The following is a 144,179-nucleotide window of genomic DNA, read 5'->3' on the forward strand; positions in this document are numbered from 1 at the left end:
ACACATGCACATACACACTCATGCACATAAACAAGTGCTCTCCCTCCCTCCGTCTCTCTTACACACATATACACACACAAGTACTCTCTCTCTCTTTCTCTCTCTCTCTCTCTCTCTCTCTCTCTCTCTCTCTCTCTCTCTCTCTCTCTCTCACACACACACACACACACACACACACACACACACACCATGTATACCAAATAAGTTTAAAAGCAAATTTTGCATTTATTTGCTCCATTTGCATTTGGGAACTCCAATTTCAGGGGCTCCATCACCCTCCTCTGACCTCTGAGGGCACCAGGCATACAAATGGTGTCCACCACCCATGCAGACAAAACACAAATGCACCTAAAATTAAACCAAATACTTTGACAAAAGCAACTTAGAGAAGAAAGGGTGATAATTACAGTTATTGTCCATCATGGTGGGCAGAAGAACCCTAAAGTAGCTCTTCACGTTACATCATGATCCAAATCAAAGAGCAATGTTTGTGCTCAGTTCACTGTCCCCATTATTACAGCCCTGAATCCCAGTCATGGAGTGACTCTACCCATAGCCGGCGAGTATTCCGACCTCAACTATCTTTCTTTTCTTTTCCTTTTTATTTTATAGCATGGAAAGCCCATATATGGTGGTTCTGTTGAACTTGTCCATATTGGGTTTCATGGTCTAAGCTGATGAGGATGACCAATCAGGTCTCTTCCTCCACCTCCACTAGACACCTCAATTAAATAAGCAAGATAACCCCACCCCCGAGACCTGCCCACAGGCCAACCTAATCAGAGGCTTTCTTTCCAGATGGTTTTAGATGGAGTCAAATTAACAAATAAAATGAACTGTCACAGCTAGCAGGATGACTCGGTTGGCAATTTCACCTACCACCAAGCCTAACAGCCTGAGAACTGACCCCCAAAATTATCCTCCTCCACAGGTACACCATGGTAGGCACCGGTGTGTGGACTCACACACAAACGCAACCTTCCGTTATTATTAAGATATTTGAACCATATACAAATTGAATTGTTTTAAGTGTGTTTTAAAATCACATTCGAGGTTTCAGTTTCACATCCAATATGGAAAATGCTCCTAAGTGACAAAATTCCACCTTCCGTCCCCACTGCACAGGATGCGGAAGAGAATGCCGCCTCTGAGTACATATATTGGGGCATGCTATAATTAGTCCTATTCTTGTTCTGAAAATGGAAAGGGATCAGGGCCTTCACATGAGTGACACTTAGCAGCAGCTGGAAGAAGTGGCTTGCCCTGCCCTCCAAGCTTGGAAGAGAAGAGTTAATAGAACACTTTTGCAAGAATAGCTGTTCCCTTGCTTGCTCTGAAATTGACTTTTACTTTGATGTGCTCTTTTTTTTCTCCCCTCCCAAATGTCAAGCCTATTATTGTCAACAACCTCTCAGGGTGTGTTAGACAGCCACTTAAGTGTGCTGTGGACACCCCCGTGTGTGAACGGAAAACATCTGCACCTCCTTTAAATGCTAAGGATCGTCAGGGTAGAACTACGGGCTGTGTGCTGTGCTGGGCCATGAGCAGCCGTCCTCCAGGGGTGCTGGCTGAAAGGCACTCGCTGTTCGAACTTTCTCAATAGTATATCATCTGTTGTAGAAGATGATTACAATAATAATCAAGAAAACAAAAGTACTTATTTCAAAAGCCACATAGCAAAGGCTCTGTCGGATAAGCATGGGTTCTACTGAGGATGGTCATGAAAAGTGTACACATCACTCATACTGCCAGATCATACATTTGGGGGAGACCCCCCTCTCTGACTGCAGCCCGCTGTTTTTACACTCAGCAATTAAGCCACCCAAGTAGTGACATGTAGATGCTGGCTGGGCTCTGTTGAATGCTGCGAGCCTGGTGACACAGAGGACTCGGTAAAATCCCTCACCCCACATGCTTCTCATGCCTCTCTAGGGACCCCCCCACCCACCCCTCTGGTTGTGGTTCACAAGCAGACAGAGGGCTCTCAGTGCATTGCCTGCTCCCTGGGGCTGGCGCATTCCACAGAGTCACTGAAATCTGGAGACGCAGAATCACCTTCGCCAGCACGGCACTACACCGGACTGGCTGAGCACTACAGTCAGGAAGGATGGGCAGTCAGAAGCCATGTAACGGCGCTAAGGTCACCGCTCCCAGCTCCTCAAGGCATTGAACACGACGCACTTCTGTCTGTGGGGCTTTACGCGCAGTAAGGATTCTTGTGACTGAACACTGTTTATGCTCATAGTAGGTAATATTTATTCCTTGGGATAAGTGCACTGAAACTATCATTACCGTTAAGAATCAGATGAAAGTGAAAAATTTAAACTATCTCAGCAATGTAAAATGAGTAATACTACTCACGTCTCTGCTTCCTTAAAACTGATGTCTGGGCTGGAGAGAGAGCTCAGCAGTTAAGAGCACTGCTGTTCTTCGAGAGGACATGGCACCCACCTGGCAGCTCACAGCTGTCTGTAACTCCAGTTCTGGGGGATCTGACAACCTCATGCAGATGTATACAGGCAAAACACCAGTGCACATTAAATAAGTAATTCTTTAAAAAAAAAACCTACATTTACTTTTATTTCCTACTGAACTAAAACAAAGTACAGCAACTCAGATAATTGAGTAGATTTCTATTTTCAGGCATCTTAGACTATAAAAATGTACACACACATACACACAAACACACACATATATATAATTTTGTTTGTTTGCTTTTTGAGTCAAGGTGTCTCTGGGTAGCCTTGGATGTCTGGAACGCCCTCTATAGTCCACACTGTCCTCAAACTCAGAGATCTGCCTGCCTCTGCCTTCCAAGTGCTGGGATAAAGGCGTGCGCTTTTAAACACCAGGCTTCCAACTGCTCTTTATTCAAGCAAGGGAAGCAGCTTGGATCCAGTTCTCCACTTAGTCATGCCCCCTTATGTCTGTGACTTCCTAGAGTGCACACAATGGGAAGGACTAGAGATGCGGGTTTACATTTACAGGACTTCTTTTTGCGCCTAGACACCAGAGGTAGGCAGACGCAAGTGTCTAAAGAGCTGCCTCTCAAGCTTGCCCTTCCCAGAACATTCCCAGTGTACACAAGTCTCCCAGCCCACAGCATCACTCTGAGGAGTTGACTAGAAAATCAACCAGATGCTGGAGCAGAAAGGCCTTCACAATGGACCCCAAAGAAAGAGCTCATCAGGAAGTGCTCCTCCTATCTTCACTGAGCAGGACATCTTTTCCTGCCCTACAAAGACAATGACCAATGACCAGTCTGGGCTGTGTGGCAACTATAGCAGCAGATACATGGCTGGTCAGCAGACAGCACTTGGGGTCCCACTATGCTGTCGTGGGAGTCTCACAACCCAGAGGGCATGTGTCAAACAGAATGTGCACTGTTCTCTAGACTACCTGGGTTTAAGTCTTCATTCTCAAGAGGGTTCTCTGAGCCCTTAAAGGTTAAGACAGAAATTGTTCTGTGCTATTTGGTCACCATCAGTCACCTGTCATAAAGCCAAGCAGAAAAACACATGTCTGAGTTAGCTGTTTGCGTTAGAGAGTCTTCCAAAGAAGCAACTCCATCAAAAAGAAAACCACACTGACAGCCCGAAGTTCCCAGGGCCAAAATGATGGAAAAGCCAGTTTCTATAGTCTCTGAGAGAGATGAGGTAGGAAAACCCAGCTAAGAAAATACTGAAGACTCCCCAGTCCCAACAAAAACAGAACAGGGCAAGTGTACCTAGCTCCAAAATGAAAGGGTTTTCAGAAGGCAATTGTCCAGGGATGCAAGTTTCTCTTTGAGGGTAACCAAGCAAGACTTTGACCTTACAGCCTCCACTGATGCAAGTTCTGGGTGACCATGCTGACTTTTCAATCCTTGACAGGAAGTGGCTTGGGAGGGTTCAGGCAAGCTCCTGTCAGAGAGAGGGCTGCAGAGTGAAGCTTTGCCCTCCTGTCTGGTCCATGCTCAGTAGATCTCTGCATCTTTTCATCAAGGGTCAGGATGAAAAACCCGAGTGGTAAACTGCAGAAACGAAAGCCATCACGAGTGCTGTGGCGCAGCTTCAAGGTCCCTGAGCATGCTATTTTTGACTCTGACAAAACAGAAGTCAAAAAGTCAAAGCGAGAAACCGGCGACGCCATTTGCACTATTAGGGCACATTGGAGTCTAACGGCTTTGCCACCTGACCCTTCCTTCCAAGCTGACTGCAGATGACGCATCCTAAAGCATTTGATGGTGCAACCAACCATCAGTGAAGCCATGCTCTTCCATCAGAGAGGGACAAATGCAGGGTGTGTTGTGTTTTCCCCAGGGTCTTGGAAATCAGGGTAAGGCACATTTACACAATGCTAACAAACCTCATGGGAAGGTGGTTTTAAAAACAAATGGAGATATTTAAAAAAAAAAAACATGGTACAGTCCCTAGGCATCCCTTGGAGATTCTCTGTCTCTAGAAGAAAAAAGCTCATAAATAGAAAGAAAACTCATCTGGCTTCCTCTGTTATATCCAGTTCAGGCCCGCAGCCTGTGGGGCAGTACATCATATTCCGAGCACATTTCTCCCTTCAGTCTTCTCTGGCATGACCCTCACAGACACACCCAAAGGTATGCCTAATTAATGACCCACGCATTTTTAACCCATCATGTTGGCAATTAGAATTAACCACCACACAAAAGCATATGTGTACGTACTAGCTACTATATTTTAAAAGTTTGTTTAAAATCCCTGTCTCAGAGACTGGGCATTATAGCACATGCCTGTAATCCAAACACGTGCCTTTAATCCCAGCACTAGAGAGGCACAGGCAGGTGGATCTCTGAATTCAAGACCAGCCTCAGCTGCAGAGTGAGATCCTGTCTCAAAACACAAAACAACCAAAAATCACACCAATGGAAGGAGCATGTATAGGGCCCTAGATTCAAACCCCAATACCAGAGAGAGAGAGAGAGAAAGAGAGGGGAGAGGGGGAGAAAGGGAGAGAGAGAGAGTGAGAGAGAAGAAAACGATCTCTCTCTCCAAATAGCCAGCAGCAGTAGCATGCTACTCTGGTTTCCTAGAATGAGATCTGCAGAGCTAGAGAAACATTCAGGAAGAGTCATTTTAGCTCCTATTTATAGATGAATTCTCTGAGACCCACGCACACTGAAGGTCACACAGTCACACAAGTTAAAAATTATGAGCGGGTTCCATGACTCTGCTTTTTTCCATGATTCCAGGGTATGATTTTTTTTCTTGTTTTTTGTTTTGTTTGTTTGTTTTGGTGGGGTGGTTTTTTTTGGTTTTTTTTGAGACAGGGTTTCTCTGTAGCTTTTGGAGTCTGTCCTGGAACTAGCTCTTGTAGACCAGGCTGGCCTCGAACTCACAGAGATCCACCTGCCTCTGCCTCCTAAGTGATGGAATTAAAGGCGTGCGCCGCCACCACTGCCCGGCTAAGGTTATAATTTTAAAATGACAGCAATAAAGACAATTTCTGAATGGTTTATCTACAAATAATTCTGTGCTAGCTTGCTATCATAGGTGATTTTTTTAAGTAGTGAGTCATGATAATAACATAGAAATTTAAATCCTCCTGAAAACCTAATAGTGACAACCACAATTATCCATATGGATGTATTATATGCATATAAAATTAGATTTTGCCCTACAGTATGTTGCCTAGATTTGTTTTCCCTTCTACACTAAAACCTAAATTAAAAGCAGTTTCTGCCTCCACCTCCTTAGTGCTAGGATTAAAGGCATGTGATCCTAAGTGCTGGGATTACCTTTGTGTGAGCTGTTTCTCTTTTAGACTAGATCAATTTTGTGTAGCCCAGGGTGGCCTTGAACTAACAGAGATCAGCCTGCCTCTGTCTCCTAAATGCTGGGATTAAGGGAGTATTCCACCACTGCCTGGCTGCCTGGCCTCTATGGCGAACTAGTGGCTTAGTTCTGCACCCTGATCTTCAGGTAAATTTATTAACCAAAAACCACCACACAAACATTTTGTTGTTGTTGTTGTTGTTGTTGTTATTGTTGTTAAAAAAGGAAACACTACACAGAAGTGACACCGAATTTTACTTGCAAATAATTGGTTCAGCTGGTCAGCAAATGCAATAACAGAGAAAAAAGCCAGAAACAGAAAATAAAATAAGCAATAACTAACTAAACCTTTCCTGACTGAATTCACAACAGATAATAAAGTACCAAAATTTAATCCTAAAATGAACAAGGGTAAAGAAACTGTTGCAAGAAGCAAGTACTAGCTTGGAGTCTCCTTGCTGTGGAACACTCACCTGGCATGTGATCCCCAAGAACACACACAAAAAAAATTAAGAACGCCTTTGGGGCCTGGAGAGATGGGTCAGAGTCAAGAGCACGTGCTACTCTTGCAGAGGACCTTGATTTGTCCTCAGCATCCATGTCACTCAGCTCACAACCACCTATGTGCAACTGGAGCTCCAGGGGAGCGGATGCCTTCTTCTGGCCTCCTATGGCACCTGTATTTACATACACACAAATAAAAATAAAGTAAACCTTTGTGGGAAATCTAATAAAGGCTTTGCTCAATGGATAACCACAACAGCTCCCATAAGTTTTCTCATTTATAAAATAATGGAAAGAGTCCAGATAACTTCTGATTTTTTATTTTTTTATTTTTAGATAAATTCTCAGGATTTGTAAGCTGTCCTGGAAGAACTATATGTACTTGAGGATGACCTTGAACCCTGGTCATCCTGAGTGCTAGACTCATAGGCATGTGCCACCATGTCCAGATTATACATGCAGTGCTAAAAATCAAACTCAAGGCATGGGTGCTTGAGTTATACCCCAGTTCAACTTCTGAGATTCCTTCTGTGATGTGGGATTCCCATTTGTATGCTGTGAATATGTTTTATAAACAGTAGTTAATAAAGAAGCTGATTTAGCCTACAGCAGGGCAGAATAAAGCTAGGTGGGAAAACTAAACTGAATGCCAGGAAAAAGAAGACACAGTCAGGAAGATGCCATGTAGCTGCTGAAAGGGAAAAATGCCAGAACTGTACCAGTAGGCCACAGCCTCGTGGTGATATATAAATTAATAGAAATGGGTTAATTTAAGATATAAGAGCTAGCTAAGACTATACCTAAGCCATTGGCCAAACAGTGTTGCAATTAATATAGTTTCTGTGTGATTATTTGGGTCTTGGCAGCCAGGAAACCAATGTGCAGTCTGTTTACAAATGATGCCCACCACTGGGCATGGATCCACATAAGACCTAAGAGTGGGCTTCTAGACCCACAAAAATGGGAGCCAAATACAGCTTCTTGGTAGCTACATATTTTCCGATTGATTCTGTTTGCTGGCAGGTTGATGGGCATTGAAGAAACTCATTATGGAATTTGCCTTTAATGTGATAAGAGTAGCCATTTGGGAAAGAAACTGTTCTTGCCTGGACTGCTTGATGGTATGCTCTATAAAATGGACATGCAGGACCCAAAGAAAAGTGATTGCTGAACTTGCCTAAAGATGGTGAGACAGTCCTTTAGCATTCCTGCTTTTCTTGCTTCATAAAAGAGTGTGCCAGACATTCTGCAAGACACAGAAGAAAGTGACTGGCAAACTCCCAGTATAAGCAAACAGTCTTTCAAATTTCCTGCTTCATGGAAAAGTCTACCACATACTATGGGCCTGTAGGTTAAAGATGGATGCCCCAATGTTAGAGAAGAACTTTGGGTGACTGTCCAGGCAGTGAAATGTCTCTGTCAATTTTAGCATTTTGGAAGTTGCTTTCAATGCACTTCCTGTTTTCTTAGGTAATATATCCTTCTGGGTTCTTTGATGGAGATTAAGACAGATAGTTATAGTTTTCCTTAGTTATGATAAAAGATAAATTAGATATAAAACTTTAGACTAACAGAGAAATATTGTAACTGTAATTCTTTCTAGATACCTGTTTTGTTAAATGCAATTTTACTATATTAAAGTTAAAACATTCCTTTCTACTTAGACAGAAAAGGGGAGATGATGTGGGATTTCCCTCTGTAGCTGTGAATATGTTTTATTACCATTGGTTAGTAAAAAAGCTGCTTTTAGCCTGTGGCAGGGCAAAATAGAGATAGGTAGGAAAACTAAACTGAATACAGGGATAAAAAAAGCAGAGTTAGGGAGACTCCATGTAGCTGTCAAAGGAGAAAGATACCAGAATCTTACCAGTAGGTCACAGCCTCGTGGTGATAAATCGATTAATAGAAATTGGTTAATTTAAGATATAAGAGTAGTTAAGACTACGTCTAAGCCATTGGCCAAACAGTGTTGTAATTAATATAGTTTTCTGTGATTATTTAGGTCTGGGCAGCCGGGAAGCCAATGTGCAGTCTCTGTTTACACTTCTGATCTTACACAAGCCATTCTAACCATAGACACTCCAGTCACACACACGGCACCAGCAGCTTTCCTTAGCCTTGAAGGGAAATCCCTCAACCTCCTTCTTATACCCTTGACTCTAAAGCCAGAATCACATAGCCAAAGCTGCCAAGTTCTTCTGCTTGATGGGACTGGAACTTGGCCCCCTGCTTTCTGTTTTCTATGGTTTTCCCCACATTTAAGTGTTAATTCCTTTTTACAAGTTGGAATCTTAACGGCATGGAATCTTGCCCTGAGGCTACCACTCCCTTTATCCCATTTAACATCAGGCTTTTCTTTAAACATTTTAACTCCTTGAACATGGGACTTGACTCCATGATATTGCATGGTGTTTCTGTTCTCCTCAAACTGTACATTTTGTTTTTTTCCTTGCTTAGCTTGCTCCTTTTAATTATAAATCTGTATAAGAGTATCCACTAATAACCATATGACTATGTCAATACCAGGCTGTCTTGAGATCTTCTCTGCCAAAGCTATTAATCCAAAAACTCATCAATTTATCTTCAGGCAAATTTTCTAGACAAGGGCATAAAGCAGCCACATTCTTCACAAATATCACAAGAATGATCTCTAGGCCACTTAACTAATGTTCTTCTTCTCTGAAACCTCTTGAGTCAGACCAACATAATCTACAATGCTCTCAGCAGCACTGTCTTCCCTGTTCCTACTAGTATGGCCCATTAAGCCCCACTTAAAACATTTAACTTACTTTCTTAATCCAAAGTCCCAAATCCACCCACATTCTGCCAACCAGAGGCATGGTCAGACCTGTCACAGCAATACTCAAGTCCCTGTTATCAATTTCTGTCTTGGTCAGTGTTCTATTGCTGTAAAGAGACAGCATGACCACAGCAACTCTTATAAAGGAAAGTATTTACTTGGGACTTACAGTTTCAGAGGTTTAGTCCAGAATCAGTATGGCAGGAAGCATGGCATTGCACAGGCAGAGAAGGAGTTGACAGTTCTACTTCTAGATCCACAGGCAGCAAGACAAGACAGACGCTGGGCCTGGCTTGAGCCTTTTGAAACTCCAAAGCCCACCGCAGTGTCACACTTCCGGAAAAAGCCACACCTACTCCAACAAGGCCACACCCCCGATTTCTCTGGAGCAGCACTACTCCCTCATGACCAAGCATTCAAATATATGAGTCTATGGGGCCATTTCTATTCAAACACCACACCACAGTCCTAGCTTATGAAGTTAGGACTGAGTACACGAGGATTACATTCGCAATACTAAAATTGAGATTTTTTCCCTCTTAAAATATAGAACAACAATAATATTTGCAATATTCAAAGAGAGAAGTGTTAATTTGAAAACACTTTACAAAAGGAGTGACTCTTGGCTGTAGAGTTTTTGCTTTGATTTATTTTAATTATGTTTAAGAGTCACCAAAGCAGAAACTCTCCCTTTGTTCAAGGTACTATAGTGTACAGCTTGCCCAAGGTTTGATCCAAGACTTTTACTTTAATTAGTGAAGTGCTTCCATCCAACAGAAGGAACATACTCAAGCACTTCCAACAGATGGAAGTACTTCACTAATTAAAGAAAAAGATTTCCCCTCATTCTGGATCTGTCTATTCATTACTAAGTGTTGGGGTTTGAATGTGATGTTCCCCATAGGTTAATGTGTTTGGATACTTGGTGACTAGATGGTGACACTGTTTTTGGAAGGTTGTAGAACCTTTAGAAGGTAGAGTCTCACTGGAGGCAGTCACCGCAGGTGGGCCTTGATGTTTTATAGCCTGGACTCATGGCTGTTCTCTGCTTCTTGACTGTGGATACAATGTGACCAGCTTTACCACATACTCCTGCCACCATGCCCTCCCATCCATAATGGACTGTATCCTCTCAAACCCTGAGCCAAAATAAACCTTCCATACCTGCTTCTTGTCAGGAATTTACTCATAGCCATAAGAAAAGTAACTAACACGCTACATTTAAATGCACAATGCACAAACTTCTTATTCATTTCTCTCTTTTCATATTGGTCCCATCTATTGTGGCATCAGATAATATTAAGTTCTGCAAGATAATGGCAGAGAATTATCCCTTTTCCTTACAAAAATGAGTGTATAACATCTAACCCCAAATAAGGTCATTCTTTTTTTTTTTTTTTTTTTTTTTTTTTTTTTTTTTGGTTTTTCGAGACAGGGTTTCCCTGTGGTTTCTAGAGCCTGTCCTGGAACTAGCTCTTGTGGACCAGGCTGGCCTCGAACTCAGAGATCCGCCTGCCTCTGCCTCCCGAGTGCTGGGATTAAAGGCGTGCGCCACCACCACCAGGCTAAGGTCTTTCTTACTAATTAGTTGAGATAAGAAACTCAAATACTCCCAATCATTCAGACTTAATAGGAAACATTTTTGTGTTTTTTATTTATTATTATTAATTGGGGTGGGGGCATTTCCAGGCAGGGTTTCTCTGTGTAACAGTCCTAGCTGTCCTGGAACTTGCTTTGTAGACCATGCTGACCTCAAACTCACAGAGATCCATTTGCCCTTGCCTCCCAATTGCTGGGATTAAAGGCATGTATCACCATGCCTGGATTTTTGCGTGTTTTATATAACATGGGAAATAGTGACTTTTCCTCTTTGAGAATAGAAAATGTTTGAAACATGATTCCCTAGCTATGCATGTAGCTCAGTGGTTAGAGCGCTGCCCTAGCATGGAGGAGGCTCTGAGTTTGGTTCCCAGTACTATAAAGTAAAATATAAGAAAATAAATAAAAATTTGAAAGCTTTCCCTTTACCTTTTGACAAAAGGAAAATTTCGTAGCAAGTCACATGGGTCCAAAATACTTTATATTTAAATTCGACTGATTGTGCGGTCAGAAAAGCTAAATTTGAGGCCTGATGAATAAAAAAAAGAGTCCTGATTAGTTGAGGGTCAACTGAGGTAGACAGTGGAATGCATACTGGGTACCTAAGTTCCTTTCACCTCCACAAGTGATGCCTGTCTCTTCTTCCACTTAAAGTAAAGAAAGGAGGGACTGGAGAGATGGCTCAGTGGTTAAGAGGTCCTGAGTTCAATTCCCAGCAACTACATCGTGGCTCATAACAACCTACAAAGAAGATCCGGTACCTTCTTCTGGCATGCAGGCAAAGCACTGCATACACAATAAATAAATATTTTTAAAAAAAAAATAATAAAGTAAGGAAAGGACACTCTTGCTTTTCTTTGTCTGCAGAGCCCACTTTAAAAAGGCCATGTGAGAAAGTAAGCCTTTATATTTGCATATCCCTAAGGTTTACCAACTGTGTTTCAAAGCTCTAACTTAAACATATTTCTTATGTCTAAACCATTCAGGGCGGAAGATGATGCCAAGCCATAAATTACACATACTGTTCATTATTTCAGAAAACGTGGACATAACGTGGTGTGTCTTTGTAAATTATCTTTCTGCTTGTCTACGTCTTTTTCCCGGCACTGGGCTCAGAGACTTTCTCGACTGTTACTGTTCGCAGCTGACTTGAACCATTAGAACCAAAAAGGCCCCTCCCATGATCCAAACCCAAAGCACAGTGAAGGGCATTGTCCATTCATCCACATTATAGAAAAGCAGGGATTTGTTTTGCAAATAAAGGTCTGCATAAAACCCCAAGTCATTAAGTCAGAAACTAAACTACAGCCTGGAGAGTGGTGAAATAGGAGCTTCGAAGGAACAGGAGAAATGGTATCGTCAAGGCTCACGTTTTCTAGCTACCTATGTTAACCAAGGTAGCCTTAAATTAGAAGCGTTTTTCTTCCTTCCTGGAAGACTGTCTCATCCATACAATTAAAGGTTTAGACTAGAGAAGGAATCCCAACCAGAAGAGCATGTCAGATTACCCAGTAGACTCTGCCAAACACGCATAGCCATCCGTATGGCATGTCTACGAACCCAGAAGACTTCAGAAGTATTTGAAAATATTCCACAGAGGGTTTCGGAGGCTTCTAAAATCACTTTAATCTCTAAGTGCGCACAGTAATTAATGGACCCAACGAAGAAAGAGATCTGTAGCATCGGATAAATAACGTCCTGAAAACAATAATAATGTATTGGCTACATGGTGGTCTCCATCTTGGATCCGGCTGTTAGGAAAGCCTCAATGTATATTTCACAAATAGTCCTGTATAGGAAAGAGAATGGGCTCTGGTCAGTTCCCACTGATGCTTCTACAAGGCTTCCTCCAACATCTCTCTGTGTGTGAGTTGTCTCTTACCCTCGCAATCAAGGCTGCCCAGCTCACATAGGATCTGCTGCCTAAAGCCAGCTGGCAACAGACCAGAACTGCTCACGGTTCCACAATGTCGTTCCCTCAACCAATATTTTTAGACAGTGTGACTCGAGCATGCAGAAACACATAGAGCAAGTCTGGTTCAGCGGTCCTCAGTCTCCCTAATGTTGCAACCCTTTAGTTCAGTTCCTCATGTTGTGGTGATCCCAAACCATAAAATTATCTTGTTGCTACTTCATAACTGGAATTTCGCTACTGTTATGAGTCATAAGGTAAATATCTGATATGCAGGATATTGGGCATGAGACCCCCAAAGGGGTTTTGACCCACAAGTTGAGAACCACTGATCTTCTCTAGCTTGTTGATTTATTGGTTATTCCCGTGTCTACTTGTTTCAGTAATTTTACTGCATGTGCACTTTAGGTGGTAATTTTGGTAAAGACATAGTTTAAATTTCTGAACTATTATTGATACTAATAAATAAAAATATTAAACTTAATTACCTAATAAGGTTATTGTTTTACAGTAGACAAATGAGTTAAATAAAAATCCATTGAACAAAGCTAAAACTATAATGACTGGATCATTCACTCATGGTAATTAGCAAGCCAAGAACATGCAAGAATAAGGTGTAATAAAACTTGGAACTAAATTTAGATGTAAGCAATATCTTTTAGCTGCATAATTTCAGTAGGCTATTTTTAAAAATGTATTTATGGTAAGATATATGATATTCACAGTCAGTAGGACTCCATAACTTAAATATGCAAGCTTGCTCTGTGACAACGAATTCCAGTTGTCAGTTTAACTGTGAGGGTGTTTCCAGCCAGGATGGGAAGTGAGAGGCTAAGGCATCCCTGAATGTAAATGGCATCATCTCACGAAGAGGAGAGTAAGCTGAACACAGGCGTGAATCTCTGCTTTCGGATCCACCTTGATGTGAACAAGCAGCCTTCCACTGCCAAGGGCCGAGCTGTCTCTTGAGCCATGCGTCAAAATAATTCTTTTTTTCTCCTTTAAGTTGCTTCTTGTCAGGCATTTGGGCAAACCAAGGGGGAAAGCAACTAATACACCCTCCAAAGTTAATCTTGAGAGTCAATATTAGTCCAAATAAAAACAAAAGGTCATGAAACTATTCAAAGACTTGGTGGAAGTGAATCATACTGAGCTGTGAGATGCCTACTCAGGCCCATCTCAAACCCACCTCTACGAATATAGCTAATTAAGCCCTGGGTAGAATACAAGTAAAAGCTTTTCATGAAAAGCAGGACAGAAAGCTAGGCAGGGGACTTCCCCCAGAAAGAAAGAAGAATTTCAAAACCTACAATGCTGATTAGGAACTGAAACCCAGTAGACACATAGTGATAGGATGTTGACTTGGATGTAGGATTTATCTGCCACATAAACCTAGAATTAAGCCCTATGTATAAAATACATAGGAGGAGGCAAGGACTAAAAACCCTTTCTCTGTTAAAAGAAGCCACATAAAGCATCCAACTTACCCTCAACTAGAACCACTGGTGAGAAATTAGAGACTGTTCAGAGTACAAGAAAGACTTCAAGTGGACTCTCAATTATAAGGCTGAAAACTAGGAAACCATGTATGTCTTGACACATATAATAAAGTGTGAAACTGTACCATAAGAACGCACACAGCCTCTCCAGCACAAGATATAGGAGCTCCCTGGGAAAAAGAGAATTACTAGATAAGACAAAAGGGAGAATCAACACCACTGAAAATAGTTGCTATGGCACTAACAATGCTTTCAGAACTCAGCAGTGTGAGCCTAGAATCCCAGTGCTGGGGGCAGGTCAGGGAGCAGCAAGAGCACAAGCCTGGGGATAGCCTGGGCTATGTAGTAAGGTTCTGTCTCATAAAACCAAACAGCCAGGTGGTGGTGATACACACCTTTTTTAATCCCAGCACTCGGGAGGCAGAGGCAGGTGGATCTCTGCGAGTTCAAGGCCAGCCTGGTCTACAAGAGCTAGTTCCAGGACAGTTAGGACTGTTACACAGGGAAACCCTGTCTCGACAAACCAAAACCAAAACCAAAAAAAAAAAAAAAAAAAAAGAAAAGAAACCCTATCTTGAAAAGCAAAACCAAAGCTGAGCACAGTGACTGTCTTACTGTCTTAGTTAGGGTGTCTATTGCTGTGATGAGACACCATGATGAAAGTAACTTAGGGAAGAAAGGTTTCTTTCACTCACAGTTCCATATAACAGCTCATCATCAAAAGCAATAAAGGCAGGAACTCAAGTAGGGCAGGAACCTGAAGGCAGGAGCTGATGCAGAGCCCATGAAGGATGCTGTTTACTGTATGGTTTGTTCCTCATGGCTTTCTATATAACTTAGGACCAGAAGCCCAGGGATAGCACCTCCCACAATGGGCGGGGCCCTCCCACATCAATCACTAAAAAAAAATGCTCTACAGCTGTTATCTTATGGAGGCATTTTCTCATCCGAGGTTTCCTCCTCTCTGATAACTCTAGCATGTGTCAAGATGACATAAAATTAGCCAACACAGTGGCTCATGCCATTAATCTCAGCACTTAGGAGGCAGAAGGAAACCACTCTCTGTGAAATCAAGGCCAGCCTGGTCTACATAGCAAGTGCCAAGGCAGTCAGAGCCACACAGTAAGACCCTGTATCTCAAGAAAAAAATAAAAACAAAAACAAAAAACCCAGAAGACAAGGCCAAGATCAGCAGGTAAAGGTTCTTGCTTCCAGGATATGTAATCCCAGCATTTGGGAGGAGAAGACAGAGATCCCCAGAACAAGCTGGCTGCTTTGACTAGCTGGGGCTGCAAGCTCAGGGTCCATTCAGAGATGCTTCAGGGCAGAAGGCTGGCAGCAATAGAGGAAGACTCTGGATGTCAACCTCCACATACACCTGTACATGTGCACACCCACACACATGTGCTTACACACCCATGTCACATACATATGTATACAAGAAAGAAAAGCACATCTGTCACAGGTAAGAATCAATAGTAGCAGGTGTTTGGTGCCTAAAGTCTTAAGTACTTTCTATCCACCCCCTTCCAACACTCTTCTTACCTTCACTAAAGGGGCTGAGGGGCTGCACAAAGCACTTAAGAGGCTACTACAGCAAACGGCACTGGTCTCAGGATTCTAAGGGCACCACAAGAGCTCTAGAACCAGAAAACACTGAGTCAGGCCTCCATGTCAAGCTAAAGCCTCTCTTCCACCCTTAAATGGCCCTAATCTCCTACTGTGTCCAAAAATTCTACTTCCATGGAGTAAATCGTTGCACTGGTTCTCTGTCGTTGTCAATACTTTTGTGTGCAACACACATACATTTTTCCAGTTGTAGGAACACATTGGAATTGCTGTTTGGATTGTCCTCTTGTTACTCACTTACTATTAAAGGACTTGGATTGGATAGTATTGCAAATTCTGCAAAGCTAATCTGGAAGCTAAACATTTAAAGACATTTTAAAATCCCCAGATGCCGAAAAGAGAAATCCATTAGTGTTGTTTGTTCTCGAATCTGTTGGCTATGAGCACCATCCCTATTGTTTTACAGGAACACACGCTTATTTCCCCCCTAAAATTGATCAGTGGCAGAACAGAAATGGCAAACCATTTATCTCAGCCTTTCATTGCTTCTGTGATTCTCTGGAAGCAGAAGAAGTGAAGTGTCTCATGTGCTTATTACACAGAGGCAATATGTCAGATCATTTCCCCAGCTGTGGAACAGATTGCAATGCTCATTTTAAAATTACCTAATGCATATTTAAATTGATTAGTTAAAATGCTCCTAGCACTATTTTAAAGAAACAAAAACAGTAATCTTAGTGGCACTTCTATGGCTAAGATTAGTTCATCTAACACTCACTTCTGCCCTCCCTTTCTATTCTCTCCTCAGTTATACATCACTGAAAAGCCATTTCTGGTTATTGTAATAAACAAGCAATACTCTCGTGGTACAATCAAAAGTTATCAGTTTTCTCTGCTGCTGCTGCTTAAAGATGGTTAATTTTATGTGTCAATTTGACTCCATGAAGGGATACCCAGGTTGCTGGTAGAACATGCTGGATGTGTCTGTGAAGGTGTTTCTAGATGTTAGCTTGAGAATTCATACAGCAAATAAAAAGCATCCAGAACGAAGCACCATCCACATGCTGCAGGCTTCAACTGAAGAAAAAGGCCAACAACAGCAAATTCTCCTCCTTCCGCTCAGACACCCATTTTCCCCTGCCTCAGACACTGGAGGACCTGGGTACTGGGCCTTTAGACTGGACCTGTATTACACTATTGACTTCCTGGTCCTCCAGTTGCTGTCATAGATCAGGGGCCTTCTCAGCACCAATAACTGTGTGAATCATTTCCCAAAATAAATCTCCTGACACATATGACCATGGGTATCCCATTGGTTCTGTTTCTCTCAAAAGCTCCAATTATATATGGTTTGTTCTTTTCTTATCTTTGGATTAGATTCCAGACAGTTGTCATGACTTTTCTAGTTGCCAGAGACTCTTCAAGTCAGTCCAAGTCAAAATGTCAATCACAGTTCTGTTGCCAGTGTGCCCAATCTAAGGCAGCCCTCGGTCTTCCAACTTGATGTAAAAGATAGCGTCTGCCTTCCTTCATTCACAGCCTACTGTACACTGAAGCACAATTAATAAAAATTCAGAGTGAGAAATTGGGGTTTAACCTGAAGATCTGAAAAGCAAAGCAGCCAGCCACTGGCTCTTTCCTCAGTCCAAAATGGCGATCCTGCCTCCAAGAATCTCAGAATTAAACTGTGTCTGAGAGCTGTCTCCTCCCGTCTTAGACTCATCTCTAGTTCTGGGATTAATGGCGTGTACCACTACCACCTGGTTTCTATGGCAAGTTAGTGTGTGTAGGCAGAGACTGCTCATTCATTTCCCAGTCACCCAGACCTGAAATAACCACACAGAAACTGTATTAATTAAAACACTGCTTGGCCTATTAACATATTTCTAGCTAGCCCTAATATCTTAAATTAACCCGTCTCTATTAATCTGTACATCACCACGAGGTTGTGGCCTACAAGCAAAATTCCAGCAGGCTCCTGTGGGCATCTTTCTCCTTCAGCAGCTACGTGGCTTCTTCTCAACCCCACCTACTCTCTCCTCCTCTATCTGCTTGGAATTTCTACCTTACCTTATTGTGCTCTGCAATAGGCCCAAAGCAGCTTCTCTATTAACAAGTGGTATTCACAGTATACAGAGGGGAATCCCACATGAAGTGTGTCTACTGGGATTAAAGGTGTGTGTTATTGCTGCTTGATCTATAAGGCTGGCCAGTGTAGTTGTTTTACTTTTCTGATCCTCAGGCAAGTTTTATTTATTAAAATACAAGTGAAAGGCCACCACACCACACTACTTCCTGCATCTGAAAAGGTGGGCATAGAAAGGCTTCTCTCTCCACATTGCTCATCTGTTGGAGACCAGCCTTGACAAAACTTCTTTTCTCCAGAGTAGAGGCATGGGAGTTTAGAAATATAGTAAAGAATACAAAGACATGAATGAAAATAATAAAATGGAGAAACATAAAATAGTATCAGGAGGGAATTCCAGTGAGTACTGAAATTTACCCACATTTAATTTCCCTCTGCTTAAAATACTCCTGACCCCAAAAGGCAGGAGTAAGACAAAAGACTGCACTAGCACAATACAAGGAAATGAACAGACCAATTGAAGGTCACGGGCTACATCCATAGTTAAACATTCTGTTGCTAGAACAAGTCACACTCACACACTAGATCAAAACATTCTGTGGACAAACCACTCCCTGGGTAGAATCCAAAGTTATCTCCATAAAGGGAACTGGAACTTAGTTGGATCCTTAGACTTTTTTTTTTTTTGAGGTGGGAACAGATCTACTTCTCTATTCCTGGAGCACAAGGTCTGGCAATTAGCCACACCTGTTGACAATAACCTCGAGCGAGCAGAACTCTCTGGTCAACAGCTAGGTGGGACCTTTGTTTGAGGTAGAAACACAATAACCTTGAAGGAAGTAGGCTTCCAACTCTCTGACCTTTGATCAATATGGAAACAGGCTCATAATTTCGGGCCTCCACAATTCCTCCCTTCTTATTAATTTTAATAAAGCCTGTGCTTCTGCAACAGGACAGATGATTGCATCTGCCTTAGGTTGAACACTTTCCCATTTCCCAGACTTACCTGTCTTCAGAACATGCCTTCCAACTATGCACTTCCCTTCAATTACACCATTGTGATATAGGCGCTTCCCTTAACGATGACTCAAGATGACCCCAGGACAGCCCACTGTCCATCCTGGTCTACCTTCGAGAGCATCCTTGTGCTCTGGTTTATCAAACCATGGAACAAATGTGCTTTCTCTCTATTGCTTTGCCACCATGGGAACCAGCACACAGGCTCTTGGTAAACCTCCTCAGGCATAAACCATTGATCCACTATTGCTGTGGAATAATCCTGCTGTACACTGTGAAAATGTGTTGCTCTCATTGTTAATAAAAAGCTGATTGGCCGATAGGTAGGCAAGATTTTCAGGGCAGAGAGATTGCTAGAAATAAGGGCAAAGTCTGAGGAGTCGCAAACCCAATCAGAAGAAACAACATAGAAAGTTCATAGATGAGGTAAACAGGCTTTGGGACAATGCATAGATTAATAGAAATAGATTAAGTTGTAAGAGATGGTTGCAGACAAGTCTAAGCTATTGGCTGAGCATTTATAATTAATAATAAATCTCTGAATAGTTATTTGGGAGTGGCTGCCTGGACACAGAGACTCTGACTACACACTATGCCTCTCAGTCTGGAGGGTACACAGCAAACATTCCGAGTGATTGACATAATCTCTTTATACTTAAAGAAGAGAGTACCTCTCATCCCTTTCTTATGGTGCCAGGGTGTAGGGGGAAAACTCAAGTTCTCTGACTCTCTAAAAACCACCTCCTAATTATTATTTTTTTGACCTCTCTAACATTTATCAGACAGAAATGGGCAATGAGCTGGGCAGTGGAGGTACACAGCTTTATTCCCAGAGGGAGATGGGTCTCTGTGAGTTCCGGGTCAGCCTGGCCTACAGAGTAAGTTCCAGAGCAGCTAGGGCTGTTACACAAAGAAACCCTGTCTTGAAAAACAAAGCAAAAAGAAGGAAAGGAGGAGGAGGGGAGGAGGGGAGGAGGGGGAGGAGGAGGAGGAGGAGGAAGAGGAGGAAGAGGAAGAGGAAGAGGAAGAGGAAGAAGAAGAAGAAGAAGAAGAAGAAGAAGAAGAAGAAGAAGAAGAAGAAGAAGAAGAAGAAGAAGAAGAAGAAGAAGAAGAAGAAGAAGAAGGCGCAATGTGCAGGCTGATTTCTATTTCTTAACTTGAGTCCTCGTGCTTCCTTTTCCAGGTCTATAATGTGTTCTTGACTCACTTTGGCCTGTGAAGTTTATCTTGGGCTACAGTCAACAGAAACACTAAAAAGATTCCATTCTAATATTGACGTGCATGTATAATAATATTACCATCATTTGGTTCATTGTCCTTTCTTAGTTAAAAACATTTTTTATTTTGTTGGCTAGAAAGTTCCTAGAAACAGCACACAAATAGTTTGAGCATCCATAATCCTAAATGCTCCAAAAATTAAAACTCTGGATATTAACAGGACATCACAAGTGGAAAACTCCATTTCTTATTTTACATGAAAGTCAAAACCCAGGGGCATTAAAAATATCATATAAAAAAATCTTCAAATTAGCCAGGTGGTGGTGGCGCACGCCTTTAATCCCAGCCCTTGGGAGGCAGAGGCAGGCGGATCTCTGTGAGTTCGAGGCCAGCCTGGTCTACAAGAGCTAGTTCCAGGATAGATCCCAAAGTTACAGAGAAACTCTGTCTTGAAAAACAAAACAAATTACCTTCAAACTATGCATGTCAAGCATATGTATCTAAGTGAATTTCATGTTTAAACTTGGGTCCCATTCCTAAAATATTGGCTGGGATTTTTTTTCCTATCTTCATCATGAATTTGAATATTTGAAGATCTGAAACATTTCTTGCCCTATTCATCTCAGAGAAAGGATGTTCCAATTCTATCCTAGGAAAGGCTTCCATTCCAACTCTGAGAAAAAGGCATACCCAAGAGTGCTGAGTGTGTTTAACTGGGTTAGCAGTTCAGTTGGAATCACAGAGGAGCAGAATTCATGAATAGAGTCAGAATCCCCTCCCTCTGTCCATATAGAGTCAGAATCCCCGCCCTCTGTCCATATAGAGTCAGAATCCCCGCCCTCTGTCCATATAGAGTCAGAATCCCCGCCCTCTGTCCCTTTCACCACACGGATGTCCAGTTCTCATCCTCCCAGCCAGGATCCCCCTCTTCTACGACAACACAGTTATGAAGAGTTATCTTGGGTTCTTCTTCTCTGTCACCTGTCATATCCAGTCAGTCACTGCATTCCATTAACTTTATACATCTCTCCAACCAGCCCCTCTTCCCATACCCTCTGCTTTTGCTCTCATTCATCACTAATTATAACTCGTGCCTTTTTAAGGTAGGAAAGTGGAGTATTCCTAAACCCAGGGAGAAACTTTCCATCAGCAGAGGATCACAGGTGGAAATGCCAGAGAGGGAAGACAAGCCATGAGGCAGAAAGACAGAAGAGAAGATGGGAACTTAGGGGAAAGGAGACAGTTCTGAAGAGAAGTAAAACATCATCTGAGATTCCTGTTTGGTAGTTTGCTCAACTTGTTAATATCAAATTTCCCTTCTTTTTGAAACAGACAAATGTTAGATGGTGATGTTTTAACCCCCTTAGTTAGCAACCTTAACTTTTCTTTGAAACAGATTTAAGAATATATTCCAAACTGGGTCTTACACTCATTGTTTTCTACTTTGTTCATCTTTACATCCACCCATCCACCCATCCATCCATACATCCATACATACATACATACATACATACATACATACATACATCATCCATCCAATCTCTTTCCCTCCCTCCTTCCCTCTTCCCCACTTTCCTCCCTTTCTCCTTTATCCTCTTTCCTCTCTTCCTGATAATAGTCCAATGTAAACGACATCGACACCATGTCCTTGAATGTTGAACTCTTTATGCTAAACAAACGTTTCTTCCCCGTAAGCATCCTATGTCCAGTATTTTGTCACAATGACAAAAACTGACTTGACAAAAAGATTTCTGCTTCAATGTAGTCTAAGTATATGCAATTTAAAAAAATGGGGGCTGGAGGTGGAGCTGAGATGACAGCATTTACCTAGTAAGCACAAAGCCATGGGCTTGAACCCCAGAACCACACAAAACTGGGTGTAGTAGAGAACACCTGTAATCCCAGCACTTAGGAGGTGGAGCCATGAGGCTCACAGGTTTAAGGTTACCCTTAACTACATAGCAAGTTTGAGGCCAGTCTTGGCTGGAATGGGCTCCATGAGCCCTTTGTGCCAAAAAGAAAGAAAGAAAAATATATGTCTTTCCCTGCTCTCATCTGCTTCTTGCTGTCTCCTTCCTCTGTAGTGGTAAAGCAGTCACAACTCTTTCCTAGGTTTCCTTCTCCTTTTATCTGGGCGTGGAGTTAGCCAGAGGCCAACAACATGTGATAGAGCACATTGGAACTCCTAATTCTAGACAAACAGATGATTTCTTTAAGGCAGAGTGAATAGATTACAGATCTTAGGTGTACTCAGACAGCATTAATCAAGCATATTAAATGACGAAACCCAAAATGGCAGGTTAAAATGCACTAATTCACTAAGTCAAGATATTACTGGTGTATTTTTCTCAGACTCAGTAAGAAATATTTTTTACAAAGCAATGACTCTCAACCCTATCAGAATAATGTTCATTTTTATGACAAATATTTTGTAAGATACTTATTTACTATCTTGAAATGGAATTAATAGAAAACGTAGCCAAACATATACATATATAAGCTCTCAAAATATAGCATCTTAACAATAATATCAAGATTTATTTTTTTAAAAAGTAAATTGTAATTACTATTACAATTATTATTATTAGTTATTATTAGTTTCTTGTCTTGTTACCATGACAAAATACCTGGCAAAAGCAATTTAAGGAAGGAAGAATTTGTTTTTAGTCAAAACAAATGATGCAGTCTATCATGGCTGGGAAGGCATGGTGGTAGGAGCATGAAGTATATTGTCACATTGCCACATTGTCACATTGCCACACTGTCACATTGTCATACTGTCACATTGTCACACTGTCACACTGTTACATTGTCACATTGCCACACTGTCACACTGCCACACTGTCACATTGTCACACTGTTACATTGTCACATTGTCACACTGTCACACTGCCACACTGTCACATTGCCACACTGTCACACTGTCACACTGTTACACTGTCACATTGCCACACTGTCACACTGTCACATTGCCACACTGTCGTCACATTGTCACACTGTCACATTGCCACACTGTCGTCACATTGTCACACTGTCACATTGCCACACTGTCACATTGTCACATTGCCACACTGTCACACTGTCACATTGCCACACTGTCACATTGTCACACTGTCACATTGTCACATTGTCACATTGCCACACTATCATACTGCCACATTGCCACACTGTCACAATGTCACATTGCCACACTGTCACACTGCCACACTGTCACACTGTCATATTGCCACACTGTCACACTGTCACACTGTCACATTGTCACATTGCCATATTGTCACATTGTCACATTGCCACACTATCATACTGCCACATTGCCACACTGTCAGAATGTCACATTGCCACACTGTCACATTGTCACACTGTCACATTGCCACACTGTCACACTGCCGCACTGTCACATTGCCACACTGTCACACTGTCACATTATCACACTGCTGCACTGTCACACTGTCATAATGTCATACTGTTACAGTGTCACACTGTCACATTGTCACACTGTCACATTACTTCTGTAGTTAAGAGGCAGAGGAGGATGAATGCTGGTGCCCAGTCAATTTCTCCTTTCTTCTCTTTTTCTTTAATCCAGGACTCCAGTGTGAGGGATGATTCTGCCACCCACATTACAACGCAGACATCAGCACACATGCACAGACACACCTGGAGGTATATCTCTGGGTGCTTCCAAATCCAGTCACATTAACAATGAAGACGAACCATTGCATTGCATGTGTTTTAATCTGTAACTGCTCTTGCAGTGCAACATAAACAAGAAAACTTCTGAGCCCTGAAGGAGACGTTACACACTAGAGCAGTGGTTCTCAACCACTCGTGACCCTTGCAGGGTCAAACAACCTTTTTACAGGGGTCGCCGAAGAACATCAGAAGATAGATATTTATTATGATTTGTTAGAGTTGTGAAGTAGCAATGAAAATAATTTTATGGTTGGTGGTCACCACAATATGAGGAACTGTATTAAAAGGTAGCAGCATTAGGAAGGTTGAGAACCACTACCATAGAGATTTGTGTTTAGGGAGCAGTGAAGAGTATGTCAGTTTAGTCATCAATAGGTGTCTAGCAAATCCTCAAATTCTAAAATTGTAAAGAAAAAATTTTGTGGACATCTTGATTACTTGAGTCCACTTTATTCTTGGAAACACACTAAATATTGTGGTTGTTTCTAAGTATTAAATCAATGCCAGGTAGTTTAGTTTCATGCCTTAACTGCATCTAAGATGAAATGTACAAACATATGAAGACCTTATAAAGTCTTTTCATAATTAGGAAGTATCTCAGAAGCCTCAGATGTGTGCAGCACCATCATCTATAGACCGTGCAGCATCTTGTACTCTTAGGGAAGCAGTGTGACATGTTGAGAGTGATGTGTATCCTTGATGAGGGTGTTCACTTCTCTGGATGACAGTTCACACACACTCTCTATGAATAAGAGTTCTGCCCGAATATACCACATGCACGCCTAGTGCTCACAGAGGCCAGAAGAGGGCATCAGATCACCTGGAACTGGAATTCTAGATGATTGTGAGCTGCCATGTGGGTGCTGGGAATCAAACCTAGGTCCTCTGGAGGAGCAGCCAGTGCTCTTAACTGCTATTTCTCCAGCACCTGAAGATATTTCTTAATGCATATAAAGTACCTCAATAAATGGTAAATGATTGTGCTATGCCAAGAATGTTTATCTAAGCCAGGTGGTGGTGGTGTACACCTTTAATCCCAGCAGAGGTAGGCAGATCTCTGTGAGTTCCAGGCCAGCCTGGTCTACAAGAGTGAACGCCAGGACTGGCTCCAAAGCTACACAGAGAGACCCTGTCTCAAAACAAACAAACAAGCAAGCAAAAAGAATATTTATCTAAGTTTTATGTGACCTCTCAAGGCTGAATTCAGTCCTTTTAATGCCACACATCAGAATAAAGTATTTTTATAACTAGTAAGAAAATACTAAACAGGACTGGAGAAATGGCTCAGAGGTTAAGAGCACTGCCTACTGTTCCAGAGGTCCTGAGTTCAATTCCAAGCAACCACATGGTGGCTCACAACCATCTGTAGTAAGATCTGGTGTCCCCTTCTGGCCTGCAGAACACTGTATACATAATGAATAAATAAATCTTAAAAAAAAGAAAATACTAAACATCAGCACCTTAGGTCCATTTACTATCCTATTGAACACATATATAAATTCATTTCATGTGAACAAAATCTTGAAGATAAAGATTTTGAAGGATAGAAATATTAAGGAATGGACTTCTAAAGGACAAGTTCCAAGGAAATAGAGATCCAAAGGCAAGAAACAAGGATTAGTTTTATGATATCAGAATCAGACAGAAAACCCTGTCCTAACAGGAGTCATTGTCTTCTTTATATAGAGCTGTGATTCAGAGAAGTCAGCACCATGATCTAGGAAGCACAGCACTTCCTAACGAGTACAGGGTGCTGAATGATCTAGCTATGACTGTGTTGCACATATTTGGGGCCATCTGAGATAGAGCGTACTTCTGAAAAGTCATTAGGAAGTTTCCATATGTTTTTATAACTCAGCTTACAGGCATTGAAGAGAGCTACGAGGCTGGGCTGTGGTGGCGCATGCCTTTAATCCTAGCACTCAGGAGGCAGAGGCAGGCGGATCTCTGTGAGTTCAAGGCCAGCCTGGTCTAGGAGAGCTAGTTCCAGGACAGAATCCAAAGCTACAGAGAATCCTTATCTCAAAAAAACAAAAACAAAACAACAACAACAAATAGCTACCATATTTCAAGGGACCTGAAGAGGCTGAAGGCTATCTATCCACTCTATCCACTCTTGAGTGATGCTCAGATTCACTAAGCCTCCTCTTCCTACATCCTGCCTTGCTCTTTCGTTCATCTATAGTCATCCGCCTTGAGGTACCCTTTGTCTTATGCCAGCCAGTTCAAGCAGTCCCCACCCAATATAATGAAAGTCCTAGGGTGTTAGTTTCAAGTCGCTTCGTGCCTTTGTAAATGACCTACATTATCTTTAATGCTGCATTGAGTTTCATTGGAAATCTAGCCAAGATTTGCAACCTCCAAATTGGCAACCATTGCCACCCTATTGAATGCATATATAAATTCATCTCAGGTATACAGAAATCCTCATTACTTTGAGAACAGGAAAGATGTAAAACTTAATGCCTATTCTCAAAGACTGGATTACGGTAATGAGCACTTGGGTATTCATCTGTGGAAAAGAATGATTAAAATTGAGACGGATTCGGAGGTGACTCTATTCTTCCTACATCCTTGCATCATTGAGAAATTCACATGGTCCCGCGAAACAAGGCAAGCCATGCAACCTGCGTAGGGCTGGGCTCTTCATGGCCAAAGGTATATCTTAGGATACTGAGCTAAAACTGCAACTGCATTTTGCAGCCTATACAAATGTGTTCTAGTTGATGGGAGGAAAGAAAAATTCAATCCAAAGTGCCAGTCATTCCTCTGCGAGCTAGTGCGGCAGAAAGAGAATGTGTGGGGTCACTGAAGCGTCAAGTTACAGACTAAATTAAGGGTCTGCAGAAGAGTGGTTGGGTCTAATCATCCACAGGCTGAGGCTGCCGGAATGGGATCCACCACCGTTACTCTCAAGACACGAACGAAGGCTAGGCACACAGCAGGACAAAAACTTCCAGCATCTTTTTCTTTAATTTTTAAAGGACTTCTAGTTCCAAATAGATCTTGGATTATTGTCTTAAAACCCTTACTTCAGTCATATTAAAATTTCCATGAAAAGATCAAAACCTAATGCATAAATGTCTCACCACAGAGAAAAATATTGTGGTTTTTGGTTCGTATGATTTTGTTTTTTTTTTTTTTTTTTTTTTTTTTTTTGTTTTTTTCGAGACAGGGTTTCTCTGTGGCTTTGGAGCCTGTCCTGGAACTAGCTCTGGTAGACCAGGCTGGTCTCGAACTCACAGAGATCCACCTGCCTCTGCCTCCCGAGTGCTGGGATTAAAGGCGTGCGCCACCATCGCCCGGCAAATATAGGGGAAACTCTTTGGTTTTTTTTTTTTTTTTTTTTTGGTTTTTTCGAGACAGGGTTTCTCTGCAGCTTTAGAGCCTGTCCTGGAGCTAGCTCTTGTAGACCAGGCTGGTCTCGAACTCACAGAGATCCGCCTGCCTCTTTGGTTCGTATGAAAAACATGTGTTACATATGTAATTATGGAAGTCTCAGATCTAAAGTGCACACCATACACAAAACCTTTGGGAAATAACTTTTGCCTCGCCAATAGAATTTGTAGCATAATACTGTGTTCTGTCTATAACCACGCCATCAAAGGAGCACTTTGCCAAGGCCAGCTAGCAACAGGGCATTTCTTCATAGGCTGTGATCAGACCTCAAACAAGGATCTACGGGAATAAAGTGAGGTCAGTTTTACAACGTACAGCATTCTCAGGACTGGTTGGGCTGAAGCGTGTGCATCTGCACTAGTTTTCCTTAGGGAAGGTTAATTTTAGAAAGAAGAAAAATTTTTGCCAGGAAGACAATCACATTGGCTCAATAACTAGACAGCGTCTTTTCTCAAATGTTCAAACGCCTTTCTGGCTTCCCCGTCTCTAGCTTGTCCTTAATATTCTTGAAAGGAGGTACCATGTATCACCCCTATTTCAACACATTTCATTCCATGAAAAAAATAGATGCTTGAGTAGTCCAGCTGTGTGATGATAAGTTAACTAGGCCCTTTTCAGGAGCCACAAATCTGTCCTCCCTGACAGTTAGCCTCTGATGGCTTCACGGGTACTTAAAACGGCCCAGGAACATATAAAGATGCATAAAAACTAGCGGATATACAATGTGAAGCTGACCGGACAGTCGGAGGAGAAGACCTGGGCTCACACAATTGGGAGCATTAGCAGGATTTGGGTTAATTTACATGATCCTTTCTTCTTTTGTTGCCTGGAGATTGGTCTTTCCGAATCTTTTGCCTTTAAGTAAGCAACAAGTGAACCAGCCAGAGGCCTGCATTCCACCATTGACAAAAATCAAGGGGCAGTCGAGAGAGGAAGACGTCTGATTCCCAGCAGGATAGGCCTCCACCCTTTTCAGTCACGGAGTATTTATGAGGAAAAACTTAAAAACGTGACCTTTTAAATCTGGTCTCTTAGAAGCATAGCACTTTCCACTATTCCTATAGCTGAGTTTCAAAACAACACTAACCCTCCCTTCCCCAAACTGTCATGCGATAAAGCTAGAAGCGAGGCACCGCAACAAAACAAACCACCAGCTCGGGAGAACGAGGCTTTCTCCCACGTGGATCTTATACGTTCAAGAGGAAAACTGATGAGGAGGAGCGCACTCCTGGCAGAATTTTTAGATATAAAGCACATATACATACACAACCTCCCTCCTCCTCTCTCCCTCTACTTCTCCTCCTCTCCCTCCAGGTCTGAATCTCAAGATTGTAGGGTGGGGCCTGAGGGTTTGTTTGTTTGTTTGCTTGTTTGTTTGTTTTCAAGCTCCAGGAAAAGAGATACTGCTTCAAGGTCGAATAAACTTGTAGCAGTTGCTGTAGCCTTGAAAACATTGTAAACTTCTCCACGTTTTAAACTGGGAAAGGGTAGGGTAGAGGCTGCGGAATCCCAACTTGCTGTTCAGTGGGGACACAAAAATAAGGTGGTATATCGCAATGACCTCATTCAAGAGCTGATTGTCTTTCCAAAGTCAGGATAATGATGCAAGGTGAGGGTAGGTTCTGGAAGATGAGGAATTGCAGTATTTCAGACGCCAACTTATTTCCAGACCTCAGGGGAATTAGTGCAACTGTGTATCACACACCTGGCGAGGGTGGAAGATCTTATGCCACCCACTCGCCCTCAGCACCCAGCGTCTGCGCGCCGGATTCCTGGAGCGGTCTTGGGAAAGAAGTGAAAGTGAGGGATGGATGGTGGAGAGGAGGCAAAGGTCCCACGGGCCGCAGAGCAAGAAACCCAGAACGCGCAGGATGGGAGCTCTTGCCCGTCACCCAGGACAGGGCTTCAGCTTGGCGCCGAGGACCCCGGAGAAGGGCAAAGGAAAGAGGTGGCAGCTCTGGGAAGGTAGGAATGCACCCGGCACGGCTGGTATAGCAGCTCCAGGGCTTCACCGAGCTACTCCTTACCTTAAGGTCCAAGTCACAGCCTGAGACTCCGGGAGGGGCAGGGCTCGGTTGTCAGTGTCTCCAGCCAGCGGCTTCTGGTATCAAAGGCTTTCCGATCTTCTAGCTACCATCCTGGGGCTCGCTTCTGTGGCCTGCGGCCCTTGCACCTCGCTCCCCTGGCCGCCGGCGTCCGCCCGAGCCGCTCCCCCGCTGTTTATTCCGGGAGCCAGGCCCCTCTCCTCCGGCTCCCCGCCTCCAGCGCGCGCGCACACCTCCCCCGGAGGCGCACTCCTTAGCAAGCAGGCAGCGCGAGTGGTCCAGGAAAACCGGACGCTGGGCAACTTCAGAAAAATCTGTTTAATATCTTTCATTTGCGCGACGAGGTTCAAAGAACTATTCACCTCCACCTCCCGCCTCCACTGAGTGTCTTCACCCCATTTCCCAACACCTGGTATTCTCGTGAGCACCGTTCTGAGACTCTTCTGCCAGGCATCTACATTTTTTCTAAAATAAACCTATCGTTGGTTTTAAAATGTAGATATCCCCCCTCTCTTTAAGCACTTAGGGTGCTGGGAGTACCAGTGATCTCAGGAGGGATATATTTAGCTGCACAAGTCAGGGCAAGTCTCCTTAGCCAGTACTCTGTGTGCCACCTGTCAGGGTCGGAGCGCAGGATGGAGCCCTTAATTATTCTCTGGTTTTGGCTACTGAGTCTGCCCCATCTTCCTCTGCCCCAGGAAAAACCCAGTTCTGAAGCTCCAATTCCAGGGAGAAGCAGATGGCTATGTTCAAGAAAGAGCGCTCTAATGGAGGACGAACGCGCAATGAGTACAGCCTACTTAATAATACAGCAGAGGAAAAAGAATGGGAAGCAGTCCAGGAAACATCACCTCTCACTAACGTGAGGGAGCCCAAAGTGATGTAATCCCAACGGGAATGTGGAAGGCGAGCTGTCAAGTGGTTCCTAGTCATTTATTCACCTATGAGTATAATGCATATTTATGGAATAAGTTATGTACAGTCATGTTGTAACTCAAGGGCTGACCAGAATTAACTTGGTAACCAGTTTATAAAAACGCCCTGGAAAATACAGAAATCCACTGAAGAGACTGCACATTAATCCCTTATCATTTCTAAATTTATCAAATAGCTTTCTAATCTTAGGGCTTTAAAAGGAAGCAGTTACTAGAACTGTCAGATTTCTATATTGAGCAAGAGGTAGAATAGTGGGAGATGAAATCATCAAACATGTCACTGCAATTAGTTCTGGAGACTGAAGAGCTTAGGAAGTATCTTTGCGGACATGACATGAAGGTGACCATAGGACGAGTCAACCGGCTCTTCAATGCAGGTGCTATGACGGCGGATGCCCACAGGGGGCAGTATGGATAAGACAGAAGAGTCAGCGCAATCTGGCTGCAACAGTAGATGGATAAAGTCTTCCAGAAGGGAAAGTAACACGAAGAGAAAGCCAAAAGGAAAAAGCCGCTTGGCAATTCAAAGAACTTACAGTTCATCTCTTGGGAGTGAGACTGCAGATGGTTGCGCAGAGTGGACTCAAGGCTAGAAGCGATCGGCAAAGAGCAGGTCAGGCCGCATCTCTAGGCCATGCTTTTAAAGACTGCACTTTATTTCACAGATGAGAAGTCGCCAACATATTAACACAGAAGTATGATATCAGATTTTTATTTGAGAAAAACTGCTGGCTGAGGCAGAGCAGAAGGAATGAGAGGAGTGGTGGAGTACAGAAAGAATCCAGAAGAGTGCTACAAAGGACATTTAAAGCAGCAAACATCGACAAATCCAATTTCAGTCCCATGAAACATCCTCAAAGGGATAAGCCTTTCCTGGAAAAAGGGAGAAGGCTCAGGGTGGTAAAGAATCGTGAAAAGACAAAGGTAAAAAGAAATCAGAGAGAACACAGCCTTGTAAACCTGTCTTATTTACACAGTGATAATCTCACTAATTCGGGGATAGGAAGGGATGTTAGTGAGGACCAGAAAATAGCTCGACAGGTCAATGTGCTTACACTCAAGTCTGTTAGCCTGGTTATGATTCCCCAGCCCCACATCAGGAAAAGAGAATGCTCCTCCAAGTTTTCCATTGACTGCCCTATCCTAGCATACATGTGCACATACACAATAAATAAAACGTAATCATCTTCTAAAAGGTTGATTTGTAAGTGAACAGTGGAATAAATTACAGAGAAATTTGACACATAAAGTAACTTTGCAGTTATATGTATAGATATACATATGTATGTATGTATGTATATATATGAACTGTAGTGATTTTAAGGAAAATGGTCCCCAAAGAGAGTGTCACTTTTAGGAGGTGTGGCCTTGCTGAAGTAAATGTGGCCTTGTTAGAAGAAATGTGTTACTGTGGGGGTGGGTTTTGAGGTCTCCTTTGCTCAAGCTACACCAGTAAGAAAACCAGTACACTTCCTGTTGTCTGTGGTTCAAGCTCCTTCTCCAGTACCATGTCTGCCTGCATGCTGCCATGGGTCACCATCATGATAATGGACTAAACCTCTGAAACTGTTTTCCTTTATAAGAGTATCTGTGGTCATGGTGTCTCTTCACAGCAATAGAAACATTAACTAAGATATGGACTATATATGTATATAAATGGAATATCTTACTATATGTGGAATATGAGTATCTCAGTATCTTAGGGGTGTTTTGGGTGTTTAGGATCCCTAGAATTAATGCTAGTATGTGAATGCTTCAGTTCCTTTCATAAAATGGTTACAGTATTTGCATATAACAGATTCACCTCCAATCCTATACATTTTTTTTTTTTTTTTGCTGTTGTTGTTTGCTTGTTTGGGGAACAAGGTCTAGCTATGTAGGAACTGCTGATCCTCCTGCCTCCATATCCCAAGTGACAAGATGACACATATGTACCACCATGCCTGGTTCCAACCCCACCTTTAAATCACCTCTAAGTGACCTATCACATCTGACTTAAGGTAAACTGCAGCTACACTCAGTTATTTAGAGAATAATAAGACATGTTGGATACAAATGCCACCATCATAGCTTAAGCACATTTTTTTAAACTTTTTTTTGTGTGTGTATGTATGTGAACATGTCACAGCATGAGTGTGGAGATCTGAAGACAAGTTGTGGAAGTTAGTTCTTTTATTTCACCATGTGGGGTCTGGGAATCAAACTCAGGTCATAAGGTCATGGGAGCAAGTGCCTTAGCCTGCTGAGCTACCTTGCCAGCCCTAACTACATTTTGGTTCACGGTTGGTTGAATCCCTGAATATAAAACCTGTAGGTATAGAATCCATGCATGTGTAGAGACAACTGTTTATGTGCGTACATACACACACACATGCACATATGTATGGTGCATATATGGAAAGACAGTGAGAAAGGTATGTAATACTCACTGAAAGGGATGGACTCATATGATACTGGAGGCTGAGGAGTCTCACAGTCCACTATCTCCAAGTTGAAGACCCAAGAAAACTTGATAGAATTCAAAGACCTGGGAACCAGAAAGGATGGCAAAACGTCTAGGAATCAGAACTACTAAGGATGGAAGATTGGTGTTTCAGTTTACAGTATGACCTCAACCTTACTTCACCTTTATATTCTGTCCAGGCCCTTAGTGGATTGGTATCTATGTATCCATTGAAGAGGACTATCTGCTTTCCAGTTAAAATACCAGTGTCTGTTTGAAGCACTTGCAACAACATACCTAGAAGCAATGTTTATTTTACTTTGTATCTGAGCTCCTCATGAAATTAACTATCATTGCCTTGTCTTGACCATCTTTCATTTTTCCTTCCTGCAGTCTAGGATTTCTCTATTTAATGACAGAAAACATGCCCTACACCCCTAACTTTGTGTTACAGATGCTATGATCAAGTAGACTCAGCATGTGTCTCTATTTTGATTCTTCAAAGAAATGAAGGAACCTAACCAAAGTCAGAGTCAATATAAAGCTGTCTACAAACTTCTTCTTCTACCCATACTGGAGAGTAGACGTGGGTCTGGAATAAAGACAGAAGGTGCTGTTTGGACAAATGTCCCTCAAAGGCCCACGTGGTATGTGTTTGGCCACCTTTCTTTGGCACTGTTGGAAACTGGTGGTACTGTAGGAAATGGGACCTAGTGGAAGAAAGTTGAGTCACTGGGTGCATGCCCTTGAAGGAGCTATATGGACCTCAGCCTCTCTTCTTCCTGGGTACCATGAGGCAAGTGCTTCTTTTTCTCCATGTCCCTGCTCTGATGTCCTTCTTCACCACAGGGGAAAAAAAACTATAAAAACCAAAAAAAACTGTGAGCAAAAATAAGCCTTTTTTTCCCCTCATTTTTTTTTTTTTTTTTGGTTTTTTTCGAGACAGGGTTTCTTCTGTAGCTTTTGGAGACTGTCCCGGAACTAGCTCTTGTAGCCCAGGTTGGTCTCGAACTCACAGAGATCCGCCTGCCTCTGCCTCCCGAGTGCTGGGATTAAAGGCGTGCGCCACCACCGCCTGGCTTTTCCCCTCATTTTTCGAGACAGGTTTTCTCTGTAGCTTTGGACCTGTCCTGGAACTAGCTCTGTAGACCAGGCTGGCCTTGAACTCACAGAGATCCACCTGACTCTGCCTCCCAAGTGCTGGGATTAAAGGTATGCACCACCACTGCTAAACATAAGCCTTTTAAAAACTCATTTATTGCTGGGCATAGGGACACATACCTTTAACCCCAACACTTGGGAAGCAGAGGCAGGCAGATCTCTATGATTTCGAGGCCAGTCTGGTCTACAAAGAGTTCCAGGATAGCCAGAGCTGTCAGACAGAGAAACCCTGTCTCTAAAGTCTCATTACTCTCTGGTGTTTGTCAGTCAGAAAGCTGACCCCCACAGAGAAGTATCTGAGGAGGTTGAGGGCATGGGGCAATTTTTCCACGAAGGGTACTCTAGAAAGCCAACTCATTAGATGTTTACAATAAAGACAAAGATGCAAATGATTAAATGTAAGTTCACAAGGAATAATAAAAATGTGGAGATACTAGAGGAGCACAGTGTAGGCAGGAAGGAAAGGAGTCCTGGCTACAGAGTCTTGAAGGGTGCATCACTAGGAGATATAATGCTTAGGTCTTAGAAATAGAGCTAGTCTGAGAGACTGGCAAGATGATTACTTATTTGGTGGGCTCACTTTTTGGTTATTCAGAGAAAGGATAAAGTTTCAGGGAGAGAGCCCAGTGAACAGTTTGAGATCTATGATACAACCAGAAAGAAAATAGATGGGGTAGGGGGTGCTGGAGAGATGGATCAGTGGTTAAGAGCATTGCCTGCTCTTCCAAAGGTCCTGAGTTCAATTCCCAGCAACCACATGGTGGCTCACAACCATCTGTAATGAGGTCTCGTGCCCTCTTCTGGCCGGCAGACATATACACAGACAGAATATTGTATATATAATAAATAAATAAATTTTTTTAAAAAAAGAAAATAGATCGGATGGAAGGGTTATTTCGAGATGTAGAATCCAAATGACCCAAGGAGTTGAAAACAGAGAAAGGTCAAATGTGAGCAGCATGGTAGACAATGGCGAGATTAAATGAGCCAGTAAAAAAAGGAGAGATTTACTAGAGAACAAAGGTTTCTGCCCCCTAATGTTGAACTTCAAATGCTGAGATACAGAGTGAAGGCAGCCAAGAGGCAATTGATAATATGTTGTATGTTAGTATGATACCAGAACAGAGTAAGTTGCTGTGGTGGTTTGAGAGAAAATGGTCCTCAAAGGAAGTGGCACTATTAGGAGTTGTGGCCTTGTTGGAGGAAGTATGTTATTGTGGGGGTGGGCTCTGAGGTCTCTTTTGCTCAAGCTTCCCTCAGTATGACTGTCAGTCAACTTCCTGGGAGCCCACTTAAATACCCTGTGGGAGTGGTCCTAACCCCCCAGGGAGGGGTCAGGACCTGGCATGCTGGGATTTGGAGTCCAGACCAAAGCAACTCCCAGGTTAGGGAGGCTGGGAAGCTGGGGGTTACACTCCAGACTTAACACTCGGGACCAGCTGCCTTCAAAGACCTGCGTTGTGGTCTCGTGGCATGCCCATCTGTCTGTCTCTCCTCATGGGGACCTGCCTGCTGCCACATGGCCCACTACTGCTGCTCGGGGACCTGCAGCATTTTACTTAATCCATTACAGTTTGAAAGTCTTAAATTTCAGCCAGGCGGTGGTGGCATACACAGCCTGGCCTACAAGTGCTAGGTCCAGGACAGACTCCAAAAGCTACACAGAGAAACCCTGTCTCAACCCCCCCCCCCAAAAAAAAAGAAAAGAAAAGGAAAGAAAGGAAGGAAGGAAGGAAGGAAGGAAGAGAAAGTCTTAAGTTTCAGAAGCAATAGAGATACACAGCACTCTTTTAACTGTGAATGCCTATTTTTAAAGTTACATACTTCCAATATACAACAGTACAGAGTAAACATTCTCATCCCAAAAAGGGAGGAATGGAAGAAGAGCAATGAAAGAATGAACCAAAGTGAGACCAGAGGGCAAGCATCAAATCTTGAAACTCCATGGCATTTTGGGTTTATGATAGAATCTGGGCTCTGCAGAGCTTGGGTAGCCCTTTCTGCTCTGCTGCCTGTGGCATTCATAGCCCTTCTCTTGGGCCAGAATAAAAAAAAATGAAATTTATGCCTTGGCAATGCTGAAGCATGGATGGGCAGCCCGTATATGGCGGTTCTGTTGAACTTGTCCATATTGGGTTTCATGGTCTAAGTTATAATGAGGACGACTGACCAGGTTTCTTTCTTGAGTCTCTTGGGCCAACCCCACTTTATACCTGCAAATCTCCTCAGTGGATATCCCAAAGTTCTGGTGTCTCCAACACACTGTGGCCTCTACTGCAACTTAGGATTCATCTTCAAGTAGTATCCTGTCATGGCCTTCTTGGAAGACTCCAGCCATGCCACATATTGCCTGCTCTCCATAGCTCTCTGAAATCACGGTGCAAGACTCCACAAACTTTCAATATTGCATCTTTCATGCCTGCAAAACCAGGACCATGTGGACAACATTGCCAAGTTTGCTGCCAGGCTCTCACTGAATGAACCACAATTCCACAATTAACAAAACTCGCTGTGTGCTTACCCAAGGTAAACACATCACCAGACAGCAGCTTTCCTAGACCAATGTACACCTGCATTCAAGCTGAAACTTTTGATGGCAGCGTCTAGCCCTCAGGGGTCCTTTCCTGTTGGCCCATTGTGAAGCTGATGGTTTTTCCTTAACAATGATAGTCATGGGGCTGGAGAGATGGCTCAGAGGTTAGGAGCACTGGCTGCTCTTCCAGAAGTCCTAAGTTCAATGACACATGGTGGCTCACAACCATCCATAATGAGATCTGGTGGTTCCTTCTAGCTTGCAGGTGTACATGCAGACAGAATACTGTATACATAATAAATATACAGATCTTTTTTAAAAAATGATAATCACATCCCATTTCTAGTACAGGTCTTGGCTGCAACTTCAAACTTATTTAGGCCCCTTTCTTGACAAACTACACATTTTAAAGATGTTTTCCTGTTGCTCTTTTTCATGTAGACCTGTTGAGAGTAGTTAAAAACCCATGTCACAGATTGAATGCTGTCCTGCCATGACATTTTCTCTGCCAATCACATTACCTGTTACTTTTAAATTCAATTTCCCTCAAGTTCTCAAAATCCTAGGCAGAATGCAGGCATAGTTCTGCCATAATATAACTGGGATGTCTTCTAGCCCAGTTTCTCATAAGAATCCGTTTCCTTCTGAAACCTTCTAAGCCAGGCCCCGGCAGTCTTCATTTCTCTCAACTTTCTGTATTCCCATCAGAGTGATCCACTAAACTATGCTTACAGCATTTGAAGGCTTTTTTAGTCCCAAGTTCCAACTCTTTGGCATTCCTCTTGCAACCAGCTCTAAATGACTATGAAATTCATGGTCAGGTTCATCATGGCTACAGCTGCACTTCTCAGTACCAACTGTCTATATTAATCATGTGTCTCGGGGCTGTAACGAAACACCTCAGGAAAGCAACTTAAGAAAACACGCTTTATTGTGGTTCATAGTCCAGGGTACAGTTCACCAGTGTAGGGAGATCTGGGCCATAGCGATAGGAGGTACCTGGTTACATTAGATCCACAACTAAGAAGCAGAGACCAATGAATTTCTAGCCACTTTCTTCATTAGTCAGTCGCGACCACAGTCGAATGGTGCTGCCCACAGTTATGGTGAGTCTTCTCACCTCAGTCATCCTAACCCAGACACCTCATAGGCATACCCAGAGGCTAACTTAATCTACATAATAGCCCACAGGTCTGAGGCTTACCTTCTGGGTGATTGATTCTAGAAAGATAGTATCAACAGTCACACATGGGAAAACAGCCAATATATTAATTAACAAAACTCAGCATGGTGGCACATTCCTGTAATGTCAGCATTTGGGAGGCAGAGGCTGGAGGATTTCAAGTTCAAAAGTTTGAAACCCGGTCTCAAAACAAATCAAGCTATATTAATGGCATGTGTTTTAAATGATACACTTGATTACTAGGGGCAAAAGCTTAGCAGCACCCATTTGCTGCTCCCCGAGAGGTCTTGGTCTCACTACCATTTCTCTTATATAATTAACTGCTTACCTTGAGTCGTCCTCACGGGCCACTGGCAAGCTAGAACAGCCAGTTAGCATCAACCACTGGGAGACTGCCGCATCCACAGTCTAAACCCTTATCTTCAATTGCGAAGACGTGAACTTTGACTCTTTCTATAAAAATAGAGTAGGATATCTTGTTTTTAGAAGAAACAAATGTGTCACTATATTTACTTTTCTGACCAGGTTTAAAAAAGAACTGGTCATCAGCTTGTTCAAAGCATGTTAACCCAGTGAGTCAATTTTGTTGAGCCATCTTTAAATAGCATCCAGACAACAGACTTGAGCCACCGTCTAAGAACTAAAATGGGGTCTAACGTAGTAATTAAGTATCCTCAAACTATCAGGTCCCCACGCCAACACCGGGAGAATAAAAGCATGGGCATGATCTCTGCCTACAAAGCTTGCAATGTAGGCAGATGTGTGCGTGCAAGTCTGATAAAGGCCTGAGAAACATCGATATGAATATGTAATGGATGTTAAGACTTATCAAAGGCAAAATGAAAATTTAAGAACATTTTAACAACTGCCCAAATAAAGATAACAGACATATTCAACTATATCCTCTGTTCATCTCAATGGTAATTATGGCAATTATTAAAAAAAATATGGCAATTATTGTCCCTTTCCAAGGCAGACGAAATACACCTGGAGCTGGGTGTAGTCTTATGACTGACCACTAACCAGGCTTACAAAGGAGCAGCAGCTGTAACTTCTCTTGCTCTTCCCTCACTATTTTAAAGGTAAAGGAGTCCTGCTGGGATGGCAGGTCTTGGCGGTCAAATAGCCAGCTTCTGTCTCCTGAGTACTGGGATTAAAGGCGTGTGCCATCCCTGCTCGGCTGGGAGCTACATTTTAAAGAAAAAGACAGTGAAAAAGAATATGCAGGTGCTGAGAAATAATGTCATTGAAGAAAAAGGGAGATCTCACCAATCCTGCCCCCTTCTGAGTTTATCCTCTTCCAACCGAGTTTCTAGTCCGCTGCATTCACTACCTGTGCAAGTCCTCCATCCACCCAACTTTGTCCTTCTGTAGAAAAATTCCAATCTACTTAAGTGTTTTCTGTCCCTCTCTCTCCATTCCTTCCTGCCATCTTTATACCTACTGCCAGGTATCCAGACACAGGAGGAACAATAAAGCTGAAGTCATTGATTTCAGCAATTGAGCCACGAATCTCAATGGCTCCTTGCAGCTGCCTGGCAAAGCTACCTGCTTAATCCTATCATCTTCCATTAGCCTACACGAGTTGAATTTCCAAGATCCTCAAATGTCCAGCAGCCTTCTTGGCAACTCAGTGACTAATACTTAAATTTACCAAGAAAACATTTAGGAATCAGAACTTCTACAACTCTCACTGTATCTGCCACCCTAAATTTGAATGCATGAATAGCTTCTGAATTCCTTGTTACTTGATTGCTATGGTTTGAATGTGTTGCCCACATTTCATGTGTTGAAAACATATTAGGGTTAGAAAAAGCTTTAAGAGAGATCTGATCTAGCACACCTGTGCTCGCTCTCCCTCCCCCACCCCCACAGGATGTACTCTGCTGTACTAACACAGCAGTGAGACCTTTATTAGTTTGCTGGCACCATGCTTTGGGACTTCTCAGCCTTCAAAACCATAAACTAAATAAGCCTCTATTGTTTATCAATGACCTAGTCCCCAGCATTTCAGAGAAGAAAGCATAAGGAATATTACAACTCTTCTACTTGTGTGCTAGATCCCATGTCCTCTTATCTTCTGCGGCAGGGTTGGACTGGGGCCACTCAGATCCTTCCCCAGCTGTCACCTCCTTCAAGATCTATAAAGTTGTTGTCATTCCTGAACTCATGCCCTTCCTGGAGCAGCCTGTATGCAAGGACTGAGCAATTTTGGGGGCCAGCATTCAGGAACCTTGTACAGAAGAGCAGTGCTCAACTCCAGGGGTGGCTGACGATTTGTGGGCTCAGCTCCACTCTTCCTCTGCCCCATTTTGCTTTCTTCGTTCCTCTCACAGGTCTTGACAACTTAAAAAAATAGCTAGTGCTCTAATTCTGCCTCTGCCCATACAGAACCCAACCTGACAAACCTGCGTTGGTGGCTGGAGCTGCTGGCCCTTCCCTCCGCTGCATCATCAATTTTAACGACGATCAGTTCAGCCCTAGCACAACACAGTCACATTTTCCTCTTAAGAAAAGCAGAGTCCCTTTGAATTCCTGCTCTCTTGGACCCACTGTAAACTCAAATTCCTTGGAAGTGTCTGAATTCCCTCTTGTCCACTTGGCTCTTTGTTCCCACTCCCGGTACCCTCTACCCACTACCCAACGGAGACAGCTCTGCAGGGTCAGAGAATGTTGTTATATTTAAGTCGATTCTCTGTTCACATCTCACCCAGCTGGTCACTCTTTCCTTGGAAGACAGTCTGTGAGGAAGTCACCCGGCTTCTGGGACCCAGCTTTTCCATTCTCCTCCACCACTGGCTACTGTTGCTCAGCTGCTTAGCCAGCTTGCCATCTTCTCCTGAACCCATAAACCCTGGAGCAGAGGTTGTCTTGAAACTATCTCTCTTTGCCACTTCTATTAATTTCTCATCGCTACTTTTATTAATCCTGTTTGTGACATCGTCCAATGCCAGATCTTTAAACATCAACTACATGTTGACAACTGCTAAATTTACTGTCCTGAGCTACGGCTTCTTCCTTCGAATGCTAGATACTCACATCCAACTGTTTATTGGCATTTTCCATTTTGATGACCATAAATCTCAATCCTAACATATCTAAAATAAAGTAAATCCATACCTCCCACAAATTCCTCCCTAAAAAAAAAAATTACAAAGTTTGCCCATCCCATTTCCTTAAGTCTTCCCCATCCCAAATAGGTCCTCTGTTCCAGTTGTCTGAACCAAACCCAGTAGTCATTGATTTCTTATTCTCATTTCCCACATCCAGTAATTTAGATAATTCTTTAGAGCATACCCCGTCTCTCTGCTTTCATTCGGAGTTCTTTTTCCAAATGTCATTTTATTAACAAAACCTCCCTTAATCATTGACAGTTTAAAAGAAGAGTTCACCTGCCCTGCATGCACTCCATATCTCCTTTGTACATCACCACCACACAATATATGCGTGAGTTTGCTCACTAGCTCAACTACAGTCTACTTCAAGATGGCAGCCAGGGAGCCCTTCTCCAGCCTCTAGTGATGGACAGAGGGTTTAGTACTTATCTGAAAGAATGAGAATGGTGTCAAAACAGTGACGGTCTGAGGGATGAAAATTACTTGAGCAGAAATAAGTGATGGGAAGGAACAAGTTAACTGAGGATTAACCGGAAAGTTTTATAGTGTAAAGCCCAGATGGTATGTATGAATGACGGTCTTGCGACTAAATGGCCAACTATGTCAGAGAGCTGGCAGAGAGAGGTCAGCAGCTGGGCTACGTAGCATCTTACACATTGTGAGAAGTTTGGAGGTTATTCCAAGTAAGATGGGGTCATCAGAGGTTTTAAGGAAGAGAGTGTCAAATTAAACAGAATCGCTTTGGCTGGGGTGTGACTAGTAGCAGGCATGTTAGTATTTGGAAGGCTGTGCTGCTGTCCAAACTGTCTCAGAGGAGAGTGCCTGGGATGTGAGCGGAAGCAGTAGCATGGTGACCGACCTAAGGTCTGATTGAAAGCAGAAATAACAGGGCTTTGCTTCACTAAAAAGCGACACAAGAGAAAAAAAAAGTCTGAATTTTGTCCTGCAACTTGGACTCCACTTTCCACCAAGTCTGTTGAATTAAAAAAAAATCAGTTGGGCAGCTAGTGTTCTCGGGGTAGGGAGAAAATGAAGCCACACATGTAGTAGAGCACGTGACTTATTGCTGAGTTTTTGAAGCGAGGAATCTAAACGGCGGGCGGGGTTTCTCTAGAATTCTGGACAAGAGGGTGTGAACTGGACCGATACCCTGTTTGCATTACAGGAAGGAGAAACCTAAGGGGAGAGAAAGGGGAAGAATGAATTGTCCCTTACAGGCACGTGTATGAAACCTATTTACATCGCTGGTGGTGTGAGCACTTAACGTAGTGGGTCCATGACACGGGGCCGCGTACAGGCCAGGCGAATCTTCACAAGTAGGTCACATTTGGGAGCCTTCCTCCAGAACGACCTCTAGGAGGCAAACGAGATGGCTCCCTGTCCAAGCCCCTCCACGTCGGTGAAAGAGACTTCTGTAGATCCCGTCAACTTTGTCATCTCTAGCCTCCACCCGTCCCTCGGAGGCCCAGGACGGTCATCTTCTCCCGGGAGGACCCGGGGGCGACGGGCAGCTCGCAGGCCCCCTAGCGCCCGTCCGAGCAACGCGGAAGCCCCGCTAGCACCCGCTACGCCGAACGCCCACCGAGGCCGCGACGCGGTCGGGTCCTCCCACCGCCCGAAGCCCCTCGCGGCCCCGCCCGGGCCCCCTCGGGAGACACCGCCCCGCCCCGCCGTCCCGCCTCCCCCGCCCCGCCCGCCCGCGCGCGCCAACTCCCAGATCCGCGCGCTGATTGGCCCGCGCATTCCCGCTCTGCTTCCCGAACCGCCATTTTGAAAATCTTGTTGATTCTGAGGAGCCGAGCGAGCTTGCGGCGGCGCGAGAACCTCGGCCCGCGCGCCTTCTCACTCGGCGGCGGCCTCCTCGTGCGCACCCGCGGTGAGGGCGGCAGCGGGGAGCAGCGTGGCGGCTTTGCCCCCGCGGCGGCGGGGAGGTGGGGGGGGGGGAGACGACGCGGCCGTCCGCCCGGCGGCCCGACGCGGGGGAGGGGACGCGCGGCGCGCACGGCGAGGCTCGCCTTGGCCGGACTGGCCTGGCCCGGCCCGGGGCGGCGCGGCGCAGGCCGGGCGGGAGCGCGCGCGCCGGCGGCGGGAGGGCGGTGCGATTTCCCGCCTCGGGCATCCCTGGGGAGGCGGGCGGAGTGGCTGAGCCTTCGGAGTGGGCGCCTGAGAAGCAGCTACCGCCGAGCGGTCGCCGCGGTCCAGCCGGTGCGAGCGAGCGAGCGAGTGAACCGGAGCGTGCGGCTTCCTCTCCGCCCGCAGGTCCCCAGCAGTATGTCGGCGGCGGCGGCGGCGGCGGCCCCCGCTGCGGAGGCAGAGGACGGCCCAGCGCAGCCCGCGTCCGAGAAGGAGCCCGAAATGCCGGACCCTAGGGATGAGAGTGAGGAAGAGGAGGAGGAGGAGGAGGAAGAAGAGGACGACGAGGAGGAAGAGAAAGGTGGGCAGGGACGCGCATCCCTCATGGGTGGAATTTTCACATCGAAAGTTTTTTCCTCCCCCCCCTCCCTTGGGAAGCGGTGCTCTGGCTTTTTGGCGCTCGGAGGCAGCAGGTCGGAGTGGTTGGTTTCAGGCGAATGATGTGTATATTTGCCAACCATCAGTGGCAGAGAATTGGGATTTTTCTTCTTTCTTTTTTTTTTTCTTTCCTTTGAGCCTTTGCCAGGGTTGCGATGGCGAGTGTAGCTGAGTTTTCGCGCTGTGCCATCTGAACACTTCGTCACCCAGCAGGAAGTTTGTAAGTCTGAGATCTGTCTTCCACGCCACTGCTGTGTGGGTACGCGAGTGTTTTCATTGTGCTAATTTCATTCTGCAGCGTTTGCCTTTTGAAGTTCCTCTAAGGTCCGCGCTGTAACCTAACACCACAGGTATGCTAGCTCATCCTGGAAATGGTTCCGTGTCTCCAGCCCTCTGTGGCTGCTGGTTTTTGAGGAAGGGTTCTTGTGGGCGCGTTTTTCTTTGCCTAGGAATCACCCGTGAAAGCTGCCGCTGCTGGAGAAAGTAGTTTCAAAACGGAAAAAAAAAAAAAAAAAACTGAACTGAAAGTTAGACTGAACCCACATTGGTCTCGGTTTTGGAGCTAATAGTGTTCAGATGGTGGTGATGACCACCTCTGTGTGAGTGGAGGCTGAACGGGGAAGCCCGCTTAGAGACGTGCAGGAGGATTGTCAGTTGTCCAGGATGCTTCTTGCTGCCCCTCCACAGGTACATGAGTTTTCCCGGGACATTCTCATATTGGAAAGCCCCAGAAACAGCTCTTCACATATTCCGGTGCTAGTCGGGTCCAGCTTGACAGCAAATGGCCAGAGCAGGTCTCAGGGTTCAAGCTCTCGCCCCAAGCTGTCATTTCTTTTTGTAAATATAATATGGGCAAGGGGAACAAGGTATACTCTGTATTTGAAGTGGTATGTGCCCTAAGACCTTATGGGAGTGTGTCATTTAAGTACAGCACTTGCTTTAATTATAAATCTTAATACGAATTGTTTAATTACCTTGAGGTTACTTGCAATCAAATAATTGAAAGTTGGCTGCCTTGTCAGTATTGTTAAGACTTTCTTAGAACTTGGACCTCTGATAGTTTACTACTTTTTTTGTCTTCCTGGGGGCGGGGGGGGGGTAAAGTTGAGGTATTAGAGGTAGTGAGTTTCCTTGGGCAGAAAGAAATTGAGAAGTTATGTAAATACACTATAAAAGGCCAAAACACGTTTTAGAGGCTCAAAATAATTCACAGAATCCTGGAGTTTGTTGAATATAAGTCAGTTATTTTAAAAAACTTTCTTTGTGGGTTTAGTCCTTAATAGTTTCAAAACTAATTCATTATAACTCATTTTTTCTCTTGAGATGTTTGAGATGCTGGAATTATCAGTTTTTAATTCTACTTAGCCCAGACTATACCTTCAGTATAATGATAGAAAGGTACATGACGATGAATTTACTGAAGTCTGGGAAGTGAGGCATTGTTAGCAAGATTTGGAAGTGAATTGTGGAAGATGAGACAGACTGAACTGGAGCAGTGACTCTTAGCTTTTGTCTTTAGGGTTTGGGTGATGGTGTTATTCTCCAGAAAAACAAATACAAACGGGAACAAGCGTGCTTGGAGAGGATTACAAGGTCTTGGATGTGTTGTTTGGGTTCCTGTAGGACATAGAGGAGTTGTCCAGGTTACAGCCAGCCTACATTAATTTGAAAACTACTCCAAGCTTGGACTAAGTAATTGTTAGTTTGTAGATCCTGATCCAAAGCAAGTGAATGGCTTAAGTTACCAAGAAGAAATTGAGTGATAAGAGGAGCTGTTAATGCTAGCTTTCTGCATTCGTTCTTTGCAGCTCCTTATAAAGCCCCAAATCTGAACTGTCTTGTGAAACCTACACTGTTTTTGCCGGGCGGCGGTGGCGCACGCCTTTAATCCCAGCACTCGGGAGGCAGAGGCAGGCGGATCTCTGTGAGTTCGAGACCAGCCTGGTCTACAAGAGCTAGCTCCAGGATAGGCTCCAAAGCTACAGAGAAACCCTGTCTCGAAAAACAAAAACAAACAAACAAAAAAAAAAACCTACACTGTTTTCATCCTTTTTCCTCCCTGACCACAAAATAATCCCTCTTCAACTCACAAATTTGGGGGGGTTATTTATCCTTTATTAATTAATTAAATTTATTTAATTTATCCTTTATTAAGCTTTATTAATGCCAAATCCAAACTTTTATGAATTTCATTCAGTATCATCATGAATGGGACAGTTTAATTCAATAATTTATCTCATCTATTTCACTTTTAAAGAAATTAGAAAAAAAATCAACATATCAAGGTCTTTTGTGTTTAAAATTTATTTATTTTCCCCCATGATATTTATTGAGTTCTACATTTTTCTCTGTTCTCCTCCCTGCTTCTACCCTCCCCTCCTTCAACCCTCCCCCAAGGTCCCCATGTTCCCAGTTTACTCAGGAGATCTTGTCTTTTTCTACTTTCTACTTCCCGTGTAGATTATATCTATGTAAGTCTTTCTTAGTGTTCGTATTGTTGTCTAAGTTCTCTGGGATTGTGGTTTGTAGGCTAGCTTTTCTTTGCTTTATGTTTAAAAACCACCAATGAGTGAGTACATGTGATAATTGTCTGGGTTACCTCACTCAAAATAATGTTTTCTAGTTCCATCCATCTTCCTGCAAAATTCAAGCTGTCATTTTTTTCTTCTGTGTAGTATTTCATTGTGTAAATGTACCACATTTTTATCCATTCTTCGATCAAGGGGTATTTATTTAGGTTGTTGCCAGGTTCTGGCTATGACAAACAAAGCTGCTATGAACATAGTTGAGCACATGTCCTTGTGGCACGATTGAGCATCCTTTGGATATATGCCTAAAAGTGGTACTAGTGGGTCTTGAGGAAGGTTGCACAAAACGTTTTTTAAAAATATTTTTATTTCTGTATATGGGTGTTTTGCTTGCATGTATGTATGTACAACCCAGTGTGTGGCCTGGTGCCCTCAGAGGTCAGAAGGTATCTGATCATCCCGGAAAGTGGAGTTAGAGATGGTGTGAGCTGCCATGTGCTCAGTATCACACCCTGGTCCTCTGATAGAGCAGTGAGTGCTCCCTAACCACTGGTCTATCAGTCCCTCAGAAAACATTTTGTAGCTTTTCTTTGTTTTTGTGTGGCAGGGGTGGTGCATGTGAAGATCAAAAGACAGCTTGAGGGACTCTTCCACCGTATTCATTCTGTCTGGGCTTAGGCCTCTGGGGTATTGGACCTGAGTCACCAGTTTTAGACATTCTATAATTGATCTGCATCCTTATCCCTTATTTGTATCTTTCTTAAAGATCTTTTATCGTCTTTCACATTAAGGACAGTTTTCATTTTCCTAGTGGAAATTTCAAAAAATGCTTAATAACACCATTTTGATTATTAGGTACATTTTTGGACATAATAGGCATTCTCTTGAATGAAAAGAGGACCGACCACAAAATATAGTTTATTTGACTAGGTTTCAATCAGTAAGTAGTTTTTCATAAATATAACCATATCTTAAGCTTTATATATTACATATTTCCTGAGTTTTTCTCAGAAGTCTGGACTAAACAATAGTTAACTTTGTTAGAGTGACTTATGGCTGTCATGAACATAATTATCATACTACTAAATAACATCCAGCCAGTGATCTTAAAACAGGTACCAAAGTACAGTCAGATAAGGAAATATGCGCTAGTGTTTATAACACAGTAGTATGGATGCTTAGTTTAAAATATTATATGTTTGTATGAAAAACTAGAAGAGTTCAAAGGCCCACAAACAATGAAATAATGAGATTGAAATACTAATCTTGCTTAGTCCATGTTAAATACATTTCTCTTGTGTATCAAAAAGGTTAGTGAGAAACTAAGTAATTTTTTTCAAGAGTCCAGTGACTAGGTTTTAATATAATTGGATAAGAATTTTTGTTACTTTAGACTGGGTGCTTGAGAAACTTGAGTAAATAAAATCTTCCACAGTGTTGCATGTCATTTGCTTCTTAAAACATGCTTGGGGGAAAGTATGGTATTGGGTTTGGGAGCTCTTTTTCCCCACCTGTGTATAAAGCTGACACATTATTTTAGCTTTTTGCTATTTAAGAATTTAAAAGTTATTCATTTAATTTCTAGAAAAGAGTCTCATTGTGGAAGGCAAGAGAGAAAAGAAGAAGGTAGAAAGATTGACAATGCAAGTGTCTTCCTTACAAAGAGAGCCATTTACAATTGCACAAGGTAAGTTAATTCTATATTTCTTTTATAGTGAAAATGCCCAGTTAGGCAGGAAAGTGATTAGCAAATTCTTGGTAATAGCATACTTAGTGTTTAGGAAGATGTGATCTATTTGGGGATAATTTTAATTTTCCCTATTAACATAAAGTTATACAAACTATGCTGTGGTCATAATTTTCATTAAGGTAACTAAATATTAATAAGGCCTGGGTACTTAATTATGATTTTTTTTTCCAGGGAAGGGTCAGAAACTTTGTGAAATTGAAAGGATACATTTCTTTCTGAGTAAGAAAAAAACAGATGAACTTAGAAATCTACACAAACTGCTTTACAACAGACCAGGCACAGTAAGACTTTGAAAACATCTTTCCTATGTTTTTTGATACTTAGTATATTAAGATGCTTCACTATAGAGCCATAATTTTAATCCTGTAAGACTTTAATGATCCGATACCAGTAAGTAAATTCAGACACGGACTTTTTGTAGTGTGAGTAGCTTGTTATCTTTTCCTTTTATTTTTATTTATTTTTTTGTTTTTGTTTGTTTGGGGTGGGTGGGGTTTCCAGACAGGGTTTCTCTGTAGCTTTAGAGCCTGTCCTGGAACTAGCTCTTATTGTAGACCAGGCTGACCTCGAGAACCCAGATCTGCCTGCCTGTCTCTCCAGTGTTGGGATTCAAGGTGTGCATCACCACCAAGCAAGTAGCTGGTTATTAACAAGACAGTACCTAGGGCTTTCTCTTGTTTTTCAGCCCAACCTGGGATAGATGAGTAGTTCAGAGATAGATTGCTTATCTGCCATGCCCAAGGCCATAAGTTGGGTTTCTGACACTGTAACCACCAAAACAAAAATGCTCCAAACTGAAAATCTAAATTATATAATACAGTCTGTTGTGATTTTAGTGATTTTTTTTTAAAAATTGTATTAGAATAAATTTGGTTTTCAATGTTCTGACTACTCACAATAAATATTCCCTTGTGATTGTAATACTCGTAAAAGTGGGTGACAGTTGTTTGCCAAATGATATGCTCTACATATAACTACTTGAAAAGAAAGGGATTGTTTTATTTGTATGGGTGTTTTACCTAGTGTCTGATGTGTGCTTGCTACCTGAGGGGGTATTTGGATTCCCTGGGCTGAAGTTACAGATGGTTGTGAGCCAGCCACCATATACCGGGGCCCTCTGAAGAACAGCCAGTGGTCTTCAGCCATTTCTTCAGCCCATGTCACTGCTTGTATTTGAAATAAGAAACTTTGCTTTGGGTTGTGTAAAACAAGTTAGATGTTATTAAGGCTGTCTGAAGCACGGTCTAGTTTATTTTAACATGTGCTAACCTCAGTTTGCACGATCTAATTTACACATGTCTCATAACTAGTGAATGGATTAACTTTTTGGAGTACTTAAAATTATTTGCTTTTTTAAAAATACTCACTGACTAGTAACTTTCTACACCTACGTAAGAAACAATTCTGGTAACTTACTAGGTGAAAATACATTCAGATTCAAACTTTTCAAAGAATTAATTCAGTTTGTAGAATTTTTGTAATGTTAATATGTCAGTAGCACATACTTTTCAGTTTTGTTCAGTAAATTAACTTGGGTGATGGCTCTGAAAATAGACACTATCTTTGAGTTTTTTTTTTTATTTGTACATTACTGGATAGTAACATTAACAATATCAAAAATATTTTCAGGTGTCCTCATTAAAGAAGAATGTGGGTCAGTTTAGTGGCTTTCCATTTGAAAAAGGCAGTACCCAGTATAAAAAGAAGGAAGAAATGCTGAAAAAGTAAGTTATTTTTATAAATATTGTTATTGGTTGATAATGCTATATTCGTTTTAAAAATGAATGCCTGCTCATTTTTAGTAGATTGCTAACTTTAAGTTAGTACTTGACAAGTCTTTCATAGCATCACCTTGGGTTATCTGTTATGTTCCAGTAAATAATGACTTAAAATTATTGAAAACCCTTAAAATTTCATTTTCTAGAAGATACAGGTAATCTGAGAGTCCAAAGGTCATACAATCTGAAGGAAATGTAATGAAATGTATTTCTGTTCCCTGCTGTTACTATTTCTTCTTAGTGTTTTAAACTTGCCTTGAACATAATTTCTTTGATGAGAAATTGTCATTTTTCATAATGCTAGCAAAATGACAAACCTTAGAACTTCTGTTTACTAAATGCTTGTAGATAGAGAATTTAAATAAAAATTAGGTCTTCATTGAGAAACTGTAATGCTGAATTACTAATTTAAACAATTTTCAAGTGCATGAATTTTGTAGTATTGGAAATTTAGGTAATTTTCCAGTGAGTTTACGTCAGTTGTTGGTAAATATTCATTTTCTAATGGTTGTGCACTGTGGTCAGGTAATTAATAGAGTAACCTACAGGGAAATACTTATAACTGCTATGGAAACAAAGACCAATTTTTCTGGCTCTTCTTTATATCATGAAGATTATTTATGAATTCGTGTGTAGTTACCTTCTTTTTCCCCTGCTTTCTGTTTTAGGTTTAGAAATGCCATGCTAAAGAGCATCTGTGAGGTTCTTGATTTAGAGAGATCAGGTGTGAACAGCAAACTAGTGAAGAGGATCTTGAATTTCTTAATGCATCCAAAGCCTTCTGGCAAAGTAAGGATCTGTTTTTTTACCATCTCAGTAAAATGATTATTAGCAGCCTTTCCTTTCTCTTACTGGAATGGTAATTTAGCCACAGAATTGTGTTGATAGTCTGTGATGTCATCTGCATTTAAAATATATGCCTTTCATGGACAGAACTGCAATATTTTCATAATATAAAATAGCATTTCCTTCAAATCAGGTGTGAGTAGTACAAGATTAAGAAAAGTAGTCTGAGCCGGAGGGGGGGGGAGTGGGGGGGTGGCGCACGCCTTTAATCCCAGCGCTCAGGAGGCAGAGACAGGTGGATTGGTGGATCTCTGTGAGTTCGAGACCAGCCTGGTCTACAAGAGCTAGCTCCAGGACAGGCTCTAAAGCTGCAGAGAAACCCTGTCTCAAAAAACAAAAAACAAAAAAAACAAAAAAAGAAAGAAAAGTAGTCTGGTGGTGGCAGCACACAGAGGCAGGCGGAACTCCAGGAGGTCCGGTACAGCTAGGGCTGTTAACACAGAGAACCCCGGTCTTGAAAAAAATCAAGAAAGAAAAGTGGCGACGCACATCTTTGATCCCACTTCAATCCTAGCAGCCGGTCTCTAGTTAGGGGCCAGCCTGGTCTACAGAGCAAGTTCCAGTGTCCTAAGGCTACCCAGAGAAACCCTGCTTCAAAAAAACAAACAGATAAAAAGATAAAAGTACCTACATGTCACAAAGATTTACACCAGGGCTGCAGGGTTTTCTGTCTGGAAGGCATTGGAATAAGGGAACTACATTAAGGAAATGGTTATGTGGGACTGATACATAGTTTTTAAATTTTAGAATTTAGCAAATACTCCTAAGAAAGCATTGAAAAATAAATTCATTGACTGATCAAATAGTTTTTCTCGTGTAATTAGAAATGGATACAGTTTAACTGAAGGCATATATAACACGTTAACCTATTTCATACCTGTTATTTATTACTTTCATAATTAACTTACTCAACATTTATTCCATACTGAAAGATGTTGCTGAGAACTTGGCATTACTGAAAGAGGTAGTATAAATTGAGGATATTTGATTGCTAATTAAGCTTTATTTTCTCTGCATAGTTGTTTCCACTCCTTTGATTAATTAAAGCAAGAAGCTCCTAGTAATGGTATCTTTAGTGCTTATAAAAATGAAATACATTAAGTCTAGTTTCAGTTATTGTCTTGATCAAATGTAGACACTACCTGAACTCATTACAGTGCATACTTCTAGTCCTGTTTCAGAACCAACGAATGATACCCTTTGCAGATGGTTATGCCAGATGTTTACAAGACAATTGAGAACTCTGGTAATGCAGTTTTAGGTAGCCTGACACATTTAAAGATGATTTCTCTGTTAATCCTTTAAATACTTTCTGACAGAATTTGAGTTAACGTAATTATCAAAACGAGTTGACTGACTTAGAAATACCCTTATTGATGTTACTGTTAATAAGCTTTTTTCTCTCTATATAAAGCCATTGCCAAAATCCAAAAAATCTTCAAGCAAAGGTAGTAAAAAGGAACGGAACAGTTCTGGAACAACAAGGAAGTCAAAGCAAACCAAATGTCCTGAAATTCTGTCAGATGAGTCCAGTAGCGACGAAGATGGAAAGAAGAAGAAGGAAGAGTCTTCAGACGATGAAGGGAGAGAGAGTGAGGAGGAGGTAAGACACATTTTTAACTATTGTTTTCTCTATTATTTTCTATCAGAGATAAATATTCTTGCTATATAAACAAACAAATAGTTTGATGTCATTTCTTTGTGTTCTGTCTTTCTGTCTTTTAAGACAGGGTTTCACTGTGAACTCACTCTGTAGACTAGGCTTGCCTCAAATGCAGAGATCCACCTGTTTCTGCCCACTGAGTGATGGGATTAAAGGTGTGTGCCACCACCCACCAGCAATGTTGGTTCTTTTTCATGAAAGCTAAGTAAATAATTGAGCAGGCTTATATCCCCCCCCATATCAAACATTAAGGTTTCAAAACAGCTGAGTTTGTGACCTAGATTTGAAGTGTGCCATGAACACAGAAATGGAAAAGGAAGCAGCAAAACTAAACAGACACAGAGGGTGTATTCTTTCTCTTTTAGTATTTTATGGATGGGTCTTTTGTCTATAAGCATGTCTTTGCACTATATGCATTCCTGCTGTCTGCAGCGGCCAGAAATCTGAATCCCCTGAAACTGGAGTTAGTGTGACTGTGAGCCCCCCGCCATGTGGGTGCTAGGAATTGAATATGGAAACTCTGGAAGAACAGCCATTGCTCTGAACTACTGAGCCATCTCTCCAGCCCATGGGAGCACATTCTTAGTTTTTTTTCAATATTTTATAATTGAGTGTAACAGCATTTGAAATTTATGTCACCTAGAAATATGGGACCTTTTCTGTTTGCACATATTTGTAAAATGCTCCCATAGTGCATATGAGGTAGGAGGAAAAGTGTTAAGATATTTAGCTTTTGCTGTATCTGTCCTCAGTCAGGGTCAGGGAAAATAGGTACAGCAGGTGAGTTCCTGTTCTTACTGATGTTTAGTATGCCATGTTTTGTTTTTTCATTTTCTTTAGGGGTTAGAACTTTATAAATTTATTCTATAGGTTTGATTAATCCTGGATTGATACTGTAGTCTAGATATTTCCTTGTGGGAAGCACCACACAGTTGTACTAGCCAGAAATATCTTCAAACACTAACAAATGTACTTTATGTGGTCAGGAAGGGTGCTTTTTATCTACTGAACACCACCGAAATTAGATGAATAAGGTAAATTATGAGGCTGGAACATGGCTAAGTTATTAAGAGCTTATACTACCCTTGCAGAAAAACAGAGTTCCTGGTACCCAGGCTGAACTGCCTATAACTCCAACTCTAGAGGTTATAATGCCCTCTTCTGGTTTCTGCAGGAACCTAAACTCATCTAGACATTCTCACACAAATACACATGCATACTTATCATTAAAAATAAAATCTTTTTTGAGAAGATATGTAATATACTTGTTTTATTTGAATATTATATCTATATCTATCTATCTATCTATATATATATATATATTTGACCTGAGATACTTAAAATTCATTCTTGTTTTAATGTCTGTTGCCTACAGAGGCCAGAAGAGGACATTAGGTCCCCAGAAGTTGGAGTTATGCACAGTTGTGAGCTGCCCTATGGGTGCTGGGAATTAAATCCAGCTCCCTTGGAAGAAGAGCTCAGCCATCTCTCCAGCTCCTAATGTCAGATTATTAAAGGTGCCTCTGAATCTGAGTATGAGCTATTTTTATAATGTAACTTTTTTTTGCAAATTTTACAGGTACTTCATACATTTAACAGTTTTTTAGTTATGTGCATATGCATGTCTGTGTGTATGAGTACAGTGCCGTCTGAGGCCAGAAGAGGGCATCAGGTCCCCTGAAGCTGGAGTTGGAGGTGACTGTAAGCCATCTGGCATGTTTGCTGGGAATTAAACTGGGTCTCCTAAAAGAACAAGGGCTCTTAACCTCCTCTGCCATCCCTCCAGCCTCTGTATTTTGGTATGGAGGGAAGATGAATACTCTGAACTCTCAGATTTTTATGGTTTGATAGCTGAGAGGAAAACATTGTTTATATGTACGTTATATTATTGTGACAGATTTGTGTATGTGGATGCCAGAGAGCAGCTGTTGAGCCATTGCTCCCAAATCCTCATTTTTGAGACAGGATCTCAGTATATAGAACTGGCTAGCCTAGATCTTATTATATAGATCACACTGGCCTTGAATTTATAGAGATAGCCTGCCTTTGTCCTTCTAGTGGTGAAATTAAAGGCATCTATCACCATACCCTGCCTCTATCCACCTGTTTTTAGAAAGGGTCTTTCACTGGGACCTGGGCTAGGTTAGGTTAGGCTGGCTGTCGAGGAAGCCATAGGGATTAGCCATTGCATCTCTCTGCCTGGCTTTTTATGTGGGTGATAGAAGTTGAATTCAAGTCTTTATGCTTATGTGGCATGAACTACCTCACTAACCTCCACGATTTTAAACTAATTATTTTCCTTGTCCAATATTTTGCTCATTTACCATATGTCCTTAATGGTTTCTAACACTTTAAGGACAAATCATGAAAAGTTAAATTATTAAAGTTACTACAGTATATAAATTTTGTTGTTTGTTTTGTCTTCATAAAATAAAATAGTTTGAGAACTGGGTTCAAATCCCTGGTTTTTCACTATATGACTTTGTACAAATTACTTAATTTCTGTACTCAATCTCCCAATAGTAAAATTGGAAGCAACCTCATAGGGCCATATTAAATGACTTCAAAAGTGCCTGGCTACATATATTCTGTATTCGTTGATACTATTACTGTTAGAATCCTTAGTTAGGCATGGTGGCAATTGCCAGAGGCCAGGTCTACAGAATGAGTTCCAGGATAGTCAGAACTGCAGAGAGACAACCTGTCTCAAAGGTCTCTTTTCCCCCAAAGAAGACATTTTATCCCGAGTACCATTTCTAAATCCAGTCTTGTTGCCAAGATAAAGTTTAGGAAGAGGCACAAATGAGCTGTCCACTGTAAATCAGTTTGTTTTCCCCGCCTGTGACATAAGCTAGGAAACCTAGGTCTAATGGTGGAAATCCATGGGGGGAAAGAAGACAGTGATTTGCAGACTTATCTCACCATATAAAAATGTAATTTTTAAAAAACTAACTTTATTTCATGCGCATTGGTATAATGATGTCAGATTCTCTTGAATTGGAGCTACAGACAGCTGCGAGCTGCCATGTGGGTGCTGGGAATTGAACACAGGTCCTCTGAAGGAGCAGTCAGTGCTCTTAACCACTGAGCCATCTCTCCAGGCCCCCAAAATGTAATTTTTTTTTCCTGCATGAGTTTACCCTGTCAGGCTTTATAAGATACAATTCCAATAAAGTCTATAGACAGATACTTTTTTTTCTTAGTAAATTTCCCTCTGGTAAGATTAATTTTATATTGCTCTAAAAGACCTTTAAATTTAGAACTACATACATACTTTATGGCCAGTTTAGTTTCTGAAAGTTCTAATTGACTTAGAAAGGTAAACCCTGGTAAAAGGAATAGTATTTTGTGACTCTTTGTTTTCTCTGGTTTTTTTTTTTTTGGTTTTTCGAGACAGGGTTTCTCTGCGGCTTTGGAGCCTGTCCTGGAACTAGCTCTTGTAGACCAGGCTGGTCTCGAACTCACAGAGATCCGCCTGCCTCTGCCTCCCGAGTGCTGGGATTAAAGGCGTGCGCCACCGCCGCCCGGCTTGTTTTCTCTGTTTTTTTGATTGGGTTTTGGAGGCAATATTTCTATGTGTAGCTCTGGTTAGCTTGGAACTTTGTAGAGCAGGCTGACCTTGAATGCCAGAGACCCACCTGCCTCTGCTTCTCAGATTGCTTGGATTAAAGGCGTGCACCACCACCACTGGGCTATTTCTTTTTTTAAAAAAATAAATTTGTATTATGCTTTTTAATACCCCTCATTACCCTCTGGTATCCCTCTTTCCTTCTGAATCCTCTTCCCAATGGTTAGATTAAAAAATGACTCCTCCAGTGACCATTAATAGTCATCAGCTCCTAAGGAAGGGTCTCCCCTATCCATGATGAAAAGTTGGGCCAATCTTGTATGTAGCTGCTGTATGTATGTTTGTAGTTGCCATGGTAGTGTCTTGTTTGGATGGCTGTGTTTCATGACAATCATCCCCGTCCTTCAGCTCTTGAATTCATTCTGTTCTCTCTTCTGTCATGTTCCCTGGGCCTTGGGCAGGAGTTGATATTGATGTCCCATTTAAGGATGGGTGTTCATCATTTTTTCTGTGCTTTGACCAGATAGGTTTTATTGTATTAACTGTTACCCTCTGTAAAAAGGTGCTTTTCTGCCCTGGGATGAGAGCTACCCTAATCTGGATATAAACACAAATACCTAGAATGCAATCTGACTACATATTCATGTAGGTGAACATTAGTAATATGTTCCTTTTGTGGGCCATAGGCTCTTGACCAGGTTTTTACAGTATCCAGGTGTATGTATATTTTTCTTGTGTTGTAGGTCGCATCAGATTGGTTCATCTGGAAAATAATTTTATTTTGTCACTATTACATTAGTGGGTATATCTTCCCTGGTGAACTGGTATTGTAATGCACATGTGTTCTGTAGCAGAGTAATAATGAATGTGTTTTCTCCCAGTAGCCTTTGTATCCGTATCTTTTATTTTTCCCCTATATCTATATCTTCTGGCAGTAAACATTAGCTGACGGAGGCAAGGAGTTTCCAGGTCAGTTCCATCTTGATTTCTCTCTGCGTACTTTCAGAGGTAATCATACGATTGCAGGGTAATGGTTTATGTCCAGATATTCATCCATGTTACAGACAAAGAAGAACAAGGCTGTTAACAGGCTGTCTTAACAGTGTTTCTCTTTATCCCTTGGAAAGGGTACCTTCAACCAAAGGCTCTATGTGACCTGTGTGACATTGACCACAATCTTCCCCATTTAGCTGTGAGGGACAATGAAGACATCTAGGTGTTAGTACTTTACTTCTAGTGGCTGCTACACTACAAATCTGATGTGGATTTACCTTTTTTTGGAAGCCATGTTATGTTTCCTGACTTAATAGGAAAAAGAATCAAAAGTGGGGTTGATCATTTAGATATTCTATAGTTCAGAGAAACCTGCAATTGGAATTTTTTGTTAAATTGCCTTTTTAGTTGAAAAAAATTTCTTGATAGTGGTGGGATGTGGGCACATGTTTTGCTATTCCTTAATATTTCATAATATGTATGGAAAATATTACAGAACTAAATCTTTTTTTAATTGGAAATTACAGTTGAACGATCACCTTGATAAAAATCCATTTACACTTCATTATTTTGTGAACTCAAACTAGAATTACATATTTCTTTTTTCTTGTCATTCTGGGTTTTCTCAACCAAGTTAGAAGAATCATGTATTTTAAGCTAATTTTTTATTTTGTTCATCTATTCTCCCAGTACAACCTTTCTGCTGTGAGGACAGAATTCTGGCTCTGACAGGCATCTTTTTTGGTGACCCTCCTCCAAGAGCCCTGCTGCCTATAACAGATAGGTAAGCTTTGTTCTCACAAGATTTTTGGCAAAAAGTGTTTGTGCCATTTCTTGATTATACATGGAAAATCCTCTTCAAATTTTTGAAGATTTATGTTAATCCTTTGGGTTGGAGAGATGGTTCAGCCATTAAAGAGCATTGCTGCTCTTCCAGAGGACTTAAGACCCCAACACACATGTCAGATGGCTGTAACTCCAGCTCCAAGGGATCAGATCTTCTGGCCTCCTTGGGTACCCAGTAGACAGACAGAAAGACAGACAGACAGACATATACATCTTTGGAAAAAAAGTTACAGTTTGGGAACTAGCTTTTTCTGTATTTTTTATCCATTGAAACTTAATTTTTTTTCCACATTCATTTTGTAAAAAGACCCAGTCTTAGCATCTGTTTGATTAAATAACAAAGGTGTCTATTAAGAATCTTTCACAGCTTGGTGTGGTGGTGCACGCCTTTAATCCCAGCACCCAGGAGGCAGAGGCAGGTATCATTGTGAGTTTGAGGTCAGCCTGGTCTACTGAAGGAGTTCCAGGACAGACAACACTATACAGAGAAACCCTGTCTCCAAACAAACAACAAAAAAGAATCTTTCACATCTTAAATTTAATTAATTCTTATTCTAGTTTGTCTTTGTAGAAATAAGATATACACTTTTATTTATATAGTTTAAGCATTATTATGTTTTTTTTTCTTAAGTGTTTTGTTGTTGGCCTTGTAATTCTTTTGCTTCAGCCTCCCTAGTTTCAAGGGTGGCAAGAGTACTCTTGATGGTTTAATACAGAGGTCTTTTTTTCCCTTTCCTCTTTACATGTAATTTACATGTAAATTACACCAGGACATAGTGTTTTTACAAATCCATATGTGGCTTTTGCAAGATGACTAACAAGGGAACTTAGGGGCAGTTTTTAAAGTGTATCTAGTCTTCGAGTATCACTTCCCACTTTAGTAATTGTGTAGCAGTTACTGAGCACTGATTCTAAGCTCTGTAGTAGAGATCAAAACATTAGTAACAGTCTTTAGCAGTAGATATCCTCATATATTAGTAAATGGGGGGGTCGGCCACATAGGATTAGAAAAAAGGGTTTAGTCAAATGTAATACATCCATTATTAGTACTGTTTTCTAATAAGGTCTGTATTCAGCATATAGCAACTAGGCTGTGGTATACAACTTAAATTTACAGTTTCATCCCTAGCTTAAAGGAACACATAGCTGGGTGATTTTTGTTGTGGGGTGTTTTACTCTTGTCTTTTGGGGGAGCCTACCACCCAGCTCCCAGATAAATCACACACAGAAGCTTATTCTTAGTTATGAATGCCTGGTATTAGCTTCGCTTACTTCTTGCCAGCTTACCTTAAATTATCCTGACTACCTTTTGCCTCTGGGCTTTTATCTTTCTTAATTCTTTGACTGGCTGGCCAGATGCCCTCCTTTCCTTGTTCTTTTGCTATTCATTCTCTCCTCGTTTCTTCTTCTATTTATACTCTGCCTGCCAGCCTCGCCTATACCTGCGTCGCAATTGGCCATTCGGCTCTTTATTAGGACCATCAGTAGTTTTAGACAGGCAGAGTAGCACAGCTTCACAGAGTTAAACAAAAGTAGCACACCTGGAAATAATATTCTCCAACAGGTTCTTATTATTCCAAGAACTAATAATATAGGACACATTTGCTTGTTTTTTTGTTTTTTGTTTTTTCCAAGACAGGGTTTCTCTGTAGGTTTGGAGCCTGTCCTGGAACTAGCTCTTGTAGACCAGGCTGGCCCCGAACTCACAAAGATCCACCTGTCTCTGCCTCCAGAGTGCTGAGATTACAGTTATGCCCCACCACCACTCAGTTTATGGGGCCATTCTTACGCATTTTTACTCACCAGGAAAAGAGTACTGGAAAGGGTAAGTAATCTGCCTGAGAATGCAGAATTAACAGTAAAGTCAATTTAAAGCAAAGCGCATGTTCTTCTGTACTTTATCTTTCATGCGGTTAGGATGATTTATAGCCCAAGTATTGTGGGATTATGAAGTAATCAAATTGCTAACATTGTGGGATATTGAGGGTTGATCCTTTAGCTGACTTTAGATTAAGATTTTGATAAGGATTGAAAGTAGTGTAAAATTTAAATGGGTGTGGTTAACTTGTCTTCTTAGCGCCCATCATTTATACCTCCAAATACCAGTGACCTTTATTTGCCTTAACTGCTGAAACTGTGTCCATTTCCCAAAACTAAGATGTTGTTTGAATGATCTGTACCTAATAACTTCATCTTCAGGGTAGGTGAAAGTGATTCTTAATATTTGTAGAGATAAAGACAAGATGTGAGTTCATCAGCTCTTTTCTGTGCACAGGATGTTGGGTCCCATGTAAGTCTGAGCTTGTTGGTTTACTGTTCAGTCTTCACTATTTCCTAAGTCATCAAGTCTAAATCAGTTTCTGTCTTAAGTGTGTCATGAAAAATTTACAGCTGATTATTGAAAATGAGTGAAATCCAGTATAAATTTCTGGAAATTAATGTGAGTCGAGTCGTATCTCCCAGTGTGATTAAGTATGTTGTATCATGGTTAGTGAGGTGTTATTTTTATAATTCCCATTCTGTAGTAGCTACCTTGTTTTTAAAGACATTTTACAATGTCACATTTTAGGGGAAATTGATTTGCATATTGGAGGAATTTCTCAATCACAAAATGAGCCCTTTGTAGATGATATTTTAATGATGGCAGTATTTTCACAAGTTGTACATTAACCTTCATAAAGACTTAGATCAGTTCCTTTATTTGATAATTGGGGAAAGTAGGGCCTGGAGATGAACTGAGGCTGTAATTTGAAAGGAACTTACCTCAAGACCCTGTTACCTGTTACTCTGAACTATAATTTACCTTGTTCTATAGTTCTTGTGTGGTCTGATTGCACTCTTAGAAATTTTGGTAAACAATAGGCTAGCTGTCTTTTTTTAAAAGTCATGGTGTTAAATATAGAAAGATGTATATTGTTTGTTTGTTCAGAAACAACATTTTATTTAACAATGGCTTCATTTCCTCCCCTCCCCTTTTATCACCACAGATGTTTATACTTTGCCATACCACTAATTTGTACCAATTAATAGCTTTAAAATTAATCATTGTGTATGCCTACTAAAAGTTTAATTGTAACCTTAGATAGCCCTGGAAATGTTTTAATTACCTAATTCAAATTACCTAATGTAATGAGATTGGGTAGCAGTGAAGTAGTATGTTGTTTTATTGCTTACTTCTCACAACTCTTTGGGTAGTGTAACTTACTTTTTTTTTTTTTTTTTTTTTTTTTTTTTTTTTTTTTTTGATTTTTCGAGACAGGGTTTCTCTGCAGCTTTAGAGCCTGTCCTGGAGCTAGCTCTTGTAGACCAGGCTGGTCTCGAACTCACAGAGATCCACCTACCTCTGCCTCCCGAGTGCTGGGATTAAAGGCGTGCGCCACCACCTCCCGGCATAACTTAGTTTCTTATACTCGTCTAGTTTTTATTAGCCTTTGACTGAAGAGTGATAATGAACATTTGATTCTGTGTAATAAGAGAATTCTAATAACAGCTGAACCTTATTTTCTTTAAGTGCCTACTGAAGTTTATATGAAGTAGGTGGGCATTAATTAAAAAATACTCATTTAAGTTAGTCATGAGAAAACTAATTCTATTGATGCTGCTTGGTAACACTCCCATATTTTATCAGCTTCCTAATACCACTTATATACTGTTAGTAGCAGCCAAAATAGAAAGGTTTGCTAGTTAGTGCCCAGCCAATAGAATATTACTGAGTGAGTTTTACAGGGTGTGTCTAGGTTCATGTAGATATGCGCAATGGTAATGTAACAGAAAGAAAAAGACACAGTAAAATTTTAATTCCACTTACATATAATAGTCTAAGTCCACCTAGATTTTTGAAACAATTTGATCTGAAGAACAGATTGAGCACAGTATTTGTCTTTTTAAATATTTATTTATTATGTATACAATATTGTCTGTGTGTATGCCTTCAGGCCAAAAGAGGGCACCAGACCCCATTACAGATGGTTGTGAGCCACCATGTGGTTGCTGGGAATTGAACTCAGGACCTTTGGAAGAGCAGGCAATGCTCTTAACCTCTGAGCCATCTCTCCAGCCCCAGTATTTGTCTTTGAAGGGATTAAATAAGTGAGGTATAACGTACCAGTAATATAAGGATCTAGTGACAGATCCTTCAAGACTAGTCTCACTATGTGTTGCAGCCGTATCTCACGGAATACAAAAAGCTGATATGGTATAACTTGAAAATCAGGAGTGTAGAACATTCTCCGTCTAGCTATTTCTGGTGGTTATGATGTATAAAGATGAGAATTTATCTGTGGTTCTTTTGTTATGTTGAATAAGTTTCAGAGACTTTAGTAGGAACAAAGTGCTTATAAGCCAGAATTTGTACACTGTAATTTGTTCAAATGTCCAGCATTTAGCTTTTGTTGAATTTGTGGATCGGTGTTTAAGAGCACGTGTTCTGGAATCGGATCTGTGTTCAAGACATAGCTTATATTGATGTGATTAGGAACAGGATGACTTCACTGAGGCTGTTTTTTCATATTTACAAATTTTTACTGAACAACTGCTATATGCCAGGAACTTATTTTAGAAGTTAAGGGTATATTAGTGAACACAAAGGATAAAAGCCTGTCTCCTTTTAGCTTGGATTTTATTTGGGGAAGAGAGTAGAAGATTTTGAGTTCTATTTCAGCCCCAATTAAGTGGAATAATGTAGATGACTTATTTACATTGAAATAAATAGTGTTAGGGTAGTTATTCTCAACAGTTAACAATTTACGTTTAAGTAGCCATAGCTAGTATTTACTGTGAGAAAGGAGGGGGGAAATCGTAGTGACTCATCTATGTGTGCTTTCCTTTCCCTTCTAGCAACCACCAAAAAAGACAGCTAAAAAAGAAAAAGCAAAACAAAAAGCTGCTGCTAAAAGTAACAAGTCTGTAAAAAGTGCTAATGTTAAGAAGGCAGATAGCAGCACTACCAAGAAGAATCAAAACAGTTCCAAAAAAGGTACGTTAGAAATGATGGCAGCAACTCTGGGGACACCATATACATGTACATTTTTTTATTGTATGAATTTCTTTATATTTATTTATTATGTATACACTATTCTGTCTGCGTGTATGCCTTCAGGCCAGAAGAGGGCACCAGACCCCAGACTCCATTACATGTGGTTGCTGGGAATTGAAGAGCAGGCAGTGCTTTTAACCTCTGAGCCATCTCTCCAGCCCTGCATGTACATGTTTAAGTGTGTGTGGAAGACAGCTGCAAAGAACATTGAGACATAGCATGCCAGTTTTCAAATCTAAAAAAAAAAACATTTTTTTCAGTGTATGCTTTGTAATTTTAAGGTAGAAATTTTTTATTTTAAAATTAAAAACAAATGATTTATAATTGGGAGGGTTTATGTTCTCTTAAACCTAAAGACTATTTTCCTTGTCTTACACCTTCAAATGCAAAAAAAGTTATTCACACTAGTATCTTAACTTTTAGAATCTGAATCTGAAGATAGTTCTGATGATGAACCATTAATTAAAAAATTGAAAAAACCACCTACAGATGAAGAATTAAAGGAAACAGTAAAGAAATTACTGGCTGATGCTAACTTGGAAGAAGTCACAATGAAGCAGATTTGCAAAGAGGTAATTGGGCATATTCTAGTTATTCTCCTTTGACTTGGAAGTCACTTAATTTGAAACTATCATGTTTTTATGTATCCATTCAGAGAGTTTTGAACTACCATTTCAGACCCTCTTGTGGGTACTGGGTACTGTAATGATCATAAAACAATCAAACATCTCTAAACATTTTTATGAATAGTCAGTAAATTAAAATTATGTGCTTTACAACACAGACTTTCCCTGGTGTGAAAACTTAGTGATGCATTATTGGCTTATTGATTTAAAGAGCATCTCAGAAGTCACCTTACTTCTTAGTGTGCAGATGACTGTCACTAATTTAAACTTCTCTGGAATTCTTTTAATACGTTTCAGGAAATGTTAACTCTTGAATGAGTTATTATCCATATTGTAGATAAGAGTTGGAGGTTGGAAAATCTAGTTTCTTATGAATAAAGTTGAATATGAAATACACCAAAGGTAAAATGACCTGTACTTTTATTGAATTTATTTTTAAATTATTACATTCAGTTGAACCTTTACTACATGCCAAGGTAAGACTAGGTGTGAAGAGATAAAAGCAGAGAAGTTATTACTTATCTTTAATATGCGGGCAGTTTAGTGACAGGGAGAAATATCCAGCAGAGGGCTGTGTGCAAACTGTTTGAACACTTTGAGGAGGAGTGCAGCACCACAGAGCATACATTCCTACCTGGGATCAGATGGGGGCCAGGGCTTAAGAGTATGCAAAAACATCTAGAATTATTCACTGAGTCCCAAAATAGTAGATAATAAACAAACAGAATAATAATAAAGTAATAAGCCCTTTATAGCAGTAGTTTTTAACCTTTATGATTTGACCCTTTATTTACGTCACATTTTGTGAATAAAGTTTTACAATGAAGCTACATCTACTATTATTGTATACCTACTACATCTGTTTCATACATCTGAACAGCTGTATAGTTGTAATAAACTCTGCCTAACAAGGCTCCAAGCATTTTGTTGCTTGTCTATTTATAGCAAAAGTTTTATAGGTCCTAAATGAGGGCAGGAGTTCAGCTTCAGGGTACTTGTAGGCTTGTGAGTTCAGACTAGAAATTAAGTAATAGATTTGAGACTAAGAAAGTTGGGGACAGATTAGTTTAAATTCTAGGAGTAAAGCACTTAAGAGACCATTTGAATTTTCATGATTTAATTAAGAGAATTGCATATATAGAGAGTAGAGGTTGAAGTTCAAACTGTAGAATCCTAAGCAGAATATTGGGTGCTATGGAGACTAGGACCTCTAAAAGATGCTCCACAGATAGCCTTCCAATCCCTGTGGTTTTGATTCACTACTACTCTGAAGTTATAAAAGCACTGGGAATGTCACTTGACTTTATTACTCTGAATACAGTATTACTAAATTTCATTTGCAGGTACAAGTCTATTGTGAACTAGAGAACACTTAAAATCTATATGTTTATTAATCCAAAAAAACCAGTATTATGGACTTTTAAATTTGCTTTTAATGTTTTTAGGTATATGAAAACTATCCTGCTTACGATTTAACTGAGAGGAAAGATTTCATTAAAACAACTGTAAAAGAGGTAAATATTTCCTCATTTTTCCTTATTTGATCATTTGGCATAGAAACCAAAAAAGTATCAAATTACTGCATTTTTGATTATTAATGACAGTGAAAAAATTTACATCTGAGGCAGCAGAGTTGTTGATAAGCATAGATGAAGAAATACATTTATTAAGTTTGAGCAGTTTTCATTGATAAAGCCTTACTTAGCCTAGATTAAGATACGTTCATAATGCACATAGTAGCTTTGTTTTTGAGGTGGTACTCACTAACTTCAAGACAGCTCACTCCAAGGCATGACAAGGTCAGCAGTAACCACTGCTACATATTTAGCCCACCTGATGTCCCAAGGTCACATTAATATCTTATGAGTAAGATTTTATGATATATGCATAATTGATTTTGTGTTGGGTGTGGTAAAGTGATTTTCTTTTTCGTTGCAGCTAATCTCTTAAACCAGAGGACAGATGGCTTGCTCTCAGACTTGAAGATAGGACTTATACCAGCAAAGAGAATGTATTTTCTAAGTCTATTGTTGGTAGAACTCGCTGCTGACCCCTTGAGTGTTAAATATATTTGAGCTTGCTGTTTTAAATTGCATTTCCTTGCAGTTTTCAGTTTAAATCTTGCATGGCAGTAATTGTTTCTTGCTTTTATAGTTGTATATTTTGGGTTTCTTTATTGTAAGGTCATAGATTTCTGAACTGTTGTGGATTTTAGTGCACTTAATGTTAGCTTAAGACACTTTTAATCAAAGCAAAAACTATTATAACCAGCATTTATACGTGCAGAGACTATTGCAGTATTTAGTATATGAAATATTTTGAATACACCTTCTGTCAGTGTGAACGTAGTGGCAGTTTGTTCACATTAGAGCACAGCTGTTCAGATATCGAGTTGGAACTTTTTCTGCATGCATATATATGTCAAGTTGTTAGCATGACAGAAGTGACAGATGTTATTTTTGTATTTTTAAAAACCAATTTGTTGTATATAATTTTTTTAATTTCTTTTGTGCAGATCAATTTTTAAACTCATGTAGGTAGGTGTCTTTACACTTGTAACTAAAGAATGTCAGTGTTCAGCTAGGCAGCATGACAGCAGTCAGTTCAGTGGCGGCAGCACTGAAGGAGACTGTCCAGTTCTGCTTTGCTTTGAAAGTGTCATCAATTTGTGGTATGTTAAGTGTCATAGAAATTTTATATTGAGGATAAACCAAAATCAACACGTCAGAGTTTCAAAAAACTGGGAAAGGGTGAGCACAGTTGGCTTATATATAAGTGACTTGATAGTAACTAGTAACTAAACTTCTTTGACCATTATAATAATTATGATTAAAAGTATCAGATGTAATGCCAGAAGATGGTATATGAGCAGTGTAGGGTAGGCAACTCATAAAGTATCAATGTAATGCTGGCAATGTAGGTATCTTTGAAAGTATTTCTCAAAAAACATACATTAAATTTCTTTGAAGTATTATAGAAATGAAGGCTGTTTGATTTTTTTTTTTTTTTTAAATTTTGGTCAATCAAGTAAATATGGTCTGCCCCTGAATTTAAACTTTGTCTTTATTACTGTCCTGATAACCTATTTGTGAATTATAAAAATAAGCTGCTTTGACAAGAGTGACAATTGATGTACCAACTGAGTGTTTAATTTCTGCATCATAAATCAGATATTAATGTTGAGCATTAACAGGTATTTTCACATATTTGACTTTAGTATGCATAGAGTGAAATGGAACAAGTAACTAAATGGGGACTAAAAATTGGCCTTTACTTTTAAATAATTTGTTATAAATCTTGGCAATAAAGAATAAATTGATGTTTTAAATGTCTTGTATTAGCCTTTCAGTTTATTTGCTTTTGTGTCATTCTCTGGGTGTGGGAGGATTTTCCCCCTGATCCTGTGACTTAGATTCTCCAGTAATAACTTTTGAAGTGATTTTGAAAAGACTGAAAACCACGTTGACATTGATGCTAGACTTTTTATTAAGGGTGTTTGCAGAAGTTCTCATTGAGCAGTTTTACATAACCAACCATTCATGATGTGTAGTTACATCACTGCAAGTATGCTTCTGCTCTGTAACAATTTTTTTTTTTTTTTTTTTTTTTAATGACAGGGTTTCTCTGTATATAGCCCTGGCTTTCCTGGAACTCACTCTGTAGACCAGAGGCTGCCTTTGAACTCAGAGATTCCCCTGCCTCTGTCTCTCGAGTACTGTGATTAAAGGCGTGCAACACCACTGCCCGGCTAACAAAAATCTTAAAGAGGTTGAAAAACAGCAACTCAAAAGTACCATAGTTCCTGTAGAACAACATGAAATTAAGTATGTCACTTAAAACTAAAGATTAAATACACATTTATATGAAATGGCATAATACAAGCTCAAGTGCCTAGAAACTAAATAACTTAGACTGAAATTTTAACATTTTGCATTTATCACTTCACACACACTAAACATTTTTACTTATACATTAAAGCAGAATACTTCCCTTATCAGTACCAATGAGTCTCAACAAATAACTTCTAAGTACAGTGAATGATTAACTTTGAAATATGTAGTCATTGGCTTGTATCATACCTTGACAGGGAGGGTTTATATCTAGACTGTCTAGAGCTCACTTCACTGTTAACAAGCTAATTTTGAATTTCAGAAATACCTAATTTCAAAAAGTGGCTTTGAAGTCCTTTGTAGCCCCCTTTTAAAAGCAGATCAATATAATTCAAAGAACTGTTCAATGACTTTTTAAAACAAAAGCATATTTCTAGTTTGTCAACTGAAGTGTCTTGGCAGAATAGGCATCTAAAAGACCCTGAAACGTATGTTTATTAAACAAACTTTAAATGGAAAAGTTTTGCCATATTCAGACTTTAACATATGGCTTATAAAGTATGTGCTATGTACCAAGATAATTAAGTTTTTCTGCAGTTTTCCAGTGGACCTGCCTATGGGAAACTTACTGTAAACTATATAAAATATTAGACACTGTAAAGTACTTTAAAAATAAGAGGGGCTTTTAAATTATTCTGACAAGATTTTTGCCAAATTTTAAGTATACTGCCCACCCAAAAATGGTTTGTTTTATAGTGTGAAAACATTCTGCACCCATTGAGAATGTAACATACATACTCTCTTGTGTTGTTGAGTGCACAGACCTAAAATATCAAAATATACCTGAATCTTAAGTTTTGAATACCCAATGAAAAGAAATACGCAGTATAAAATAGCCTAGCTTAATGTCATACCTTCAAATTGTATCAAAAAAGAATTGAAAATTTTTAAAAAAAGCCCAAAGATTGGAGCTGTGTAGAAATATTAAGGCTCATTGGTAAAGGGACTGAGAAACTGTCACAGCACACATGGCTTTCTAAGTTTCCTACTGACTCCTGCTGGATGACGTGATTCATAATATAGGAAAAGTAATCTGCCAATGAGAATGTACAGTCTGAAGGGATCTGTAAGGTCTCAATTTTAGGCTATACTGGGCCTATGGAAAGATAAAATTCAATGTAAGTGCCTAGAAGGATTTTGAGTCAGTGATTTCAGAAGTGAAATGGGTTTGCTTTTTCCTATCACCACAGAAACATTTCAATCTTATTGTACAGTCTCCTCTCTCTTACAAAACTTAAGTTTAACTTGTGTTTCAAACTTTTCTATTTGGGACACAGAAGAAAGGTAGGTCCATCCATACATGTTCTACTTAAAAGGCTGCAATCTTGCTTGCTTCTCGAACGCCACTCAAATATGCCCCTGTAACAGTTTGTGGGAAATGTCTGTTGGTTGCCTGTGAGGGGGAAAAAGAAACTTTCAGATTGTGCATAAAGGATGATACCAACAACAGGTCATAAGACCTTGTACTTTTTTTGGTCTACCTAAAAAGGATTTGTGTTCATGACAGAGCCTTGAACCTTGGCTTCTTTTCCTATGCTTTAACAGACCTCTACAGCATGCCAAGTACTGTGCATTCATGGAAATGCTATCTAGGACAGTAAAAGTAAGTACTGGGCTGGAAAGTATGGTCACATAAGCCTCAGCAGTGGGTGTTCAGAGAAACATGAGACTACCCAGGGAAAGCAAGAAAGTCTAAATAAATCCTATCTTAGCCTCTAAAAAATGTCCACCTCTAGAAGCAGATGGCAAATGCAGCCTCGTATGGCCATTATGTACAATTTCCACAGCTGCCTTAAGATGTCTTAAGATAAAACCCGATTTGTAATTCCACATTACAATATTTAAGTTTGACTGCTGGTAGACTTGTAATAGAGCTTCCTTTATGATGGGACAGAGGATAGGAACTAACAAAAGGCAAACCAATTGTACAAGAATCTTTGGGGCTTGAAGCATAGCACAAACAGCACTTGGTTTCCAAAGCTTTAGGTGACAGATGCTGCTGTGCCTCCTCTGGTTGATAAAGTAATTCAAACACAAGAATCTACATGTTTAAAAAACTTAATGTACTGGCACACTTGTATTCAATTCTAGGATGGTGGATCTCTAGGGTATTTTTTCTGCCCAGCAAGCATAATCCACTTGGTAACTCCAGCCTATGAATCCCTGTCTCCAAAACAACAGCAACAATACACCAGGGTGGACAGCTCCAGGGATGGCACACATTTCCCCACAAACATGCCCCTCTTCTCATGAAAACAGGCATCATGTTAAATAAAAAGCCAGAAGCAAAGTTACTACCAAAAGGAAAGGTTCCCAGGCAGTGATGCCACTGCTAGAGCTGGGAAGGCATCTCAGAGGTGCTTTACAACCAGCAAGAGAAACAGGAAACATTTTTAAATAACCAGAGATGGTGTCAGAATGGGGTGGCAATAAAAACACTGGCAAGAAAATACTCAAATACCCAAAGTTGAATAAAGAAATAAAGGTTGGTAGTCCAAGAGTTTGAAGGACAGAAGATTTAAGGATAAAGAAAATGGGAGAATGTACTATACTATAATCTCATGTCAGTGAATAGTGCAAAGACTCTAGGGTTTCAGACAATAAGCCAGCTAGGAGACCTGAGTGTACTGTGAATTGGAGATGACTAAAGGCTAGGGGAGACAGGCACTAAAATAACTATCAAAAAAGCAGAAAACTTTAATAATGGAACCCATGAACACCTTGGCTCAGCAATAAACATTACAATGTAAATGACAGTTAAAAACACAGATACCAATCGAGTTGGCTCACATCTGCAATCTCTCCAGAGTATGGGGCAGGAGGATTGCTGCAATCCATCCTGGACTAAGACCTGCTCTCAAAAGAGCACAGATACCAACTAAGTAAAATAGCTTTATTAAAAGAATTATGCATGGAGACTATGTAAGTTCTATTTTTAACATAGCAAAGTAAGTCAGAGAATATTAAATCATAAAATGTCAATATAAGTACTTTAAGACAGAAAGACACATCTAAAGAATGATGTGTTCACAGGAAAACTAGACAGTTAAAAATGGCTGCTGGCAGAAATATAGGCAGACTTTCAGAATGGAGAGGGCTTCTACCATATGTAGTCATGAGACTTTCAACATGCTTGACCTGAGTTTTAAGACTGAGCCACTTTAACTGAAAATACTGATGTCAAGATATGTACCTCACCAGCAAAAAAGACAGATCCTTGTATTTCTTCAGCAATGATGTCATAGGCCTCACCACTTCCAAATGTCTTGACAAAACTATATGCCATCTGGATCCATGGCTCTGTGCTCCATCGTGTGACAAAATACTTGGTGGGATCTGGGACCTCCTTGATGTGCAAAAAAAAAAAAAATTTAACAAAAGGATCAAAAAGGAACTTGGATACACCACAACCCAGTTAGAAATAAACTTTTCCCTTCTAGGCCTCAGTTTACTGTGGCATCCTAAGCAGCAGTGTGTCCTCCCTTCCTGTGTACTCTTTCCCTTCTCCAGCCACACTTGATCCCTTCACGTCTGTGCTTCACCTGCCAAAGACACACTCTACAACGAGCTGCTACAGTGGCTGTAAACTAAACTTGATTTTGTCTGCTGGCCTTGGACAAGTTTAACATGCAGAACACTTCCCTATAAACTACAGTTCCAAATAACTAAAAATACAGGTGAGATAACTAAAAACCCAAGCTGAGAACGACTGACAGGATTGCATGACTAGTTAGATCTTTTACAAAGAGCTGGTGACAGCTGAGTGCCCCTCAATTTAAATTCTGAGTTGCTCCACTTCTATTTCTAATCAGGCTGCTTCCAGACCTCCAAGCAGTGGGGAAGGTACCTGGAGCTCCCTGGAGAGAGTTACTTTTATTGGTGCACTAAGAAATTTTAGAAAATGCCCAGTGGATAAGGGCAGTTCTGCCAAAGCATGAGGACCTAAGTGATCTCCAGAACTTACATAGTGGAAGGAAGCGGTCCTCCGACCTACACATATGTGTAATAGTATGCACATTTAAATACATAGGTTTTTTTGTTTTTTGTTTTTTAAAGAATGATAGTCAAAGCTGTTACAGCTTGGGTAAACATGGGAACTATAAAATGGCCTTTTACAGTCTTAGGAAAGGCAGGTAAGCGTAAATGATGCGACAGAAAAGGACCGCTGCTGTACAGCCCTGGCAGATCCAAGGTTTTATCACTAAGGCCATCCGAATGGAACTGGGAAGTGTGGATCTTTACTGGGTAACTGGATTACAAAAGGCATGTTAGAGAAGGCCTAATTCAGTACAACCAGCTTCTGTCTTTAGAATACAGAAGGAAAACTATTTGAGGATACCAAGGCAAACATCTGTAAGCCATGAAGAGTCTACAGAGACCAACCCAGTTAGACATCTTCATCCTGGGCCTGAGCTTGCAGAACTACAAAAGACTAAGTCTCGGCACCGGGCTCTGGCATTTTGCTATGGCAGCCCCGATGCTCAGCTGGGTACTCAGGTGGAGATGGAAACTGCAAGGAAAACCAACCTGGCCTGTCTTGATCCCTTGGTATTGAGTGATGCAGACTGGCTTCCAGTCCCACCTGCTCACATCCCTTCCACAATAAGCACGTTTATCCTGTCAAGGAGGGTTTTTCTCACCTGCTCCTTAAACAGCTCCCGAAGGATGCCCATGCACTGCTGCAACACCTGCTTGTCGTCCATGGTCCTGAGGGATGCGACCGCCTCCCCTGAGATCACGGACATCAGTACACTCTGCTGCTTTTGCAGGCACACAGGGAAAAGCACAGGGCACTTGCTGTAAAGGCTCAGTTCCACATACAATGTCACTGTGTCCCACTGCCCTTTCTCTTCAGTCCCCATCCATTCTCCTCATGCACACTACTCACCCCCCCCCCCCAGCATAAACACTCATGAAATGATACAAAAGTCAAATTCAAGGTTTCCTTGGCTGTTTATGAAATTTTGTTGGAGAAGCAGCAGAAAGACTGAGAAAGAAATCTGCAGGAATAACTAAATATAACTAAATATAATAACTAAAGGCTTATAGGCTTCCACTTGAAATCCTTTAAAGCATTTCCCCCAAATGGGGGAAAGCAGGAAACAGCGGCGAGACACCATTTTATGTGGCAGCACAGTTGCCACAGCTTTCTCCTCACCTGTTCTCCTCACAGCCCTCACGGACCCCCCCACCCAGCCTAGCTCAGAAGACAACAGTTAGGTTTGGTCCACTGACTTACAGTGCTGTCGCGGACCTTTCGTGAGGAACTCAGCTTTCATGAGCACTGACTCAAGCCCCACAGAGCAGAACTGATACTTTTAAGAAACCAGGGCAAGGATTGGGACTCCTTTCCCAAAGGAAATGTCTCAATCAGTGCGTCCTCCCCAGAATGTACACACACCACACTACACAGCCACCACTCCATTCCTGCTCATGGCACACACATAATCCATAAACCCTAACATTCAAGAAGGAACTCAAACCACACCACAAAATTTTACCTGGGGGTCCATGTCATAGTATACAGCAAAGAGTCCTCGTTGGCTGGCACTGGGAGGAACATGACCAAAAAAGTCAGCCCCTTGAACTTTACTGTCCCAAAATCTATATGGAAACTGCAAGGCAATCTGGAAAGCAAGCAGGAGAATAAGTCCACCCTGTGTCAGTCACTGGCCATCTCGACACGTGCTGGGCACTGCAGACCCTCAGACTGAATTTTCTGTGACCTTTTGCCTGCCGGAGTAAACAACTTGTTTTCCTATGCTTGCAGCTGCTCTGAGCACGAGACCATCATGAGTTCCTGATGGCAAGGGGGTGGTTTCTGGTGGGCTTGCAGCTGAAAAGTCCCTAGAGCTAGGACGTGGCCATCAGTCAAGGAGAGCCCAATATAAGCTGCCCTGGAACACAGTAAAAAGGGCATTCTTGTTTCAAGGATGCCCCCCCCCCCCCGTGTGTGTGTGTGTGTGTGTGTGTGTTTCAATCTCCAGCCCCTTGCCCGACTTGTGAACCATCCCGTGGTAGACAGGTGGTATGGTACAGACACAACCTAGAAGTCTACTCAGACGACTGTACTAGGTTCAAAACTGCCTACCTATTTAGTCCTGAGCTCCATAAGCTACACACCACTCAAAAAGCCTTCTAGTATCTGCAGCATGGCCTTGACTGCTAAGGGAGCCCATAACATGGACATGGGAAACAAAACAAATTAAGAGCTGCTTATAGCAAAGTCGAACTCAGATGACTAGACTCATTTCTCAGCTGGGCTTGGTAGGCAGGCGGATAATCTCAGCACTTGATAGGTGGAGGCAGGAAAATCAAGGCTTCAAATCTAGCCCTAGCTACACAGTTTGAAGGTTCAAGAGAACTAAAAGTCAAAATGGAATTCAGCTGGCCTTTTTTATCCAAATTCTATCAGAAATTTTTAAATAAGGCTAAACTTTTTTTTTTTTAAAAAATATCTTTCCTGCCCCCATTTTTTTTGTTTGTTTTTGTTTTTGTTTTTCCGAGACAGGGTTTCTCTGTAGCTTTGGAGCCTGTCCTGGATCTAGCTCTTGTAGACCAGGCTGGCCTCGAACTCACAGTCATCCGCCTGCCTCTGCCTCCCGAGTGCTGGGATTAAAGGCGTGCGCCACCACCGCCTGGCTCCTGCCCCCATTTTTTTAACTGAGTAAAATTGTTTGACAAACATGTATACAGTACATTGTTTACTCTTACTCCCTTTTGTTTTCCGTAACTGAACAAAAGGTTATTACCCAAACAAAACTATCAGCCAGCACTGATCTCGGTAATTTAGGTCACCTTTTCAATGATGCCTGCACCCAAGCTATTGATGGCCTTCATCTTCTTCTCTGACAATGGTGGATTAAACTGGATGGCACCTCTCTGTAGAATGGCTAGTGGCACCGTGACCAGTACCTGTGGGGAACAATTAACACAGCATCTGAAACCACCCACACTTCTCAGTGCTCATACCAACCAACACCTGAATGAACATTCCTTTCTGCTCTCCTTCCGGCTGTTAAACTGCCAATATCCCACTTTCTGTCCGAAGAATGGGGTGCTATGTGAGTTCACATAGGTTGTTCATTACACAAGAGTGCCTAGCTGAGCAGAAGTGGCAGTCACACAGGAGTGTACATTAGAACCTTCTTGATGGCTAATGATAAGCTGGGTCTGAAAAGCAGCGCTATTTATGGAAGTGGCCCAAGCATGATGGTAAACACTTGTAATCCCAGCACTCTGGAGATAAAGACCAAGATGATCAAAGCCAGCCTGGACTATATAACAAGCTGAAGGCCAATAGGATACACAGTGAGATCTTGCCCACAAAAAATGAAGAAAAAGGGGGTAGGAGTGCCCAAAATAATCTGAGCTTGTTGTCATTCTCAATACCTTCCTTGCCAACAGTCTATAAAACAAAGGAAATGTCTGCCCTTACTGATCTCAGAATCAGAGTACTACTTTAAACTAGGATGCAGTAGTATGCTCCATAATTGATGAGCATATTATAAACTGTGTAACCACATGAGAACATTTTAAGCAGTAAGTACTTTACAAGATTTCAAGTAATTTTAAAGGTCAAATTGAACTCTCGGCTGGGTATGGTAGCACAACTATAATCCTAGCACTTAGAAGGTTAAGGCCAACCAAGGCTACATACCAAGGACCTATTGGGGAAAAATGGGATCCTTGAAGCCACATAATAAAAACAAGCCATCAAGAATAACTGCTGTCTCAGCTTACCATTCAGAAAGTTCTGGTTCCAGAATCAATAAGAAGTCATCACTGCTACCAGCACCAGAATCACCCTACATATAGAAAGATCTGCACCAGCAAAACAGGTGTCCTGCCCCATCTTTTGGCTTCATGGGACCTCTGCTACCCCTGCTACAGCAGAACCAAGAACAAGTTAAAACCACTGTGCTGGCAGCAGAGGCAGCAACAGTGAAGCAAGGCCAGACAGGCTGCACCTCCCAGATGTGTATACAACTGACTGGATATCACAAGGAGAACCTTAGAGGCAAGAGAGTCTGTATAAGAGGAAAGGAAGGAACTACAACTGCCTTTCATTATCTGCAGGGCTAGATGAAACAAGAATGCACTGGAATCTCAACAGCCTCAAACCCTCCATGTACTTGGTTTAACCGCCAGTTCCAGGATCAGAGCAAGTCCAGAGTTGTTCTGAGTTCTATTCGTATGTACTAGCATCCACACGACCAAAACAGTCATTACCGAACAACGGCTGACATGACGACTGCCAAAAATAAGTTCTAGAAGTCTTACTAACAAAACTTTCCAAAGCACAAGCTCTTGAGTGAGCCACTAGAGGTGTAAACTCCTGCTGGTAGGACAGCGAGGCTCATTATCTGGGAAAGGAACCTAGGCAGCTACAGTCTGTCCAGCTGGGCTGCACAGCAGGAAGACTTCCAATACAAACGGTGATGAGTATTAGCCGTATAATAAGAATATCTGCTTTAAACATTTTAAAGTGTGGTTTGCAGCTATGTTGCTTCGTTTGGAAGGCCTAACTACAAAGGCTCAGGAGTGCATGTGTCTAGCCAACATCAGTAGAGGGAGAGGGTGACCTGGCAGGGAAGTACCAAGTAGCATGTTATCCTAGACACAAAGATGCATACACACAGAATTCCCTCCCTTGAATGGAGCCGAGTTGTAATTTTAAAAGCCCATACTTAAAATGCTAGCCTTTGGAGGAAGTTACATAGTAGGAGCTTACAGTGGACACAGAGAATCAGAGGCTTGAAAAACGAGAATCCTTAACAAGGCCCTGAGAACCACTGCATGGTCTCCCAGCCAGCTGATGACAGCAGTTTTAAAACACCTCCAACCCATTGTATCTCTAGGCTGCATCCTCCCTGTGTGATATGCAATCCTTTGTTACTGTATGAATATCCAGGACCATGAAAGCTGTCAGATGACAGAGGAGAAAGCAAAGCTAGTCCGCCAGCAGGTGACAGGGTCCATCAGTGAGATCTCTTCATCATCATTTCAACTCCAGAAATAACCAGGCTTTCAGGGTAACTGCCCTTCATTTTCCAGTACTACGCTTCACATTGGGATGTCAGCAACTAGACTCAGCATCTTGCACTACCCACCTATTGACGCTGTTTATCAAGAGTCCAGGTTACATGGAAGTACTTAAGCTCCATGAAAATACAGTTTCAAGATGAGAACTTGTTTTGAAAAGGGTTCCAGCATCCCTTTCAATCCTAAGAGGGCTGTGCTATGTAACTTCCCAAACTCATGTGACCAAGGCATTTTCAGGAGGAAGAACTGGGGACAACATTCAGGTCCTCACACTGGAACTCAATCGCCAGCCCTGGGAATTTTCTTATTCAATTATTCGGCCCAGTGGACCACAGAACCCACTTTAAGGAACACAGAATTCCATCTGCCATGTGTTTAGACAGTGCTTGAATATCTCAGATTTGTAAGCTACTCACAACTTGTGAGTAGACCTGCTTCATTAGAAACCAACAAGTCTCTAGGCAGACTCCAAGGACAAATGGCAAAGATGGGCCCTTGGTAGTACAGTGCTCTATCCTAGTAAGACCCAGGACCTACCTTTTGTGCAGAATACCCTATACCGTCTGTCGTGGTAACTTGCACTTCATCTCCAGTATAATCTATACTTTGCACCTGTTCAAGACAAGCATTTAGCAACAAAGTGAGGGTCAGGACCTTTCCCATGGTGTGTGTGTGTGTGTGTGTGTGTGTGTGTGTTAAAGTTTATAAACATGGCAAGATAATAGAAAACGTCTTATTACAGCACAAAGTAAGGTAGATTCATTTCTGAAACTGTGAAGATATAAGCCCATGGAGTGAAGAACTTAGTGTTAAATTAGGGCTAGCGAGGCATGAGCTACGAAACCCTGTTTTGTTCTTAAAACTACATCCTCCCAAAACTTCACATCCTCCCCAGTCTCCCACCCATCCAAACTCACTGGAGATTTGAGGCGAATGTCTAGTCCTTCAGCCAGTTTTTCAATGATAGCAGAGTACCCAGGAGTTAGAAGAGTATGGTCACCAGCAAACTGGGCAAAGAATTCATTGTGGTCCCAGGAGCGAGCAGACACCTAGGAAACAATACAATATGTTAGGAAACAATAATGTAAACCTACAAGCTGCTCCTGAGGACATCAAAAAAAAAAAAAAAAAAAAAAAAAAAAAGTTCCAGGTGGAGAAAACCACCCCAGGCAGGAGGAGAGTACCCCAGCACCTAGAAAACTGAGGTATTGCCCTAACTTTCAGGCCAATTAGTCTACAGAGTGAGACTTTGTCTCAAAATAAATACAAGTGGACAGCACCCAAGGAACATACGTACTTGAGACTGTCCTCTGGTCTACGCATGCAGTACATACCCACACACGTGACAAAGGGGGAAGGTTTAAATTACATCAGAATAGGTACCACTCACTGATTAAAGAAGAAAATGTTTACTTGAAGCATCAGATGAAGGGGGCTCCCTCCCAGACCCCAGATTGAGCAAAAACCACACCCAAACTCCTCTGCTCACAGAGAACCTTTTTTTTAAGCAGGGAAGAAAAGTTAAAATGGCTGCTCTGGCACTGGCAGAAAAGCGGCCGCAAATGACCTCGTAGGTGGAAGTTTTAAGAGAAGGGAAGGGAGGCCTGCATTAGAATGGGCTGGGGTGCTGTGGTAAAGGAGATAGGAACAGGGGAGAGAGGGGAAGGAACAAGGGAAAGGGAGCAGGGGGTACGTGTCCCAGATGGACAAAGGACTGCCTCTGAATAGAGAGACAGACATAGCACATAGACAAATGGCAGTTTAAAAAAGTAAAGGGAGAGATCTCATGTTAGGATGAGATGTTTAATTTTAATTGGGCAATTAATTAGGTGAGCCAAAGGGGCCTTCAGATTGCTGGACTTCAATTCTTCAATAGCTGGACCCTGGTAGTCAGCCTTAGGAGGTGGAAATGGGTATAAACCTTGGTAGCTAGCGTTAAGAATGTAATCTAACAGTTTTTACAAGGCAGAGGGGAAAGGAGAAGGGTAAGGCCTACCAGGGCCATGTGCTAGCTAGAGCAGGCCAAGTCCCTTCATCAGCAACTCGGGTAAAGGCAAATTTTATGGAGGTCAAACTGCATGCATTTTTTTCAACTCCACAGGAATATCCGCCAAATTTCTATCCTCAACACAGGTAGGAGTTCCATAAAGGACAAAACCCAGCACATTTGGGGGAAATGGTTCAATCCAAATTGTAATGCAGAGTAGCATGGAGGCGGAGGTGTTCTCAAGACTGCTTCTTAGCAGGGGAGTGAACTGTTGATTCGCGGCTGGCTGAGTGAGTTAGGCAAGCTTGAAATTCACTTCTACAGACCAGCAGAAGTGCAATGCTACATTAGTTTCTTGGAGCAGTGTTTTTAAACAATATGTCCCAACTAAAATGACTTTCAGGGCCCCTGCACAGGGTAAAGAGCAGCAAAGGAAACACTCTTGGCCCCTTCTCAGTTCCAGCTCAGCATCCCTCCCTTCTTGGAGTGTAGAGTGAACTTCTTCACAGGCAGTATGGTGGTACATGTCTGTAACCCTATCAGCTGGGAGGCTGAGGGATGAGAAACCTGAGTTCGGGACCAGTTGAGGCTACCAAGCAATATTTAACTTTACAATCAGATAAACTACCAGCCAGGTGGTGGTATGTGCCTGTATCCCCAGCCACAGGGGAGGTGGTGACAAGAAGAGCTGGCGCTACATGGCCAGTTCAAACCCAGCCTGGGTCACACAACCGGCCGGCTAGGAAGATGGCTCTCTGGTTGAAAGTGCTTGCTGCATAAGCCTAGGAGCAGAATTTAGTCCGAGTTTTTACAGTGAAGGCGTAGAACCAGCTCTGGAGGGCTGGCATCTAACCAGTGTATACATGCAGCAGCACTCAAGCAACTGAACAGACACGGGACGGGGGGATGCAAGGCTCACTGACCAGCGAGCCTCCTCAACACTGAGATCATAAGCGCACGCACCTGATTTTCTCAGAGGTACTGGGGATCCGAACTCAGATCCACATGCTTATACAACAGCACTTTACTGAATGAGCCCGCTCCCCAGCTGCATACCCAAGTATCTGAGGACCCACGGGCTCACCTGGTGCAGGCTGCTGCCACAGGCGTACTCCAGGTTGCTCAGGTGGAACTGCAGCACCTGGCCTTCCAGCTCACTGAACTGGATGCCAGATTCCTTCACAAAAGCTTGGTAGATCTCCTCTATCTTCTCTGTGGTGAGAACGGATCAGAGCGAAAAAATCAGCTGAGGAGCAATATCCCATCCAATTCCTGATCCTGCTTTCCCCAAAAGAGCCCAAAACTTCCAGTCTTCCCAAGCAAACTCAGGAATAAATAGAATGCAATATATTCTTGATGGGGCCAACTCCTCAGCAAGAAAACGCTTTTTTGTTTGTTTGTTGTTTTTTTCGAGACAGGGTTTCTCTGTAGCTTTGGAGCCTGTCCTGGAACTAGCTCTTGTAGACCAGGCTGGCCTCGAACTCACAGAGATCCGCCTGCCTCTGAGTGCTGGGATTAAAGGCGTGCACCACCACCACCCAGTTGCAAATGCTTAATCTTGATGGAAACGAAAGCTGGCCATTAAAACACGTTAAACACCTGCTTAGTTGAGAAGCTGTCTCCTCTGCTCCAGAGGTGGAAAAAGTCCCCTTACACATGCAGATAGGATCACCATGCCCTTTCTGCTCTGACTGCTGTGGCCTTGAAGCTCCTATATTATCTCCCCCTCAACCAACAGAAATATGGAAGATGGCTCAAGTGTAGTCTCTCCTGTGGCCTTTTGCGGTGTCAGCAATTTTTCTCAACACCACTAATGAATTCTGTTGCAACAGTTAAGTTCCAAAAGCTGACTGAGCAGGGTGGGCCTGCTGGCCTCACCCAAGTAGCAACTATGACCTACCCACTTTGAGGCTTGGCCACACAGCTCTTAAATACATTCAGGGTAAATTCTAGCCCTGCTAAACTTGCTTCTCCTGCTGTCTAGTTTAAGCACAGCCTCCAGTGCCTGGGTCTTCCATGCCTCACAGTCTAGCGTTATCTAGTGGCTGCCTCAGCCTCCCCAGGGTTGTATTACAGGTGTGTACAGGATTTATCTACCCCATTCAACTGGAAGTTTAACTATAGACATTGCTGTGAAATTGTTCTGTTTGGCTTAACTAAACAATAATGGGGAGTTGCACACTTGGCATCTGAGGGCTCTGGTCTAATTCCGAGCATCTTAGTACAGGCTGGTAACTGTTTGGTGATGACAATCGCCCACACATGTCACAGACTCCAGGTTTCTATGAAGAGCTGTGCACCTACCTGACTAGAACCACCAGTGAGATCGTTGTTGTTTTCAGAGCTGGAAAATGGACTCAGCACCTTGGGCAGGGTATACAAACGGTTTCTTACTAAGCACTAGCCTGAGCCCTCGGCTTTCTGAGACAGGGTACGGTATGTATTAACAGTATGTAGCCGGTGTGTGTGTGTGTGTGTGTGTGAGAGAGAGAGAGAGAGAGAGAGAGAGAGAGAGAGAGAACCAGTATGTGTAACTCTAGATCCTGACTCAGCCTCAATTCCAAATTCTCAATAAAATGTTGTAATTCTTAACTAATTTGTCATATTGAGATACCCAGATTTCTGCCCTGGTGTCTTGAGCTCTGTCACTTTCAGAGCCCTTTGCAGCAGCCCCATTCCCGCCTGCTGACAGTCTCTACATTCCTGTTACTTAGTGAAAGAAAGAGACACCACTGTCACAGCCCAGCATGAAATCAAGCACAAGCAGACTAAAAGGGGCTGCAACCTAATAACCTAATTGCCACATAAGTAATATCTCATAATTTTAGTACATATTTCTTGTGAAATGACCTCTAGCCCCAAAGCATACTCTCTCTCAATCTCTCTCCTCTCTCTCTCTCTCTCTCTCTCTCTCTCTCTCTCTCTCTCTCTCTCACTATGCTGAGACTGCAGACAACTGAGATGCTAGGCAGAATATAACCATAACTTCATACAGATATATGCATGTATTATCAAAACTTTTAAAATAGAATACCAAGCTTAAGCAATTATTTATAAATTATTCTTAGGCCTCCTTTAATGTTTTAAAACAAGTTCAAGAGAAAAGCTGTAACAAGGTGAGTAACTAAGAAAGGGATGTGAAGAGAATCGGCCATTGAGAAGAGAGCTGGGCGTGATGATGAGACTACCTGAAATCCCAGCACTCTGGAGGCTGAGGCAGGAGGACTCAAAAAGAAAAATGTAAAATTTGGAAACTTCAAGTCAGCCTAGTAATTTTAGTTTCAAGAGTAACAACTGGTCTGGACACTACACATCTTATTCAGTGGTCCTGCTGCCTAGATGACATTGGTGAGAATTCTGTCAGGGTTCGTCTGCCAACACTTTCTTCCAACAATGATCTGACTGTGAGTCAGGTCTCTCAAAGGCGGCAGAGGAGGAGGGAGAGACATGCCCTGTGTGCCCATTAATTTTAATTGTCAACTTGATACAAAGTAGCATCTCTTGGGAATGAAAGAGATTCAGTGAGGGATTGCACACATCAGGCCATCTGTGGGGGATTGTCTCTGCTGCCTTAATGGAAAACAAAACCTCAAAGTGGGCAGTGCCACTCCTGGGCTTTGGGACTGGGCTGTTGTTAAAGCACGGAAACCACGCTGAGCAGAATGCACACATGCGTTCTTTCTCTGCTCTGGATGGTGGATGTGATGATGGACTATAACTTAAATAACCCCTTTCTTTCCTACGCTGCTTTCTGTCAGAGTACATCCCAGTAACAGAAAGGAAAACCAAAACACCTAACTACTGAAAGTACAATCAGTTGAAGAACTGAGAACACATTTGTCAAAATACATGGTTAAAGAGATTAACATATTAAAGAGTTAGACATTCACACTTCAAAAAAATCATGCTTCCAAGAACTACAAATGGAAAATGCAGAGCACAAAATTGCGAGTTACATAAACAGAAATGTAAGGGGCAATACACAATGTCCCAGCTGGTACCTTCATGGAAATGGGTTGCCATCGGAGGTCAAGGGCTTAAGAGCTGTGATTATTGCCCATTTAAGTACCACAGTCAAAGTTCTGATTTTATATGCTTACTTTAAAATATGCATTAAGCAAAACATACTAAAAAAAAACCCAATCTATTATAGCTGAAGTCAAAGAAAAAAAAAAAAAGAAGTACTGATATTCAGAGACCTTCAGAAAGCATATATAGGCTAACAACCACAACCATATACACGGAGGGCTTTTCACAGGTTTAAAGTTAAGTTTCTCTGGGAGACTGAAATAAATGTTTAGATAATTTTGTTAAACAACATGCCGCTCAAAGTAAGATGTGTTTCTGTGTGTGCGTGCACACACGTGAACGTCCCCAGGGAAGTTCTGCCCATCTCTGAGAGAATCTGCAGCATTCAGTGAGAGTAATGTCCGTCAAGACTGGCCCTCCTGCAGATACTACGAGGGAACCATCACACCACCATTCTCCCCATACCTCCTAAAGGGACATCTTGGAGCAGAGTCTTATCCTTCCTCCACTCAGAGACAACATCCAAGAGAGCATTAAAATGAAAATCCATGCGCTTGTCAATAGTGGGGTCAGTTATCCGTCCACCTTCCTGAATTAAGTCACATCTTTCTCCCAACTTATGCATGCTGATGCCAAGCTTCAAAATAACAAGAAGAACAGGGTGAAAGTCTTTCCTGGAAAAAAATACCTACAAGTTCTAAACTGACGTTAGGCAGCGCTCTCATGAAGAGTCTAAGAACTCAAAACAGCAGTGTGTGCTCGCTGGGGGACAGCCAAGTGAGGAAGCAGAAATAGAACGAAGTCAGGAGCACCCCACTTTATGGGACATGAGGGTGACAACAGCAACTTCCAGGCAATGCACTCGGTGCTGTGGGCTGCCCGTCTTTACTAAACACTCTGTCGCTACTTCAGGTCTTCATGCAAATCATCATATACACTCAGAGAAGCCGAAACCTTTCAGGGGAAAACAATCACCTTAGACCTAGCGGGTTGGCAAGATAACAGACAGGGTGCTAGAAGACACTTTCAGAGAAATACTGTACTTTGTAAGTATTAACTGTGCCCCAAATGTTGCATATAAACTATCTCATGACTATTTGGGGCATACTTACACTAAAAAATTTACTTGTTTGAAAGACAAACCTACCTAAGAATCCTAAATTTTCACCTGATACACCTAGCAACTCTGGGCTTGATTATGAACCAACTAAGTGGCCTGAAAATGATCCAGAAATAAAAAACAGAGATCTTGGGGAAAGTCTTTTAAATGCCTAACGGGAAAGGCATCCATGTAACCATTATTACATACTTTGCAGAGGATATGAAGGAAATTATGTATGCTATCTACTCTGGAAGCATATTAATATACTCTAGTGCACCCCAGCACTGAGGATGGAACTCAGGGCCTCACACACGCTAGGCAGGTGCTTTACCACAGGGCGGTACCCCCAGTCCATACTAACACTCTAAACAGAGCCCACAAGTCTTCAGGACACTCACTTGCTCACACATCAGTGCTACTGGGTTATTAATACAGCCATTGACAATCTGGGGTCCTCTTCCCACTACGACACCTTTAAAAGACTTGTCATCCCAGACTCGGCCTCCAATTCGACCTTTGGCTTCCAGGACAGTCACCTAGAAAGATAATTGGGAATCGAAACAGAACAGTCACACGAGATGCAGAGTTACAGAAATGTACAGTGACAGTGTTAAACAGCTCTGTGCTCAGAGACTCACAGTTCCACAGAAACAACTATAACAAGAATGACGAGAACCAGGTACACATTTAGACCAGCCTAGCTTCAGCGAGGAGTGGGGGGTGGTCTTACACCACTTCTCTCAAATCATGGAAGATTCAGTGACTGAGAGCACTCTGGGGTTTGAGGCAGGATGACTGCCATGAATTTGAGGCCACTCTGGGCTACATAGTGAGTTCTAGGCCAGCACTGGCTACAGAGTGAGACCCTATCTCAAATACATCATGAAACAAGAGAAGGATCTGATGAATGAGTAAATCCATCACTGAATTTTAAACAGCATTCTACAAGTTATTTTTTTTTCCTTAATGTTATGTGTATTGTGGAAATACACACGTCTGTACCACATGTCATGCAATGCCTTTAGAGGTCAGAAGAGGGCATCAGATCCCCTTGTAACTGGAGTTACAGTCTGTTGGGAGCCACGTAGTCAGTGCTAGGAACCAAACCCAGGTGTTCTGGAAGAGCAGCCAGTGCTCTTAACCACTGATTCAACTCTCCAGCCCCTGCGTGAGTTTGTTTTTCCAATTTTAATTTGTGTGGTGGTGGGTGTGTTTATGTGTGCACATGTATATACAGGTGTGCTTGACCATATATTCTGAGACAGGTGACCTCTCACTGAACCTGGAGCTCCGCCTTGACCGAGGCTGGCTGGGTAGCAATCTCCTAGATCCGCCTGTCTCTACTCTCCCAGTATGTTGGGATAATAGACACACGCTGCCACATCTAGCATTTCTGTGAAAGCAGGGAATCTGAACTCAAGGCTTCATGCTTTCACAGTACACAATTTGTCTGCAAAGCCATCTCCCAAGACCCTAGAAATCACATTAAAATCTAGTCTAAGTCATGAATGTAAACCCAGCATTTAGGGGGTTGAGGCAGAATGCTCAAGCGTAAGGCCATTTTGGATTACTTGGGAATTCCTCGTCTCAAACAAAGCAAACAAGAACTATGTTCAAGAGCTGAATTTTCCACCAAATACCTGTTCTTCAGTGTTGCTAGGATGTTTTCAACTATGGAAGTATGACCTTAGCAGAGTTGGCTGAATCCAGCCAGTCCACACCCATCTCCAAGTGTCTAATGCCAGTGAGATGCAAGACTGCTCTCTGGCAGCAGGCAAGGTTCTGCATGACCCCAGGATTCCAAGTGCCCTTGCCCTGGGGGTTGCAGTAGGTTGCACCTTGAGTGCTCCTTGCTGCAGTATCAGTCAGACCCCTGGAAGCACCACTCTGTGCTCTCTCCAGTTGACCGCTGCTCAGGTTACCCAGAACACTCTGCTGTCTAACCTTCAGGGGGCGGATGGTCTCCTAGGCTATCACAACCACTTGAGAGAGTAATGAGTCCTCTGGGACCTCCCCCGCCAACATAACTAGGAGGACTACAGCTGTGGTTCTACCTTCCCACCCTCTTTCTCTAATTTCTTTTCGTTTCTATCTCTTTTTAGTATACAAGGGCTGAACATTAAAGGCAGTCTCCCAGACTTTGGATATTACCTATAATATAATCTAGGTTTCCTAAGTAAAAAAGCAAACCAAAGACACAGAGCCTGATATCTACTACTGAAATAACACACACACTTTCTATAGCTCACAGAAGGGGTTTTTCCTACCACAAACACTTCCTCTTAACCCAACTGACTTTCCTGTTTTGCTAGTATGATGCAGTCCACAATTTCAGTCCTCTATCTACCCAGGAGAAAAAAATCTTTTAGGCACAGTTATTAAATACTTTTGACAATCTGAAACGTGACTTTTGAATACCTTGCTAAAAATTTAAACTCTCTGGGCCAGATAGGGAAAAGTGAAAGGTCTGAATCGTAAATTATACCTAACTTGCCTGGTGATGGCGGCGTACAACCTTTAATCCCAAGCAGAGGCAGGTGGATCTCTGTGAGTTCAAGGCCAGCTTGGTCTACAGAGAGTTCCAGGATAGTTAAGGCTATACAGAGAAACCCTATCTCAAAACAACAACAACAACAACAAAAAATTATATTTAACTTTGCCTTCAATGAAAATCAAAGTCTTTGAAAAGTTTTAAGAAGAATGTACCCAATTTAGAAAAATCAGAGAAAGCTAGGGGAAGGTTCCTGATTAGATACCAGATTCTTAAGAGAGTCTCACTATGTAGTGCTGACTGGCCTAGAACGAGGATAGCCTCCAAGTCAGATCTGCCTGCCTGTCTCCTTCGTGCTGGGATGGAGGCGTGCACCTCTGGGCCCAGCTGAACCACACCGCCCCACCCCCGCAGCCTCTATCCTGGCTAGCTGTGAGCTGGAGTGAGGCATTGGCCAGCAATTGGCACATTGTTCTGCCCTCCCGAGGTGCTAAGGAGTCAGAATTCTAGCTCAGCCAAGTGAGCATTCATTCCATCCTGCTTTCGAAAGTCAGGGCTTATGTTTTCCTGAATAAGATCCCAAGGGTGACTGGTTTGCATAAAGGAATCCGAGGGCTAGAGCAGAGTGCCTGCCTAGCATAACACAGCTCTGGGTTTCATCCTCAGTACTGGGGGGCGGGGAAGCTAACTGGGTATCTGAAAACTTCCCCAACAGACAGTAAATTTCTGTGCTTCCATCTGTTGCCCCAAACTATCCTATCACCTCCACTGGTTAATAATAACCTGCCAAAATCTTCTGTGGATTCCAGGCTAGAATGTCTGAGTTCCTTCCTACAGTCTAGCACTCTCCAATTCTACCTGCTCTGACTGACTCATTCCAATCCAAAGCTTCTCTAGGACCTGCTGTAAAAGATGTGTTCTTTACTCCATCACTCGAGAGGCAGACATGTGACCCCAGTTCTAGGTGAGCATCTTTCTCTCAAAAAAAAAAAATAAAATAAAATAAAAAAAGTGTGTGAATCATTCTTCACTAGATTTACGAACTGGCCTATTAAGTCTTACAAAATTTGGAGCGAAGGAGCAGTGAACCACCTGTCCCCACCCCCAATTCCCCAGTGTCTCACCTTCATACCAAAGTTATGTAGTTGCCTAGCAGCTGCTAAGCCTGCTGGACCAGCCCCAACAACCAGAACCGATTTCTTCAAAAAAAGAAAAACAAAAAACAAAACACAAAGAAACTCTAGTTAGAACAGTGGTAACAAAGGTTGTTATAGTTGCTCTGGCAATTCCAGCTGCCAGGCAGGGTTAGTCTGTATTTCTCTGGTGTTAGTAGGCTCTGTTTTCCTAGAGTACAGGATGGCACCTGTCTTAAGTAACCTCTTTTTCCCTACACCCTGGAGAAACTGTGCTTCTAGTCTCCTCCTGGGAAAAGGTCTTCACAAGGCTTCCTTTGGGTTTCTGTGGTTTCTGTTATATTATAGCTTACCACGACCAAAGCCGAGTTGCTGCAGCCAGTTGCTTACATTGTGGTAGTGTTTAGGAAGAAGATGCTGGCCGGCTCCCACGGTGAGAACTCCTGTGTTGATGAGGCCTTTCCTTGTCATGAAGTAAAGAATCCTCTCTACTTCCTGGACGCATCGAATGCGCACAAGGCCCCGGACGATGATGTGGGGAATGCACTTCTGAGGAGTGAGAGCTTCCTGTGTTTACAGGGAAAGCAAAACCAACAGCAAGAAAGTCACCCAATTTAAAATCAAACAGAATATAAAATACAAAAACTAGGGCTAAAAGTTTATTTTTACATTTTGTTGTTGAGAGAGGTTCTCACTTTGCAGCTCTAGCTGTCCTGGAGCTCAAAGAGTTCTGCTAGCCTCTGCCTCCCGAGCACTGGGAGGAAGGTGTGGACCACCATGGCCTCTGCCTCCCGAGCACTGGGAGGAAGGTGTGGACCACCATGGCCTCTGCCTCCCGAGCACTGGGAGGAAGGTGTGGACCACCATGGCCTCTGCCTCCCGAGCACTGGGAGGAGGGTGTGGATGGATCACCGCGGCTGGCTGGCCTGCTCTCCTACTAGCACTCCTACTCCCCTGCTTCCAGTTCTCCTTCAGTCTTTCAAGCGGATGCTATCTTGATGCCCCAAATATTTATGCAGTCCTACAGAGTTAAAATCACTGGTCTCGCGTGGCTAGGGACAGAGCTGAACAAAAACCCTTACTCAAGGGCTTATAATCCCCTTTTTGATTGCTTTCTGCCTTCCCGGCAACACCCCATATGGCTCTTTGAACCAAGCCTGCACCTTCTCATGCACTGTAGCATTCTGACTCCATATGGTCCAAAGCTTTCTTAACAGGGCTGACCCTCTCTCTACTTGAAAATGCCTAGACTCAGACAGATGAGATCTCTAATTAGAAAACATGAAATCTGAAATGTTCCAAATCCTGACTGCCAACACAACACTTAAGTTTCAGATTTCAGAGCATTGGAAGGCTTTTGGGATTGGGATGCACACTTGGAGAAGTCTATTCAAATATTCTAATTTTTTTTTGAAATTCTAAAAGCTGAAGACACTACTGGTCCCAAGTATTTCAGATAAGAAGTTGTTAACATGTATTCAGTTGTCTCAACATGGAAGTGGTACTAGAATCTCCAGAGCAGAGGTCAGGGATACAGCAACTATACTACTGTGTATATAGAACAGCCTCCCCGCACCCGAGTTGTGTGCCCCTAAGGGCAACAGTGTCACTCCCTCCTTCACTGCCGTCCTCGACCCCACGCCACTGTCTGGCATGTCCTCACTTACTTTGCAGTTTGTGTACCACAGAGCGAGGATGAGGTTTCTCAAAGCCAGGTACATGGTGGGGTCTCGAGAATACTCTGGAAACTCATAGAGCTCATCCAGCTCCATCACATCGGGCCTCACACACAGAGCTTTGCCACACTCATTGGGCTGGTAGAATGGCTGGAAGTAGCGGTTCATGCCTAGAACTGACAGGGGACAAAACAGCAGCTTCTGTAAGACATAACTTTCATACCTTAGAGAAGTACATCACATGTACACACAAAGGGGCTGGTAATATGGCTCAGGGAGTAAAGATTTCTGCCACCAAGCCCGATGACCTTGGTTCCAGCTCCACATGGAGCGAGAGAGCCGCCATTCCTGAAGCTGTCCCCTGACTGCCCATATGTGCTATGGCACACACATAAATGTAATTTTTAGAATTGAAAAGAAACAAAAAGTTCACTCCTTGGCACTTACTGACTACAAAGTGGAATCCCTAAGCCCTGATTATGTCCCATGCTAGGCTATGTTCCAGGATCCAAAGTCCTATCATTAACATACTAGATGCTAGATTTTATAAACCTGGGCAAATGAAAGTGTTGTTGTCAAACCTACTTCTAAATAGTTTCCCATGTCATTAAATATAACTACAGTGGCTCTGTGTCTCAGTCAACCATCCCCTCTCCTCCGAATTTAGATCACACCTCTCACACTCAATTCTAACCAGCAACCAAGCACCTTTCTTTGCACATGCAGTTTTGAGCTGATTGACTTTAGGATGGCATCTTAGAAATGCTTGCTAGTTCACAGTCCATTGTAAGGTCTTTGCTACACACTGCCAAACTGTCTTCACAAATGTGTACGCTTTAGTACTTGAATGCCCAACACAGTGCACCCTCAAAACACTGGGAGCTACCAGAGCAGTCTCAGTGTGGAGCTCCCCACATCTCCACTGTTAGGGGCAGTCCAGTATTGGGACTTGAATGGGAAAAAAAAAATCTAGTTTCATAATCAAAAATCTGTTTTGTTCATGTTCAGAGGTGGGGTTGTTAGAATTCCTTTGAAGCCACTAACATTCTGCCTGACACGAAATTCTGAGTCTTTCAGAGCAGATCTCTACTGGTGTTAATACTGACAAAAAGATGGAGGGAAGAAATACTAAAAATCAGTGCTCACACAGCCTAAAGCTTCCTTCAGAGTCTGTGAGATCAGTAAATGGCACAGCTGTCCAACTCTGCAATCGACACTCACCACATTCTATAAATAAATAACAGGGGTTTTAGGTTTTACAAAGTAAGGTATACATTGTATACAGTGGTACAATAGATCCAGCGCCTCCTCCTCCAGCATCCTCAGGGAATTAGTTCTAGGAACTCCCACCCACACAAGTCTATCAAAGGCACACAGGGTCAAGTCCCTTACTTAGATGGTGCAGTATTTGCACAGGCCCATCTCTAGATGACTTTTAACACCGAATACAATGTAAATGCTATGGAAATAGCTGTTAATGATCAGAAACCCTTTCTTCTGACCTCCACGGTCATGATCATGATCTCTCTCTCTCTCTCTCTCTCTCTCTCTCTCTCTCTCTCTCTCTCTCTCTCTCTCTCTCTCTCTCTCTCACACACACACACACACACACACACACGATAAAAATCTCTACTATGGAAGCTGTATATAATGAATACAGACAGAACCTTTTCCCCAGGTTGGCTGAATCTGTGATGCACAGCCAAGTGCATGCAACAGCGAGTGCTTTCTATCATGCCACATTAGAGTCTTCTGCAGTCTGCTTACCCTTAAGTTTCCAAGGAGGGGAAGGGGATGTGAGGAAGGGGAAACCAGAACATCTCTCACCAAGTGGAGAGGGGGCTGCCTTGGAGGGCTCCATCTTCCCTGGGCTGGCACTGCTGGTGGTGGTGGCTGCGGCACGGTTTGTGCTGGTGCAGGAGGGGCTCATGCCAACACAGTCAGGGTAGTAGGCAGAGAGCAGCGGTGCAGCCACGCTGTCTTTTAGCAAAGGAGGCTGGATAAGCATGGAGTACCACCAGTGGTTGGAAACTTCCAGTACTCTCTGTGATGTACCAGGGAGAGAGAAAGGGGAAATGCACATGCTGATGGTAGATACTCATTACCCACAGTCCTCCTGTTCTACCCACTTTCAGACTCAACAAGTCTTAAGAGTCTCATACAAAGATCAAACAAAACCAGCTAAAGATACCCTGAGACAGTCCTTCTTAGGTAAAATTCTTCCCCCAGTACAAAAAGCCCCCTGAACTAAACCGCCACTAACACTAAAACAGAACAACTCAAAGAAGAGAATGGATCCACAGTGGATCTAACACATGTCCCTTCTCCATTTGTCTGGAAATCTGTTCTGGGCCAAGAACTTGAGACACTGAGAACAAGCTCAAACTACTATTTCCAAACTATGGAAAATCAGGACTTGAGAGTTTAGCAATTTAGAATATTTGAAATAATTTTAAACCAGATCTGGTTACATGGCAAGCGGAGTTTGTAACTAAATAGAAAAATTTGCCAGAAACAGCTGGATCGCGCCAGGGCTAGACCCAGTTCTGTATGTGAGCAGGATCAGGGCAGAGTGGCTACCCTGTGGTCAGAAAGCAGAGTCCTCCCCACCGCCAAGTCCAGGCCAAGACAGCCAGACCATGGCCATCCTGCTCTTTGTCTGGAAGGACTCTATGGCGTCCTCAACAAATAAGATTATGAAGGCGGATCCCTGCAGCAAGGCAGGAGCATCTTCCTTGTTCCCTTGAGTGTAAAGCAATATAACTTCAAATTCTTCTAACTATTGTGGCATTTTCATAATGCAGTCACATTAGAGTCAAAAGGCTTTGATGTACATCCACACAGTGTTAGCCATTTACTTAGTGAATTCATTAAAGATCCAGAACATGAAGAAAACTACTCACTAGATCCTCAGGCAGAGAACAATGATCAGGGGAGTCAGTCTGCAAAAGAAAACCAACTCTGATGAAGTGTTTCCGTAACATAGAGTCCTAGGTGTTCATTTCCTTTCAATAGCGCAAAGAAAAATGTTTGGAATGTCACTAGAATGAGAGTGTGGGAAGATGTGTACTTTTGTCAAGATGCTCCCCCATGAAAAAAAAAAAAAGGACTGTACCTGTAGCAGAGAGGGCTCTGACAAGATACACACATCTGGAATACACAGAGGCCTGGCATTATCTCACAGAACTAAAGCTGTGTATCAGATAGACATACCCGGCAATTTCCCTTTGGCGTATTTCCTAGAGACCCTTGTAACGTGTGCGCCAAGCAATGTACTACAAGAAAAATCAAAGGCTAGGGATACAGCTCCTAGAGGCAAGAAGTTCTGGGTTCCGTCCCTAGCACTCTACCAAAAAGAGCTAAAAAAAAAAAAAAAAAAAAAAAAAAAGAAAGAAAGAAAGAAAGGAAAATGTTCAAGCCAGGCACACCACTGTAATCTTGGCACTTCGGAGGATGAGGCAGAAGGATGGACAGTTCAAGCCTGCGGTACACAATGAGTTCAAAGCTAGCCTGGATGATTCACAGACTCCAAACCCAGCTTGAGCTACAAAGCAAAACTCAAAGGATTGAAAAAGCAGATAAAACAAAATTCAATGCATATATTTCTGAAATTCAAGTAAATTTTCTTTGTGACAGAAGAAAGCTAAATACAAACCAAAGTTTGTCGGCAACAGAAGAGATAAGCTGAAGTATACTGTCCTGTCACACAGCTGTGGAAGGACAAACGGCAACTACAAGCCCCCCACGGACGGGCTGCACCAGAAGTTCTGAAACAGCACACTGCATGATTCCATTTATGTGAGGTTCAAAACCAAGCAAAGCCAATTCCACAATAAGCTAGAGAAGTAAGCAGGCAATTTACTCTGGCGGGGCAAGGTTGGACACTTACTGGCAGGGACACCAAGCACCTGTCGCGTATTCCATTTCTGTATTGGGAGCCAGATAAGCAGGTACTTGTGAAAATTCACTGCGCGCGGCATTTTGATTTGTGCAACTTCTGTTTCAACATAAAAATGCTGCCTAGCTGAAGGTCTGGAGAGCACTGCCTAGCAGCTCTAATCTCCAGGACACATTCCAAAGAAACGCTTACATTAATAGAGACTTGAGCGAGCACAACAATACTCCAGAAAACACAGCAGAGACAGACAAGATTTGGAAACAAATGTCACTCTCCTTGAAGAGGGAAGCAGACGCTGTGCGGTAGATGCAAAGCGTTCTGACAGAACTCAGTAAGACTACACCAGAGCTGTACAATCAAACAGCTCTGTGTTGAGTGAGAAGAGCAGAGGAGGAAAAACGTGGTATGCCACAAACCGTTCTCACCGACTGAAACACACCCTCGGTGCCTCCCTAGACTCTGTTCCCACTAGAGCAGCCAACTCAACCTGAGCGGGACCTGCCTACTTTCTTTCCTAGGCCCCAGTACTTGTTTTCTTCTACCATCCTGAGGCCTACCTGGAAGGTGAAACTAAGAATCAACCATGGTCTTCAAAATCACTAAGTCAATTATAAGTGTTCTCATAAAGTATGTGTATGTACAGTAATGCACACTAACCCAAATTAACCATTAGAATGGATACTCATTCCAGGACATATATGTAAATATACTTAAGTTGTCAATGAAAATTAATCGGCCTGGGCTACACAGTGAAAGACTGCTCAGAACAGTAACAAACAGTTGAGAACTCTTGGAGGAATTAGGGGGCATCCCGTAATCCCAGGACTCAGAAGGGTGAGGCATTAGGACCCCGCAGCTCAAAAGCTCTTTCAAAACTGCCATTATTCTGCCTTGTGTAAGAAAATGGAAAGGTAAATATAGACTTAGAAAATACTCAAAATGTATGTGTATCTAGATTATGTAGATCAGTCAAGAAGACTACTCAGTACCCCTGAACGAGCACAAGCACAGCAGAGAAACACCAGAGACGCCACCGTTTGTCCGAGCACAGCCGCCAGCTAGTAGCTCCTTCAGAATCAAACCTAATTCTGCCACGTGATGAGTCTACTGCCGACTCGCCCACACAAGCGGAGCACAAGACACTCGCACGGAATCACTACTACTTTCATTCACACGGCGGCGTTTACAACACAGATGTCCTTCCACATGCCAGTGTGGAAACAACTGGCATGCACCTAGACGATGCAACACTACTGAGAAGTCTAGAGCAGAACACTGAACAGGCTGGGCTTGTACAACACCAAGGCAGGAGGACAGCATACTGATGGTCTGCTTTGAATGTACAGAGAGACCTCAAGGTTAGTCGAGGCAACTCAAGGAGACCCTACCTTGAAGAAAGGCAAAAACGGCTAATTATACAGTTTGGAGGTTTAGGGCTTACCTAGCACTTATGAGGCCCTTGCTTCAGTGTCCAGTACTGTAAGCAATACAATCAAAACAAAATGCCCTATTGATCACTATCCATGTGATGTCGACGATCGGCTTGTTTCATTTTTGTTGTTTTTATTATTGATGTGCATTGGTGTTTTGCCCTGGGTGTTGGGTCCCCTGAAACTGGAGTTACAGACAGGTGTGAGTTGCCAGGTGGGTGCTGGGAATTGAACCCGGGTCCTCTGGAAGAGCAGCCAGTGCTCTTAACCGCTGAGCCGCCCCTCCAGCCCCTTCTGTTTCGTTTCAAAAGTATTTTATATAATGAAAGACACCAAACACTGAAAGGGCATACATTGGATGATTCCAGTTTTGTGAAGTTTGAAATAGAAAAATAAATCTATGGGACTAGAATTAGACAGCTGACTCTGGACATGGGAGTTTCCAGGATGAAGGAAATACTGCCTCTTAGACTGGCATTCTGGCTGTGCACTGTAGACATTTCCTAAAACTCAACAAGACCCCATGTTCCATGAATAAAACTATAGTAGAAAATCATCTCTCAGAAATGAAAATGAGATGCATACTCTCATATATTAAAAATAGCTCCAATATGCTTAGGGGTTGGGGTTGAGCTCCACAGTAGAGCATGTGCAAAGCTACAAGTTCAATGCCCCACACCTCAAAACCCAAAAGTACTACCACTCAATGTGGGCGGTTTTTAGACCATCATTCTGTCTCAGACTTTTTCTTTCCTTCCCCCACCCCCCTCAAGACACAGCCTAGTGATTCTTATAGCCCAGGATGGCCTCCAACTTGTTATGGAGGGAAGACCTGGTCCTCCTGCCTCTATCTCCCAAGGGCTGGGATTATAGGCAGTAACCACCGCGCCCCACCGAGCCTATTTTTTTCCTTTCCAAAATCTTAAAAAAGCAGTTTGGATATGCTTATTTAAAGCCTTAAAAATGAGCCTCGAGGGGGCTGGAGAGAGGGCTCAGGTTAAGAGCATTGCCTGCTCTTCCAAAGGTCCTGAGTTCAATTCCCACCAACCACATGGTGGCTCACAATCATCACAACAAGGGGTCTGGTGCCCTCTTCTGGCCTGCAGACATACACACAGACAGAATATTGTATACATAAGAAAGAAAGAAAGAAAGAAAGAAAGAAAGAAAGAAAGAAAGAAAGAAAGAAAGAAAGAAGAAAGAAAGAAAGAAAGAAAGAAAGAAAGAAAGAAAGAAAAAAAGAGCCTCTATCAAATGTATGTTCAAAGTTGTATTGGAGAGATGAATGAATCATTAGGACTACCCATCCCCAGCCTCAGCTAAAGTTTATTCTCAGGGCCCTATGTATGCTGGGCAAGCATTCTAACCACTGAGCCATATTGTTCAGTCCAAGAGTTTACTTCTGAAGACATAAACAAGATGGCTCAGAAGGAGTTCATTTGGATGCGTATATATTCATAAACACAATCTGCTCTTCTTAAATCCTAAGGTCATAGCCTTGTGACATTTACATGCAATATACTATGTGGAAACATACAATCTGACCTGTGAATATCTCTATCTTTGTCACTTCACCTTGCAAAAGACTGCGAGGCAAGCACACTCATCACTGGCCTCTACCCATAGGCCTCAACATTGTTTTTATATAGTATGTATGGCCACTTTGATTTTACACATGGAAGGGAGGAGGTGGTTTTCCCTTTGCGGATCAAACCTAGGGCCACGCGAAGGCTAAGCAAATGCTGTGTCACTGAGCCACATCCGAACCCAATAATATTTGTAATTTGAACCCTAAGTTAAAAAACCAAAACCAAAACCAAAGCTTTGATCTTAAACCTAACAAAATCTTGCACTTGTTTTTAGAACGGAGGCATTTAAAGCACAGGTCCCTTTGCTGACAATGGCTGTGATTATACCACAGACCCCTGAAAGCACTGAAACCTCACAGTTCACAATCTGCCAGGACCCCCCAGTTAGAAAAACCAAAAGAACAAAATACTATTTTGATTCTGGGATTTGATAGCTAATACTCTTTAATACTTAAAGTATGAGACATTAGGGAGGATCAGTACGCCTAACGCATTTTAAAATACAAGCTGCCAAGTTTCAGCACAGGCACATTCTATCAACTACGGCTAATCCCTAACTGCCAATCATATCCACTCGTCCTGTCCTCCTTGCTGACAAAGCTCTGCATTGTCTGGCATCATAACACACAGAGTGAAGCTTTTTCTTCCTTTGTCCTCATGCAGTCTAGCCAAGGACACGAGGAAAACTCTAACAGGTAAGCTGTTACCCAATGGCGAGGGACAAATCCCAGCTAGCACACCACGCGTGCCCTTTGCACTTTCCTGCTCTTCTGCTTTGAACTCGGACACAGTGGATGGTGACACAGCAACCACCTTGTCACTTGAGAACAGAAGAAAAATCAAAGATGGACCAGACATGAGACAGTGTTCTTGGATAACTAAAGCAACCCTGAACAGCCCATAACCAACTTCTGTTTACATACAGACCAACACAAGGATTAATACACAAAATGAAAAAGACAGGCTACAATTACAAATCGATTGGTACATCAAAGGGCACCACAGAAATCATACCTTGGTGATAGTATTTAGCTTTATGCCACAGCGGTAAGTTCTTGCCATGTGTGGAGTGAGCTGGATTTCCTTGGTAAGCTGCCTCCACTTTCCACACTCTGGTTTTGTGCACTGAACCTACAGGGGAAGTTAAGGCAAGATCAATGAAGCACCTGCTCTTGAACTACCACATGTATGCCCCACTTATTCTATTGCCATCCCCACATGATCTGGCCCATGTTTTGACCCTAGGAACTGTATGATGAGAAACTGTTCTAGCACTGAGTTATACCTCCAGACCCCTTATCTCGCATTTCTTTCCTGTGACGTGATCAGGGTAATTTCTGATTCAATGCTAGCTCAGGCAACAGGATAATGATATAAGGTTTGAAAACTTATCAGGAAGATTTTCCAGCTCAAGTCCAAGGAGATAATGAGTTAAACTCAGATACTATCACTCAAAAAGTAAGCCCTGAAACGCAAATTGTAATGTCCTGGATCAGGTTCTAGGTCACTGAAAGGATGAGAAGTTGATAACATTCAAATCAAGTCAGGCAATGCAGCTCTTCACGCTGTACCCATGCTAACTTCTCAGTCTGACAAAGAGCCACGGTATGTGTCTAAGAGCACACAGCTTTAGTGGCATCTCTGTAAACTCCTTACATTATTCCAATAGAAAATTCTGCATATCCGAACGTGAATGAATGAAGTTGTATCTGGCTTCCCACATACCCGAAAATTAAAATCGATTAATGACCTAGATGTGAAATCTAAAACAGTGAAATTCTATGAAAGCACAGAGATGGGTCTTTATATGTCCTCAGATTTGGCAATGAGTTCCCAGCAGAGACCAAAGACATGAAGAAAATATAGATAAACTGAAATTTATCAAAACTAAATGATTCGTGCAAAGGAAAAAACCACCCGATGAAAAAATACCTGCCCATCACAGAACTGATGAAGGTTTGTATCCAGAATATGTAAGCCATTCTTACAAGAAGAAAAAGCCTAACTTGGGAATGAGCAGAGATGCACATCTGCAAATGACCAAACAACACCAGCATCGAGGAACTAAGAAGCAAAACCACAATGAGTCACCTCATCACCATCCAGACAGCCAGCATTAGAAAACACAAGAGTTGGATGAAGGCACATGCCTTTAATCCCAGCATTCGGGAGGAAGAAGCAAGCGTTCTCTGAGTTTGAGGAAAGTCTTCCTCTATATAGTATGTTTCAGGCCAGCCAAGGCTACATAGTGAGACACCTGTCTCCAATAACAAAAAGAAAAAACCAAAAAGAACTGGGGATGGTATGACAAAATCTGACCCCACGCACTGCAGAGCACAACAGAGACGCAGGGAGCTAATGCCTAGCTTCTCAGGAGCACGGCAAGAGCCAGGCCTCTAGGGCAACTTAGCAAGCCCTGGCTCAAAATAAAAAGTAGGAGGGGGACTGGGAGTGTACATTAGTGCAGCAGCAAGCTTGAGATCCTGGGTTCAAGTGCCAAGACCTCCAAAAACTAACCAACCATGAATGACCTATGGCCCATCCCTACGCATACATGTCTGAAGAACTGTAGAAAGGAATCTAATGATGTGTACCATAATCTGCTTTAACAAGCCTAGAAATGACCACGAGCAGACCTCCCACAACGCAGCAGCGCTGCTCCTCCTTACCCAGTAGGGCAGCTGCTGGTCTGCCATGAACGCCTTGGGGCTGGGCTCTGTCTTGCCATTGCTGGTCCACACTCTTTTCCACGCCATGTATTTGTCATAGCCATCTTTGTGGCTGGAAACCATGCAGGGGAAAAAGTCAACCTACAGGTTAAGTTGTAGTTTTCACACTCAACTTCGCTCACATTTACATCAAAGACTTCACTATTCTTAGGCACACAGAGGGATGTTAACAATGGCAAGCCCAAAGTAGGTTAGCAGGGGGAACATGCTCTGGGCGAGTGTAGATCTGTAACAAATAAGGGCAGAGTTCTGGATGGGGAAAACTTTCTCATGTTCAGGGTAAATCCTGTAGCAACTGTAAAATTTTATCAGGGGATGAAATAATGTAATAAAACACTCAACTAAAATCAGAAGAAAAAGAGTGAATACAGAAATCCACTAGTAAAAGTCAAAGCAAGGCCGAGTGGCACGAGCCTGTAATCCCAGCTACTCAGTGGAGACACAGCTCAAGGCCTGTTTAGGATGGCTGCCCAGTGCTCTGCCAGCTCCTCCCACAGTTCTGCACCCTATCCCTGTGCACCGTGAGAGAACGTAAGAGCGCCAGAGCTCTCTAGACCTTATCCACACCTAACACACGTCATGGAGACACATAAGCCTGCACACACACCACCCACTTTCTACTCTTAAGTTTCATATGTACAGTGCATGTTGACTACAATCCATTTTTCCTTTTCCTTCATCAGTCCCTAGACAGTTTTGCTTCTATGTTTATCTCAAACGTACTTATGTGGTTTTGTTACCTATATAAAATCTAGGGACTAGAAATGAGAAAATACGTATAATATCTGATAATTATCTTTAAGAATCTGTCTTAATTCAATCAATATGAGTATCTCCAGTGACATTCATTTTCCTATAAATAACATTGACTTTACTCTGTATGCATATATTTTTCGAGGCATTCATTCCTGTTTCTAGATACCCAGGTTCAGTCACTGTACGCAGTGCTTACAGCTTCAGGTCATCATAGGCATCGGATGACCCAGGAACTCAGTAAGCCCAGCAAGTTTTAGCTTTGTGACCATCGTCCCCGGGCCCTGTCACATCCCCTCGACCACAGAGACATCAGTGAACAAACCTTCTGTAGTAGTGGTCAAAGCATTCATTACAGAAGTGTTCCCCACAGGAAAGGTGATACCATCGGGAGGTGTAGCCGTTTTTGGCACATCTGAAAAGAGCAGAATCAGGCAGCGTTGGTAATGAAGACTAATTCTCACTCATGTTCATTTAACCAGCCCATTTTGCAGTATCTCCACTTCTAATAGCCAGGGGCTAACAAGGGAAGCTAGAATAGGTTGAAAGGTTATACAGGCTGAGAACCCCTGATCTGAAATGCTTGGGATCAAAACTGTTTATAAATTTCAGTTGTTCTACAGGTTTTAGAATATCTGCACCACACATGTGAGGGGGAGGGGACCCAACATAGATAGCCATAAAGGTTACTGACACTCAAAAAGTTGTAGAGCTTAAGCATTCTGGATTTCAGACTGACTGCAGGCATGCTTACTACCCTCAGGTACAGTGACAATGCAGGGAGGATTCGGGCCAGCCAGATGTAACCTTCATGGCTGCCTGAGGCACTAAGTCCAACCCAGACTGGGAGCATGGCTGGGGTTCTGAGGCTGCATGGGTGTGATAAGGCTGTAATAACATTCGACTGGCTGTACCCTCGACAGCAGGCAAGCTGTCCAGCAAAATGACCGGCCAGGCTGCTGATGACACAGCACAAGAATGAGAAGTCACGTGGCCGTCATCATGGCCAACTCTGTGTGCAGACCCAACTGGGGTTTCGTTTGCTCAGATTTTATTCAATCTTAAGCCATTATGGAGTTAAAAAGAAGTCCTAACTGTGCCACAACAAACAATAATAGTGAGTCTACATACAGCTGGCCCCATAGGTTTCAGGGTTTTGTTTTTGTTTTGAGGCAGGGTCTTTTGCACGCTGGGTAGGCACAGAGTTTGCTGTGTGGCTGAGGAAGACTCTGAATTAACTATTTGTTCTCCTGCCCCCATTTCCCCAGTGTTAGGATTACCAGGCATGTGCTGGCATGTCCACTTTCCAGAGCACTGGGATGGAACCCAGGTCCTGGTACATGCTAGGCACGTACATGTACTACAACTGAGCTACCTCTCCCCAACTCTGCCGTTTTTGAAACCTGCATAAGGATATGGAAGAAGTAGGCATGCTACATGAAGCACACACACACACACACACACACACACACACACAAAACAAAAAGCAAACACACGTGGGTTCCTACCGGAAGCCTGGATCTGTGATGTCCTATGCCCTGACCCTCAAGCCCAAGGGCTGGCACAGCGATGGCTAGGTGCATTTGAGGACACTGTCTGGCACAGCTGATCTGGATGTGATTTCTCTCACTAGGCTAGATACAACCAGAGTGTTGAGGAAGCTGCGGTGACTGTCTAAGCAGTCAGAATCAGCAGGTTACGGTTCCTGCATTTGTCTTTATAGAGAGTAGCATGAAGCGTGCCATTCCCACAGAACACATGCTTGCAGGCAGACTTCACAGACCTTTCAGAAGCACTTGCAAAGCACACGGGATACAGTGCCGTGCAGCCAGCCTTCTCACATTTCCTGTACTTCTTTTCCGACGAACCATCTTCGTCCTCGTCTGTGGTCTCTGTTGCTTTCTTCTTTGCCTACAGGAGAATCAGCGGAGGTCAAGATTTCACAGGTAGAGAAAGGGTGACCACAGCAGAAGGTTTGTTGCTGAGGTCACGTGAGTTGGAAGTTCTAAATGTCATTATGTTTGTAGCATTAGGGACCAAAACATGCATGGCAGGCAGACACTATCAACTGAGCTACATCCGCAGCTCCGGAAGTCCTAAATGTGAAGGTCAACAGCATCCTGGCAACAGGACAGGGTTGGACAGGGTTGGCCAGTACAACGGCTTGTATAAATAACCTACTTATTACTAGAGGATCTAGAAACAGCACCTTCACGATAGGTAGGTCCAGAACTAGCATCCATATGAGCTTTTCTTAAGGGAAAACCTGACAGTCAAGATAAACAAGTCATTCTTGGGGACTGAAGAGATGGCTCAACAGTTAAGAGCACTTATAGCTCTTATAGAAAGAAAACCCAGGTTTGGTTCCCAGCACCCACATGGCGGCTTACAACTGTTTGTAGCTCCCCTACCAGAAGACAATGCCCTCTCTTGACTTCTGCAGAAGCACACATATGTATATATACATGCACGCAGGCAAAACATGCATATACATAAGATAAAAATAAATCTTTTTCAAAAGTTATTTACAAACTAAGAATTCTTTCCCCTCTTTTAAAACAGTTAAATCTTTCAATATGGAAGATTTAAAAGCTAGACAAAAATTAAAGAATTAGAGCACTCGACTTTTATTAAATACTTCACTACAAGCAAATCCACCATCACTCAAGGAACAACAAGCTCAGGTCCAAATCCCCTTGAATGGCATCCAAGCCAGGCATGATCTGGCCTCAGCGTCCCATTCTGGAAGCATCCACCCCAGCTGTGATTCTCCCATCACCCCCCACCCCCCAAGGTGATCCACAGTCTCCTCATCCTCCACTTCCTGCTGCACACTCTACACACTGCGCCATGGGTTCCTCCACAGACAGCCAGGCAAGGACAGGGCCGAGTCAGTGCAGCTCCAGCTCTCCACCCCCCTCGCCCACCCTTGAGGGCACAGCTAGAGTACCTGCCTCCCGGAGCTCCTCAAAGGCAGGCTATCCGAAGAAACCTCGAAAGCACCTCTCCTCTTTGACCTCCCTCGAGGTGTTGCCATTGTTTTTGGAAAATCTGGAGGGGGGGAATAAACCATTAAATTACTAGCATGTTCTGATATTTCAAGCCATTGTCACGAGGAGGCTGAGGATAAAACCCCAGCTTCCAAGTTGTTTAACCTCCTGATGTCTGTGCGGTCATGTGTAAAAAGAGAACAAGCCAAGCATGCTGATGTGCACCTGTCAGCCTTGAACTTGGGAGGCAGAGGCAGGAGGACCAGAAGTTCCAGGTCATCCTCTGCTGCACAACAATCCAGGCCAGTCAGGGCTGCATGGGTTACCTTGTCAGTTTTTGCTATGTCCCCTCCACCTAACTGTCCTGTTAGGGTTTCCTCAATCTAGATATCTTAGTATAAGACTTACTTATTCTGAGTACAAGTTAAGAAATACCAGGCACTGGACAGAAATACTCCTACATAGAATACGAGACTCTGGATTAGATAAAAGCACTATTATCTTCTACTAGACAAATCTTAATTTTCAAACTAGTCTGTTAACAGCATGGCTAAACAAGCATTGAGAGCAAACATCTAGCTGGGTGTGGCCACTCATGCCTGCAGTTCCAGTGGAGAAGGAGATGGTGGCAGAGGACTGGGAATTCACAGCCAGTTTCAGCTGCACAGTGAGTTCAAGGCCAGTCTGGACATGAGCCACTGTCTCAAAACCAACCGAACAAACAAAACCCAACATCTATGAATTAGGCAATGAAACCATGAAAGAGTATGAGCTCTTAGAAAATATTCGGTAAGATAAGAAAACACTTAAACAATGACCTATGAATCTATAGTTATTCGGCCTTTCCTGCCGCTCACACACCAAAGGGAGGAACGAAGAGCAAGGAGGACATCTGTGTGGGTAACATGGGGGCAGCAAAGTGGCACCACGGAGGGCAGGAACTGGCACCACACCATGTTAATCTTGGAGAAAAGTCTGAAGATCTTGTTACTCAGTTTCCACTTGTAAGTTCCATTCATGTCCACAAGTCCAGTTCCCATAAATTATTAACAACACATGGAAACTCTCACATCCACACTAAGAAATTACAACACCACTACTGTGGGTGGTTCAACTTTTAATCACTTTCTGCAAGCCAGCAGAATGCTAGCCACAAACACAGTAAGCCTGCACATTCTAAGATGCAGAAGACTACTTTTTTTCTAAGAGGCATCTTTTTCTCTCTGTTTATGTACTGGGGGGGGGGGCACATACCACAGCACAAGTGTGGAGGTCAGAGGTCAACCAATTCTCTCCTTCTCCCATGTGTGTTCCAGGGATCAAACTCAGGTTATTAGGTTTGGCAGCAAAAGCCCTTTACCTGCTGATCCATCTGTGTCTCACTGGCCCCCAATGGGGAGTGGAGGATGCTAGGAGTTTAGTTCAATGATAAAAGACAAGCCTGGTGTACATGAGGCCCTGAACTAAGTCCCCAACACAAAAATAAAATCCGTCCTATGGACTCCACTAGCTGGTACAGTGCTGACAGTAGAAATACAATTTACCTTCAATTCTTGTTAAATAAAGCCTTTCTGAGCCTGGCAGTGGTGGTGCATGCCTTTAATTCCAGCACTCAGGAGATGGAAGCAGGTGGGTTTCTGAGTTCAAGGCCAGCCTGGTCCACAGAGCAAGTTCTAGGACGGCCAGAGCTACACAGAGAACCTATGCCAAACCACCACCACCTCCACCACCACCACCACCACTACCACCACCACCAGACTTTCCAGATTCCAGTCGCACTTTTTAAATTAACTTATGTTATGTTGTGCTGTAGGCAAGCACTCTACCTCTGAGCTACGTCTCATGCCTCATCTGTACTTTAAAAACAAGTGTCCAACTTAACCATTCCCCTAAATATTTTCACATACATAAAAATACATAATTTACATGTAAAACATGTATTCTGCATTCACAAGACGGGCCACAAATAGAATATGTAAATATTCTGTGTTCACGAAGCCCAGTCAGCACATGTAAGTACTGTAGCAAGAGCACCTGAAGCTCAATGTGAGGTTCAGGAACACGAGAAATGAGCCTCGATTTATACAACACTGAACGTAAGCCAGAAACGCACGGCTCCTAAAACCAAGCATGGTTTCCAGACATTTCACATTTTCACACCTATACAGTAGAAAACAGGCACACACAGACAGCAAGGAATATCTGAAGAAATGGGAACACTGTAGGAGCTATCAAATCTGAAAGTTGAGGCAGTGCATCTTCACCTGTAAGAATCCAATCAGAGTAAAGAGCTTCCGCTCTCTAAAGCGCTTCCACTGTTGCTCAGTCCTTCGGTCCTCATTAAAATGAAGGGGAAATGATTTGACCCGGAAGTCGGCAAACTTCTGTTTTAAAATATACTCTCGAAATAGAGGGTCATTAAAACAAGTACGCTGACTGCTTTCCCACCTGGTTTTCTTGGTAGCACAAGGTTTTACAGGTAGCCCTGGCTACTCTAACTCTTGGCAATCCTCCTGCCTCTGTCTCCAGAATGCTGGGATTACAGGAGAAGCACCACACACACAGCTGCTCCTCCCACCTGGTTCTTCAGTAAAGATACCAACAGTCAAGAAAAGACACGAGGCAACAGGGAATTCACAACTGCATTACTGGGCTGGGTCCTCAATGTTAAATTAGATCACTGAGTCCGTATTTCTGAAACTCAGACTGGCATGGGAATATGAGGCGCCCAGCTTGCCTTATTTTAAGTGATGACACAGTATAGAATTTGCTTCATGGTCAATATTTTATAAGCCTACTTCTTCCTAATTTTAAATGCAGAATTTTGATTTTCTTTTGATTAAAAGATTGAGATACAATGAACAGAGCAATATTTAGAATTATGTTAATAACTCCCAGGTGTTCTGAATGTAGCTTATCCAAGAGTTTAAACACCAACCATAAAATTTATAAAAACATGAATTAAAAAAAATCCAAAATAGAGTAAAAATTCACGGTAGAGACAGTGCTATTTGTAAGAACTGAGCAAACTACTAGAAACTTCGTTAGCAAACTGAAATCCCCTTGGGTCACTTAAAATAAGGCAAGCTGGGCACCCCATATTCCCATGCCAATCTGAATTTCAGAAATACGAACCCAGTGCTATAATTTAATATTGAATACCAACCCAATAATTCAATTCTGAATTCCCTATTGCCCCCTGTCTTTTCTTGACTGTTCCCTGTATGGAAGACAATTATTAATGGGAACTGTCTCATGTACCCTCAGAAGAAAACCTCAAAGGCTTTCACCACAATATATTTTGTAAACATTCAAAGCAGATGGGGTGGCTCTGTATTCCAACAGAGAGATTGAGGCAGGAGGACTGCTGTGAGTTGGGGGCAGGGTGGGGAGAGGAACTAGCCAAAGCCAGAGTTGTGCCTGTGTTAACTGAGGGACTCCCCAACAACAGGCATGGTCTGTGGCGAGCTCAAGGACCTGGGCCTCTGTGGTTGAGTTCCAGTTCACTCAACCCCAACTTTCTGCAGCTGGGCATGCTTCTTCCTTTCTCTCTCACGTGCCAGCTGCGCAGACTAACCAGAGACCGAACCTGGCGGTGTGCAATCCCCAGGGGAGGCATCCCGGGAGCAATCAGGGCAGCTGCTCAGGGGGTACCCGCTACATCTGCAAACCTGAGGGCGCCTCGCTGCCCCAGGTGGGGAGCCTGGCGAGGGGTCCCTCCTCCTGGCCGCGGGGCTCTCCATAGCCCCTCGATGAGAGCCCAGCGTGGGAAGGAAAGCCTGGGGCCCCTCCTCCTGCTGTGGGGATCCCCCGACGCTCTGGGTAGGAGGGCAGTCTGGAGTTCCTCCTCCTGGCTGCGGGGTTCCCTGGGCCCAGGCCGGGAGCACAGCTAGGGTCCCTCCTCTCAGCTACGGGGTTCACCACGGCCGCGACTGGGCGCGCAGCCTGGAGTCTCTTCGCGGCTGGGGGGCTCCCACAGCCCCGAGTGGGATCCCCGCGTGTGGTCCCTGTTCCAGGCTAAGGGGTTCCTACAGCCCGGGTGGGAGCACAGAATGGGGTCCCGCCTCCATGCTGAAGGGTCCGACGGCCCTGGGTGGGTTCCCAGAGTGAGGCCCCTCCTCCGGGCTGCGGGGTTCCTAGAACCCCGGGTGGAAACCCAGCCTGTGGTCCCCTCCGCCCGGTTTGGGGCTGGAGACGGCGCCAGCGTGCCAGGTGCAGCCGCCGCCCCAAGTCACCTCCGGCCGGCCGAGCCACAAGAGGCTCCGGGCAGGCTTCGGAGACAGCGGCGAGTGGGAAAGCCCGCAGCTCAGCGCGGGAAGCCCCGGTTCGCACAGGGTCCTCCGCGCCACCCCTTCCAGACGCGGGACGCCGGGGAGCCCCGGGGAACGCGCGCGCCTCTCGCCCGGGCTCGTCCCACAGCCGGCCGCTTTGTGCGGCTCTGTCACCTGAAACCCGCCGCCCTCCACAGGGCGCGCCCGCGGAGCCGCTACTCCCTACCTCCGAGCGCTGGCCAGGCGGCAGCGCTGCCCCGGGCTGCACAGGACGGCAGGATCCACACCAGCTGCTGCAGCACCTCGGCCGCGGCCGCCGCCGCCGCTTCCGCCCCTATTGCGGCGTGACCCGGAGTGGGAGGAGCTCGGAGGCCCAGGGAGTGGGAGGGTCCGGGCGCTCGCCCCGCCTCGGCCATTTCCGCCGCTGCGCAAACGCCGCATCTGCGAAGGGCGGGGCCAACGGGCTCTGGGCGGAGCCCTTTTGCGAGCGCAGGGGCGAGGCTTTGGTTTGGGGGCGGAGTCCTTGTGCCGGGTGTGGGGGGGGGGGGGGGTCAATACGACGTAGGAGGGCCTGAGAGTCTTGGGCGTGGCCTGGCGAGCGTAGGCGTCCGTGCGTTCTGGGCGGGGTTTTCACGCCCGGGTAGGACCTATAGGACAGGAGCCCGGGAGTCTTCTCCGGGGCGGAGCCTGTTTGTATGGGGCGGGGCCTTCATCTCTGAGGCGGGGCCTACGCGTCACGGCACCGATTGGGTTGTCTCAGACTCAGGTGCCCCCTGGGGTCAGAGGAAGGCAGCAGTGTGCAGCCAAGGTAAGTTCCCTGCTGGTGAGAAAGGCAGTGCTTTTGCTAAGACTGTGTGAGTTGTTACAGGGTTCTTCAGAAGGGAGCGTGTGAAAACACGGATGACCAGCTACCCGCGTCCCGAAAAGGGGTTCGGGAACCGCCGCAAAACCTGGGAAGAGATCAGAATGCAGAGGCCGTGCTTAATGGCGTGTTTCACGTGTTTTACATGTCCAAATGTAAAATACTTCCCATTCCATAGTCATACTCGAGATGTGTGCACTTTAATGAAGTTACTTTTTAACGAAATTTAGGAATAAAGCTAAAGCAGACGTCAGGCGTTGTGGTGCAGGCCTGTAACCCAGCTCGAGAGTGCTGAGGCAGGAGGAACTCAGTGAGTTAGAGTCAGTCCCGACTACGTGGTGAATTTTAGAAAGACCCTCTGTTAAAAAAAAAATAATCCTAAAGTAGTAGCAAGTGTTTTTTAGGGCTTGGACCAATGAGCATACTGTATGTGAACATTTATGAGAAGAAACTATTGTGGGTTCGTCTTTTCTTATCGTCGTACTTTGCACTTTTATTGTGTTCAGAATTTTATTTCTCCAGAAATGAACAGTGAACACCACATTGAGGCACTGTTACTACAGCTAAGTGATTGCATTTATGACGGCTTCGGTGAGAGGGATAGAGCTGGGCAGGGTAAAGATTATTCTAAGTTCAGAAGAGCACTTCTTTCTGAGGGCAACTTTTGGAGCCACAGTTTCTGATGATAGGAAATCCAGATGGGAGAAGAGCAATTCTCTTGCTTTTCTATATTCACAATAATCCCATACTTGCTGCGATCTTTCAGAATTCTGACGTCAGGACCTGGAAAAAAGCCTTTTGTTAATAAACACTTGCTGTAAAGTGCATCTTTCTTCCCAGAGTTAAGGGTGGTATCTTTTAATCCTAAGCACAGACTCTAAATCATGTTCTCGTGCAAGTGGGAGCAGGGCTATAGCTCAGAGGCATAGTGCTTGCCTGGAACACACGAACCCATAGGTTCAATTTGCAGTACCCTTCCCAAAGCTATGAGAACGTTATTTGACAATACAATCTTTCAATGATGTAGCAATAATAACATTGAACCCACATATCTATCTTTTTCACCCTCCTGAAGCCCTACCAAATGTAGGGGTTTTTAAATGCATCAACCATTAATGAAGGAAGCAGAGGACAGGACTGCTGGTTAAGCACTCCACGGGTCCAACAGACTGAACTCTGATCTGGCCATGGGGCCAGCCAATGGATGATATTGAACCCTCCTGTCTTAACAGTACTATTCCCAGAAACGGGAGTGGGAGTGGAACTAGGGCGATGGTCGGCTGAATTTCTGGTTTCAAAAAGGCTAAAATCACCAACTCCTTTTGTCAACTTCTTACACCCAGATTTCCACTCCTTGTTACATCTGCAGGCTTGTAGGGTGGGATGCAGGCTCTTCTCTGAAGCCAACTTTCCTGCCATAGAGCAATGAAGTGTTCTTAGTCCTAGACTCACTGAAATGTAATTTTTGGTATGACTTACTGGATGTTGAAAGTTGGGTTTTGTTGTTTGGTTGGTTTTGGTGTTTGTTTCTTTTTGATACAAGGTTTCACTGTAGCCCTGACTGGCCTGGAACTCACAGAGAGCCTTTTGCCTCTGCCTCCCTAGTGCTGGGCTTAGAGGCATATGCCACCATGCCTGTCTTGTTTGTTTTTGAGAGAGGGTCCTGCTATGTAGCCTTGGCAGAAGTTATTTTACAGTCATGAAAACTCAGGTTGTTAGTCATATTTAATACTAAGTAGCTGTGTAATGAAGCAAGTTCTTTTAAGTATAAACTGGAGGTTGTAATAATTTACATTATCTTGTTACATTGTTGGGAGCTTGGGAAGTTCTTAGTGTCATTAATTCTATCCCCTTCTCCTGTGCATTGGGCTAGTTAAAGCAAGCACTGTGTAACTTTGTTTTTCTCCCCAGGCTATTAAAGAAGCATTTGGATACATGCTTAAAGGCCAGAGTGGACTGAGACTGTTTTTCACACTCTGTGGAAAAGCGGTTGAGATGAAATGGTAACCATTAACTAGTTTTTGTGGAGTAATACTTGGGGTGAATATTTAACAAGATGTTATGTTAAAAAAAAAAGGTGGGGTGAGGGGAGCAGAAGAAGGGTAGGGAGTGGGAACTGGGAATCGTATGTAAAATGAGAAAAGATTGTTTAAAAAATTTAAAAAAACATTCTCAGAGTCAGCTGTGGCAGGACATACTCATAACGATGTGGCTCTAATAAGAAATATAATCCTTAATTTCATGGCCACATTTGAATCTCAGGTTATAACAGTCATTTAAAGTTTTTATTTGTTAATTTTTATTTATGTTTATGTGTATGTCTTTGTATGTATGCTCTGTGTATGTGTGTGTGTGTGTATGAGAGAGAGAGAGAGAGAGAGAGAGAGAGAGAGAGAGAGAGAGAGACCACAGAAGCCAGAAGAGGGTGTTCCTGGTAGTTGTGAGCCACCTGATGTGGGTACTGGGAATTGAACCTGCGTCCTCTCAAGAGCAGCAAGTGCTCTTAATCACAGAGCCATCTATCTAGCCCTGTAACAGCCATTTAATACATGCTTTTAGCTACAAGTTGAGACAGTGCAGCCTGCAAAAATTTTACTCTCAGCCGGCGGTGGTGGCGCACGCCTTTAATCCCAGCACTCAGGAGGCAGAGGCAAGCGGACCTCTGAGTTCGAGGCCAGCCTGGTCTACAAGAGCTAGTTCCAGGACAGGCTCTAGAAACTATAGGGAAACCCTGTATGAAAAACAAAAAAAAAAAAAAGTTACTCTCTATTGGAGAATAAAATCCAAATGAGTATGTTTTGTGGGTAGATCACTGGTATTGACATGGGGGTGGGAGCTGAGCATTTTAAAGGTAAGTCTATTTTGTATTTACTAACCTTTTCCACTGATCTTTTCTTCTCTCCTGCTTAGTGATCGATAGGAGTTCTCAACATTTAAGATTTAAGCAAATACACATCTTGGAGGCTGTGTTTGTGGTTGTGCATTATCATGACAGCAGTGTTGTGTGTAAAAGAAATTTCTAGGGTTGTGACTCAGGGTAGCCCTCTAGTAGTGCGGCTTGTTGATTGGCGTGAGTTCTTTCTGCAGAGGACTGCTCACAAGAACTTTTCTCCTCACCACTGGGTTTATAATGGTGGCTCACACTAACAAAATCTCCTGTTTGCTCATGGGCAGAAGAGCTGAGCTGAAGTCTGGACTATAAACACTGCCCTACTAAAAGCTTAAAATTGAAAATTTTAAGCTATTTATAGACATTAGACCACATACACAGATCCAGGAGATATATATAAAAAAAGGAGGCTAGCGTTCCCCTGCTGGTTCCAAATTAATTCACCCTGTAATTGCCAAGATCACAAGTGTATACCACCACCCTTGTTTTAAGCAATGTCAGGGACTGAACCCAGGGCCTTGTGCATGCTAGGCAAGTGCTCTACCAACTGTGTTAAGTCCTCAGGACCCCCAAACTATTTTTCGGGGGGGTCCTTTGAAACAAAATACAGAAAGACAAGGTTATGCCTGACTCAGTTTGCACTCTTGTTATTTGGAAACAATATCTCTAATTTTATAACTATGACAGAGTCTCCTAAGATAAAGACACTCTTGTATTTGAGGATGGTATTTTGTTGTTAATCTTTGCATGTTTGCTTGATTGGCTTTTTGAAACAGGGCCTCACCTAGCCTAGTGGCCCTTGAATATATATGTAGCCAAGGCTGGTCTTGAATTCCTGATCCTTTTGCTGTCACCTCCTCTACAAAAAGTAAAATTTTTGCAGGCCGCACTGTCTCAACTTGTAGCTAAAAGCATGTATTAAATGGCTGTTACAGGGCTAGATAGATGGCTCTGTGGTTAAGAGCACTTGCTGCTCTTGAGAGGACGCAGGTTCAATTCCCAGTACCGACATCAGGTGGCTCACAACTACCAGGAAAACCCTCTTCTGGCTTCTGTAGTCTCTCTCTCCCTCTCTCCCTCTCCCGTGCTCTCTCTCTTTCTCTCCCTCTCTCTCTCTCATACACACACACATACACAGAACATATATACCAAGACATACACATAAACATAAATAAAAAATTAACAAGTAAAAACTTTAAATGGTGTTATAACCTGAGATTCAAATGTGGCCATGAAATTAAGGATTTTTTCTTATTAGAGCCATGCTTTAATGGGCTCTTGCCAAACCAGAAGACAGTGACTTTGCAGGTACATATGAGAAACAACTCTGTAAACAGAAATGGTAATTCTGTGGCTGGAGTCAAGAGTTTAGGCAACAGTAATGAAACTGTATAGCTGCTAGCTGGGTGTTTATTGGATATTTTGGGGTTCTCAATCCATTTGTAACAAAAAATCTAAGGTTTGGGGATGTAATTCATTGGGATAGTCCTTGCCTGGCATCCACCAGCTCAGGCTTTATTCCCCCAAACTGCAAAATAATAATAAAAGATGTAATACAAATACAGAACGGAGCTACTGTCATTGCATATAAGTTATCTTTTCACTCGGGTAGCTGACCTGTGTGTACAGGCACTGGCTATGAGCAGATAAACTAACTGGGAACAGGGGCCAGAAAGCATTAACATGAAATAGGAGCGTTATTTCAGGGCTTCACTTTTGCTTTATTTGTATTCCAGGCGATGGCGCATGTGTTGGCTGGGAAATACAAATACATGCAGCCAATTTGGATAATGCCTTTGCTTACATTTTCTAACCTCAAAAACATGTACGAAGAAGGAAGAACTAGTCTCTGTGCTAGAGTACAGATCCTGGGCAGTATGAGAGACAGGTTATCAGTGCACTTCATTTTAGAACTATAAACTTTATAAACTGTAAACTCTGCCCACGTTGGGAGCGTGCACTCTTGTGTCGATAGTAGATACCGTCCATTCTCAGTTAACAGATGCGAGAGTGCTTGGAAATCACGTGACGTTCCCTTTGGTCACCTGTGGCTTCATCTGCAGAGGACATGAGATAAAAGCCAAACTCCGCCCCCACGTGAAGCTGCATATGAACAGACTAAATCCACATGTGTGCTGTTCAGACAGTGCCCTGCTGCCTCAGTTTACCCCCAGACCCAGCCTTTCTCCTCCACACAAACTTCCCATTCAGTTTCCCTCATCCCATCTTCACAGCGATTCAAACAGCACATTTTCCAACACCCACCTTCTGAAACCGCCCTTAGGACTCCATCACAGGGAGTGCCCCATTGTACTGTTTATCCAACTGTTACACTGACAGGTTTGTGTGTGTGCTAGGTACTTGTGTTTTCTGAGGATTGATGGAAGAATAAAAAGCAGATAGATCTAGGGTTGTACAAGATGCAATTTACTGAAAGATTTACTGAAAGAAGTGTGGGCCTAAGAGGCAGCTGGTTGCCCAAAGTTTGGGTCAGAAGAAGCATATATGAGTTAGGGCCAAAGTGTCTCTATCACTGGGATTTAGTATATCTTAACACCAGAGTCAGATCGCTCCTGGAGCAAGGGTCCCATCATCGAGTTCCACGGACCCCTCTAAATGATCTATTTGTACTTTCCAAGACAATAGACAGAAAACTCTGGCTAAGATTATTCTTCAATACACAATGACATTTTGGAACCAAGCTGGCTGCAGTCATGTTAACCTGAATCTACATATTCCACCCTTTATTATAGGCTCTTACTATCTCACACCCTCCTCTTCTGCGGTGTTCCCTGAGCTCATGAGGGGTTGTCGTATCAGGTAGACAGCAGTCAGGAGGTGATTTGTGAGACTTGGAAGCAGAACCTTCAACAGCAGTGCGGCAAGTGTTGCTGAGGCATAAAGTAATCATGCAACAAGGGCAGCAACCAACTGTTCCTCTCTTGGAGCCCCAGGAGCTAAACCAATGACTTAGCATCATCCAAACAGAGACACAATCAGTCAAGGCATTAATCTGGGCTGACAGTGTGACATAAGGTTTGTCCCGTCAGAGATGAGCATGCACTTGGTTCCATAACAGCACTTCCTACAGACAATATAAAGGTAGAGACCGGCAGACATGGACTTGAAAATAAGTGATTACTAGGGAATTGTCACAATCAGTCTGGACCACTCAGTCTGACCAGCACCACTGACACCTTGCCTTAGACACCGTGGTGAAAGCAGCTAGGGGTGTAACTAAGGAGCACACCACATACTCGACAACAGGGTGAGCCCATGTGTCATTGCTGGAACTGATTGCAAAGTGGTATGCAGGACCAGGAGGACCACCGTGACACTGGGGAATTTTCTTTAGCCCACTCAGGGTGTAACCAGTGACTGAAGAGACCCACAGGATCAAGCTAGGAAGGCCAGAGACTCCACGCATTGTGGCACGAGCTAGCTGATCCATCCCTGGTGGACAAGTCACCTGAGCCCTTTCTGGGTTGCCCACTACCTGGGACCTGAGGCATTCTGCACACTACAGCAGTGCTCTCTGTTCCCCTGTCAGCTCCAGGCTGATGCATTTTCATAGAATAAATGAGCCCAACAGCATCCACAACAAGAGGTCCAATAAGCCGTTGGCAAGGCCTTCGTGTTATGAATCCACCTGCCATCAATACAGAGCAGGCTCGGCTTATAGCAGGATGGAGGCAGAATCCACAACTCAATGTAGGACCGTCAGTGATGTATCCAGGCTTGGGCGGTGCCCCTCCTATGTGCAGATAGAAGCTGCACACTGCCAGACTCTGTTCTCATGGTGGGTAGAGCTTGAGCTACCTTTCAGCTCAGAATCATTTCCTCATGACTCCTGAGCCTTAGCTTCACCTACTGGAGCAGTGGAGAGTATCCTAGACTTGGGAGTATACTGAACTTCATTACCACCTAGCAAAATAAAAACAAATTTGAGAACTACTCATGATGGGGGGGGGGGGGAAGGATAGATGAGGTTCTCTTCACCTCTACTGACATTATTCACTTTCCAAATCAGGAGACAGTAGAAAAACTTTCAGAAAATGGGGCCTCATTTCTGGGAACTGGTGAGGTGGCGCCTGCGGGGTCTACCTAAAGCTCCCTAACCATGGAGAGAGGTGGCCTGGGGAGGCCCAGAGCAGGACAAGCAAGAAAAAGGCTTGCAGGAGTGAGCACTTGCAAGCTGAGCCCTTGCCTAAGTCCAGAAGATCTCTTCCTATACATGGGACAGTAGGACACTCGTGACGTCATTAGAGACAAGCTGCTGCAAAGGACGGGCTCTGTTACAGAGGCCCAGCTTATTGAAGATGACCAGATGAGGAACCCCAGCCCTCTGAGAGCAGCTACTCCCATCACCAGCAGGGGGCACTATGACCTAGACGAAAGCAGAGTGGGGCATGGGCTGTGGCCATCATTTCAGCCCCAGAGGCCACACCATCCAGTGAAGAACAGGTGGGTCACAGACAGGGACAGCAATCAGACCGCGCTGCCCAGAGAGTCTATGTCCCCAGGAGACTCTGTCCTCTTAGTCCACAGGGGACAGATTCTGGGCTACCTTTCCCATGTCCGTCATAAAGTGGCATGTCCGACCAGCCCAGTGTTTCTCAGGCATGTTAGCAGAGGAAAGATTCTTAAGTAAAAATTCATCCAGATAGAGGAACGGCTTTCCTTCTTGTGTGAGCTCACCCTCTGTGTGCTAGTGGCTGCTTCTTCCCAGGACTGGAACTGCTTCCTGATTTTCTTTCTTTCAGCTTTCAACGTGGTGGCTTCTGCCTGCACTGAGCAGGGCACAAGGCAAGGTCAGCATTTGGTCACCCTTGAAGCAGCTTCTAGAAGTTAAGGGCACAAAGACATGACAGTGGCACTGAGCCTCACAGTCATCTCAAATCCCTAGCTGCACCATAAGTCTTGCCATTCCAGCATCAGAGAAGCCAACGCAGAAAGCCTTTCCATAGATGGAGATGCACTAATCCTCGGGGTCTTGCTCAGCCCCTTTGGCCTTGTTTCACGTTTGTGCCGAGAAGGTGTGGGTGTGCAGAGGCACAGGAAGGCCAGTATCTCACATGTCACAAGGAGGGTTCAGGAATGTTGGGGTGTGGTGGTCTTCATTTAAAAGGAGACTTCTGCATCAAGGGTTTCCTGGGGAAAATAAATCCACAGGAGAGAAGCACCTGTTCTCCCTGATGGAGTCTGTGGGAGCTAAGCCCCGCAGCCCCTGAGCTCTGTCTGGGTGACAATACAGTGTCATCCTCTGGGCCTGTGCGAGCTGAGCCCCGCAGCCCCTGAGTTCCGTCTGGGTGACAATGTAATGCCATCCTCTAGGCCTGTGGGAGCTGAGCCCCACAGTCCCTGAGCTATGTCTGGGTGACAATGCAATGTCAATCTCCCAGTCTTTGCCTTGCCCCTTCTTGTGCCACACTAAACCTCAGTCCTGCAGTGTGGTGGCTACAAGGTGGCATTTGAAGAGTGTGCCACCCTGCCCAGGGGTCTCCTGCCTTTCCATCTGCTCAGGCCTGTGTGTGTAGTCATGGTTGCCATGGACAGGAAACCTCTGCTCTCACAGGACACGGCACTAACTCTACCGATGAGACCTCCGACTCCGAGCCATCCTATCTGTGATACCATTCTAGGGTTCCTTGCTCTTGGCCTCCACCACAAGCCTGGAGAGATCAGCTCCATCCCAGACATCTGAGAGCAAGCAGAGCCTTCAAACAGGGAATACTATTTCCTAAGAGCAGAGCTGACTACTCTGCTGTTCTTGCCCGTTTAATTCCAGAGGGATGAGTCACTAATTGATGGGAAAGCTAGACTGAGGAATTCTGGGACTCCTAGTCTGGCGATCTTCATGCATACACATGGCACTACCACTACATTTGGGGCAGAGAGGAGACATGATCAGAACATGACCTGGGATCACATAGCAAGTCATTCTGGGCTTCCAGCCCTGCCTTCCCTGACCAGCTATCCTACAGGGCTGGTTCACACAGCGAAGGAACTTGTCCAAAATGTGGCTGCAGCCTGGGCCTCCCTCAGCTTCCAGCCAGGCTTTGAGTCCCAGGACCCATCCACAAGGACACAAGGATGCATCAAAACAGAAGAGCAGTCACAGTGACTCCCATCAGCACCGTTTTCCTAACTTAAGTGCATGTGTGTGCTGAGAATTGTGCAGTGCTCACATTGAGAACTCAGAGAGACTTCTGACCAACACAGAAACACCATGCAATAACACCTACAGCAATAGCAACAGCGCATGAGTTTCATGCAATAACACCTGCATCACACACCAATAGTTTTTGAGCTTCATACAATAACACAGCACACACCAATAGTGAATGAGCTTCATGCAATAACACCTGTAGCACACAGCAACAGTGCATGAGCTTCATGCAAATAACGCCTGCAGCACACAGCAACAGTTCATAAGAATCGTGCCATAACACCCGCAGCACAGAGCAACAGTGCATGAGCTTCCGAGTCCAGAGATCTCACAGAAACCCTTCCAGACATTCTCATGTCACCATGCCAGCCACACTACACTGGAATATGCTAACATGTCGTCTAGGAAAGGTGGCCAACAGGGCTCTTGATTCTGACTTCATTTGGCTCCAGCGATTTGCCCTCCTCTGCGGTGACAACACGGAAGCAGTTGCTCCTTCACTCGGGCCCTGGACTCCCTCCCCGCTACCTACCCGCTCATTGTTGCCTGAATGATCTCTCCCATTCCTCAGCAACAGTCACATGGCCCCAAACTGCCTCTCAGTTTGGGGATCCTTCTGAAGCTTTGGAGTAAGCACCCCACACACTTCCCTTATGTTCCTGAGGTAAGCTGTTGAACATTTTACACACCATTTTCAGTGTCATGGAGAGCTCAGAGAGAGGCATGCTCATGTTTGGGGCACTGTGGTCCCTGGAGGGAGGTAAACTTTAGTGTTTGGAAACTTCCCTTGCTTCAGCTACTAAACGGGGCAGGGCTGAGTGTTAACATTGCATGCGGAAAATGGATCGCAAAACTGGGAACTCTGGGAGGCGTCTGGATCGCTTTTTTCTCATTGCTTTTATTTTTTCTGAATTGTCACTAATGTGATTTTCACTTGCTAAATAAACCATGCACGATAAAGGATTTTTTGCCAAAAAACCAATCAATGTCATTTTTCCACAAAAGTTAGCGTTTTTAAATATTAGAGAGTCACCATACACACAGTAAAATAATCTGGATAATGGCGCAGGTCATTTCTTTTTCAGGTCACTTCCTGGCACACGGCATGCTGAGGGCCTCGATAGCGTCCTCTGACGGTAAAAGTCTTTTTACAGCCCCAAAGCCGTTGCAAATGACCCTGAAAACATGGGTCTCACGGGGTTCGGTCCCTCCAAACCACTTTCTCCAACCACCCCGTGCACATCTGCCCCTTGGGTGGGGTTCGGGCTCCCCTGATTTACCTGCTGATGTCCAAGTAAGGAACAGGCAGTCAGCTGCCATGTCCAGGATCTGAACGCAGTGACAGCGCCACTCCCGCTCCTACAGTCACTGCAGGGCACCGAGACACGGAAAGGAAGATGTCTTTGCTGTCGAAATGTGAACCCAGAAGCCTCAGCCTGGCTGACAGCAGCTGCTCCACTCCATTCCCGGAGTTGGTATACCTGGTTCTTCCTCCAGACAGGTCCTTGGGCCTCCACACCACCTTGGGTTGAAAAGAGGGTTAATAGGAGGCCTGCACCTTTCCCGGAGCCCACCGGGGGCGGTGTAGAGCCTGAGTTCCCAGGGCCCCTTCAGCTTTCCCAGTCCTTTCTGGGTATTTCTCCCCCACTTCCCCAGCAACCTTTTCCCCTTTTTGGTACCCACAGCCCCCTCCACCCCGTCCTTGTGCTGAACTCTGCTGTCACCATCTCCACCGATACCAGATGCTGCAAGGCTCTCAGGGTGGGCTACAGTTAGCAATGTGACCCTGAGCAGGAGGTCAGCGGCTTCAGATACTGTGACTTCTATGCTGACAGGCAATTCAGTTTACCATTGATTCTCAGCAGCGCTGGCACCTCTGAATTCTCCCCAAATGCCATGGAGGACACAGACAGGTTCTCTGCTGGTGTCTGGATGGGGATCCTTACAGGAAAGCTGACAGCAGTTACGTTAGCCATGTCCCGACCAGTTCTACCTCCAGCAGCATGGCAGACCCAGCAGTTAAAGGGCCCAAAGCTGCAGACCCTTTAGAAACAACCTAATTGGCTGCAGGCTGCAGGCAGCATGCTGGGCTCTACCAGCGCCCTATGACTGGATAGAACTCTGTGTCTGTGATTGGCTGGAATTCCATTGCAGTGATTGACTGAGTCTCAATAATTTGGTTATTTTAAGAAGATAATTTCATATAACTCAACAGGCTATATCTAAAACCCAGAAAGCATACATAATATCTTAAATACCCAATGGTTACAAATACAGGTAAAATATACCAGCAGTTTCATGATTCCTTAAGCATTAAATTTTTAAGTCACTTTGAAATTCCTTTTTTAATTAAAAACTGATTTCTTATTAGGGATCATGAGGTATCTGAGCCAGGACAACTCTTTGCCGTGTTTACTGTGTTACTCTGAGCCTCCTGTTTGACTTTATCATAAACATACTAATCATCTAACAACTCTTTTACCTAAACTAATTTATCTTTTTGAAACTAAAAGCATGTGTTAGAGGAACCAGAGATTTCTTCAAATTCTCTTTCCTGCCCTGGGCTGCTGAGAGAATCAGGGTTGGACACAGAATGACCAAGGTCCTCACTGTAACCAGTTTGCCTAGGAAAGAAATGGAGATATTCCAAAGAGATACTGGTGTCTTTAACTTTGGCCATCAAGCTATTGAGATAAATACTGGAATTCCCCCAGATGGGAAGAAAAAAAGGTTGACACCTTGGGGCTGAACAGCAAAGGAGCCTGTCAGTTAGATGTGTTTACTTGTTTCTGTTACACTGAATGTTGATTTCAAAAACAAAAACAAGAAAAACCTTGGGAGATATTATCTTAGTTCCTGCCTTATTGCTGTGGAGAGACACCATGACCAAGACAACTCTTATATAAGGAAGCACTGACCTGGGTCCTTGCTTTCAGTTTCAGAGGGTTAGTCCATTATCATCATGGGGAGCTTTTTCTACAATGATTTCAGTACACATTGGTAATACTAATCTAAAACTTTTATGTCTTTTTGTAAACTAAAAATCATGTAAGCTTTAGAGAATCCCGGAGTCATAAGACTTGGATCTGCTTCTCACAGGTCAAAAAACTCCAGATAAGTACAGCCCAAGTTTCCCCACCTGTCTATTCCTGAGGATGGGATCTCTTAGTCTTGAGACTTCTCCTCTCTCCCAGCTACTAGGACTATGTGTCTGAGAGATCTAAACATAATATTTTCCTTTAAAAAGCATTGCACTAAGAGGGACTTGAGATGCAGTAAATAACTGGTTCCCATTCTCACTTCCAGGTCCTTCTCGATAGTAACTGTCAGTCATCACTGGGCCGTTGACTTTTCTGCTTCTGCTAACTACTGTTGGTTCTTGCATCATTGATCCCTTAACTAAATGACAATTCCTGTCTGGGTACCATCAAGCTGATGTTTATTAGATCCCAATGTAGACAGATACGGTTCACACAGTCAAGGATTTGCCTCAGGATACAAATCAAGGGGGTAATGTGTGAGCCAAAGTTACATTTGAAAGCTTAATTATTGTGCCTAAGAGATCCACAGATCAAAAATGCTTCTGATGTGCAAGCCCCTTAACCAAGGACAGGCAGCTCCTGAAACGCTGGAGGCTGTTGTTTACGGAGCTTAACAAGCCACATGTTTTCCCTCCCTTAGACAAGTTCGTTTTGCCCACCTACACTGGACGTGCTTGGCCACACATAGGCAGGAAATAAGTCAGAATGTACTTGAAGGGGCGTGGTCGACCAGTAGCAAGAATTAACCAGATCAGCTCAAAAACAAGAAATATAGTTTAATAATTGGAAAACAGACTCACACGACCAGAGTTCTGCGGGCACCATGCAAACAGATCCCCTTCCTTCTTCCCTGGCCCCAGGCGGCCACACCCTAGCCAAATGTGATTGGCTGAGCTTGCCCATCATGTACTCTTGCCACCAATTGGACATAAGCAGGAGGTGTGCAGGAAGGAAACTCATCAGGTGTGTGCTTGCCCTGAGGTACCTGTGGGAGGTGGTGAATTACGTGTTCTAAAGCCTTCTTAAACCCTGTAAAACGTCACTTTGGACCATTTCCTTGGAAATCAGATATGGACTTGGACAGACAGTCCACCAATATGGTCATTATTTAATTGAAGCTTGCTTCAAATTTTAAACTGTGATAGTGATCTTATTCTCAACTGGTGGGATTAACATTGGTCTCTGCACAGAGCTTACCAGACCACTGCAGAGAGGAATCTCTATGCATTAGCAATTAAAGTTGCCCCATTGTAGAAGGAGAACTTATCCAGGTTGAAGGGGGAAGATTTTGATCCTCATGGTGAGCTGTGCTGGCCGGACTCAGTCAGTGCTGCCTGGGTTTTGGTAGCCTGATCAGTTGTCTAAAGAGTTTTGAGGTTTTCTCAAAGGATTTTCTACGAACTGATGGAGAAAATGATTGGTGCAAATCTCTTCTTTTGAATATCAGAGGAATGAAGTCAACACTTACGGGTTGGCTGTAAATTAAAGCACAAGGAGAAAAGAGTATCCCAAGCAGTCTTAGCATCTCTCTCAGGTCAGCGATACATACATGCTTGAAACATTGGTCAAGGATGTTCATGTCTTGAGAACTCGCAAGAGGGTGCAGCAGTGCTCAGGACCCAGAAAGAGGAAGGAAAGGGTCAAAACTGACAGCTCTGGGCTGCCAGGGCAGAAGGGCAGAGGTTGCTCTAAGCAGCTCTCCACACTTGTGACCTGACTTTCCAGGGTTCTCAGGGAAAACTGACCCGTGACAGGGAGTCAGATTCTGATGCTGGAGCGTGATTGGACATAGGCTTGCCAGCAGTGAAGAGCTGGGAAGCTTATGACCACACTGCACACTTGACATGCCATGGGCCTCAGAAGATAGCCATCACCACAACACAAGAACCCTGACTAGAAGTGTCACAGCCAAAGCTTTGGTGTGACATAGTTCCAGAAGTAGATGACCATGGTGGGGTGTATGTGGCAGTCAGGATCTTGACTAAGAAAGAAAAATGCATGAATGTTTCTAATGTACTCAGAATTTCTCTTAAGGAGAAGTGAAGGGTCATGATAAAAACCACGTGTGGTTTTAAGAGATAGGATTTCCATATCAGGTTCGTGAAATCTTGTTCCTACCATAGAGACAGTTACATTGAGGTAGTTCTATTAAAAGTTTGAGCCTATTACCAATCCAGGTAATCAGGGCCCATAGCACTGAAGCATTGTGGGCAAATCTCCCACACACAGCTAACTGATGTTGAATGTGATACTCCCATTCCATACCTATGAGGAGGGTTGAATTTATACCTGGCTTTGGTGTGGAGTCCCTGTAGAGCCTTCCGCAACAGGAGGCAAATTTGAGCTGGGACCACGGGAAGCAAGAGTCCCCCAGCCAGGATGAAACCTAAAGCCAGAGAGATGAAATAAAACATGGCTTGACTTTTTGAAGAACTCTACCCTCAAGCTATTTCCACAGAAAAGCCACCCTGTTTAGAAAAATTACTAAGTGCATTCATTCAGAGAGGTGAGTGTTATGTTCAGATCACAGAGTCCTCCCCTAGCCCAAACCAACTAGGAGACTGAGTCCCATATGTAAAAGCAAAGAGCCTTTATTCTTACACAAGTTTGCAAACTCTCAGAGTCTCCGTGTGTCCATGATATTGGAGTGGTCAGCGAGCACCAAGCTCAGTTAGGGTTGGGTTTTTATAGTAGTAAAGGTGGGGGTGGGGGATTTCTAAGGTTCAGGACCCCTGATTGGCTGGCATTTGTCTAGGGGTGTCCTGGTGAAAAGTGATGGGTGTGTGCTGGTAGGTGGTCCTATCTACATTGATTGGATGGTCTGTTCCTGGGTGGTGACTGGGTGGTATCTGTTTGTGGTCTTTCTTGGAACCAGGTAATGTCCTAGGCTAAATTGACACTCGGACCTATATTGCGCTCATCTTGGCTGGGTCCTACAGTGAGGGTGAGTGGTGGGTGAGTCAGGAAACACTGATTACGGGAACACTAGAGAAACACAAGGGATCACAGAATAGAACTTGGTATAAAAGCCACACAGAGGAAAACTTGGTATAACCCTAAAGGAAGCGGCGGGCGTTCTAGAAAAGTAGTACTACCGATGCACTGAGGCACTGGATGAACCTTTATAGAGCAGGGTAACAACTGACAGCAAAGGGAACACAGACAGCAGAGAAACCACCCTCCAGGAGACAGGCCTGGAGCATCAGCATGTTCAGTAGGATCTCAAAAGAACAAGGAAGGGGAGAGGAGAAAGGAGAAGGAAAAAATCTTATGAACTATGACAATACAAACATACAGCAATGGAAGCATGAGTTTTCAGGATTAGGGAAGGTGCTAAGGGTGGTTTGAATAAGAACGGCTCCCATAGGCTCATGTATCTCAGTGCTTAGTCACCAGGAGTGGAAGGATTATGAGGATTCCGGACTGACAGCACTGGGACAAATTCTTAACTCTGTTCTCAAGCAGATTTCTTGTTAACTATTCATTTCCTACGTCAGTGAAAAATGCACCATGCATTTTATTTACCAAGTAGCACATATGGAAGAAGCTGAAAGACTGCTCAAAGGGCTCACGGCAGAAAGCTCAGGGCTGTTCATGCAGCTCAGGGGGCTGCGTTCTTTCTGCCTGTCTTTCTATTGGCCCCCAGCCGCCGGGATGCAGACATACAGAAACACCTAGAAGAGAACAGGGGGTTGGGAAGGGCTTTGCTGGGAAGGTATGGAGGGAAACTGGAGAGAGGAAATAGGAGCAGACATAATCCTATTTCACTGTATATATGTATGAATTCAAGAATAAGGGAAATTAATTAATAAAAACCAGATCCATCACAGTGGTGCACACGTGGAATCCAAGCACTTGGTAGGTTGAAACTGTAGAACTGTAGTTCTCATCTATCCAGGATACATACTGAGACGGTTTCAAACAAGAAACCCCTAAAGCAGCTTCCCAACTGCAAAGACCAGATATATTGATTTGCTTTTCTGTTGCTGCCACGAAACACTGCCTAAAAGCAGCTTAGGGAAGGGAAGGCTTTGTTTCATCTTTCAGATCACAGTCCATTAAGGGAGGAGCTTTCTTGATAATTTGGGGTGGGGTTGCTGGTGGGCGGGACAACACGCTGGGAAAGGGGTGGGGCTGAATGCCAGAGGCGGGGCTCGTATGAAGGGGTGGGCCTGTGTCAGGGGCGGGGCCAGTCGTAGCCTCACGTGAAAGGGTTCTAGGGCTCTGACAGTTGAGACAGTTGAACTCCCCTGACCTAACGGTCAACAGTCACTGAGTCCAGTGATCACCAAGTGCAGACGTTGGAGCTGCGGTTCCTTCTCGCCCTCCACTTCGCTGCTGCCACTGACGGCGGAGCTTAGCAAGGCTCAGTTCCTGGCACCCCGAAGGCCTCCTTAGTGTCCAAAGAGCCCTGAACCCCTGTGGGTTCCCGCAGCTCCCAAGGGACACAGGGACCGAGGTCCCCCAGCAAGATTGCGGTAGGCCAGTCTGATGGAGGAGGAAGAGGATTGATGCAGGGATCTTTTTAAAACCGTGGGTTTATTTATCATTGCGCTTATACTAAAATATTTCCTTGAAAAATCGTGGGTTCTCAACCTGTGGGTCGCGGACATCGAAAACCATATATCTCTGATGGTCTTAGAAACTGAGACACCACTCGGTAGCAAAATTACAGTTTTGAAGGAGCAACAAAAATAATTTTATGGTTGGGGGTGGTCACCACAACATGAGAAATTGTATTGAAGGGTCGCAGCATAGGGAAGGTTGAGAACCAGTGCTCTACACAGACAGATGATGGAGGATTCTCATTGGCTAATAAACAAACAGCCTTGGCTTTTTGATAGGGCAAGATTTAGATAGGTGGAGTAGACAGAACAGGAAAAAGGAAGTGAGGTAGATGGCTCAGACAATTGCCCCACCTCTCCTCTCTGAGAGACAGATGCGATGAAGCCAGCCGCCAGGTCAGACATGCTGAATCTTTCCCGGTAAGACACTGCTCGTGGTTAGTTAAGATGTGAATAAGAGGCTGAAACTAATGGGCCAAGCAGTGTTTAAAAGAATACAATTTGTGTGTTATTATTTCAGGGCATAAGCTAGCTGGTGGCCGGGAGCCGGGCAGGATGAAAAGCAGGCCTGCCCACAGCTCCTCACTACAGACAGACACCCGTGGCATAGACACGATGAAGCAAGTGTAGGAATTATTAAAATACTGGTAGCTAGTGGTAAAATGTGCCTTTACATTGCTTAGTATATGTCCAGAATGCAAAGTGCCTGGGAAGCCTGGCTACTGCTCGCTGCCCCCCAATCTACAGCAGCAGGTGTATGATTGCTTTTTTTATATTTGAAATTGATGTGCTTTAGTGTCTGCTTTTTACTTTTTATCTACTTTTCAGAGTCCCCGTCTTTCTGTGTCGAGACTGACCTGGACCTCACTATGGCGCTCAGGCTAATCTTGAACTCTTGATCCTCCTGCTTCTACCTCCAGAGTCGTGGTGTGGCAGATTTGCCCAAAACAGACCTGGAAAATGTACCAACACTTTGTTGAGTTTTGGAGTTGTGTTTGTGACAGAAGTGGGTCTGTTGTTTCTATTCTTTGCCTGGTTTGGGTATTTGGGTACTGGCGCTTTAAAAGAAGGGGTGAGGTAGGACAGCTGCACAGCCTCTGTACCCTGATGTGACTGCAGGGAATTGAGGGCAGGAGGCTGTTCTGGGGTCAGTCTCTGACACCGTCCAAATGAAAACGTGGGGAACTGGTAGTTTCTTCCCTAAATGTTTTGAGGAGTTTGCCATTGACTCTATACAGCACTTAAGGCCAGGCAGGTAGCACACACTTATCATCTGCAAACTCAGGAGGCAAAGACAGGCAGATAAGTTTTAGACCAGCCTGTTCTACATGAAGAGTGCAGGCCCACCAGCGCCATACAGTGAGACCCTCACACAGAAAAAAAATTATTTTTAAAGGTGGGGCCAGTAAGTTTTCTTAGCAGGTAAAGGTACTTGGCACCCAGCCTCCCGATCTGAGTTCAATTCACAGTACCATGTGGTGGAAAGAAAAAGCCGACAATTTATCTTCTTACCTCTACAGGCATACAACAGTGCACACACTCCCACACATGTACACACACAGACTGTGTTTTAATAAAGTCAAGATGATTGACACCCAAAGAATGACACCAAATGACCTTTCAACCTACATATACATACATATAGACAATCCTTCATACACACACAAACACACACCACGCACACACACAGAGACATGCACCTACAGGCACGCACCACACATACACACACAATGTTCACAGGAAACTCTAAATATGTGGTTTCCATATGAAAAGGGCAGGGAAATAGAGGTTAGAGGAAAGGAAAGGAAAGAGGAATTAGTCATCAGACTGGAATGCACCCAGAAGCGACAGTTCCAGAAGACATGACTCTCTATGTAGAAAACAACAGTGAATCTGTCAAACAAAACAGAACATACTAGAACTAATAAACAGTCTTCAGTTTATAGGAAATAATATTTCTACCAAAATTGTATTTCCATAAACAAACAAATAAAAAAAGGAAACGAATCTAATGCTACAGTTTTATTCAAAAAAGGGTGAACTATTCAGAAGTGAAGCGCTGAGGAGAGGAAGGGAAGCTGTGGTCAGTGGGTGCTGGGTGAGGAAAGCCATCCTCCAGAGGCATCAATGAATTCAGTGCAGCCCTCGCTCAGAATCCTAGCAGATCCTTAGGGGACGAAAATTTGGCACGCTAACCCTCTTCACCTGCTTCCATCCACCCCATAGGCGAGGAGAGGCTATGGTCACTCTCTGGGGTTCGGCACTGGTGAGGTTTGGTTCCGATGTTTCCTGCGGGGTCAAGCTCTTGTCCTGATAAGCGTCTGTATGCTCACATCCTCAAGTCCCTCTTCAGAGATCCTCGAAGATGTTGTATGCTGGAGGAATGAGCTGCTCTGATGGGGATTTACATTCTGGGCCTCCACCTGGGTGATGTGGTTTTCAGAAAGAATATGAAGGTTCTGCTCAAGGTCATGCTGCTCCGGGCCAAAGAACACACTCTTGGAAGCCCTTCTTCTCTTCTGCAGGCTGCTTCGTAGGAGCTGCTCATCCTGGTTGGGCTGCATTGGACCATAAGACAAGCTCTTGAAAATCATGCTTCTCTTTTGTAAGGAGATGCTCAGAAGGTGTTCGTCCTGGATATGCTGTGCAGGACCCCAGGATATGCTCTTGGAGACCCTCTTTATATTCTGCAGGCCGCTGTTCAGGGACTGCTCATGGTTAGGCTGAGCAGGACCACAGGATACACTCAGGGAGACCCTCTTTATCTTCTGCAGGATGCTGCTCAAGAACTGCTCATGGTTAGGTTGAGCAGGACCACAGGACATGCTCTTGAAGACTCTGTTTATCTTCCACAGGCTGCTAGTAAGTTGTTCATCAAGGTTCTGCTGCACAGGACCACAGGACATGCTCTTGGGAACACTCTTTGTCTTCTGCAGGCTGCTACTCAGTTGCTCATCATGGTTGGGCTGCATGGGACCACAGGACAAGCTCTTGAAAACCCTGATTCTCTTCTGTAAGAAGATGCTAAGAAGGTGTTTGTTTTGGTTATGCTGTGCAGGACCACAGGATACACTCTTGGGGACCCTCTTTATCTTCTGTAGGGTGCTGCTCAGGAACTGCCCATGGTTAGGCTGAGGAGGACCACAGCACACGCTCTTGGAGACCCTCTCTATCTTCTGCAGGCTGCTGCTCAGGAACTGCTCAGGGTTAGGCTGAGGAGGACCACAGGACATGCTCTTGAATTTATCTTCTGCAGGCTGCTAGTAAGTTGTTCATCATGGTTCTGCTGCACAGGTCCACAGGACACGCTCTTGGGGACACTATCTTCTGCAGGCTGCTAGTCAGTTGCACATCTTGCTTGGGCTGCAAAGGACCACAGTACATGCTCTTGGAAACCATGCATCTCTTCTGCAAGGAGCCTCTCAGAATATGCTCATCATGGGTGGCCTGCACAGAATCAGAGGACATGTTCTTGGAATCCACATTTCTGTCTGCAGGCTCCTACTCAAGAGCTGCTCATCATGGTCATGCTGCATAGGACCACAGGACACATTCTGGGAAGCCCTGCTTCTCTTCTGTAGCCTGATACTCAGGAGGTGCTCTTCATGGCCATGTTGAACAGGACCACAGCACATGCTCTTGAGGCCACGTTTCTTTTCTGAAAGCTTCTATGTAGGAGCTGCTCATCATGGTCATTCGACACTAGACCAAAAGACACATTCTGGGAAGCCCTGCTTGACTTTTGCAGGCTGCTACTCAGGAGCTACTCATGGGCATTTTGCCCAGGACCACAGGACATGCTCTTGGAAGCCACGCATCTCTTGTACAAGCTGCCTCTCTGGAGATCCTCATCATGTTTGGGCTGCATAGGACCACAGGACATGCTTTTGGAAGACATGCTTCTCTTCTGCAGGCTGCTGCTCAGGAGCTGCTCATGATGGTTGTACTGCACCAGACCACAGGACATGCTCTGGGAAATCCTGTTTCTCTTCTGCAGACTGCTGCTCTGGAGCCTCTCATGGTTTGGTTGCACAAGACCACAGGACACACTTTGGCAGCCCTGCTTCTATTCTGTAGGCTGCTGCTCAGTTGCTCATCATGGTTGTTCTGGACAGGACCACCGACACACTCTTGGCATCCCTGCTTCTCTTCTGCATCCTGATGGTCAGGAGTTGTTCACAGTCATGCTACACAGGACCATAGGACACGCTCTTGTAAACCGTGTTTCTCTTCTGTAGAATGCTTCTGAAAAGCCGATCATGGTTATGCTGCACAGGACCACAGGATATGCTCTGGCGGCCCTGCTTCTCTTCTGGAAGCTGCTGCTCAGGAGCTGCTCCTCATTGTCATGTTGCACTGGAAAATTGGGCACATTCTTCAAAGCCATTCTTCTCTTCTGCAGGCTGCTGCTCAGGAGCTGCTCATGGTCATGCCGTACAGGACCACACAACATGATCTCGGAAGCCATGCTTCTCCTCTGCAGGTTCTGCTCAGCTTCTCATCATGGTCATACTCTATAGGACGCTGGACATGCTCTTTGAAGCCACACATCTCTTCTGCAAGCTGTTGCTTAGGAGCTCCTTGTGGTTAGGCTGCAGAGGTCACAGGATACAGTTTGGCCGGCCTGTTTCTCTACTGCAGGCTATTGCTCAGGAGGTGCTCATCAAGGCCATGTGGCAGAGGACCACGGACAGCTGTGCTTCTCTTCTACAAGCTGCTGCTCAAGAGTTGCTCATGGTGAGGCTGCACGGGACCACAGGACACACTCTTGAAATCCCTGCTTCTCTTCTGTAGGATGCTGATCACTTGCTCTTCATGGTTGTTCTGGAAAGGACCATGGGACACTCTCTTGGAAACAATGCTTCTCTTCTGCAGGCTACTGCTCACATTCTCCTCATCGCCGTGCTGCACAGGACCACAGGACACACTGTTGGAAATCCTATTTCCCTTCTGCAGGCTGCTGCTCAGGAGCTGCTCATGGGTGTTGCGGGAGCTCCTTCAGCTCCTTCAGCCAATAGCCGCTGAGAGACCACACCCCAATGGTCTTCCGCTTCTTCAGCCAATACATGGCAGTGCTGCACAGGACCACAGGACATGCTTTTGGAATCCCTTCTTCTTTTCTGCAAGCTGATGCTCAGATTCTCATCATGGTTGTGCTGCACGTGACCACAGGACGTGCCCTTGGAAGCCACGTTTCTCTTCTGCAAGCTCCTACTCAAGAGCTGCTCATCATGGTCATGTTGCACAGGACCCCAGGATACATTCTGGGAAGCCATGCTTCTCTTCTGCTGGCTGCTACTAAGAAAATGCTCATTATTCTGTTTACAGTCAACTTTCTTAGGTTCCACATAAGGAAAGTGATATGAGGTTGGGTCCTCTACTGCTGGCAGCACAGGATATGGGACATACGTTAAGGGCATATCCCAGAAGCAGGTGCAATTACCATGTGTCTGTTATGAAAGGATGTTAGATGTTATGAAAGGATATATCAATTTAATAAAATAGAGAAGTGCATCTTGGTGCCCCTTACCTAGTTTGTGGGACTCCCCTGTCCCCCTTCCACCAGGTTTTATGTGACTTGATTGTCCCCTCCTTCCTGTGGAGCCACTCTTCTCTGGAAAGTGCAGCTTCTCCTCTCAGCTGGCAAGCAGCAGCATAATCGTCGTAAGCCCTTCACTAGTCCCCTCTTCACCTGCTTCCATCCACCCCATATGCGAGGTGAGGCTATGGTCACTCTCTGGGGTTCGGCACTGGTGAGGTTTGGTTCCAATGTTTCCTGCGGGGTCAAGCTCTTGTCCTGATAAGCGTCTGTATGCTCACATCCTCAAGTCCCTCTTCAGAGATCCTCGAAGATGTTGTATGCTGGAGGAATGAGCTGCTCTGATGGGGATTTACATTCTGGGCCTCCACCTGGGTGATGTGGTTTTCAGAAAGAATATGAAGGTTCTGCTCAAGGTCATGCTGCTCCGGGCCAAAGAACACACTCTTGGAAGCCCTTCTTCTCTTCTGCAGGCTGCTTCGTAGGAGCTGCTCATCCTGGTTGGGCTGCATTGGACCATAAGACAAGCTCTTGAAAATCATGCTTCTCTTTTGTAAGGAGATGCTCAGAAGGTGTTCGTCCTGGATATGCTGTGCAGGACCCCAGGATATGCTCTTGGAGACCCTCTTTATATTCTGCAGGCCGCTGTTCAGGGACTGCTCATGGTTAGGCTGAGCAGGACCACAGGATACACTCAGGGAGACCCTCTTTATCTTCTGCAGGATGCTGCTCAAGAACTGCTCATGGTTAGGTTGAGCAGGACCACAGGACATGCTCTTGAAGACTCTGTTTATCTTCCACAGGCTGCTAGTAAGTTGTTCATCAAGGTTCTGCTGCACAGGACCACAGGACATGCTCTTGGGAACACTCTTTGTCTTCTTGCAGGCCGCTGTTCAGGGACTGCTCATGGTTAGGCTGAGCAGGACCACAGGATACACTCAGGGAGACCCTCTTTATCTTCTGCAGGATGCTGCTCAAGAACTGCTCATGGTTAGGTTGAGCAGGACCACAGGACATGCTCTTGAAGACTCTGTTTATCTTCCACAGGCTGCTAGTAAGTTGTTCATCAAGGTTCTGCTGCACAGGACCACAGGACATGCTCTTGGGAACACTCTTTGTCTTCTGCAGGCTGCTACTCAGTTGCTCATCATGGTTGGGCTGCATGGGACCACAGGACAAGCTCTTGAAAACCCTGATTCTCTTCTGTAAGAAGATGCTAAGAAGGTGTTTGTTTTGGTTATGCTGTGCAGGACCACAGGATACACTCTTGGGGACCCTCTTTATCTTCTGTAGGGTGCTGCTCAGGAACTGCCCATGGTTAGGCTGAGGAGGACCACAGCACACGCTCTTGGAGACCCTCTCTATCTTCTGCAGGCTGCTGCTCAGGAACTGCTCAGGGTTAGGCTGAGGAGGACCACAGGACATGCTCTTGAATTTATCTTCTGCAGGCTGCTAGTAAGTTGTTCATCATGGTTCTGCTGCACAGGTCCACAGGACACGCTCTTGGGGACACTATCTTCTGCAGGCTGCTAGTCAGTTGCACATCTTGCTTGGGCTGCAAAGGACCACAGTACATGCTCTTGGAAACCATGCATCTCTTCTGCAAGGAGCCTCTCAGAATATGCTCATCATGGGTGGCCTGCACAGAATCAGAGGACATGTTCTTGGAATCCACATTTCTGTCTGCAGGCTCCTACTCAAGAGCTGCTCATCATGGTCATGCTGCATAGGACCACAGGACACATTCTGGGAAGCCCTGCTTCTCTTCTGTAGCCTGATACTCAGGAGGTGCTCTTCATGGCCATGTTGAACAGGACCACAGCACATGCTCTTGAGGCCACGTTTCTTTTCTGAAAGCTTCTATGTAGGAGCTGCTCATCATGGTCATTCGACACTAGACCAAAAGACACATTCTGGGAAGCCCTGCTTGACTTTTGCAGGCTGCTACTCAGGAGCTACTCATGGGCATTTTGCCCAGGACCACAGGACATGCTCTTGGAAGCCACGCATCTCTTGTACAAGCTGCCTCTCTGGAGATCCTCATCATGTTTGGGCTGCATAGGACCACAGGACATGCTTTTGGAAGACATGCTTCTCTTCTGCAGGCTGCTGCTCAGGAGCTGCTCATGATGGTTGTACTGCACCAGACCACAGGACATGCTCTGGGAAATCCTGTTTCTCTTCTGCAGACTGCTGCTCTGGAGCCTCTCATGGTTTGGTTGCACAAGACCACAGGACACACTTTGGCAGCCCTGCTTCTATTCTGTAGGCTGCTGCTCAGTTGCTCATCATGGTTGTTCTGGACAGGACCACCGACACACTCTTGGCAGCCCTGCTTCTCTTCTGCATCCTGATGGTCAGGAGTTGTTCACAGTCATGCTACACAGGACCATAGGACACGCTCTTGTAAACCGTGTTTCTCTTCTGTAGAATGCTTCTGAAAAGCCGATCATGGTTATGCTGCACAGGACCACAGGATATGCTCTGGCGGCCCTGCTTCTCTTCTGGAAGCTGCTGCTCAGGAGCTGCTCCTCATTGTCATGTTGCACTGGAAAATTGGGCACATTCTTCAAAGCCATTCTTCTCTTCTGCAGGCTGCTGCTCAGGAGCTGCTCATGGTCATGCCGTACAGGACCACACAACATGATCTCGGAAGCCATGCTTCTCCTCTGCAGGTTCTGCTCAGCTTCTCATCATGGTCATACTCTATAGGACGCTGGACACGCTCTTTGAAGCCACACATCTCTTCTGCAAGCTGTTGCTTAGGAGCTCCTTGTGGTTAGGCTGCAGAGGTCACAGGATACAGTTTGGCCGGCCTGTTTCTCTACTGCAGGCTATTGCTCAGGAGGTGCTCATCAAGGCCATGTGGCAGAGGACCACGGACAGCTGTGCTTCTCTTCTACAAGCTGCTGCTCAAGAGTTGCTCATGGTGAGGCTGCACGGGACCACAGGACACACTCTTGAAATCCCTGCTTCTCTTCTGTAGGATGCTGATCACTTGCTCTTCATGGTTGTTCTGGAAAGGACCATGGGACACTCTCTTGGAAACAATGCTTCTCTTCTGCAGGCTACTGCTCACATTCTCCTCATCGCCGTGCTGCACAGGACCACAGGACACACTGTTGGAAATCCTATTTCCCTTCTGCAGGCTGCTGCTCAGGAGCTGCTCATGGGTGTTGCGGGAGCTCCTTCAGCTCCTTCAGCCAATAGCCGCTGAGAGACCACACCCCAATGGTCTTCCGCTTCTTCAGCCAATACATGGCAGTGCTGCACAGGACCACAGGACATGCTTTTGGAATCCCTTCTTCTTTTCTGCAAGCTGATGCTCAGATTCTCATCATGGTTGTGCTGCACGTGACCACAGGACGTGCCCTTGGAAGCCACGTTTCTCTTCTGCAAGCTCCTACTCAAGAGCTGCTCATCATGGTCATGTTGCACAGGACCCCAGGATACATTCTGGGAAGCCATGCTTCTCTTCTGCTGGCTGCTACTAAGAAAATGCTCATTATTCTGTTTACAGTCAACTTTCTTAGGTTCCACATAAGGAAAGTGATATGAGGTTGGGTCCTCTACTGCTGGCAGCACAGGATATGGGACATACGTTAAGGGCATATCCCAGAAGCAGGTGCAATTACCATGTGTCTGTTATGAAAGGATGTTAGATGTTATGAAAGGATATATCAATTTAATAAAATAGAGAAGTGCATCTTGGTGCCCCTTACCTAGTTTGTGGGACTCCCCTGTCCCCCTTCCACCAGGTTTTATGTGACTTGATTGTCCCCTCCTTCCTGTGGAGCCACTCTTCTCTGGAAAGTGCAGCTTCTCCTCTCAGCTGGCAAGCAGCAGCATAATCGTCGTAAGCCCTTCACTAGTCCCCTCTTCACCTGCTTCCATCCACCCCATATGCGAGGTGAGGCTATGGTCACTCTCTGGGGTTCGGCACTGGTGAGGTTTGGTTCCAATGTTTCCTGCGGGGTCAAGCTCTTGTCCTGATAAGCGTCTGTATGCTCACATCCTCAAGTCCCTCTTCAGAGATCCTCGAAGATGTTGTATGCTGGAGGAATGAGCTGCTCTGATGGGGATTTACATTCTGGGCCTCCACCTGGGTGATGTGGTTTTCAGAAAGAATATGAAGGTTCTGCTCAAGGTCATGCTGCTCCGGGCCAAAGAACACACTCTTGGAAGCCCTTCTTCTCTTCTGCAGGCTGCTTCGTAGGAGCTGCTCATCCTGGTTGGGCTGCATTGGACCATAAGACAAGCTCTTGAAAATCATGCTTCTCTTTTGTAAGGAGATGCTCAGAAGGTGTTCGTCCTGGATATGCTGTGCAGGACCCCAGGATATGCTCTTGGAGACCCTCTTTATATTCTGCAGGCCGCTGTTCAGGGACTGCTCATGGTTAGGCTGAGCAGGACCACAGGATACGCTCAGGGAGACCCTCTTTATCTGCTCATGGTTAGGCTGAGCAGGACCACAGGATACGCTCAGGGAGACCCTCTTTATCTTCTGCAGGATGCTGCTCAAGAACTGCTCATGGTTAGGTTGAGCAGGACCACAGGACATGCTCTTGAAGACTCTGTTTATCTTCCACAGGCTGCTAGTAAGTTGTTCATCAAGGTTCTGCTGCACAGGACCACAGGACATGCTCTTGGGAACACTCTTTGTCTTCTGCAGGCTGCTACTCAGTTGCTCATCATGGTTGGGCTGCATGGGACCACAGGACAAGCTCTTGAAAACCCTGATTCTCTTCTGTAAGAAGATGCTAAGAAGGTGTTTGTTTTGGTTATGCTGTGCAGGACCACAGGATACACTCTTGGGGACCCTCTTTATCTTCTGTAGGGTGCTGCTCAGGAACTGCCCATGGTTAGGCTGAGGAGGACCACAGCACACGCTCTTGGAGACCCTCTCTATCTTCTGCAGGCTGCTGCTCAGGAACTGCTCAGGGTTAGGCTGAGGAGGACCACAGGACATGCTCTTGAATTTATCTTCTGCAGGCTGCTAGTAAGTTGTTCATCATGGTTCTGCTGCACAGGTCCACAGGACACGCTCTTGGGGACACTATCTTCTGCAGGCTGCTAGTCAGTTGCACATCTTGCTTGGGCTGCAAAGGACCACAGTACATGCTCTTGGAAACCATGCATCTCTTCTGCAAGGAGCCTCTCAGAATATGCTCATCATGGGTGGCCTGCACAGAATCAGAGGACATGTTCTTGGAATCCACATTTCTGTCTGCAGGCTCCTACTCAAGAGCTGCTCATCATGGTCATGCTGCATAGGACCACAGGACACATTCTGGGAAGCCCTGCTTCTCTTCTGTAGCCTGATACTCAGGAGGTGCTCTTCATGGCCATGTTGAACAGGACCACAGCACATGCTCTTGAGGCCACGTTTCTTTTCTGAAAGCTTCTATGTAGGAGCTGCTCATCATGGTCATTCGACACTAGACCAAAAGACACATTCTGGGAAGCCCTGCTTGACTTTTGCAGGCTGCTACTCAGGAGCTACTCATGGGCATTTTGCCCAGGACCACAGGACATGCTCTTGGAAGCCACGCATCTCTTGTACAAGCTGCCTCTCTGGAGATCCTCATCATGTTTGGGCTGCATAGGACCACAGGACATGCTTTTGGAAGACATGCTTCTCTTCTGCAGGCTGCTGCTCAGGAGCTGCTCATGATGGTTGTACTGCACCAGACCACAGGACATGCTCTGGGAAATCCTGTTTCTCTTCTGCAGACTGCTGCTCTGGAGCCTCTCATGGTTTGGTTGCACAAGACCACAGGACACACTTTGGCAGCCCTGCTTCTATTCTGTAGGCTGCTGCTCAGTTGCTCATCATGGTTGTTCTGGACAGGACCACCGACACACTCTTGGCAGCCCTGCTTCTCTTCTGCATCCTGATGGTCAGGAGTTGTTCACAGTCATGCTACACAGGACCATAGGACACGCTCTTGTAAACCGTGTTTCTCTTCTGTAGAATGCTTCTGAAAAGCCGATCATGGTTATGCTGCACAGGACCACAGGATATGCTCTGGCGGCCCTGCTTCTCTTCTGGAAGCTGCTGCTCAGGAGCTGCTCCTCATTGTCATGTTGCACTGGAAAATTGGGCACATTCTTCAAAGCCATTCTTCTCTTCTGCAGGCTGCTGCTCAGGAGCTGCTCATGGTCATGCCGTACAGGACCACACAACATGATCTCGGAAGCCATGCTTCTCCTCTGCAGGTTCTGCTCAGCTTCTCATCATGGTCATACTCTATAGGACGCTGGACACGCTCTTTGAAGCCACACATCTCTTCTGCAAGCTGTTGCTTAGGAGCTCCTTGTGGTTAGGCTGCAGAGGTCACAGGATACAGTTTGGCCGGCCTGTTTCTCTACTGCAGGCTATTGCTCAGGAGGTGCTCATCAAGGCCATGTGGCAGAGGACCACGGACAGCTGTGCTTCTCTTCTACAAGCTGCTGCTCAAGAGTTGCTCATGGTGAGGCTGCACGGGACCACAGGACACACTCTTGAAATCCCTGCTTCTCTTCTGTAGGATGCTGATCACTTGCTCTTCATGGTTGTTCTGGAAAGGACCATGGGACACTCTCTTGGAAACAATGCTTCTCTTCTGCAGGCTACTGCTCACATTCTCCTCATCGCCGTGCTGCACAGGACCACAGGACACACTGTTGGAAATCCTATTTCCCTTCTGCAGGCTGCTGCTCAGGAGCTGCTCATGGGTGTTGCGGGAGCTCCTTCAGCTCCTTCAGCCAATAGCCGCTGAGAGACCACACCCCAATGGTCTTCCGCTTCTTCAGCCAATACATGGCAGTGCTGCACAGGACCACAGGACATGCTTTTGGAATCCCTTCTTCTTTTCTGCAAGCTGATGCTCAGATTCTCATCATGGTTGTGCTGCACGTGACCACAGGACGTGCCCTTGGAAGCCACGTTTCTCTTCTGCAAGCTCCTACTCAAGAGCTGCTCATCATGGTCATGTTGCACAGGACCCCAGGATACATTCTGGGAAGCCATGCTTCTCTTCTGCTGGCTGCTACTAAGAAAATGCTCATTATTCTGTTTACAGTCAACTTTCTTAGGTTCCACATAAGGAAAGTGATATGAGGTTGGGTCCTCTACTGCTGGCAGCACAGGATATGGGACATACGTTAAGGGCATATCCCAGAAGCAGGTGCAATTACCATGTGTCTGTTATGAAAGGATGTTAGATGTTATGAAAGGATATATCAATTTAATAAAATAGAGAAGTGCATCTTGGTGCCCCTTACCTAGTTTGTGGGACTCCCCTGTCCCCCTTCCACCAGGTTTTATGTGACTTGATTGTCCCCTCCTTCCTGTGGAGCCACTCTTCTCTGGAAAGTGCAGCTTCTCCTCTCAGCTGGCAAGCAGCAGCATAATCGTCGTAAGCCCTTCACTAGTCCCCTCTTCACCTGCTTCCATCCACCCCATATGCGAGGTGAGGCTATGGTCACTCTCTGGGGTTCGGCACTGGTGAGGTTTGGTTCCAATGTTTCCTGCGGGGTCAAGCTCTTGTCCTGATAAGCGTCTGTATGCTCACATCCTCAAGTCCCTCTTCAGAGATCCTCGAAGATGTTGTATGCTGGAGGAATGAGCTGCTCTGATGGGGATTTACATTCTGGGCCTCCACCTGGGTGATGTGGTTTTCAGAAAGAATATGAAGGTTCTGCTCAAGGTCATGCTGCTCCGGGCCAAAGAACACACTCTTGGAAGCCCTTCTTCTCTTCTGCAGGCTGCTTCGTAGGAGCTGCTCATCCTGGTTGGGCTGCATTGGACCATAAGACAAGCTCTTGAAAATCATGCTTCTCTTTTGTAAGGAGATGCTCAGAAGGTGTTCGTCCTGGATATGCTGTGCAGGACCCCAGGATATGCTCTTGGAGACCCTCTTTATATTCTGCAGGCCGCTGTTCAGGGACTGCTCATGGTTAGGCTGAGCAGGACCACAGGATACGCTCAGGGAGACCCTCTTTATCTTCTGCAGGATGCTGCTCAAGAACTGCTCATGGTTAGGTTGAGCAGGACCACAGGACATGCTCTTGAAGACTCTGTTTATCTTCCACAGGCTGCTAGTAAGTTGTTCATCAAGGTTCTGCTGCACAGGACCACAGGACATGCTCTTGGGAACACTCTTTGTCTTCTGCAGGCTGCTACTCAGTTGCTCATCATGGTTGGGCTGCATGGGACCACAGGACAAGCTCTTGAAAACCCTGATTCTCTTCTGTAAGAAGATGCTAAGAAGGTGTTTGTTTTGGTTATGCTGTGCAGGACCACAGGATACACTCTTGGGGACCCTCTTTATCTTCTGTAGGGTGCTGCTCAGGAACTGCCCATGGTTAGGCTGAGGAGGACCACAGCACACGCTCTTGGAGACCCTCTCTATCTTCTGCAGGCTGCTGCTCAGGAACTGCTCAGGGTTAGGCTGAGGAGGACCACAGGACATGCTCTTGAATTTATCTTCTGCAGGCTGCTAGTAAGTTGTTCATCATGGTTCTGCTGCACAGGTCCACAGGACACGCTCTTGGGGACACTATCTTCTGCAGGCTGCTAGTCAGTTGCACATCTTGCTTGGGCTGCAAAGGACCACAGTACATGCTCTTGGAAACCATGCATCTCTTCTGCAAGGAGCCTCTCAGAATATGCTCATCATGGGTGGCCTGCACAGAATCAGAGGACATGTTCTTGGAATCCACATTTCTGTCTGCAGGCTCCTACTCAAGAGCTGCTCATCATGGTCATGCTGCATAGGACCACAGGACACATTCTGGGAAGCCCTGCTTCTCTTCTGTAGCCTGATACTCAGGAGGTGCTCTTCATGGCCATGTTGAACAGGACCACAGCACATGCTCTTGAGGCCACGTTTCTTTTCTGAAAGCTTCTATGTAGGAGCTGCTCATCATGGTCATTCGACACTAGACCAAAAGACACATTCTGGGAAGCCCTGCTTGACTTTTGCAGGCTGCTACTCAGGAGCTACTCATGGGCATTTTGCCCAGGACCACAGGACATGCTCTTGGAAGCCACGCATCTCTTGTACAAGCTGCCTCTCTGGAGATCCTCATCATGTTTGGGCTGCATAGGACCACAGGACATGCTTTTGGAAGACATGCTTCTCTTCTGCAGGCTGCTGCTCAGGAGCTGCTCATGATGGTTGTACTGCACCAGACCACAGGACATGCTCTGGGAAATCCTGTTTCTCTTCTGCAGACTGCTGCTCTGGAGCCTCTCATGGTTTGGTTGCACAAGACCACAGGACACACTTTGGCAGCCCTGCTTCTATTCTGTAGGCTGCTGCTCAGTTGCTCATCATGGTTGTTCTGGACAGGACCACCGACACACTCTTGGCAGCCCTGCTTCTCTTCTGCATCCTGATGGTCAGGAGTTGTTCACAGTCATGCTACACAGGACCATAGGACACGCTCTTGTAAACCGTGTTTCTCTTCTGTAGAATGCTTCTGAAAAGCCGATCATGGTTATGCTGCACAGGACCACAGGATATGCTCTGGCGGCCCTGCTTCTCTTCTGGAAGCTGCTGCTCAGGAGCTGCTCCTCATTGTCATGTTGCACTGGAAAATTGGGCACATTCTTCAAAGCCATTCTTCTCTTCTGCAGGCTGCTGCTCAGGAGCTGCTCATGGTCATGCCGTACAGGACCACACAACATGATCTCGGAAGCCATGCTTCTCCTCTGCAGGTTCTGCTCAGCTTCTCATCATGGTCATACTCTATAGGATGCTGGACACGCTCTTTGAAGCCACACATCTCTTCTGCAAGCTGTTGCTTAGGAGCTCCTTGTGGTTAGGCTGCACAGGATCACAGGATACAGTTTGGCCGGCCTGTTTCTCTACTGCAGGCTATTGCTCAGGAGGTGCTCATCAAGGCCATGTGGCAGAGGACCACGGACAGCTGTGCTTCTCTTCTACAAGCTGCTGCTCAAGAGTTGCTCATGGTGAGGCTGCACGGGACCACAGGACACACTCTTGAAATCCCTGCTTCTCTTCTGTAGGATGCTGATCACTTGCTCTTCATGGTTGTTCTGGAAAGGACCATGGGACACTCTCTTGGAAACAATGCTTCTCTTCTGCAGGCTACTGCTCACATTCTCCTCATCGCCGTGCTGCACAGGACCACAGGACACACTGTTGGAAATCCTATTTCCCTTCTGCAGGCTGCTGCTCAGGAGCTGCTCATGGGTGTTGCGGGAGCTCCTTCAGCTCCTTCAGCCAATAGCCGCTGAGAGACCACACCCCAATGGTCTTCCGCTTCTTCAGCCAATACATGGCAGTGCTGCACAGGACCACAGGACATGCTTTTGGAATCCCTTCTTCTTTTCTGCAAGCTGATGCTCAGATTCTCATCATGGTTGTGCTGCACGTGACCACAGGACGTGCCCTTGGAAGCCACGTTTCTCTTCTGCAAGCTCCTACTCAAGAGCTGCTCATCATGGTCATGTTGCACAGGATTTTACAGTCAACTTTCTTAGGTTCCACATAAGGAAAGTGATATGAGGTTGGGTCCTCTACTGCTGGCAGCACAGGATATGGGACATACGTTAAGGGCATATCCCAGAAGCAGGTGCAATTACCATGTGTCTGTTATGAAAGGATGTTAGATGTTATGAAAGGATATATCAATTTAATAAAATAGAGAAGTGCATCTTGGTGCCCCTTACCTAGTTTGTGGGACTCCCCTGTCCCCCTTCCACCAGGTTTTATGTGACTTGATTGTCCCCTCCTTCCTGTGGAGCCACTCTTCTCTGGAAAGTGCAGCTTCTCCTCTCAGCTGGCAAGCAGCAGCATAATCGTCGTAAGCCCTTCACTAGTCCCCTCTTCACCTGCTTCCATCCACCCCATATGCGAGGTGAGGCTATGGTCACTCTCTGGGGTTCGGCACTGTTGAGGTTTGGTTCCAATGTTTCCTGCGGGGTCAAGCTCTTGTCCTGATAAGCGTCTGTATGCTCACATCCTCAAGTCCCTCTTCAGAGATCCTCGAAGATGTTGTATGCTGGAGGAATGAGCTGCTCTGATGGGGATTTACATTCTGGGCCTCCACCTGGGTGATGTGGTTTTCAGAAAGAATATGAAGGTTCTGCTCAAGGTCATGCTGCTCCGGGCCAAAGAACACACTCTTGGAAGCCCTTCTTCTCTTCTGCAGGCTGCTTCGTAGGAGCTGCTCATCCTGGTTGGGCTGCATTGGACCATAAGACAAGCTCTTGAAAATCATGCTTCTCTTTTGTAAGGAGATGCTCAGAAGGTGTTCGTCCTGGATATGCTGTGCAGGACCCCAGGATATGCTCTTGGAGACCCTCTTTATATTCTGCAGGCCGCTGTTCAGGGACTGCTCATGGTTAGGCTGAGCAGGACCACAGGATACGCTCAGGGAGACCCTCTTTATCTTCTGCAGGATGCTGCTCAAGAACTGCTCATGGTTAGGTTGAGCAGGGCCACAGGACATGCTCTTGAAGACTCTGTTTATCTTCTGGAGGCTGCTAGTAAGTTGTTCATCATGATTCTGCAGTACAGGATCACAGGACATGCTCTTGGGGACACTTTTTATCTTCTGCAGGCTGTTAGTCAGTTGCTCATCATGGTTGGGCTGTATACAACCACAGGACAAGCTCTTGAAAACCCTGTTTCTCTTCTGTAAGGTGATGCTCGGAAGGTGTTCGCCTCGGTTGTGCTGCACAGGATTACAGGGCATGCTCTTGAAATCCCTGCTTCTCTTCTTTAGGCTGCTGCTCAGTAGCTGCTCATGGTCATGCTGCAAAGGACCACACTGTGGCCCTGTGGAGGGAGGTTGGCAGTAGTGGATGGCAGGCATGCTGTGATTTTTTTCTGTCTCTCTTTTTTATGAGTTTGTTATCACCTTGAGATGGATATTTTGCTGGCAGCGTAGAGGTAGAATTGTCAGGCTCACTCCCTATGCTCTTCAGGAGGTAATGGCAGGTGGGAGGATCTGCGGGTGCCATGGCACTATTGGGCTGCATGAGCTTTTCATTATGGTTGGAGTTGTCCACCCAGGGTGACTAATATTTCAATATTAGTAAGTTGCCATAATGCTGTCAAAGTTGTTTTCACATAAAGAGTCGCTAATGTCCTTGGGGCTATAGCCCATGCCCCACATGGCTGCCATAATACTGGGGTTGGGCTTGTTGGGGAGTGGTTCTAAGGACAGGGTGGGTTTTGAAAATTCTTCACTGCCCTTGAGCCACTCATGTTCCATAACGCCATGTATCTTAGGCCTCTGCCTGGGGTTGGTAGTGAACAACTTGACGATGAGACTGGCAATGTGCACTGGGAGCTTTGGTGGAATGTAGCAATGTGGCTTCTGCATTTCGATCTTCATCTGATTGTAAGTTTTTCCTTTGAAAGGGTAGTGCTTTGTCACCATGATATATAGAACCACTCCCATGCTCCAGATATCAGGTGCCCTGGGATCATAGCCTTGGCTGCTGAAGAGCTCTGGGGCACAATAGGGAAGGGTGCCACAGAACACTGTTGACTCTGGCTCAGTACTCACATTGATGGCTAAGCCAAAATCGCACAGCTTAACATTCTTATTTGCATCTATCAGAATGTTTTCTGGTTTGATGTTCTTATGTGCAATATCGTTCTCGTGGCAGTATTTAACAGCACAGACCAGTTGTGTGAATACGTGCCGGACGTCCACTTCCGGCATATGGTCCACTTCTAAGATACGACTAGCCAGATCACCCTTAGAGGCATATTCCAAAACCAAGTAGATGTGTTCAGTGGTTTCCAAGACATGGAACAATTTGATTATATTAGGGTGATCAACGAATTTCATAATCTCTACCTCGTTTTCAAGATTATTAGAATTTGTTTTACCCCTTTCTAGCGTCTTCAGAGGAACTGGTACCTCTGTGTGGAGGTGGAGGGCCAGTTTCACCTGTACCGAGGGTCTTGAGGATCTTGTAATGATCCGTGAGGACATCCTCTTCAGAGCATCTGTCCTGAGGGTCCTGCTGCATCATCACCTCCTCAGTCCTGCTTCCATCCATTGTCTATCTCAGTCCCAACTCACAATACTAGGTATAAAAGAATCAAAACCAATTCTGTTACATTTTGTTGTTATATTGAATTACTATGGCTGTAAATTACATATAGCAGAGTTGATTTTGGCTTCCAGAGGGAGCATCCATAATGGCAGGCAAGGTGTGGTTGAAGATGGAAGAACACAAAGCTAAGGGGTCATACGCTAGCCACACAGACGAGCAAAGCAGGGGAGGCCATAAATGGCTCCATAAAATATCATACTGGGAGAGAAATGCCATGAGAAGACTCCTACAAGCCAATTTCAGCGATACATTTTTAAAGTTACTTGTTTAACATTGAATGCTAGTGATGGCCAGAAAGACAGAAAGGGACCATTAGATGGACAAAGGCATGAAAGAGACCTTAAGGGGAAGGGGAGAGCAGAACATATGAGACATGAAGGGAGAAGGAGGAACTACTAGGCGTAGGAGCAGTAGCCAAATCTAAGGATATATTAAAAACACATGTGAAAATATGATCATATATGGTTATTAAAAAGTGTAATCTAAAACAGAAATTTGTATGATAGTGTCCTCAATGTATGTGTATAGCTCCTTCTAATGGCCATTGGTTAAGTAAATATCCTAGTGTCAGATACTGTCAGCCAAGGAAACCCCCAAAGACCCTCAAAACAATACAGACTATTGCCACTCTTCTTAACTGTTCACCAGACTTGGTGGTCAGATTCTATTACTGGACACCACTCACTTGGTCTCAGAAGGTACAGAAATCAAGTTTAAGATGAGCTGCAAGTTTTCTCCCTATGGGCTACTCTTCACAGTTCTAAAGGTGCTGCTTTCACAATGCCAAAAGATGCTCTGCAGACTGCTGAAGGAGAAGAGTCACCAACAGTCTGACCCAGCTGTGAACCCAGGAGCTAAAATAATGACTTCCTAAGCAAGACATGTTCTCTAGGGAAACTGTGGCTGAATTACTGTGGGCTTAACAACCACTTTCTGACTGGAGGGAACTCATGTCTGATTCTGAAAACCGGTCAAGAACCCTTAGTAGGGAAGGTCATAGGCCCAGGGGGAACCTGCTGCTGTTGTTTTGATTTCATGTTGTCAGATGACTTTCTAAATACACACGTTGATATTCACATATTCATAGATTGATGCTGCAGCCAACTGTCAGTGAAGCTTCCTACTGCTGTAGCCAAAGAGATGAGATTAAGAGACACATGGTGGAGTGCTCAGCCCTAACTGAGACAGTTCTATCACCGCCTCCAAGACTCAGGGAATGTGGACAAAGAGAGGCAAAGAGATGCCTCTGGACATGGCCTGGCTTTAACACCCATGAATGCACTTCATGCAATCATCCACACAAGTCTGGGCTCCTCAACTCTTCATCATTGGTAGGGGAGGGGTCCATGAGACCCCATGGCCTTCTGTGGGATTACTGGAAGGTACCATTGGTTGGAAAGGAATCATTTTCTTCAGTGATTTAGCCACTGTTAAGATGCCCTTGCTCAGTGGAACACTCCTCCATTACTTCTGAAAGTGCAAACTTCACTGTCACTACGGAAATAAATATAGTAGTTGGTCAGAATCCTACCACAAGGACACTTGCTCAACTCTGTTCATTGCAGCTTTATTCATAATAGTCAGACATTGAAACAACCTAGACGTCCTTCAACCAAAGAATGAATAAAGAAAATGTGGTACACTTATACAATGGAGTATTACTCAGCTGTTAAATGTGACATCATGAAACTTGCAGGCAAAAGGATGGAACTAGAAAAAAATTATCATGCGCAAGGCAACCCATATTCAGAAACTCGAACATAATATATATTAACCTATAAGTGGGTATCAGCTGTTAAGTAAAAGATAACCACGCTATAATCCACAGACCCAAAGAGGCTAAGTAACAAGAGCGGGCTCTAGTGAGGGGGTACACAGATCTCTCTAGGAATGGGAAATGAAGATTTTGTGGGTGAACTGGGGGCAGGTGAGCATGCGAACAGGAAGAATCAAGATGAGGGGGAGAGAGTACTGGGAGAGATGATTGGAATGGGGACATCTGGTGGGCAATGTGGAAAACTAGTCCAGGGGACGAACTGGAGCCTATGAGGGTGACACTAGCGAGGACTCCTAGCAATGAAGGATGCAGATGTAGAAGGAATGGAGGGCTGTGTCCCGCCACCCGGCTAGCTTTACCCAAAATAATTACACGGAAACTGTATTCTTTTAAAACACTGCCTGGCCCATAGTTTCAGCCTCTTATTGGCTAATTCTCACATCTTCATTTAACCCATATTTAGTAATCTGTGTAGCACCACGAGGTGTGGCTTACCAGGAGAGATCTTAACCTGCGTCCATCTCGGAGAGGAGAAGCATGGAGACTCACTATGGTGACTACCTGAAGCATCTCCCCAACTCTCCCAGA

The 144,179-nt window shown here is 44.0% G+C and overlaps 2 protein-coding genes across 8 annotated transcripts; one reads left to right on the plus strand and one right to left on the minus strand.

The window, feature by feature from the left end:
- Positions 1–42,252: 42,252 nt before the first annotated feature.
- Dek (DEK proto-oncogene) lies at positions 42,253–65,973 on the plus strand. Of its 3 annotated transcripts, XM_038335542.2 has the most exons (11): positions 42,253–42,377; positions 42,761–42,935; positions 47,126–47,227; positions 47,462–47,571; positions 48,920–49,014; positions 49,737–49,857; positions 51,329–51,517; positions 61,821–61,959; positions 62,443–62,591; positions 64,091–64,159; positions 64,584–65,973. In XM_038335542.2, exons 2-11 carry the CDS (start codon positions 42,773–42,775, stop codon positions 64,593–64,595), a joined length of 1,149 nt encoding a protein of 382 aa, XP_038191470.1. In that variant the 5' UTR covers positions 42,253–42,377; positions 42,761–42,772; the 3' UTR covers positions 64,596–65,973. The 3 variants fall into 3 exon arrangements, with proteins under 3 accessions (XP_038191470.1, XP_038191471.1, XP_038191472.1); XM_038335543.2 differs by lacking the exon at positions 42,253–42,377 and having other exon boundaries at positions 42,730–42,935; XM_038335544.2 differs by lacking the exons at positions 42,253–42,377; positions 42,761–42,935 and adding an exon at positions 43,322–43,699.
- Positions 65,974–66,107: 134 nt separating this feature from the next.
- Kdm1b (lysine demethylase 1B) lies at positions 66,108–105,982 on the minus strand. 5 transcript variants are annotated; one of them, XM_038335539.1, is made up of 22 exons: positions 105,885–105,982; positions 101,348–101,448; positions 100,181–100,308; positions 98,723–98,812; positions 97,585–97,696; positions 95,930–96,046; positions 90,902–90,940; positions 89,826–90,042; positions 89,145–89,225; positions 87,990–88,174; positions 86,713–86,889; positions 86,314–86,388; positions 83,097–83,234; positions 82,062–82,233; positions 78,652–78,779; positions 76,498–76,629; positions 76,118–76,192; positions 73,334–73,450; positions 72,037–72,162; positions 71,176–71,292; positions 69,729–69,881; positions 66,108–67,928 (listed from the first exon to the last, which is right to left on the minus strand). In XM_038335539.1, exons 2-22 carry the CDS (start codon positions 101,432–101,434, stop codon positions 67,845–67,847), a joined length of 2,550 nt encoding a protein of 849 aa, XP_038191467.1. In that variant the 5' UTR covers positions 101,435–101,448; positions 105,885–105,982; the 3' UTR covers positions 66,108–67,844. The 5 variants fall into 5 exon arrangements, with proteins under 5 accessions (XP_038191467.1, XP_038191465.1, XP_038191466.1 ...); XM_038335537.1 differs by having other exon boundaries at positions 71,176–71,295; XM_038335538.1 differs by having other exon boundaries at positions 71,176–71,295; positions 105,882–105,970.
- Between the last annotated feature and the right edge of the window lie 38,197 nt (positions 105,983–144,179).

Source organism: Arvicola amphibius, chromosome 6, assembly GCF_903992535.2.
Source record: "Arvicola amphibius chromosome 6, mArvAmp1.2, whole genome shotgun sequence".
Taxonomy (NCBI): Eukaryota; Metazoa; Chordata; class Mammalia; order Rodentia; family Cricetidae; genus Arvicola; species Arvicola amphibius.

What these genes read in the sequence shown, in the direction of transcription:
- Kdm1b (XM_038335537.1), bottom strand. Translation starts at nt 101,434, where the DNA reads ATGGCAACACCTCGAGGGAGGTCAAAGAGGAGAGGTGCTTTCGAGGTT. An exon ending in GGCAGCCCCCTCTCCACTTG is followed by an intron (nt 89,226 to 89,825) that starts GTGAGAGATGTT and finishes ATTTATTTATAG; the next exon opens with AATGTGGTGAGTGTCGATTG. An exon ending in GTGCAGGCATCATTGAAAAG is followed by an intron (nt 72,163 to 73,333) that starts GTGACCTAAATT and finishes CTTGCTTTCCAG; the next exon opens with ATTGCCTTGCAGTTTCCATA.
- Dek (XM_038335542.2), top strand. Translation starts at nt 42,773, where the DNA reads ATGTCGGCGGCGGCGGCGGCGGCGGCCCCCGCTGCGGAGGCAGAGGAC. An exon ending in CGACGAGGAGGAAGAGAAAG is followed by an intron (nt 42,936 to 47,125) that starts GTGGGCAGGGAC and finishes TTTAATTTCTAG; the next exon opens with AAAAGAGTCTCATTGTGGAA. An exon ending in GCCATTTACAATTGCACAAG is followed by an intron (nt 47,228 to 47,461) that starts GTAAGTTAATTC and finishes TTTTTTTTCCAG; the next exon opens with GGAAGGGTCAGAAACTTTGT.